This window comes from Microchirus variegatus, assembly GCF_963457635.1.
Source record: "Microchirus variegatus genome assembly, chromosome: 18".
Lineage (NCBI taxonomy): Eukaryota > Metazoa > Chordata > Actinopteri > Pleuronectiformes > Soleidae > Microchirus > Microchirus variegatus.
Window position 1 is genome coordinate 14,741,751 of NC_139819.1, and position 118,673 is coordinate 14,860,423.

The 118,673-nt window shown below is 39.8% G+C and overlaps 4 protein-coding genes across 5 annotated transcripts; 2 read left to right on the forward strand and 2 right to left on the reverse strand.

The window, feature by feature from the left end:
- Nucleotides 1-7,996: 7,996 nt before the first annotated feature.
- slc4a4a (solute carrier family 4 member 4a) lies at nucleotides 7,997-51,582 on the reverse strand (the record flags this gene model as incomplete). Its single annotated transcript, XM_083904581.1, has 24 exons — nucleotides 7,997-8,076; nucleotides 9,795-9,888; nucleotides 11,485-11,637; nucleotides 13,996-14,169; nucleotides 14,332-14,400; nucleotides 14,502-14,570; nucleotides 15,344-15,526; nucleotides 16,581-16,742; nucleotides 16,947-17,060; nucleotides 17,185-17,370; nucleotides 18,223-18,293; nucleotides 19,381-19,655; nucleotides 19,804-19,937; nucleotides 20,546-20,720; nucleotides 22,047-22,184; nucleotides 23,248-23,402; nucleotides 24,066-24,153; nucleotides 25,225-25,382; nucleotides 30,262-30,338; nucleotides 33,867-34,046; nucleotides 36,199-36,359; nucleotides 37,673-37,808; nucleotides 45,211-45,375; nucleotides 51,375-51,582. 24 exons carry the CDS (start codon nucleotides 51,580-51,582, stop codon nucleotides 8,033-8,035), a joined length of 3,369 nt encoding a protein of 1,122 aa, XP_083760707.1. The 3' UTR covers nucleotides 7,997-8,032.
- A 10,700-nt stretch (nucleotides 51,583-62,282) lies between these two features.
- Nucleotides 62,283-79,100, forward strand: rufy3 (RUN and FYVE domain containing 3). The gene is made up of 18 exons (XM_083905235.1): nucleotides 62,283-62,744; nucleotides 68,001-68,174; nucleotides 68,484-68,601; nucleotides 68,848-68,949; nucleotides 69,130-69,253; nucleotides 69,739-69,803; nucleotides 70,121-70,186; nucleotides 70,277-70,346; nucleotides 70,484-70,573; nucleotides 71,357-71,440; nucleotides 73,057-73,224; nucleotides 74,055-74,152; nucleotides 75,278-75,397; nucleotides 76,623-76,746; nucleotides 76,830-76,915; nucleotides 77,022-77,049; nucleotides 77,621-77,695; nucleotides 78,735-79,100. Exons 1-18 carry the CDS (start codon nucleotides 62,489-62,491, stop codon nucleotides 78,876-78,878), a joined length of 1,992 nt encoding a protein of 663 aa, XP_083761361.1. The 5' UTR covers nucleotides 62,283-62,488; the 3' UTR covers nucleotides 78,879-79,100.
- A 697-nt stretch (nucleotides 79,101-79,797) lies between these two features.
- grsf1 (G-rich RNA sequence binding factor 1) lies at nucleotides 79,798-84,018 on the reverse strand. The gene is made up of 10 exons (XM_083905356.1): nucleotides 83,698-84,018; nucleotides 82,677-82,821; nucleotides 82,318-82,473; nucleotides 82,023-82,157; nucleotides 81,614-81,752; nucleotides 81,355-81,449; nucleotides 81,156-81,241; nucleotides 80,931-81,066; nucleotides 80,096-80,147; nucleotides 79,798-79,912 (listed from the first exon to the last, which is right to left on the reverse strand). Exons 1-10 carry the CDS (start codon nucleotides 83,899-83,901, stop codon nucleotides 79,909-79,911), a joined length of 1,152 nt encoding a protein of 383 aa, XP_083761482.1. The 5' UTR covers nucleotides 83,902-84,018; the 3' UTR covers nucleotides 79,798-79,908.
- Nucleotides 84,019-87,325: 3,307 nt separating this feature from the next.
- On the forward strand, nucleotides 87,326-115,614 carry mapk1 (mitogen-activated protein kinase 1). 2 transcript variants are annotated; one of them, XM_083904840.1, is made up of 9 exons: nucleotides 87,326-87,689; nucleotides 103,093-103,275; nucleotides 104,426-104,615; nucleotides 105,550-105,666; nucleotides 106,119-106,233; nucleotides 107,513-107,644; nucleotides 108,616-108,725; nucleotides 108,881-109,009; nucleotides 115,527-115,614. In XM_083904840.1, exons 1-8 carry the CDS (start codon nucleotides 87,544-87,546, stop codon nucleotides 108,995-108,997), a joined length of 1,110 nt encoding a protein of 369 aa, XP_083760966.1. In that variant the 5' UTR covers nucleotides 87,326-87,543; the 3' UTR covers nucleotides 108,998-109,009; nucleotides 115,527-115,614. The 2 variants fall into 2 exon arrangements, with proteins under 2 accessions (XP_083760966.1, XP_083760965.1); XM_083904839.1 differs by lacking the exon at nucleotides 115,527-115,614 and adding an exon at nucleotides 111,163-111,367.
- Nucleotides 115,615-118,673: the final 3,059 nt, after the last annotated feature.

Below are 118,673 nucleotides of genomic sequence, written 5' to 3' on the forward strand. Positions count from 1 at the left end.
TTAACAAGTTGGAGATGTTGTCCAAGGAATAATTGGGTTATGTGTTCTTGCATGAAAAGGTAGAATATTGGGTCAGGACCCTAGGACTGGATCCATCTGGTTGTCACACATACATGCACATTTTTAAGCACAATGCTAATGCCATACACATATAGGGGGTTGGGAACAGTATAAGTACTGTTTGGAAATTTCTGGTTGGGAGAGACCATTTGATTTTGCTCCGCTGATGGGAAAAATGGAAATTGTAAAATGGCGCTTTTGTCTCGCTTTGCTGATGTCTTCACATCTGTGGGCACTGTCACTTGGGAATAACAACATTATTCTGGACCTGCAATCTCTTCAACTTCCTGTTTATAGTCACTGAAACAGCCCGGAGGGAAACAAACGGATGAGTGCATTATTTGCTGTGAGCACATTTCATAGCAGCGATTCACCTCAGCCGTCTCTCAGGATCTGTGGGGATCCAGCAAAATGCTCTCTGGTTAACCTGTCTCAGACTGATTTGGCCTCCCAGGACACTTCACTTTTATGATGAAAACAGCCGGGAAAAGAGACGAGTTGTCCGACATTTCCTGATTTATGTGTTGTCTTGTATATGTCTGTAGAGGAAAAGACCACAGAGAAGGTTGATAGATGGTGTGAAGGAAGAATGAGACAGTCGGTGTAACAAAGGAGGACACAAGGGAGAGGACAAGATGGAACTGCAGTTAGAGATATCTGCAATTGAGTTTTTACAAGAATCACTTTTCATGTGTATGGGGCTCGTCGTTATAGACATCTACAATTCCGGTTTCAGATTTCTACAACTTTATTCTGACTATCTGAAACATAATTCAAGTTATCTAAAAAGGAAAATGTAGATATCTTCAATTGAGGATAATTAAATATATTTTGAACTTGAATTGTGACTAGTCATAATGACATTATGACTAGAACCTGGAACCATTTGCTTCTGAAAAACCCTTTCCCGAAGAAAGGGTTTTTCAAGGGTTCTTGGTAACACTAATGGTTCCAGTAAGAACCCTTTTAGATCCAAAGAAGACTTTTAAACCCCTTTTTTTAATAAAGGGTTTTAAAAGGGTTCTTGGTGGAACCGAAAGGGTTCCTGGTGCCAAAAAAGGTTCTCCTATGAAGACAAGCCAAAGAACCTTATATGGTTCTACGTAGCACTTTTAAGATATCCTGAAACTGAATTTATAGATATCTATAATTGGTGCAGATTTGATATCTATAATGACAAACCCTGTATGGCAATCCGTTTTAACATTTAATCAGAAAACGGGATATTCACGACCAACATCTGTAAAATCATTCGTAAAAGTCGAATCTACAGTTGCATATATACCGGCAATTCAAGTTAACTTTAATTATCCTCAATTTTTAGATATCTGAAGTTGTAAATATCTCAGACTTGAATTGTGACCACATACCTGCAAACACCCCTGATTTATGCGGGAGTCTCCCTTTTTTTTAACCCTTTCTTCTGTCCTGCTCCCGATTGGCAATTTGTCCTACTATTCTCCCGATTTCGTGATATGCGTGTTTCATTCGTTGTACCTGGTAACCTGGCAACACAAATGGTTCATGTCCATTTTGCCTAGAGTGGCAGAAATGCATTTATTATTTTTTTTCATTTCACCTTTATTTAACCAGATAAAAGACCCATTGAGATCGAGACCTCTTTCACAAGGGGGACTTGGCCAAGAAAGGCAGAATCGCTCGTCATGTGCAGGCCCTGGTGCTAGTAGTACAAGTAGTGGAGGAATAGTAGTATTATACAATACGTCCAAGTAGAATTGTGGAGTAGCAGCAGTAGTGTTTGTGGTAGCACTAGTGGTGCAGGTGTATATAGTTGTAAGAAAAAAGGCGTAGCAGTTTTAGTTCTACAGACAATGGTCGTACTACCATTGATGGAGAGCCTATTTACCTGTGATTTCTCCAGTTGAATGCTTTTCACTGAGGTAACGGCCTCTGCAGGATGTAATGCTACTGTAGTGACACTAGAGGGAAGTAATGGATCAGATATCATGAACAACACTGTCAAGTGACATGTGGATTTATGATGAGGGCAGTAATGTTGTTATAGTCATCTATAGGCATACATATAATTACCAGTATGTGCAGAAGATGTGGTGAAGATAAAAAAAAAACTACTCTTACTTCAAAATGTACTGTGCATCTAAAGCATGTGAGTCTTAAATGTTTGCAACCTGTCTCCCTTAATTGGCAGATGCATTAAGGTTGACAGAAAATCAAAAACAATTATATTTGTGACATAACTAGAATATTAAAATGCATAGCTTTTCAGCAAGGTCCATTAAAGTGAAATTAATCGAGTGCAATGATAGTTTCCCAAGGAAATGATGAAGATCATTTTATGGAAAAACATTCATCAAACTGATTTTTGTGTGAAGCATGAGTTAATCATAATGATGCAGAGTAATTTACTGATTTATTGGCTCATGCAGAGTGCACTCTGCAAACACAAACAGACACATTAATTACTATAATTTAAAAACTGTTCACAGTGTTTCAGATAATTACCTCCTTTTTTTGGCTTTATGTCATACAATTTGTCAATAGCTAACTTTTTCCATGAACATAGTGGTATTTTGTTAAAATGCAAGCTTTCACTTCTTGCTGACAAATACACTGACATCTGATGACAGAAACATTAGTTAGATAGTGAGATAGAAAAGCAGCACACAATCACTGATCATTTATGTTTATTTATTTGTTTGTTTGTTTTTCAATATACATTTCATTTGAAAAATAGAAATTCTAAAATGAACAATTTAGCCTTCACTAGAATGTCAAGTTAATCAAAAAAAACACACCAGTATTTCATCGATTATTAACCTCATTAACAATGTTTTGATTCCATTTTGAAGATTTAGTCTTACATCTCATCACATCATGTGTCCCCGACAATTAATCACACTCGCTTCTACTTTCAGTTGACAGCTACAGACATACAGTGATGTGGAACTGAAATGACATCGCTGGCAGCAACAAAGCATTTTGGTTTGTACTGAAAGGTCTTTATGTACAAAAGAGGAAGAAGACTCACAGTCTGTGTTTCTGTAGTGGTGCCGAGGACAATAAGAACGACAACAAAAAATCAATGAAAGACCTCAAACCATTCAGAAAAACAGTGTTGATACAGAAATGACGATGCTTGAGAATGATGATGCTTTTTTTGTCCTGCAGAAAATAACTGGACAATAAAAGTGAAGCTGTCACATTTGAGAGGTTTTATTCTTCTTTATGTAACTGTGGACACACCTGTCACTCTGAGAGGGAGGAATGTTAGGAAACAGATGCAACAAGCAACTTTTGAGCTGGATTTGAGCTGGATTTCCACTTCATTTTATTCCCCAAATAAAACAACATATATATATATGTCATAATCCCTTTTCTGCTACACTGGCCATGAAACAATAACCTCTTGCAGCAACAATATAAAATAAGGACAAATCACATTCCTGAATCAAGCCAAAGCTACAGTGATATGCAGTGCCAACAAACCAGGTGTTTCAGAAAAGGTTACAATCTTTTCAGTACAAAAAAAAAGTGTTGGTGTTAGTTGTATGTACATTTCTTGTCTTTCGCATATAGTTGTCGTCTTGTTTGCCTGAAGCTGTTGTCCGAGCAACAAGCAACAGATTATTACTCACTTGCACATTGAATCCAAGTTAAAGCAATAACTTTTTTTTCCCCAGGATTAACAAATAAAACCTGTGAAGAAGTTAAATGGATTAGTTTATTTTTGGATTAGATGATTTTTGTGCGATCCAGTTAGTCCGTGTGTACATTTGATGGTTTGTGTTCACTTTAGCTATGTTATAAAAGTGTGTTTTTCACTCAACAGAGCTGGATACAGAATTCTTGAATTGTTATATTAGTATAACACTAATACTAATACTTTACAGCAGTCAAAAGCATTTTTGCACATTCTTAAAAATATTTTTTTTCAATTGATAAAACACAAACAACCATCCCTGTCATATCGTTACCATGAAGATTTCAGTCTCAATAAATCTCTTATAAGCCACTTAGGTAAAGCACAAGCAATCATGATTTGCACTCCGAGTCAGTTTGGCTGAGGAAAATTTGATGATTATGTTTTGCTGAAGTGTTTTCTACCCGCAAGGAGGAAAAAGGACTGACGTAAGAAAACCCACACAAAAAAATAAAAGATAAAAGACGCGGCTGATTTAATTTAAACAAGTAACAAAAAGATCACGAACATGTCAAGTAATTAGAAAGAGAACGTAAAGCAATCATGATAAAAAATATTTCTTATCCGCACATACAAATATGCATTGTTAATTAATAGTTAACTCATTTAATCTATTTGCACACATTTCCTTCAACAACAGGACGGAGCGGAAAAATATCAAAAACCCCAAAGCTGCATCAGAAATCAAAATCTGCATTTGTTCATCATAAGCACTGCATCTAAAACAAGAGGTAGAGCTATAAAACATAACTTTCCTGCTACAGGAAAATGTTATTAGAGTAATTCAATGCATATATATATATATATATATTTAAAAAAAAAAATCTTTTTGATATAATTATACATAAACCCAGCAGGGAGGGCACTCCATGCATGGCCATAGAGCTGCAGCATTTACTGTGTCACCAATGTGAGGGATAATTGCATAGAAAAGTAGTACGGAGTTACATTTATCAGTATTTTTGTGTCAGAAAGACGAACACCGTTTAGTGTGGAGCTACGAGAAAAGTGCAAGAAAAGATCGTTTTAAAACAGCTTCATTAACAGGAAAAAAAAAAAGCTTTACTTTACTCTAGTGTTGTCTCTTTTTTTCCGTACCACTCCTTCAGAACAAAAGTTAAATTCCAGTAGATTTTTTTTTTCGAGTGAATCGGAATAGAATTTTAAGAGTTGTGTGCGGGTGATGCAGGAGGTTCAGTGCTCTACAGGGTCGTTTCAGTTCCTCTGCTCTTCCAGTAGAATGGATTATCATCATCTGGTTCCATTTCTATTCTAATCTGAGGCACAGCAGACTTCAGTGGACTCATCTCCGGGCTGAAACACAGACGGGATGCAGTGTTAGAATGTCATGAGAGCAATGAGCAATGTCACGGATGCATTTTCATCCATTTTCAGAAAAAGTGTTGTGACCAGATCCCAATGGATAATGTGGTAGTGTGACATCTTTGTTCTGCTGTAACAAGCGTTTATTACGCCAGGTTTATTCAAGACATGCTTGAGCATTACATACATACACGTGTTGCATGAGTTAAAGTCTTTGAAGTCTCGCTATTTGCACATATATTTTTTATTTCTTTTGAAAATTGCAGCCTCGTTCCAGCAAGTGTTGGCCGTCCCAACAGGTTTTTTTTTTTTTTTAATAACTGTGCTATTTTCCAAAATGAAACATTGATATTCTGTATGAGTATGTAATAATCACAGAACATTTAAAAGATAATGAATTTGGCTTGTTGCAACTTGGATCACAATGTTTTATTTCACTTTTTGTTTTATTTCGTAGTTTTATAATCTCTAGCATTACTTCCTGTGTGCATACCCCTGTGATTGTTTACCTGGCACAGGTGTGTTTCAAAACTGCTCCACATTCTCTTTGTCAGTTCACCTGTTCCGTGTTCCTATGGTCATTAATAACCTGACTCTTCTTAACTGCTTTCTTGTCTGCTTTTTAACAGTATTTTTGCCCCTTAATTAAATATAAATGTTGTTAATTTTATTTTTTGTATGTTTTATACTTTTATACTAGTTTACTTTTTCATATTCACCCTCTATCTCTGTCAATTCCTGTCATGCATTCCTGTCTGCCAGCAGTGCTGTCTATGTTCTACATCTGTCCCTTTAAGAATAAACTATAAGTACATAAAATACATAAATAGAAAATGGTGAACAAACAAATGAAAATATCATTAAGGCAGTTGTTGTTTTTTTCACAAAAATGACTATTAGACTGATTATTGCAGTTCTGTCACACATTACAAACATGATGTTTTGAATATGTCAGAATATGACCAGTCATAAAGGTTTGATGGTTCCTGAGGTCATTCGAGCTCAAAGCAATTTGGCTTCAATCTTAGTGAGACAGGATTAGTTTTTGAGGGAGCTGATGTCACCGCATCACTATAGAGTCACTGACACAGATAGATGTGTGAGCAGACCACTGACGTACAACTTTTACTGAATATTTTCTGCTTTCTTTGCTCCACATAGCAAAGACGTCATAAAAACTGAATCACTTTGGTTTGTGGAGAAAAACGAGGCATTTGAGAGCGTCGTCATTTACAGGTTTGAGAAACCCTGAACATTTTCCGACACTTTACAGACCAAACGATTACTTGGTTAGTTGCAGCCCTTAATATTTATGTATTTACTGTATACAATGTATGTATATATACAGTATATATATATATATATATAATTGTAGTTGTTGTCACATGTGTTTTTCGCACGTTGTCCCAAACACTAATCCTCTTTCATCCGCACTGTGACAACAATCATAGCACAGATGGGATAACACAGGTCACACAGTCACAACACAAAATTGTGACTGTGTCAATAAGACTCCCCGTATGTTGCTGTTGTGGGCATGACGACGATAAAAAACATAATCTCTTTTTGGTCATCTGTTCAAATATTTACCCAAAAAATACAAGCGTCTTCTGCCTCTCGTAGACTGATTTTTGTTTTCTCAACTGGGGGGTCACGGGGCCAAATGTAGTGGGTCCTGGGACTGTATTTTTTTTTTAAACCATTTATGCGTAACAATTATGTATTGACCTCACACAGGACAGGCCACTATTTGTTCACAGTATTTTATATGCTATAGGTATATGTTGGTATTTTAGTCAAAATGTGCTGCTTTGTATGACAAACTAAACACAAAGCAGCACATTTTGGCTAAAATACCAACATATACCTATACCATGAAGGCAGTGTCTTTTACTGTTCTATTTTTGTTAAGTTAAATCAGTCAAATCAAGTCCAAAAAAAAATAAAAAAAAATGAGCATGCTTCCCAAGGCTGGATTATTTGAGATCCACTTTTATCTATCTAGCTATCATTGAACTGTTTCTATGATTTCTCATTCTCTCAACGCTTCACAAAATCTGAAAGGCAATTCATCTGAAATCTTTTGGGGGAAAAGTGAAGTTCATTGAGCTTTTATATTTAAAGTCTTGAAAGTCAGATGTGTGTTTCTTTCCACATCTAAAGGGAAATAACTGACTAGTTTCTTTGTAATTGCTCTACTTTGTTCCCCGTTATCTCTTAGGACGACACTGAACATTGAGATATCAGAGAATGTTTTTACAGAAAAACTTCTGAAACGTCTCCATTAGAGTAAATCAGAGCAGAAATGTAGGCGTACAAAGCACTGACACTCAGAAATCTTTGTGAATCCAAAGTGCAGATTCAGGTCCCCACTATCATGATGTAATGAAACCAGTCATTCTGTTTGTTTCGTAGAAATGTGCAATTTAAGCCCCGCCCCACACAGGAGGATAATTAGCCAGACTTCTGACAATTGTGGATCCTTCCGATTTTAGGCTGATTTGAACAGATTATCTGGTCAAGTTATCCTGTTGTGTGAGGGATTAACAGACAAAATTTTAACGCCATCGGACGCTTCCGAGTCTTCCCGGCAGACTTTAGCAGGTTATATCTGACAGGGTTTTAACATTTGATAAATGTTATGTTGTGGAACAAAACGCTGAGAAACACGTCCAGAACATGTCGATGTGTGAGCCACTGAAATATTATATTGCAGTTTAGCCACAGGTAAGGTAATTAGCCTCTCTGACCTTTAAAGTTCAGACTTACATTATATGTTCGGTAGTTAGTGCGTCTTCTGACCTTTTGTGACCTTTAATGCTGTGGTCATCAATAAATGTAAAATGAAATCAGTGCCAGTTATAGTATGTGTGGTCCCTCCATCTCTGAGACACAGACACACACAGACACACAAAGACACACACAGCTCACCTAGACAAGCAGTTGCCCTGGTAATAGTGAAATTTCTCAGCACGACGTATGTCGTTCAAGGAATGATGGAGACTTCTCTCCTGTGGGGGAAAAAATAAAGAAAACAACCATGAGAGCTCCCTCTTTCAATCCTTCCTCAAATTCATTCAGACCAGCATTTTACAGATGCCACAGGTTTACAAACACTGTGAGCCAGAGAGGAGGAAGAAGGAGCTGGAGGAATTAGCTCAGAAGTTAGCTTTTGACAACATTTCGTACAGTACAAAGTGTGTAAAGCAAATGAAAAATGTCATAACAAAATGTTCTACCAAATGCCTTTGCATTCAGCCTTGAGTTCATCAGAAACTGTAACTTACTGAGCCCCGGACATGACATGGTAAAAAAAATGTTTTAATTGTGGCCACGAAATACTATTTTGAGGCCAAGAAGTAGGTATAATGTGTGAACGAAGTAATAATAATATCATTCCTGGACAGCCGGGTGAGCAAATTGAGCGCACCTTCTCGAAGGTCTCAGGCAGAGGCAGAGGCAGAGGCAGAGGCAGAGGGGCGCCAACTTCGCGATGGAAAAGGGAAAACGTTAATATGATTGTATTTTATTTTAGACTAGGAATGAGCTACAGAGATATTCTGAAAAGCCTGGCATTGCAAGAAAACATTTTTACCGAAAGATATTTAAACAGAGCCAGGTTGCTTTACCCTTAACGACTTGGACAAGGATCACGGTTACCGTTGGATGTATACAAAGCGTAAATAACACGGCATTTCTTTCAGGAAAGAAGACGTGAGGATCCTCCTCTCTCTACTGGACCCCATCAGTTCTGCAGCAGCCCCTGCTGATGACCCCAAACTGTATTTACCCCAAAACAAACACATGAAATAAAGTGAAAACAATAAATTGGTAAAAAAAAGAAAATGCTCAAAGTTAACTGGAAACTAAAAATTACAAATTGTCGATATATTATTTTGTGCGCACGTTGTACTTATATGTTAATATTTTGTGTCCACGAAATACTTTTTTTTTTTTACCATGTCATGTCCGGCGCTCCTTAGTAACTGTATTTAATGTTTTTAGATTAAAAGCCAGTGAATTGACTAAATCTTGTCATATTAAAGGTCCAGTGTGGGAAAAAAAATTAGGCAGATTCATTCATTCATTTGGCAGAAACTGAAGGTTATTTTACTATCTCTATACTTCTATTTACGAGTGTAAAATGAACTGAATTTATACATATTCATATAAGGAGGCAGTTCTACGGGGAAGCTGCACCACCATGTTATGACAAAAGCCCACAATGTACAAACACTGGTACCTAAACTACATAAAATTAAGATTATGTGTACATCATTATCCTGGATCAGATATTTCAGAATAAGAGAAAAGAGGGAGCTGCTGTGCAGCTGTGTTAATTATTAGTGCACCATGAAATAATCATTTAAACAATCATTACATGCCAAGAATCTGAATTCTTCTTTCGAAAGAGAAACACATTGAGGAAAAACACATTCAGATGTGAAGAAGTGAAATTATTGAACTGGAATGAAGAGAAAAGTTTAAGGAAGGTGATTTTGAGGAAAAGGAGCGTGTGGAATGAAAAGGGAGTAAATAAGTAAATAGGAGGAGGAAAAACGTTAATGCCATGCAGTCAAAGCTGAGCAAGAAGTGTGGATTCAAAATGCAATTATTATGTGGAGTCTACAGTGACAGAGGAAGTCATTAGAGAGACTGAATGAGTGAGCAGACGTCGGACAGGAAGGTGATTTTCATCCGGCTCTGTGGTTAGTTTGAGTTTACTCACTGTCAGAGGCCTTATCACCTAAGAACGGCTCCTGTTCCATCATGTCCATGGGAATTTTAATGCTGGGAACATTCTCATTGTAAGCATAGTCAGACTGTTGGAGAGAGGAAACATACATCCTGAGGCTGTAACCTCCAGAGGTGTGTGTGTATGTGTGTGTGTGTGTCGACGTCAACACACACATACATTCATGTAATTCAAATCGAGGCGTCGACGATCAGCCGATAAACCTTTCTTTTAAGGAAATATTCAGTGAAAAGTTAAAAACTAGACTTGTAGAGATGTATCTTCATCTGGAACCCCAGTTCATTTCATACATTGCTGATTCTGGAACAATGTCATATAACACTGAAGGGATAACTGTTGTGGCTAAATTGGAAACTATAGTGTGTGATAAAAGAATTCAGGGGCCTCCACACTTAAATGTAATTACAATTTAACCCACAAGCTTCAGCAGAGAGAGAGCAGCTACTTTGATCGGACCGCACAGTATAGTGACACATAAACCAGCTGTTTAACAGTAAATGCATCACACACCAGGATGTCGGGGATATTATCTTATCTTAGCTGATTTCCCCTGCGTTTCAGTGTGAGACTCTGTGTTATTTTATATTAAAACACAATCCCAGATTCTTCAAACTAAAAGCATCAGTATTTTCTTTTCATCTTAGCGACTAAAAGGCTCTGGTGTAAATGTGAGGCTTAATAGTCTAGTAATCAGGGTTATTTAGAGTCACTGGTCAATTATTCTATCGTATCCTTTAAGCATAATGGTAATTGAATGAAATGAGAAAGAACGACACCTCTGCACCTCCTCTACGCTCTCTTTATGGCCTTTGCAATTTATGACACATCGTGGGAAACACTGACCAATGATAGGGCAGTTCAGATAGAGAGAGGGTCATTTTTTTGACTGCTCTCCTACAACGACTGCATCCACGTCCCACGTCCCCGTAGTGGAAAGATTGCAGCCAAAGCTTGACTTAGCTTGGCTCAACTCGACTCGGTTCATTCCTTTTCCATTAGGTTTAGTGCAGTTCTGGCGAGGTTCAAAGTGAGCTGATGAGCTGCTACTAAAAATGTGACATTGACAGACTGCCAGCCACTGATTGGTCAGAGAGTGTCGTCACCGAAGTGAGAATGAAACCGAACAATACCGATCTGTCGATCAGTTAAAAAAAGACTTAAAAATCCTGAAGACATGCGTTGATCTCCAACATTTAGCAAGGACATTTCTAAAATCCCCATATTTAACAGAGGAGTCTAGTGTATTTAGACACAGCACTGCTGAAAGCCACATCACAACACAATCCGCCATATTTTAGCTTGTTCAGACGGAGTCTGCGCTCCGGTCATGCAGGAAGCACTTAACTAATCTTTTTAATTGATTGATTCTATTTCTGTACATCGGAAACCACTGCTTTGATCGTCACTAGTTTGTGTGTTTGTGTCGTGTAATAAAACAGCTTCACAGCAGTTTTGTGCATAGTTTTGTGCTATGATGACAAACTTTATAGTAATGGAAAAGGACGTGCCTGATACCAAACCAAGTAGAGCCGACTAGTGCTAGAATTGTATAATATAAAAGCATCATAAGGGATATCTGGGATGGTGATGGGCTCAAAGATGAAAGATAATAAAACTCTTAATAATCAGGCTTGTGGACACTTCTGTGGCTTAAGGCACTTACATCTTCACCATCGCTGTCAATGCTGCCCCCTTTTTTCTTCTCATCCTCCTTCTTCTTCTTGTCCTTCTCTGGAATGACATCATCCAAGTAGCTGAGGTCAAGCTGAGAGAACATGTAATCCATTGATTTCCTGACAGCCACCAGAGCAAGGATCTGAAAGCAGGAGAAAAAGCCTGTTCATCCACACCTTCATATTCATTTTAATTCAAATCCCACAGTTTCTTCAGTGAACAGTCACACTTCCTCATGGTGATTTCTTCACTTTAAAATATTATTACTGACATTTCACTTGACACGCTTGCTTTAAGATATGCATACATAAATAGAAGTAACATTAACATGTTCGAAACATTTACATCCAATTAACAATCTGAAGAATTCTTAGTCCCTACCCACCAACAATGAAAAATAGTGCAATTCAAAGCAAAATACAGTAGATCATAATAAGTCTTGAATGTTGCATTATTGACCCCGAACTGCAACCACAACGAAAGTTACGTTCTATGAATCCTGGATGACCACTAGAGGCTGTGTTTTAGCACTGTATGAATGTCTCCATCTCGAGCATGCCACACAGCACCCCAACCTGTGAGGGATACGTCTGTTGTGATAGTCTCCCGAAGGGATGCAATGGAGCCCATGGGCATGCCCTGAAGACGAAACGATCTCACCCTCCATGGGGCCAGAGCAGTGAGGCAGCATCGTGACGCTTTAAGCTTCCTGTGCCGCTGCCGCTTGGCATCCAAGTGGAAACTGTGTGGCCACCTCTGAAGGGGGCGTAGTGACAGCAACCCTATGGGAACCACAGTGGCAGCAGCCGTTATCTTGCCTAAGAGGCGCATACACTGGACGTAACGCAAGCAGCGGCACTTCTGAAAGAGGAGAAGGAGGCAGAGGATGTCGTTGACACGCCGAGGTGATGGACAGGCCCTCATGGCAACGGCATCCAGAGTCACCCCCAGAAAAAGTGTACCAACTGGTTGGTCTGTGCGCCATCCTGGTACAGATACGGAAGAACCTTCATGCCCCGTGACTGCAGGGGTGAGAGGGCTGCCGCCACACACCTGGTAAACACCCATGGTGAAAGGGAGAGGCCGCATGGAAGGACGATGATGATGATGATGATGATGATGATGATGATGATGATGATGATGGCAGCCCTGAAAGCAAACCGCAGAAATTGCCTGTGGTGTGGTTCTATGGCGACGTGAAAGTACGTGTCCTTCAGGTCTATTGAGGTAAACCGTTCCCCTCTCACGACAGAACACAGAATCTCTGCAGGTTCTGCGTACAGGCTCGATGGCACCCTTGTGCAACTCCTGGTTCAGGGCATGGGCTTTTTGCCGGGTCACGTATAATGGTCATCTTGACCTGGCTGTAGGTTGGGGGCCGCCGTCGGAACTGAAATTTGTACCCATGGGGTTAAGGTGAAAATCACCCAAGAGTCCGTGGTGAAAGCAGCCCAGTAGCCGTGGGGGAGCTGGGCTGGTTCACGCCTGAAAGAGGCACTGGCGGGAGCCGGCTGAGCCTGTGGAGCCTCCACCTGTAGGCGGGCAGGGGCCATGCGAATGGTGGCACCCATGGAGTTATCGCCATCCCTGCTGGCTGAGGAGCGGGAGCTATTACACAGACTTTAGATCTAGCAAGCAATGCTGACCGCTAGCACCCGTAATGATTAACACAAAATGTCAGGAGAGGGAGCGATTACACTGGCTTTGCCGACATATAAAACTACAACTGAAGGCGGGTACAACCGGCAGTGTATCAATTACGCAGACGCTAAGTCAAGCAAGCAATGCTGACCGCTAGCGCCCGCAACTAAAAACACAAAATGTCGGGAGAGGGAGCGATTACATCTTCACCAACCTTATTCAACAAGAGAAAGATATACTCAAAAGGAGGCGTAACAATATGCCTGGTATACTAAGCCAATTCTAGCGCCGGCTGATAAGAAGGGGTGTCAAGGGCGAAACGCAACAAACCTCCCCTCTCGCAACTCCGACAGTTTGTCACAACGCTTTTAGTTCAGCTAGAACTCACTGACGTGCGTGATGTCACCGGACGATATAGGCTAGCCGGTATCACCAGGGGTCAAGGGTGATTTTGTTGGTATAAACACTCGACTTGCGCATGCGTGAGATGGGTCCATTCATCCAGTGCTAAAGCACCGCCTCTGGCGGTCAGTAAGGATGAAATAGAACAGCCGTATGCCCTATGTCAGCTTTGATTGGCACTAGAAACCCTGTGACCCTCATGTGGAGGATAAAGCGGTAGACGATGAATAACATGGGACATTTTAAAATACCTTAATATAAAAGCTTTGGGCTCCAGGAATATGAAAAGCATATGTAATTATTCTTGCCCCTGCACAGAGTTAATCTGTCCCAGAATCACCAACAGTGAAAACAATCAGACGTAGCTTCAGGGGATACTGAAAACAAATAGGATTTGGGGTCATTTGCAGCCTTTGAACAAGAATAAGAGCTTTTTGATAATCAAGACTTTCCTTACCATAACGGGGAAAACGATGGCAGCCACAGTGGATTTGAGGATCCAGAGCAGAGCCAAGCAAAGCACCTGGAGGAAGGTGAAGAGGTGGACTTTTCTGAGGGGAACATGTCGCAGGTAAATCAGGTCTGGCTGGTGTTTAGCTGGCATCAGTAACAGCTTCAGACGATCCATGAACTAGACGGGGGGGGAGAGATGATACACGTGTGTCAGAGTGACTACCACACTGTTTATTTTAGTAAAACAAAAAAAAGCTTGGGATCTCAGTGATTTTATCCACATTTCCAGTTTCAAGTTCAATTTGTAACAAAACAGAAATAAAAAGAAAGCAGTTTTTACCTGTACTCCATTTAGAGAGGCAACTCCCATGTATAAGAAGACTCCATACAACACAGGCATGGGAATGAACTAGGCACAAAAATAAAAGCATGAAATAAGATTAGGATTTTTGTAAAACAGTGCACATTGTAGATTCTTGCCACATTCATTAGCATAGTTCTTAGAATTACCTTTAGAATTGGAGCCATGAGTACAGACAGTCCTGTCAGGATGAACACAAACACACCAGTGACCCTCTGCTCTCTGCAAAAGAAAAGAAAAAATATCATCATGAAAGAAACAAAACTTGACATTTCTGTCAAAGACAACCAAACATTTCCGAGTTCACAGTGGATTTGGGTGTTTTGATTTTGCAAGACAAGAGTTTGTTAGTTCAGCTTACAGCTGACACCTTAGGAGGCTCTGAGTGATGCCACCAATACGAGGGGAAAAAAACAACAACTCTTAACAACTCAACTTAAAGACAAATAAAGAGTAATTGTTTGATATTGCCAATTATGCAACATAACTCAGAGTGATTTATTTTCCTCATTATCTTCCTGATTTAAAGAAGTTGGCGTAGACCACTCTGAAGGAAACATCTACACATAAGACAGTAATAAACAGCATGTGTCCATCAGGATGAATACTAACACAGTAAATGTTCTTTTGAGTTTGGTGCAACTCCTAAATCATATCACATTATACAGTGATAGTTAAACAGATTTATTACATATATTTTTGATTCATTTATGTGTCTCAAAACTGACAATTACACTGAAGGGCAATCAGGTGGAAAATTGCAGTAAACAAAGTCAAATATTGATATTTGTGCATGGCGTATCAGTTATCGCATTGCATGAGGAAGGAGGATGATATATCACCATATATTATATTTTGACCATATCCACCCCCAGCTGCACATGATGTAATCTCACACATCCTACACACATTACTTTTTTACTGGGTGTTACGCAGTTGTAACAAACCAGTATTTATCAATCACAGGGTGCACGTCGAGTAATCTTGAGACTTGCCTCACACCCAGGAACTTTGGCTGCTCTCCGGGAGCCGATGTTTCCGTCTCCATCTTTAGACTGTCGATGTGAGCAATCGAGATGACGGTGGCAGCCACGTACCACGGCAGGCACATGAAGGAGCACACCACCATCAGAATAGCCACCCAGAACAGATCCAGATGGTAACCTGCCCCTTTCTGGTACAGAAAACAGACAAAAGGGTCAAACGGCATGTTTATAATTTCAGTCTGACATTTATCACGTAGAAGTCCAGGGCACCAGTGTGTGCAGGGCAGACTTTGACATTGTTTGGATGGAGACATCGGTAGAAATATGACTGATGTATTTCTGAAAGTGCCACTTCTGCCCCCTCAAAAAGCAAGCACATATTGAATGTGTAACTGCATTAGTTGACCTCAATGACAGAGAGAATCGGATTTTCATTTTACCTCGTTCCCCGCTTATGCTTCACTCCATGCTTACGTATAGTACAAATACTTTAGATAAAGCCAGTCACAGTTTCACAATAGTTATCGGAAAAGATTTTCTTTTCATATCTTTAAAAGTTACAGCATGAGAGTTCATTATGATATCATGACTAATACTGAGAGGCACAAACGGTGCTTCTGCTACAGTATGTACTCCTCTGAAATGATGCCCAAGTTACTGCATGTCAAGTAGTTGTGTTGTAGGCACTCTCATGAAACATCTCTCACTCCCATGAGAAGAATGACAGCCATATTTAACTTCAGTGTGAAGGTAACCACAGCCTATATAGACTGACAATTGAGTAAGAGGAACAGAAAGAAGGAGAAGGCATCACTTTTTTTCTCAAATAGAAATATGACTTGTGAAGCATTTATAACTTACATTTATAGCTGTCAATATTTTGAGATCACAGCTCTTTGTACTGAGCTCTTCCCACCAAGGGATCACAGACAGATGACAACACAATACCTCTGTTTCTGAAGCTCTGTTTAATGTGCATTTATTGTCATTCCACCGCGATGTGTATGCACAACCAAGCCAATAGGAGCGCCCTCTCAAAATCAGTGTCCCCAAAGTCAGAGACTAGAGGAGGTGCAGAAGTCTACTTTTCTTTCCAATCAAATGATTCAATTATTTGCTGGAATCGTATTCTGGAATTACTGATCAAGAACTCTGTGAATCACATCCTCTGCTGAACCACTCGTATAAAGCATTTGACCTCTATAAATATTAAAATGGCAAAATATAGAGTTTCTTGTTTACCTTCAGCTTGTGCTCCTTCCTGTTGACAATCACAGCAGTAATCTGTTGGTCCATGAAGATCAGTATAGTGACTAGCAGGGCAGGGACAGATGCTGCCAGGTAAACCCACCAGGGGTTTGCTCCAAACGGCGGGACAAACCAGCCTCTCTTAGGACTTGTTGGCTATTTGAGAGTAAAGTAGATGCTTGTGTCAACACAGACAAACATTGTACCTTTAAAGATTACATCCTATTCTCTTGATACATACACAATTCACAATACATAAACTCTCCTGCAGGATTTGTTTTGACAAAGTGAAGTGAAATCTTTTTTTTTTCTAAAGGCAAAAATCAAAGTGAAATGACCTTAGGGCAAAGAAGGACCCACCTTGAATTCACTTGGCACAATAAGTTTAGGAGTATCGACTCCAACAAGCATATCCACTCCACAAAAGATGAGGATGGCCAGCACGATGGCAAAGTCACTGATGAGATTCCTCACCTAGGTCACAGTAAACAGCCTTGTAAAAGAGCCTTGAAGAAGTTGCTTTCCATAACTGACTCTTCCAACACACGGGTGGAAAAAAATGTTATTATCTCAGCGTGTCAGCGTTGTTGTGACTCACAGTGGTGGGGAAGAATCGGCTGGTCTTGAACTTCTTCAGACCCATTGAGCAGGTGTAGGTGCCAAAGAACAAGATGAAGGACATGAGGGTGATGTCTGGGATAAATTCGCAGGACTTTCCCACCAGCTCCCCGTTGTACTTCAGGCAGTCTGTCTTTGAGAGGGACGACCACGTGGTGTTCATTGGCTGCACGGAGGAAACAAAAGATGACCATGATTAGATAGAAAGAAAGAAAGAAAGAAAGAAAGAAAGAAAGAAAGAAAGAAAGAAAGAAAGAAAGAAAGAAAGAAAGAAAAAAAAATATTGCAGTTATTCGTGCAAATATGTCTCCAAAACAGAGCTTGTAACAGATACAGAGTCTTGTCAAAGTATTCCAGCACCACTGAGAAGAAAGTCCTTCAGTCTAAAGCAGGGCTCTCAAGGTCAAATGACCTTGGGACCACTGAGGATCTCGTCTGGCCAGTAGGGGGCCAGTCGAGGGAAAAATGTTTTTGAAAGAAAAAAAAAAAGTATTCCGTAGGAGGGTGTGCATTGCAATATGAGTTTAAAATTATATCACAAAATGCCGATATTTCACATTATTTCAAAATAAAAGTGTGTGTTGACATGGAGTGAGCTCACAATAATGATCCAGAATTAATCTATTACCATTATAACATATAGAAACCATTATAACATATAGAAATAACTCCATTATAACTCCTATTCGGTGGTGGGCGACCATGAAATGGACTGCCACCAATTAGGAATTCCAGTGAGGAATCATAAAACATACAATACTACGACAGTGTATATTGAAGATATTGTAGCTCAGGTGACATATCACACCACACAGAGGACAAGTAATAATGCATTCAGACATGTTTGGAATAAGAGAAATTATTTTTTTTGCTGTTGTTCTTCGAATGTCCTACAACTAAAGTAGATCACTTAGCGATGATCAAGATTCCAGCTTTATGACTTTATGAATATACAGGGACAAACTGTCAGTTTATCATCATTTAGGTCATTTAGAACAGTAAAATGGGAAACACTTACCAGACCAGTGTTGTTCCAGTACCAGACTGAAGTGCCCTCTAAAGGATCTCCAGTGATATCTGTAGTGTTCTCTGCAAGATTAAAACACGGATTAAGCAGCCACCATGAATGTATTTTATATTACTATTGTCCATATTATACATGATGGCACGGTTTTGTTTTTCTGTTTTTTAGGATTTTATAGGTTCTTTTTTTTTACACTGACCAAAAGAAAATTCCTTATATCATGAAAACTTTATTATTCTGTTACAATGATGTGTTATAGTCAACTGCCCACTTTCCACATGTACTGGACCATATGTAGAATATGGTTCTACTCGTACTTGTACGTGAGCTTCCTCTCGCGGTACTTGGAGGAAAATCAGAAATACTGTTTTACTATATTTACCAGGGTAATGCAATTTTTACCAGAGTGGGAAGAAAATGAAACGTATAAAACATAACATTTTAAATGCATAAATAAAATAATAATAATTATTATGTTGATCTAATTTCACTATACCAGTGAAGTATATTATGTGAGGAAGAGGAGGATTATGAGAGAGCAAATTATCTTAATGGGAATAAATGGGCCTCCTGTGAAAAGTCCTAAAAATCATACACATCGTACAGAAAAACAGAAATAGAAATAGGAAAGTAGATCATCTGTTCCAAACTGAGTTCACTCCAAGATAGGCAACATCTTACATATGTCTGATTTTGTTATATATCATAATCAAATAAAATGTAAAAAATGGATATAAATGGTCAAATTTCCTATGTATTGCTGCATTAACATTTATCTTCCTTAATTCAATCACCCCATGAAGGCCTTTGAGGAGGGGAGCATTCATTCAACGACTATCGGGTGAACCCTTCCGAGCAGAGAGGACTCCCTCTTTGTAGAATTGTGCTTCTGATTGGATAAAGACCTGTTTAACATGTATTGTCACTTAAGTGATTGTGATGAATTAAGTGATGAACTGACAGCAGCTAATCAGATTCATGCCAATTAAAGGGTTCGTGCCAGGGGCCTCATCCGGTGGAGGATAAAGCGGTAGTTAATAGATGGATGGACTTCAGATCAGATTACTACACTTGATTAGATTTTGTTTTAATTTACACAATCTAACAAAATGTATTGACACCTGTGTCAGCCGGAGTTACAAAACCTCTCACCAGCAGCCGTGGGGGCCATACAGAGACAGTCGTACTGCGTTACGTAGTCCAGGTCGTAATCGGAGTTGATGGGGTAGTGGTGAGCGAGCTTGAGCATCTTCTTGAAAGCGTCATAGATGAAGATGAAGCTGATGAGGCAGGAGAAGCCTTCCTCGGTGAACCGAGTGAAGTACTTCACCAGGAAGCTGGCGTCAGTGGCCACGAGCACCAAGCAGAGGAACGCCGACCACAGACCAATCCACAGGCGGAACTCCAGATAATCAAACTGGTTATCTCTGTAAAGGGGAGAGGACATTTTAAACTGTAATAATTTGTCGATCATTTCACAAACAAAACTTTTTCCCCATTGATTTTCCATGAAAATCCACTGTAGTCTGTTTTTTAAACACTTGATAATAACTAAGAAAAAAACCAAGAATGAACCTGCTGAAGTTGAAAAGCAGCCTTTCAAACACCAGAACAGGACCAGTACTGCTGAGGATGGTGAGAGGTTGACCAGCCAGCAGACAGAAGACCCCGCCAGCAATCGCTGTTCCCAGAAAACTCTCCAACACACCCTGAATATGGACAGAAACGGTCAGTGCACAGTTTAATCAAGCTAAGGCCGTAGTCCGACTAAGATGGGCAATCGACGGCAGTCTGTCTGACTCCGCCTCTGTAGGCGGTCTCTCTCTATAACCTAGTGCATACTTCCTGTTGACCTTTACATCACAGAAAAACGGTGAACGTCAAAATGGATGGTGAGATGGATCGTGCATGTTTCAAACCTGCTCTATGTGTTAATCGTGTTACAAATTAGATGGAGCGTTGCTCTTGTGGCCGCTGTGTCGTCCAAAAAAAGACACCACCGCTGTATGATTTCCAGCAACAGTGCTGCAGTTTATACGTCGTCTCCTTCTATTTCCCGATCAAAGACTGGTGAGGAAATTTTGATGCAAAAGTCCGACTACTACACATGCAGGAGTAATTGGACTATGAATTGCATTATACAGGTATGCTAGTCCGACTAAGACTAGCTAGATTTTAGTTGGACTAAGGTGTTGACATTAAGACATTAAGAAAACCGAATTATTGTCTTAGTCCGACTTGGATGTAATGTATGTATGTAAACACACTGACTCAAAGACTCAGAGTATAAATAGTTGGTTCAAATCCCCATTCCCACCTGCATGTTTTCTGTAGCGTCCCCCAGCAGGCCACCAAAGGTGATGGCGTTTGTCACAGTTCCCAGGTAAATAAACAAAATGGCCGACAGGGCCTGGATGTGAATTGCGTCAGTGAAGTCACTGACGAAGAAAGGCGCTTTTCTTTTGATGTCAAGTATGAGACCGCCACAAAACCTGAGAACAGGGAAACCAGAAGTGAACGATGTCAATCACAGGCATGGTTAGGAACAAGACAATATTATTGTGTTGAGTTTATTTTCTCTTTTTTACTGAGTCATGCTGCACACTGGATTAAACTCTCATTTAACTTGAGTGTTTCAACAGTAATGATTATCTATACCAGGGGTCTCAAACTGCCGGCCCGGGGGCCACATGCGGCCCCCCAATAGATTACATGCGGCCCCCCCACTCAATATCATGTTATAATGAAAACATGGCCCACGACCTCACCGTCTTTTAAACGCAGTGTGTCGCTGAGACACAGCTGCCAGCGAGGTGACAGAATATAATACAGGTTTGGTAGCAATGTTTATTCTAACAGTAATAATAAGACATTTGTACAGTGGACAGGGGCAAACGCACTGCAAACCCCAAAACACAAGCAAATAAGAAAACACCAGCAAGTGACAAAACGCCAGCAAATAAGAAAACGCAGGCAAGTAACATAACGGAAGTGCTCCAGGTCTGTGGGGGCGCTGTCGTGCAGGTCTTCGACCAACCTGTTGACTTGCAGTGTTGGGCCAAAACTTTTTTTTTAAATAAACTTTATTTAAACTTTTCCAGTACACATATACACATCGAGGTATCCTTTCTAAATGACGAGATGCAATTTGATATTTGATATTTGATTTGATTTCCATTTGAGGTCTTTTGTATATGTGTATATGTGTACTGGAAAAGTTTAAATAAAGTTTATTTAAAAAAAAGTTTTGGCCCAACACTGCGAGTCAACTTGCTGGCGTTTTGTTACTTGGTGGTGTTTTCTTATTTGCCGGTGTTTTCTTATTTGCTGGTGTTTTGGGGTTTGCAGTGCGTTTGCCCCTGTCGGGCCACCGTACATTTGGTCATAATTATCCCATTATTAAATGTATCATATACAACATTCAATTATAAATACACTTGTTAGGGCCCGAGCCACGAATGGCAGTGGCCGAAACGGTTCCTGGTACAAATTTTAATTACAGTTGTCCACACTATTATTTATGGAATTTAAAATAAATGTCTGTTTTTGATATTAATACACGTGTGATATCATGATGCAGTATTGTGAACAGTTGTTTTTTTTCCCACTTTTTTTTCTCTAGGCCCCCAGGTCATTTGAGTTTGAGACCCCTGATCTATACTACTATAAGTATGCATGGACTCATGAGCAAAATAAGTCTTCAGTTCGACTTTCCTACATTTGAAAGGTTACACAAAGCTCAATGACGAGCTCTGCAAATGCATGCAACAATCCATCGCTATATTAAAAAGATAAAAAAGTTATTTTTCCAAAAATACCGTCCCGTCTTCTGCAGCTCATCCCCTACAGCGTGTCCTCCTCCTCCTCCTCCGTCACCTCCTCCACCTCCTCCGTGACCTCCATCGTGAGGCATGTCTCCATTCATCTGAGAATCTCCTCCTGCGTACATGTTTTTCCTGCGGTACACAACACAGTTTTGGTCACAATTCAAAGCGGTCCGTCGTTTTTTTCAACACCTCGTACTGCATATCTACTGATGCCTATGCATTCTGCACTTTATCAGCATCAGTCCTGTATTACTGTATGTGTTTAAATGACTTTCATTGTTTATAAGCAAAACTGCAGATTTGAGTAAGACCCACTTCTGCTCATCAGAGGTGGAAAGTAATTAATTTACTTACTGTAATTGAGTAGGTTTTTTTGTGTACTTGTACTTTTACATAAGTATGTTGTGAACAAAACAACTTACCAAACAAGAAAGAACTCCCACCGTGTTAAAAAAAAAAAAAAGTACTAAGTAACTTTTACTCTGAGTAAAACAAGATACTTTTTACTTTAACTTGAGTACATTTTATTTTAAGTAAATAGTGGTACTTTTACTTGAGTAGAATATATCAGTACTCATTCCACCTCTGCTGCTCACTCATAATTGAACACTGTGCTGGACACACTTCAGTGATTCCGTGAGCATAAATAAATGTAGTGACTGCTCACGCAGCATTCAGAAGAGAGGGACCTGTAGTTGATCCTTAATGTAAAACGCACACTTGCACACTTTTCATTTTTTTAGCTCATCTTTTCCATCCCATCGCTCTTGCTCCGCGTTCATTAATGTTGCATCTGACCCTGTGGACTTCACTTCACCTGTCATGAGTCATAAATCTCACACGACATCATCCTGTGACTGTTCCTGGAGTTTGTGACGCGTGTTCGTTAAATGTGCCGTTTCAGGGTTTGTGTCAGCTCGTGCATGTGTGCCTTCGTGCATGCACGGTATCGTGTTACTGTTTGAGGAGGTGGTTGACAGACCCACATGCAGATTGACATCCCTGTTAAATCAGTTGTAGTTTCAGATCAGGAATTCTCCGTTCACGAGGAGGCACTTAATCGGAGTTTCTTCTGGACACTATCACTATTTGTATAACCTAAAATAAAACCTTCTAAATAACAATAGAAGGACAGGACAGTGCTGATATATCTGCCTGTTTAAATGTTCTGTGCACTGTAACCCATCCAGACCTTTTGTCAGAGGATGGTAGAGTCTTTGGAGGCTCTATCCTGATGGCGGGGTCCCACTCTCCTGGAGGAAGCACAATCACCTCATCCAGGAACTCATCGATACCAGCCAGCAGGTCCTGTCTGTCCTTGGCCTTATATGCAATGTCATGGAAAATCTAAATGGACAGAGACAGTGTATTCTAGTGTGAAAGAGTCCTCTTAAAGCATGCAGCAAGTGCTCGGCATCAACCATAAACAGATTCTTTTTAATAACCTCCACCAAGGAGGTTATGTTTTCGCCCGAGTTTGTTTGTTTGTCTGTCTGTCTGCCTGTTAATTAGTTGGCAACATAGCTGATGAAATGTCAGAAATGTCCGCAATGGGACCAGGAACAAGTGATTAAATTTTGGGTGTGATCTGTAGACACTATCACTGGTTACAACTCGTTGTTTGACCATAACGTCCAATACATATCACTATGTAAAGGAACAGATGGAGTATTCAGATCCCGATATGAAGAGAATATTGGTGGTCAACTCCATTTTTAGCACACTTTTAAGAGGCAAACTGCACAGAGGAAACTAAATAACTGGCAACAATCACTCATTTGAATATAATGGCACTAAACACTTCTGCCTACGTAAATTACCAGAGAGCTGAATGAATAAAAAGATAAATAGAGTATTGAAAGCCCAAAGTATTATGCTGGTTTATTGTCCACTCTCTGCACCGTAACAAGCTCGGTGAAGCTTCATGGTCAAAACGGTGCAGCGTAAATGTTGCAATAAGTGAGTCAAGTATAATGTAACATGGATTATTTATGGTAACGTCAGTCCAACCTCATCAGACATCAGCGTGGCGATTGCTCTGCCAATCTCGTGGTATGACTTTGCGTTGCCTTTGGGTCCAAGCAGGATGAATAAGAATCTGCGAATTAAAAGTAGACATGTATGCATCAAAAACCATGAAAGAAGTCATGAAAAAGGAGCTCTGTGTTGATCGTACATGTGTGGGTATACGACCTGCATATATACACATATGAGCACTCTTGCTCACACACACTCACGCACCCCACTACAATAAAAGATAAATCTGAGCTGATATAGCTGTTGTGGTCGTTAACGATTACTAGAAACCTATACCTATTATACAAATGAATGTCAGTCAAATGTTGTTTATGTTCTGTCTGTTTTGTGTCACTTTAATTGTTTAATGCTACACACCTAGATACTGTCATTGTTATTGTTGTCGGTGCATCGCTCTCTCTCTCTCTCTCCCACTGCTGCCACCATGCGATCATAAATCCATCACAAATTAGGTGATTTTGTATTTTTTATGTCACTAGAAATAGTCACGTTATCTGGTCGACTGAATGATATGTCCTCTATCTCTAATTTGCATATACTGTATCTCACAACGTTCAGTGTCAGATGGTGAAAGCTACATTTTTACTTCTATTTTATTGTTTCTGATAGTTGTCTTTTCTTTTTATTCGTACTTGGCACTATTTTATTCTTTTAATTTTATTTATACAAATGGTGTATTTGTTTTTGTTTTTCTACACCTGAGTTCCCTGAATCCATTTGTTTGTACATTTTGTTCAAACAGAGCTACTGTATATAAATAAGTTTAGCCTAAATACATGCAGATTTGGGGATTCGGCAAATTGGACACTTTGAGTGTGAAAGTGAATGGTTGTCCCGTGTGTGGTCCTGTGATGGACTGGTGTCCTGTCCCACCTTTCGCCCTATGTCAGCTGGCATTAACCCCCGCAACCCTCATGTGGAGGATAAAGCAGTAGAAGATTAATTAATTGATTAATTCATGATTTAACACTAATGTGTTTTTTTTTTTTAGATTAAGTGTTTTTAACAGATTTGTGTCTTTGTGATCTGTAAGGCACCCTGAGTCGCAACCCAAACCATTGACCTTCACGAATGACACATCATCCTACATTATCTTGAACTCTTGTTAATTAAACCCATGCATCTCAGACACCTTGTGGGCACAGGAACCTCCGTCAGGGCTCCCAGCATCACAGCTTGTTGCAGACGAACAAACGCCACAAATGGGGCATCCAGGAAATCCACCTCCCCCACCAACACGTTGGAGGCCTCGGCGTCTCTTGGCAACTTCTTCATGAACTTGTTCCTCAGCTAAACGTACGAAAGACAAAAAAAAACAAAAACAGGAGGAGACATTAAATGCTCAGTTCACACCAGCAAGCAATCCAGCGCAGGGCACACTAAATTAAAGGGTCTACATCAAACGGGACAATACAGCTAAAACAATCTTAAATGCCAAATCGAGAAGCTCCCAGCATTTTTTCATTCATAATTCCTGAGAAAATAGTAAAATGAGCTTCTGTCATCACCACGCTGTGATAAAGATACCTGCCAAACTATATAGTAGGGGTGTCCAACTCATTTCCACTGAGGACCACACAGCATAATGGTTGCCCTCAAAGGGCCAGATGTAACTGTACAAACTGAATAAATGTAAACACACCCTCATAAAAAGACTGAAGCAAGCGTGCTTTCTTCAGCCACAATCAAGCTAGCTTTCACTGCTGTATTGTTTTTGGTTATGGTTTTTGTGAACACATTCTGCTGCGATCGCAGTTTGCCTTTTAATTTCTTTGACAATTTGTTGTTTTTCTTGACGGCTAACTTGGGCATACTTGGCTCCTTGTTTGGTGTCAAAATGCCGACGTATTTCAATCTCAATTTTCTTCGTCGCATGATGCATATACAATGATACACTGCACTTTACGTGTAAAGTGCAATGTGGGAAATGTAGTTTATGGTCAACACGCTTTAAAGCAGCAAAGACCTCCCGGGCCACATAAAATGATGTGGCGGGCCACATCTGGCCCCCGGGCCTTGAGTTTGACACATGTGCTCTATAGGTTCACCATGTGACCTCCTATAGATAATGTCCTAGAGTTGCATTTTCAGCTAACTGAACTTTTTCTTGACGTCCATTGCCGTTTGTCTCAACACTTTCTCAATTTCAAATGTGTCTGAACAGAACTTTTGTTCTGTTGTTGTTTCCCGCATGTTTTCTCAGATTTGCATGCTGTGTTTGAAGATGAAGTTGGACATCAAGATAAAGACAATTACAGAAGTTACTATTCATGCTGTTTTATTCACACTGACAATTATATGCCTGGACAATTTTGTCTTTGTACTTGTTTTTTGCAGTAAAACTTTGGCCAAACGTTTGTTGAGCAAGTGCCCAACTGAGCAACAAAATGACACAGACAGACAGACGTTCCTGGAATTTATAGATAGATGTAGCTTACAAACTATTATAATATATTTGCATGATACAAATCTCTTTGCAAAGTAAAATAATCAGTTCAGTTTACACTAAACTAATTATTTGACAAACCAGCAATGAACAATAATATTATCCTCTACAGTATACTGGTTCATTTAGACCTTTATGACATTCACTACTTTACACCTTATGTTTTACACCAAAATTAACTTAATTGTAATTTAATGACGACATCATTAAGTTACAGTATAGTGCACTCCTAAATCATCATCATCTTTCAGCAAATTAACAAACAGGAGGAAAACAGATTGAATAATCTGGATATTCATTTCAATTAAGGATAATAATTAAATGATGAAGACACATCTTTTTTATTAAAAAGAACTATGTTAATTTATTCTGTTTTCACTCTGTTTCACGTGCGTGCGTGTGTATCTAAAACTGAGTGCTAGGTGCCTGATAGCGTGATTTAAAAATCTGTGCCAGGCTTTTAAGTGGATTAGATTACAATCATCACTGACATATACATCATATACACATACTGTACATGACTGTGTAAAAAGGCAAAAAGTTAAGTGAAGTAATGTCTGAATGACGAAAAAATTATATTTTCTTGTCCTCTTTGGTGTCAACGAACTATGGAGAGGAGAATAAATCACAAAGCACACGAAAGGAAAAAACCCAAGAAACCTGTGTCCCAATTATCGGCACTGCCTTTATATGCGTCAACCTTCGAGAAAACGAAATCCACTGCTGACGCGCAAACGGATCCAATCAGATGCTGTGGAGCTGTCTTGGTAAATGGTATCGTCTGTAAATGATTGAAGAGGTTAAGACCTGCGTAGCTGCACACCCTGAAGTGTGTCCGATCTCTGCTAATCCACAACGTACTACCCCTCGTAAACAATGTGCACTTGAGCCCCGCTCCTTTCTGATTCTGCACATGCACGAGGCTTTAGCATGATATTCCAAGCTCTTTGACTTCCAATGAGGCATTGTAAACAAGTAAAAAAAATGTATCATTATATGTGATGTAATCTAGAGAGATTCAAGCAGCTAGGACCAGTAAAAATATAATGAAATACTGCTACTAATACTATTATTTACAGTGTCTGCCTAGTGACAGTCTGACAGCAAATACACTTCCAGTATCTCACAACACTTCATCCGATCAGGAGCCACAAATCCTCAGAGAGGCTATTCTTTCAAACACGAGGACTGAAGATGATGTCACTGAAAAAAAGCTTTATAATCGGTAAAAAAGTTGCAGCAATGGAAAAAAAAAAAATGAAGCCTTAGATGCCTTAACTTGTGTCAAATGACAGACAGTGGATGTATGGGGGGCAACAAATTTGTAAAAACTATATTGATTCTTCTAGAATAATATGTATTCTGCCCTGAAAGGGAAGTCAAATCACCACCTGATTCTTAGTAATCAGACATGAAGAGAGTGAGGAAAAACTGTCCCTGCACGTTCGTCCACAGTGGAAAACTTTGAATGACATTAACAGGCTGAGTGGGTGTGGAAAAGCGTCTCCTTTTTTTTTTGGGAAGATGCGTTTCCTGTCCAGTTGCCTCTTTCCTACTCTTTCTGTCCCACTAGAGAACTGAGTGGGCCTGTGTGACCTAATTCTCTTCTCCCAGAGGTCACGTCTGAGATGAGACCAAATGACCACAAATCTTGCTGTGAACAGTGGAACTCTTTTCTAACTATCCCTCTGTCACACATCTGTGGATCTTACAGTTTTCATGAAAAGGACGTTTACTTTTAATTAACATTGTTATTTTTATTAGTGTTGTCATTGGTTATCATCAATTTCAGCAGGCGCATCAACATAAACTGATCAATAATTTATTTAGTTTCTAATACAGATTTCTGATGTCATGTTCCACACAGAGGTAATTAAATCACGAGTAAGTCCATTCACAAGCACAGTGAACACACTTTTGGTGGCTTCATCATACTCTGAATTAAATATTAAGAACAAGCATTCTCTCTAACACACCGAGACAAACTATAGTGGTAGCCGATGTTTTGACACTCGCCTAAATGAAAGATAACGTAAGATAAGTGTGAGCCATATAAAGACCAGAGGGCAAAGGAAAAGCCTTCACTTCTCGTAAATTATGAAAAAAAAAGAATTGACAAACACCGTGAGCGGAGCAATAAACTCACATCCGTGGTCTGGGTGTGACACATAATCTTAGATGCAGCCTTTGAAAGTCATAGTGGAAGAGGCGTGTTTGTGTGCGCACCTTTCCACTGAAACTGAATCTGTCTCCCTCTATGTGTTATTTATTATACTAAACGTTCTGCAGCAGGTTCAGAGCAGCTGCACGATGACAACAGTGGCTCCAACAATGTACTTTAATACAATGTAATCACTGCTCACGACTAATGGCGCGTTTTCACTATCCCGACTCGCCTCGGCACGATGCGGTTATATTGCTTTTCCACTAGCAATAGTACGTGATACATTTTTTTAGTACCTGTTCTGGCGAGGTTCCAAGCAAGCTTAGCTGATACTATGCGTGACATCGTCAGACTGCCAGCCACTGATTGCTCATTGATCAGTTAAAAAGATTTAAAGCGGAACTAGACCGGAAGTTCCAATTAACGCTGTTTTATAGTGTGTATCTGCGTCATTACCTTGTTTATGAAGCCCTGAAGGTACTAAACAAACAGTTCAGCCACTGCTGAGAACACTGTGTTTTATTGTAATCTCGGGGCTCAGCGAGATCACTGAAAAATCCGGTAATAGTTACGTAAACAGCAGTTCTCCGGAACAGCCGATCGTCCTGCTCCGGGCACTAGTCCGGGCACATCCGGTTGCGTACATTGAACCGCAGAAGAAGAATAACGTCTGTTGTGGAGGTGTTTCACGAGCGACAGTGTCTTCTGACTCTGGGTCTGACTCCGGGTCAAAGTCATAAAAGGGACTGCGGCGGGGAGTCGTGAAGAAGCTATTTTTAAACACTGTTAAAACAATGTTTTGATAATGAGGAGCAGTGCATCCACCGTTCCAGAGGGGGGAGCTGCGCTTGTGAGAGTGTCACTTCCGAGGTACTGGCCAATCACAACACAGTCTGTCTTCTCAGGCGAGATTTATGTCTGAAATAGCGCGTGCTTCAAACAACTAGGAGGTTTTTGACCATAAAAACAAGTTAATATATGTAAGTAGACCTCCATAACTAACATGTATGTGCAACAGGACCACTCTATGTGACCTTTAAGAATCCTAAAAATGTGGATTCATCTCCAACAATTACCAGGGAAATATCTGAAATCTCAATATTAGGTGTATTTAGCGATTGCTGATGGCAAATGCTACCTGTGAGCCGCATCACAAAGCCCAGTCATGGAGGAAGTACTGAACAAATATTTTTTGAATTAACTGATTCTAACGATTCAGTTTCACTGAAAACAACTGCTTTTGTCACTATGCATTGTGGGAAATGTAGTTTATGGTCAACGCATGACCTTAAAGCAGCATAGACCTATTTTAACACAGATTTTTAAGACCAGTTTCACGGCAGTTTCATGCAGCAATGCTGTGATGACTCCGCCCACGTTCAGTAGGTGACTGTAATGTAATGGAAACACAACTCAAACTGTGCCGTGCCGAGGCGAGGCGAGCTGGGACCGTAGGTGGAAAAAGGGCTTTAGAGATAAGTTTTAAGGCCACATTCCGGTCCGAAAATAACAAATTAAAAAAAGAGACAAAAACAGATTTCAACATCAGGCTGACTCACCTGATCTTTTACTGGCTTGTCAGAAATGTCGCTCATGCTGTTGGACGCCAGGTTCCGGTGAGCTGTGGCTGGACTACCTGTTAAAAGAAGAGCAATCCCGAGCAGTTAGACCACCTTCACTTTCAACAATTATGTGTAGGAACCATTTGGACAGCAGAGACCCAAGGAAAGACAGTGGCCCAGACGGTTTGCTTTGTCCATGCAGCCCAGAGAGGAACACCGGGACAGCAATGAGACTCATGCATACCACAGTTCTCTGGAAAGCACTGCAGAATATCGCAGATGACGGGCACAAATATTCTAGCTGTATTATGCTCGGATTAGACTAAGTATCTGTTGGAAGTTTTTCATTTATACCAGGGGTGTCAAACTCATTTTCAGTGAGGGCTACATCAGCATAATGGTTACCCTCAAAGGGCCAGATGTAACTGTCATACAGAATAAATGTTACTAAATGTAACCAAATATAATGTAAACTAAAGGTAACTTTCTGTATTTAGTACTTATTCAATTTCACTTGTCGCATGAATCATAGCATATACAATGATACACTGCGATCTAGTGGCAGGATGCCGTCACTTTGCGGGTAACGCAATTGCCATGCATCGTGGGAAATGTAGTTTATGGTCAGCGCACGCCTTAAAGCAGCATAGACCTATTTTAAAACAGATTTTTAAGACCAATTAATCACTCGCGGGCCACATAAGATGACGTGGCGGGCCACATCTGGCCCCCGGGCCTCGAGTTTGACACATGCTGTCATGAAATGTGAGCTTACCTGGTTAATGGTACACTATTTTAGGATTAAATACATTAATTTTAACACAATGTAGACTTTTGTGTTTGATTTACAAAAAGTAACACGCCTAAACTAATCTATAATTGAATACCAGGGATAATTATAAATAAAAATCTGTATCCTGAATCTAAAAATATAGCCAAAAATGATCATCTCAGTGTCCGTCTTTTGCATCAGTCTATGATTAAATGTTTTCCTGATGTGAAGCAGGTGAACATCAGTCTGACTGATGCTCTGCTGACGTTTGGCTTCAGCTCGACGACTTCAACTTCAGCGTCTTCGAATCAATCCAAGTAAAACAGCTGTTAGACTTGTGCAAATTCTGACGCCACTGCAGCCTTTCATTCATCTGCCCCCTGAACACTGATGGTAATAACATTTGTCAGTATGATGCAGCCAGTCAAAGGATTTTGTTTAGGGAAAATACATTTGGGGTAAATTATTCAAATATAGCTACAGAAGACTGGGTTAAAATCCAATAACAGGGAGTATTTCGATGTGGGATATTTATTTAAAAAATAAAACTAAAAACTATGACACTACTGACATTACTATTTATATCAATACTCTAGAACATATATGTATATTATTATGACTACATTCAATCTGCAGCTGGAATCTTGAGTCCATATGTCAAGATCACTTTGTCAACCACATGAGTTTCAATGCCAGATGTGAACGATTCTTGTTCATAGCAGGCTTGAACGTGGTCTTAGATGCAGCAGCAGTAATTCAGGACTCGTCCGTGTTCTGCAGTGTGAATGTAGACTGTGTTTAGTGAACTTACTAAGCCAGTCCATGCTGGTACTCCTCTGGCTCTGCAAGTCCTCCATTGAAATGCGACCCGACAAGCAAGTCAGAGAGTTCTCAAGAGGACTGCGAGCTTTTATTAACAGCGGGGCAGGTTATCAGACCCAATCCAGGGAAGCAGAAAGAAAAGGCAAGCAGAAAAAATTAGACAGCAGGCAGAAACGACTAGAGCGGTTAATGGCCATAGCATGATATTTGTTAAAAGAAGAAAAATCAAGATTTGTTAATCAGGATTTATCTGGAATTATACAAGCTGTGCAGAGAAAAGAGTGAAGTGAGGAGCAGGAGTGTCATGAAAAACACAGATTTCATGGGTTGTTGGACAGAAAAACGTGAGTCACAATGTATTTTACCACATGAGTAGACCTACTTTCTCCTGACAATGGGATCAGTTAGTGATTATCAGGGTTTTTTTTTTTTTATCTCAGTACTGTAGAGACGACGCTCTGGCTGTTACGTGGTGAGTTTCAAGAGTGCAACAAAGCACGAGGAGTTTATTGAAGTTATAAATCACATTCATTAATGTGATAGCAGCAGATAAATAATATTCCAAAGACCCATCTATAAATCTCTCTGTTTATATTGGAAATGATCTGCTTGCTGCTGTTGCACCGAGTAAAATATATTAGCAGTTTATTCCAATTTTAAAAACAAATGATGTTGTAAAAGAAGGAATTAGTCAGGTGGATCATAAATTAATAAAATAACTTACTTAAAATATATATTCAAAATAGCCAAACAGTGAATTTTGAATGTGTATATAAGTCACATCTTAAAATCCTGGACCAGTTTTATAATCCTCCATGGCCTTGGACTTTCCTCACGAGTGCCATATGCACTGATGTCAAATGTCCCCTGACAAACATCTGATTAGTTCCAACTCAATTAGTACAGCGAGCACAGTGAGTACATTCACATTGTGTTAGCAAAACACAGTCACCGGTTAAATCATTGGTTCTCAAAGTGTGGCCCGGGGGCCAATGGCGGCCCGCAGAAACATTTCTGGCGGCCTGTAATCCAGGAGCTACTAAGCTTGTTAAATGTTTATTGGACATTACTGGATACAGACCAATAAGTGTAAACTGTAGAACTGCAATCTGGTTATTAAAATTATTACAAATGGGATTTTTTTTTTCCCCTTTGGCGGCCCTCAGTTCAATGTTCGTTTCCTAAATTGGCCCTCAGGTAACAAAACTTTGAGAACCCCTGGGTAAAAAGATAAGTGAGTAGGAAGTAGCTCAACAGTAGAGATTATTCACGTTAAGAGCTCTAAATTACAGTGAAAATTCTGATAACTCAAGGAATCCAATCAAATGTTGTTTTCCTCGTCTGTTAAGAATAATACTTATAATATGTGTTTATTTTGTAGTAAGTCCAAATTGTTATTGGGTTAATGCAGTGGACTGGTCCTTTATTGTAATTCCTGTAGTCATTTCTACACTAATACTATGATGATTATATAAAGTACAATAAACCAATAGCATTACTCTTACACTCTTAGAAATAAAAGTGCTAAGTAGAACCATATAAGGTTCTTTGGTTTGTCTTTGGTTTGAACCATTTGTGGCTACAGGTAGAACCTTTTTATAAAGGCTCCACCTGAAACCTTTTTGGAGGGTTCCACCAAGAACCCTTTTAAAACCCTTTATTCGGGGTTCTCTGGATCAAAATGGTTCTTACTAGAACCATGTGTTACCAAGAACCCTTGAAAAACCCTTTTTTCAGGAAATTGTTTTTCAGAAGCAAATGGTTCCAGGTAGAACCTCAGCCCTTGTAGAAGAACCCTTTTGGAAAACCTTATTTCTAAGAGTGTACTTGAACACTATTGCTTCATATTGTCTATTTATTTATTTATTAATCAACGTGTATTTCTCCCCCATGATGATCAATAAAGGATCTTAATCTAACATAAAAATGTTTGTAAACGTTATTAAAACAGTTTCTTTAAATAATTCACAAAGACATGAAGACTGCACCAAACTGGCATCAGTATTACCGTTTTCCTGGTTGGAAAACAGCCTACTTGCACTGGAGACCGTCTTGCCGATGTCAGCCAGAGAGCGCAGGTTGGACTTCTTAGTCTGGTGTCGATGTTTCCGTAGCAACGTGTACATCACTTTGTCCTTCAGTTCGGCTTTCAGCTGCCCGATCTCAATCTGGTTGTCAGTGATCAGGTCTGAGGGCAAAGAGAGGAGAGACAATGAAGAGCAAGATTTGGTTATTCTGCACAATAGCAAGTAGTTTGTTTTTGTTTGTTTTTTTAGTTTTGTTTAGTTTAGTATTAGGGCCACATGTAAAAAAAATTTAAATAAAGAAAAAAATATTAATTCATTAAAGTCAGAATTCTGAAGAAATAGTCAAAATTCTGAGATTTAAATCCGAACTGAGATTAAAGTCATATTTCTGAGATTTAAGTCATAATTCTGAGATTAAAAGATTTTTGAGATTAAAGTCAGATTTTTGAGATTAAAGTCAGATTTTTGAGATTAAAGTCATCATTCTGAGATTAAAGTCAGATTTTTTAGATTAAAGTCATAATTCTGAGATTAAAGTCAGAATTCTGAGATTAAAGTCCAAACTGAACAGAACAGAATTCTGAGGAAAAAGTAAAAAAAAAAAGTTCTTTACATGTTGCACTTAAACTCTTCCGTACGTTATGTGAGACCAAAAAACTTGAAAACTTGAGTATTAAATTTAATTTAAAAGAATGTGATTAAGAGCTTTAAGAGGAAGGAATCAACTTGCACAGTTGTCAAGTCAATACTGCTCTATTTTTAAATGGTTGTATTCTGGGTCAACCTTCTTAAGTGAGAATTTTACACCAGCGCCGCACTCGCTGAAAATAATGAAGTCACCATAAGCAGTCTCTTCAGACTCAATTAGTGTCCCACACAGTGATGCTCCTGTGTGCTTATGTGCTCATGGCATCGTGAAATGACTCAATCAAAAGGTCTAACCTATTTTTAAAAAGAGGGTCAGAAAAGTGAATGCTGATGGATCACAGCTTCAGGGAGTTTCTCCCCTCTTGTGGAGGGCAGCGCTGTTAATGGCCCATCCGTCAAGTCGGCCAGCCCCAAAGCAAGAGGCCCCCGCTCCACTCGGCCTGTGCAGCCCCATGCAGCACAGTCAATTACTTCACATGAATCACCAAGTGGTAACTCTTCCTCCTGCGCCCTCATGCACACAAAGCAGTGGGGTGGCGGCATCCGATTGGAGGGGCATGACATAATAATCTAAGACCAACTGAAGAGCGCTGGCTGTCCTCAAATGAGGAAGTTTATGCCTAAACTGTTTGAGGCTCAGGTGAAATACAGTTCACCTAAGCTTTTGCCTTTTTCCCTACTTTTTAAAAGAGGAGAGAGGAATTGTGTGATGTGCATTCAACACATAAACACACAACTCTGCAGTACAGTGTGCATCACAGAGCAGATGATTTTTTTTGTGGCACACAGGACCTGGTATCACAGACACACAGTGCCATTGTGGGACACTTAGAAGAGACAAGTGAACAATGGAAACATCTAAAGAATACTTCATTCTCTAACAATGTTGTTTTATGCAGTCACTTGACTGATATCTGATATCACAGATTTATATGTAGACGCTGCATTGACTGTTGCAGCACATCATCTGATGGCGGCGGCAAGGACGCGTTCTCCGACAGGATATAGGGGAGGCCCGGCTATATTGTTGCTGTATATGCAGAACAGCAAAACAACGGCATTTCTTTGCCACTCCCTCATGTGTAAAACACAATTAAAGTACAAAACGTGTACATTATCATGACCATGTTAAGCTGTAGGCAAGATCACTAAAAAAAAACAGTATAGTGTTGAACGTTTTGAGATCTTGACCCCCTGTTTCTGTGCTCTTCCCACCAAATGAACACATGTTCGATGGGTAGGAATAGGAAAATTGCACCAATAGGAATAGAACTGCTCTGTGATTGGTCAAAGTCATGGCCAGATTGGATGTAAACAGAACCTGGAGGAGGTGCAGAAGTCCAGTTCTCCTCCAGATCAATTGATTCACATGGAATTATTGATCAATAATAAGACCACATCAGGTTGCCTACCCCAGCTTTAAGGTGGCTAGAAACTCTATTAAACTATGCTCATTTCAAGGCTAGTATGTGTATACATTTGCAGGAAACACCCTGATGCTGCGCTATACCAGGAAGGAAGTACATAGCTGCACCAACAAAAAAGAACCCACAAAATACATACATGCAATCTGGTTAACACAACCTTCTAAAACACATTCGCCAGTTGCAAATTAGCAGCGTCTGGACGTAATGTCATTCATCTGTTGATCTGAGGGCAACTTACCAACAACCTGAGGAAGAGTGGACGCTTCCATGTCCAGCATGATGGTGCCTTTCTCTATGCATGTCCGCAGCTCAAACAGACTGTGTAAGGACAGCGTCGCCACGTGAGGTTTACTCCAGCGTTCACCTCCTTTCTCGACCTTCTCCTCAAACTTAATCCACCTGGAGGAAAGTGAGAACGAGGGGGTTGGATTAAACTGAAAACTCTCATGTAAGCACTCAACTGTGCCTTGATGTGCTATTCAGATTATAAAAAGCAGGAAGTCACAGAATACACAGATGTCAGAATATCCTAAAACTAACATTGAAAAAAATGTGGGATAACTGAAGGAATTCAGCACTTTGCTTCCAAAAAGTACTTTAAAAAGGCGGAACAAACATGTAACTGAGAGAAAATTAAAATTTGTGAAAATTGTCAAAAAAATGTTTTATTAAATATTATTATTATTACTTTTTTCATGTATTTTTTTAATCCCTCCACTTTCTCAGAGTCAGATTTATGACAAAGTGAACTGGGACTGAGCAGTTGTTTCTGTACGAGGGTTTTATTTCAGCCCGTTCGGCTGCCAAATTGCACTTGGCGTACAGCCAGCACGACACAGCACTTGTGAGACCTTTTATTCGGTGCGAGTCCCCCTGAGTGCATTTGGCGAAACATTGCACCGCGTCTTAATCTCTGCAGTTATTTGCAGATTTAGAAGTTTGACAGTGTGGATATGCAAGATTGATTTATTTCACCTTTTATGACCTGTTATTCTTGCAGAGTTAAATAGAGAAAGAGACACTTTAAACAACTCTGGACCTTTTTCAACCAAGCTCATCTTGTATTGATTTACTTACTTTGCAGAGAAATATTTCTTTAATCATCACTGAAATTCTTTTTTACTTTTCATCTATTGTTAATGTATTGTGTTGTATCTCTGCCCACAGCTGACAGTTCCAGTTCTGCAAATCATTCAAAAAGTATCCCTAAAAATACTGTAACATCTTTCTGCAGTATTGGTCAGAGGGTAGGACAACAAGTCACCTCATCCTGAGCCTCAAACAGCAGCGTCAGGATCCAGTTTCCCCCTGAGAGCGCTTCACTCATCCAACACTAATGATGCATAAACAATTAACCCATCTCTGTCCTATCCCATCCCATAGTGGGCCACACAGGAGAAACCTGTGGAACTGTGGGAGTTCTTTCTAAATGCCCTGCACACAGTAAATGCCCTTAGTGCTTGACAAACTGATTTCAGACTGTCAAGCAGCTAAAGTTTACAGATGTTTGTTCAGCCATTTCCCAGGCTCTGGGCTGTTTAAAAATATCTAGAGTTGAACCTTAAAAAAGAATTTTGCTGTGTATGTGACTTTTCAAAGTCAACTGTATATATATTTTTTTAATTAATAGTGAGTGGACTGGAGAAGTTTTCTAGCCGTCACTAAAACAGAGAACGTGGAGAGGAGGGAAGTGGTGACACTGAGATCCTTACCTGGCCGTCTCCTTCCACTCCATCTCCTGTCCATCCACTGACAGCAGCTCATCCAACTCAGTGAAGAGTTGAGGGGGAGGCGGGCCATCGTCCTCCTCCCCAAGGATGAAGCGGATCCTCTCCGCTGCTGGCGAGACTGTGGAGAGAGGAAAAATACTGCGGTTCATAGGCTGACTCTGGTGCCCGTTGGGCATTGTTTTGGGTAATGACTTGTCCTCCTCGGCTGGACCCTTCCCGTTGATCTCAGGAGGAGGTGGAGGTGGTGGGATTTTCACCATGACCTCCTCTTCTTTCTCGCTTGTGTCCTCTTCCTTTTCCTCCCTCTCCTCTTGATTATTATTGTTGTTGGACATCTTTTAAGACTTGCCGACCACCCTGTAGTGTCCCAATCAACCGAACCGGGGTTTGCTCCTCAGTTAGCCAGTCAAAAAGGGACCACAGTCCATAAGCAGCAGCTAAACCCTCATTAAAGTCTTAGGTAGAAGTGACAGCCACTCTCAGCTGCCTTATCCAACACTCTGCGAACCAGGTAGGAGGGGGCCGATGGGGTTTAGGGGTCCCCTCAGTGACAAGGTCCCCGCAGCAAGTGCCTCCCCCTTCACTGTTCAAACAGGCCTTCGCCATTGGCCCTGCAACCTTGGCAAGCTGCCCTGGAGCCCCTCATTAACAATTAGGAAATGGTTCACAAACTGGCCTATTCTTCAGCAGAGGCTTGGCTTTCCTTCCCCTTGTTCTTCTCATTTGAATATTGAGAAAGCAACACTAAACAGCCAAACAGAATTTCAAGAAGACCCATGGATGAATTATGGTAGTTCAGGTCATGATGCAAATGGTCGACATCACGATAAGAAGGGAAAAAGATTTGAACTTTGAATGAGAACAGACAATTACTCCCCCCCCCTTTTTCATGAAGCAGAAAACCACACACGGAGATTATGTCATCAACAAACCACCATACATGACCATCATCAGAGGCTTGTTCACAGTAAAGCGCACATTGAGGAAACAATGGCACCTCTGCTACTGTGTCGATACTGTAAACTGCTCTTGTCACATGCACATGCTGCACAATGGAGATCGACGTGATAACTTTCACTGCACCTGCATCCACGTCCATCTATTGCCCAGCATGTACATAATACATTAGGTCTTGGTCACCTACTGTCAATGCAATGCACTCATGTTTATTGTCATTGTCATTACACGTGTGTGTGTTTTTTTTCCTACACTACACCAGTCAAGACACCGTGACTCACTCACTCACCCATGATATGTAGGCTTGTTTAAGGGGGAAGCTTGGTTTTGAATTCAACAACAGACCAGGGCTACATGAGCAAACTGTTGTTATGGTTACTGTCAGGGCTGAGTAACGCATTATGTTATTGAGGGCCCTTACAAATGCAGAAAGACTAGTGTGTGTGTGTACCTGGTATTCCTTATGGTGTAGGGACCTAAGTTTTTACACAGTCACAATATGGGGTCTCGCCTTCCTTATGGGCACAAAAGTCAAGTCCCTGTAATGCACATATATTACTACCTTTTAAGGTGAAGACATGTTTTAAAGTCAGGCTGTGGTTAAGTATAGGTTAGGGTTAGGGTCACGGTTAGGGTTAGGCCAGTAGTAGTTATGGTTATGGTTAGAGTAAGTGTCCAGGAAATGAATGTAAGTCAATGTAATGTCCTCTGAAGTCATGGAAACCTGTGTGTGTATGTGTCTTCATAACCCTTTCTGGCATAAACACTGACTTTGTCTAGACCTGTAGTCCTCTGGTTAAATATAGGGTTAGGTTTTGAATTGTGGTTAGGTTAATCTTAATTTAAGGCATTGACTGGTTATGGTTGAGGTCGGGAATAATGCCTCGTTTAGGCTGTGTGTGTGTGTGTGTGTGTGTGTGTGTGTGTGTGTGTGTGTGTGTGTGTGTGTGTGTGTGTGTGTGTGTGTGTGTGCTATGTAATCTGCTATTACATAGCAGCTTGCTGTAATACTGATGACGTTGAATTTTTTTTGAAAAACTGCTGTGGTGGAGCAGTGGTTATCTTATATTAAGAGTAAGAAAATAAATCTATTTCTATCGTTGCCATCATTAACCCTCTAAGGTACACACCAAGAAAAGGGCAAAGAAAAAAAAATGTATTTGCATTTTTTATTAATTTATTTTATTTACTTATAACAATAACAAAAATCAATAAATATATACATATATATATATATATATTATTATTTTTTATTTTTTTAATTATACCCTTCATTATTTTAGATACAGGCCTCTACCAAACGGTAGAGACATCTGTTCATAATAAACCTTGTTTGCATAATTCATAAAGTACAACATTCAGAACAAGTCACATTAATTTAGTGTTAGTGAGTTCAGCTTGATGCATTTTTCAATGAGATATAGTGACTTAAAGTGTGCTCGACCAAATGGTTGCGTAGTACCTTAAAGGGTTTAATGAAGGTGTGGAAGTAAAAGCACCAGAGGAGCAACATCGATCTGACCTACCGTAGTTCTGTTTCTCAAAAAGGAATTTTCCTTTGCAGGAGATGTTTTAACTCTTCAAATTGCCACCCACCACACTGACTCATTCATTCACTTGGTCATTGGTAAAACTGTAAATGAAAGCCTTAAGTTTCACCTCATTGCTCTTTTTTTTCTGCAGCACAATAACAACAGGTAGAGAAGCACACCAGAGAAGCAGCTCTAAGATTACTAGGTGGAGGATAAAGTGTCTGCCTTCACACACAGTTCACTCACACACGGAGATTTGCCACAAGCTGCAACTAGCTTAAGTCTCCACAACCTGTTTAATAACACTTTAGCTGAAGTAATTTACATGTGCGTTTCACACATTCAGCTGACACTTAGTGATTTACACTGATTACAGTAAACAGTTAAAACAAGCGCTAAATACCTGCTATACGGCCAAAATGATGTGCAAACAATGCAGACGGCAGAGCAAGGTGAGGGTCAGCGCCTCGGGCTCATTTCATGCACACAAGTAATACAAAAGAAGGAGTAGTTCTGCTTTCTTTCTCAGGAGCAGAATGGAATATTTTATTATTTAATGATTACATAATTATTCTAGTTAGGACTAGCACTCTTGCCTTTGCAGCAAGTCTGACCCGGGTTCCTGGGTTCGAGCCCCGTTTGGAACAACTTGGGAACAAGGGCCTTTCTGCAAGGAGTTTGCATGTTCTCCCCGTGTGTGCGTGGGTTTTCTCCGGGTTCTCCGGCTTCCTCCCACAGAGTCCAAAAACATGCGATATGGGGATTAGGTGAATTGGTCACTCTAAATTGACCGTAGGTGTGAGAGTGTGAGGTGAATGGTTGTTTGACTCTATATGTGGCCCTGTGATGGACTGGCGAACTGTCCAGGGTGTACCCCGCCTATCGCCCAATGTCAGCTGAGATAGGCAGAGCACCCCCCGCGACCCTCTGGTAGAGGGTAGATAATGGATGGATGGATGGATGGATAATTATTCTGCAGTAAAACAACGGTTAAGATGTCCTGCTGAAGGAACACCCAGTGTCAACAGATGTTTAGTTTTTAGAAGCCATATTGTTAATTGAGTGATGTTCAGAATTATTATCCTTAAAGGGCCAGTTTGTGAGATTTAGTGACATCTAATGCTGAGAGTGAAGGCCGAGGACTCCTCCTGCTCAACCCTCCTTTCCCCAAGCACTTCAGGGAACTACGATATCCTTCACATACCAGGAATGATGGCGTTTCTCCTCATTTTGCAGAGCAAGATTCTGCACACTTTGGCTGGTTTTGCTGTAGAAACATGGCAGTACAAGACGGTGGCCTCTGTAGAACAAACCCCTTGCCTATCTAACATAAATTGTGAGATTTAAAAAATATATTTTTTATAATTATTTCAAAGCTATTTCACACGTATACAAACACTTAGGGGAGTATATTCAATCTCTGCCAGTAACCTCCTCTTAAATTTAAAAACATTGGACCTTTAAAGAAAAAAAATGAATTCACTGACACAGCAGGCAACAACAACAACAAAGTGTCTTCTCAACATGTGTCCAAGAGAGATTTTCTAATTCTGCATGAAAAACTGCTGCTATCCAGGAGGGACTTGGAAACAAGCACAGTGTCGGTGTCAATGCAATACTGTCCCGCTAGTTGCTAAGAGAGAAGGTGGGAGTGAGGGTGAGGAGGGCTAGGAAGGGTGAGACTCGGGGCAGAGTGAAAGCAAAGGGGGTGAGAGCAAGCACCAAAAGGAGGGATGGAAATGAAAATCCCATCGTTCAAACGCAATTTCAAAGCTGTGTGTGCTCTAGCCAAGAGCCATGGGCACACAAAGAGGACTTTGTCCCAGCAGCAGAGGCTCATGGGATAGTGGATGGAGGAAGAATGCCCGCTGCCCAGTAGAAAGCTTAGTATGACTGCCACTAAAGGCCTGTTTAGTCCCACTCTTGACATGCATCCTACACAAATACCTTCCTTCTCCTCTGACCTTTTTCAAAAAAAAAACACAGCACAGTAATAGGCTCCATGGGATCCAATAGCACGTTGACTGTCTGTGACTGTACACGGCAGCGATAACGCAAAACACGCCGCATCGCCTCGTTCAAAGACGAGAGAGGATGACTGGGAAACTGGGGAAACGCTCTCCATTCAGTATGCAGGGCAGCTCGCACACCAGGCTGTGATTGGGGATTTGTTTGAATGCAGAGTGAAAACCCTGAGGGTGATCCATTGAGAGCGAAGCATTTATACCCAGAACAGTGAGCTCTGGTATGTTGTTGTTACAGCTGAGGAGGGCATGTTGTGATGAAAATGTAACAAATACCAGCTGCAAGGGGAAGATGTATAAATGAGAATAAGGGCCAATTCCAATTCCTACCGTAAGCCTCAATCTTAACCCTCAAGCTCAACCCTTAATCTTAACTGGCCCTCAAAACCAAGTGTTGAGGGTTATTTTGTCACTTAGAAATGGGACACCCCTTAAATGCAGATACGTCTTCAGACTGTAGGGGGCAGAATAACGCGAAAGCTGCGTCCAGTCTGTCAACTCCAAAAAAGAAGAAGAAGAAGAACACATTTAAGTCACGATTATTTATTACGATCCGTTTGTCAGTCAAGTTATTAGGTTGTCAGTTAGTTATAAGATGATACTCATACAAATACAACAACCACGGACATATTCAGCTGACAGTTACCACACACCACGGCTTATTGAAAAGTAAACCATAGCAAACGATCGCGTGTGCTCACTGGCCGGCTATTGACAAAAGATCGTAAAATAAAAATGTTCCGCAACAATGACGTCAGTAATCCATAATATGGGCCTAAACTAAGATAATACAATGGTTTTTGTAATTTTTATGTCTATTAACAAAGAAAATACTTCACACATTTGTAGCGTACTCGTTTCGCTGCTTTCGACCCATCTTTGTTATGAGAAAACACGCAATGCATTCTGGGTAGCCCTTGCTCCCAAGGGTGGTCTCAGAAAATCTCAATATTGAATGCGATACAGCCCTTAAACTCGCCCCTCAACTTAATTTTTCCGAGAATCGGGACAGTCCTTGCACTAGAGGGAGCGCACATTTTTGAGATTCAGGGTTAGGATTGAGGGTTAAGCAAGGAATTGGAATTCACCCTAACACTCTAGTGTCTGCAGGTATGACAAATGCACAGCCAAAAAGATGTGATGCCTTTGTTTCAGGACATTACACCATTATGAATTAGAAATATACCACAGCTTATGAATCTTAATTTATCCAATTCACCCACTAGGTTTCCTTCAAGTGACCACATTCAACATTAACATGTGGAGGTTTGTTTTCTAACTTCCTTCTGTCAAATGTCAAGTTTTTGCAATTAGATTAGCCAAAACAAATTCCGGTAGCATTTTTAAGTCGTACATTTTCACTGCAAACTTGGAAATTGCTTTCTTTCAGGGTATTTGGAACCAGGCAAAGCATATCTAGAATTGTATGAATGCTTTTCTCTTTCAAACTAAAATCTATAAATGCTGAAAGATGAAACATTTACCTCCCTCTTACCGTTGGACAGTTTAAAAATGTCCGCTTTAAAATATTGAGGCATCAACTTCGAAAAGTCTAAGTATTGCATTATTTTTTTGTGAAAAGAAGAAGTGACATTACTTTGAAATGCAAACCTAAAACTGAACACAACACTGCAGTCTTAGCTTGGTCTCCCCTGACTTTGGGAAAAGGGGGGGGGGGGGGGGGGGGCAGAAACAAACTCATCAAAATAAGCAGAGGTCAAATATCTCTGTACTGGACACACATTCAACCAGGAGATGTGTGCACAGTTTCCTGCAGTGTTCATCTAAGCAAACAAGACGATTTCAGTCGTTATGACAGACGAGGGTCTTCCCCTGGGGCCGCAGGACGTTATACTGCCTATAATGTCTGTGCACTATTGACAGGCCGGACAGATTCTTCTACATTTGATTTGATTTAGAAGAACATTAAAAGAAATTCTTACATTTATGGTTGAAACAATAACGTTTCAATGAATGACTTTAAAATGTAAAAAAAAAAAGGTGTCTTTTTTTACTGTGGTTTTTACTGTTTACACACAGTAAAAAACCAATGAACCAAGTGCACTCGGTCCATGTTTGTGATGTTTTGCCATGTCGGAGCACACTTCACTAATTCCACCAGAGAAAATCCCACGTAACATAAACAGCATTTACGCGATTCCTCCCATATGAACCAGCAGATGAGTGCAGTGTTGACAAAACGTCACCGCACACGTTCTCCTGCCAACATAGTGGCGTTTTCCATGAATGGAGAATTACCAGTGTTGTTCCAAACAAACAGGCATGCAAGGTTTCAGTTGTTACTTAATCAAAGCGTGACTACGCTGGGTTTTTTCAGGAATGGGCGATCGTAGTCGCTACCTTTCACACGCATGCAGAGAAACATAGCCGTTATAGGTTGGATTTTAAGGGATATATTCATAATAAAAATGTATTAAAAAGAAATCAAACATCCCTAATGTGACCCTATACAAGATATATTTAGACCCTGGATTGATAGAATGTTCTCCGAACACTGTTTCGAACCTCAACTTAAACACAGTCGAGGAAAAACATCACGTTAGGTTTAACCTCCAAAACTGACCTTCCTTCCACTCTTCCCTCACTGTCTCTCAGGCCTAAGGCCACATCTCACTTTTCACTTTACGGAACAGAAGAGGCTGCAGCCAACCAAGAATACATGCTGGCACACAAAGACAGATACACTTATGTCTACAACCAAGGACAAAGGACACAGAAAGGCGCACACTTGTACACGGCACTCAAAGGGCTTATATCGACACCAGCATGGTTTTGCGTGAGCAGCCATTATTTCCAATGAAAGTTCACTCTGCTGTGTCAAAATGGACTCGACAGTCAGGAAGACACGCAAGGTTATTTCTGTCCACTGAGTGGACTCGGCAGCTTTTGTGGGGTCACAGAGAATGGCAAGGTTTCAAAGAGCAGCTTCAAGAGAGGACAGACGTGAATCCTAATCAGCCTTGACATGGAATCCATCAGAACTTACTGAGAGGTTTGAGGATGCTGTTGCTGGTCTCATCATTGTCCGACTTGTCAAGGGTGCCCTCTGTTGACTTCTCCTTTCTGTCCTTGTGGCCGGTTTTCCGACGGTGACGCCTCCGACGACGGTAACTCTTAGGCACGTGCACGCCGATGTAAATAGTGTGGTGACCTGCGGAAATATAAATACATTTTCAATGAATATAACATTCAACGAATCAGAAATACACGATATACATTGTTAATGAGGTGAACGACTATTCTCGCTGCAAACGTCTGGTCTTTAATGGAATTTGTACATAGGTGTATAGAAGACCATTTCCAGTGTTTTAATGGTACATTGTGGTTGCTAGAAGGCTATTGGATGATTAGAAAACCCTTGAAAACCCTTGTGCAATGATGTTAGCACAGCTGAAAACAGTTTTGCTGGTTCTTTGATCAAAGGGCAAAATTATTATTTTGAATAAAAAACATTATTTCTTATCTTGTCAATGTCTTGACTATATTTTCTATTCATTTTGCAACTCTTTTGATGAATAAAAGTGTGGCTTTTAATGTAAAACACAAAAAAATTGTACAGGTGACCCCAAACTTTTGAACGGTAGTGTACGATCATAATCCCTGTTTGGTGAGAGCATAATGACACATAATAACTACATGATGACGGTAAATAACCACTTTTCACATCTGTTCCATGGAGAACATTCTCGTGTGGCCCCCAACATATCAAAGACAGCGTAACACAGCCTGCGGTCGAGGTTTCAGTTCGCTGTCAAAACAAATATTTGGACAGAAAAAGTAGCATGTCGCAGTGAAGATGGCATGACTGCTCGCATGGCTGCATCCTTCTCATAAAAGCTGGCGTCGTACCAACAGAAGGACGTGTTGTTTTACAGGTAGTTCGCTGGTTTAGGGATCATTAATTACCAGACTTTATGCCAATAACACAGACGCCATGCCAGAATGCATTGCAATACATGCTGGTCATTTGTCTTTTATATATACACACTATACACTGCGCGTGTGCTTCTGATTCAGCATATTAGTGGCAGGCCGGTGACCTGGCTCACATTCATCTTTCCTCTAGACCAGCTCGTGTCGGTCAAAGGATAAGTGGATATAGATTTATCCTGCACTAACTTATTAACTGCTGCAGGTGTGAAATAAGTGTTATTTAACTATTTAAAATTAGAATGAAAGATTAGTAGCTCTCATAAAACTTTAAAGGTGCATTATGTAATACATCTAAATCAACAGGCCATAAAATCCTCCTAATATGTCACAGAGACTGAGAGAGAGGAATAATAATAATAATATAACAAACTGAACTCACCAACAACAACAGTGCAGCCAAAATATTTGCCTTAAAAATAATATTTTGCAGACTGCAAATCATGTTTATGTTTTGAAATCCTGATTTGGCATGTGGCGCCACCTACCGCCGTCTAGCTATCATTGCAATCAGTAGAGTCTCAGCTGCCGAGCAACCACGGGTTGACAGTTACGTCAGAAAACCAAACCTAAAAGACCTCGGTATTTTGAATTTGAATGTAGTAACCGTTTTTGACCACATTCTTACATATGGCACCTTTAATTATGAGAAGAACACTGCATACACTGATAGCTAAAAGAGGTTTGTAAAACACCAAAAGTGCTCCTGGGACAAAAGGCTCTGTGCGATCATCGTCACAAATGTCACTTATTCTATCGGGCTGAGAAACACTGAGCCAAAGCCAGCACATGACCCAACCAGGAAGTGGCTGAACTCCTCAACATAACAAACAATGATCTCTCTTGATGCACAACGGCGCTCATTATTCGCTCGTACCACAATGCCTTGTGTTTTAGGGGTTCATCTAAATTCACTGATCCCGACGAGTGTGTGACAAGCAAATACTGAACATCAGGGACGAGGAAGCTCTAAGACCCTTTGTACGTTTCCTAAAAGGGGAATGTTTTACTTTATTTACTGCTTCTGTGTCTATGAAGAGGTTAGGTAAGGTAGCAACAAAATATAATACACTGTGTTTTTTATGAATTCAATAATCTGTGAGCAGATGGTGTGGTAATAATATAAATATAATCATGGCAGTGGCATATGAAGAAATATACTTTACAGGTTCTTCAATAAAAAGAAGTCAAATGAACAAAGACAAACGAGAAATAGAGAAACCGACAGAAAGAGACAGAAAAAAAGAAAGAACCAGTATCACCCTCACCACATTTGCCTCTCACTGAACTTTTGGTTCAACAATGACGGCACCTGTCCCGTGTTTACATGATAACATGAAAACACAGGGAAGGAGATCAATCGAACGTGGCGAAAAAAAAAAAACCTGCTGGCGTCATTCACCGTGAAAAAGACAACACAAAATGTATCCTAGAAAACAAAACTGAGGTGGAGCAAGTTCAGTAAGGGGGGTCACAGCAGGTTAACTAAAGATGGTGAATTTGTCTTTGCATTAAATTGATTATCACAGTATCGTGATATTATTGGTATCGTGGACCGTGTATTGCGTATCGTATCATATTGTGAGGTAGCCTGTGATTCCCACCCCTACATTGGACTGCACAGGATAAGGGAATACGGCAATTCACCCTGATTTTAACTCATTTTAACTCTTAATAGGGCGCGCTGAGCACTGTTTGTGTAACTAGAGTATGCGTTCATTGTGAACTGGCCTACGTAGGTGCATCTAATGCACTGTTTAAATAAGCATGAAAATACTGTGCCATTAACTTTACACCAGGTGTTTGTTTTGTCGATGGCAGAATGAATTTCTGCTGCTTCAACATAGCAATGCACCCACGATGATGGACGCAAGGGTGCTGGGCATGAAAATGACCACTGTGCTGTTTGGAAACAATGACACTTTCACAACATAACATCGGCTGTATGGAACAGAAATTTATTGTCTTGCAACTTGTTCATCAAGAAACAAGATCCAAGAGGCAGATGGCTGAACGGCGGCAAAAGAGGGGAACAAAGCCATACAGTAGATGGACCAAAAGAAAAAAGACCATGTTGCCATTAGAGGTGACAGATGAGCAGTAAAGCAGAGGGTGAAGGCATTTGCTGAACAGCAACAAGACAAGAGCGGAGAGAAAGAAAGAAGAGTAATGGAGGTGGAATAAAAAAACAGTTGAGTCAAGGCGATGGAAAGGAAGATTTGCACACTGCCAAAGCAGCTTTGTAAAACGACTTCCGCTTCTTTTTTGGCCTTGGAAGAAGAACTTCTTTTGGAGTGGGCCCCGTTAGAACACACATTGAATGAAATGAAATGCTTGTGTTTGCAGGGAGGTTTGTTTCCCTCACTAGATTTCTGGGGAGATGCAACACCATTGCCAGTTTCCACAGTAACCACACTGCTGGGACCTGCCCAGTGGGGAGGATGGCAACACGCCGCACAGAACCATCAGCATGCTAATACTGAACAGCTTTAAATGTAACTGTTGGATGGAGAGGGAGAGATGTGGAGATGTGGACAACTGCTCTTATTTGTTTTAGAAGATGGTGTTCCTTATTGGCAGTTATTCTGAAAACTTTAGACACTCTGAATTGCAGAGTGACGTATACAGAGGACAGCTACAATGAACCTGCAAGTGATCAACTAATGTGCAAGCAGTCAGTTTGAGGGTTTTTATAAGAGAAAACAACATAAGTGTTTAGGGACGTTGTCATTTTGAGGTTTGGGAAACACAGACAAACTTTTTTTAAACTGTTTTAAGTTCACACAACTAATTGATTATTTGAGAATATTATTATTATTTGCACACCTACACATACAATCATGCATCACTTAAACACGAGGCCTTCTTTTAGAAGAATACAAAATGTCTAATTTGCATAATACCTACTATAATAGCAACATATCATAACTAACATACATGCACTATTTTGGATGTGACAGAATGGAATAACATTATGTTTGGTGGTGAAATCATGAACATCGTAATGGTAAATTCAATTTCTCTGACTCTGAGCTAAAACTGCCCATCCCCCTATACCATACCTGCCCAGTACAGAATACCAGGTCCTTTGTGTATAGTGTATTGTATATTGTGTATTGTGTGTAGCCTGAACTTGCACCTTCCTACAACATCCGCAGGGAGTCGGCTCCCCAATAGCTCCAGTAGACAAAGAGGTGCGAAAACGCCGCCTTGACTGGCAGACTCTTTGTCTATTGGAGGAATGCAAAAGGGGAGTTGCATAGCTACGCCCTGAAAAGGTAGATTCCTTGCCTATTGGAGTAATCCAAATGGGGAGTTGCTCAGGTATAAATGTGGAGGGCTCACTTTGCTCAGGGTCTTTCTCCAGCAAGGATCACTCCTGTGAAGATTGACCTTTTCCTTGCAACGAAAATAAGATCTTGTCGGTCGGCAGAGGTTCTCTATTTCATTCTTCACCAGCAGCAGAAAATTTCCACAACAACATGTACACTTTGATACCTTAAAAGACCCAAAAAACTGCAGTGGACTGATAATGGTATCTGTAGTTACTCAATGTTGTGATGTCCGTTTCAGTAGCAGGCAAAAAAAAAGAAAAATGGTATCTGGCCATCCTTAATCAAGTGGGACTTAAGCTGCGAAACTAGATCATCTATTTTGATCATTGACGTTGTCTGTGACACAGGGTCAGACGCCAAACATGTTGGTGGAATGCAAACACAGACTAAGCAGTGTCAGATTAAGATCATTTGGTCATTGGACCAAAGCAAGAGCTTTATCTTGTACAATGTGAAAAATGTCTAAAACTACCTCGTCTCATCTTTTTCTCCTTTTCTTTTTAAATCAATGACGGTGAGATCACTGGAGAGTCCAGAGAGAGATTGGGACACATGCGGACACAGCTGAGATGCTGCTTATGCACGGGGAGTTAGACGGAGTGAGGCAGAGTTCAAGCTGAGGTGACACCTGACAAAATGTTGATCAACAGCATGAAGGACACCACTGAGCAGATTCTCCTCTGCTGTCTCTGTTGCATGAACCGTGTATAGAAATGAACTGCTTAAACGACCTCAGTTTAGTACAAACCTAAAGATCTTATATCACAGCCAACGGCATGTTTTCACATTCATTTCTATAGTGGTCTCAAACTTGCGGCCTCCCCGTTCAATTTCATGCGGCCCACCGCGTTATAATGAGTTATTTATGTATCTTTTTTTGCATCATAAATACGTTTATATTGTGAACTATTCATCGTTCCATATCAAAGCGAACACTTTTATTTTGAAATTACATGAAATATCATCACAAATACTGTTATTGCTGTATCTTTTTTCACTTGACTGGCCCTCTGCTGACAGAGACACTCAGTGGCCATGTGAGGTCATGTGAGTTTGAGTTTGTGAGTTTGTAGGCTTCTGTAGATGGTTAAAAAGTGTCATCTGTCACAGTCCACACAGATATAATGCCGACTTAATACTGACTGTGATGTGACTACATGTTTTAGGAGTCTATAACAGATTTATACTGCACAGAAATCACTTGTGTTAATGGTATATAAATGACATTTTTGCAATTAGCAATGTTTAAGACGAGCTATTCAAACGGGAGGATGTTGGATTGTAAAACTGCTTCTGTGCCAGGTCTATTAATCCACTGGACTGGAACCAAGGAAAGTGTTGTATTAGGTGCAGGGTAGTGTGTCACCACCGTGTCGGACTAAACTAGTTCCTCTAATCAGCAGTTACCAGGTTAAGGTTTGTTTGAGGTTAGGGAGAAAAGAAAATGGTCATCGATTTATAATTAGTCGGTCGAAATGATAAAATGAGTTTGCAAAGACAGCTAAATATATATATTTTTTTTTTAATGATAGCAGGGATCTCGACAACAATACTACACAAAATGTTTCAATGATGAAATAACTGCAAAACGTTAAGACACAGATACAATTTACTAGCAGCCATTTGTTAAAGACTGACATTTTAACATAACCTAATGTTTGAGGGTGTTTTCCAGTAGATTAACAGTAAACACAGGATCACATGCTCCTCATCCTACGTCTTTCTCGCACCAGGTTATTAAACAGGGAGGGTAGTGGTGTTTGTACAGGAAGTGCATGAAGATGTAAAAAAGAAAGTATATCATTAAAAAAAATGATTTGACATAATCTGAGTAACTTTCAGGAATCTCACATTCAGAGGGATGAGAGAATGTAAATAAACTTACCCTCTACCTCCTCGTCGTCACACTTGTGCTTCTGTAAGGATGCCCCCCGGTCCAGCACCGCCTCGTCCTCCACCCTGTAGTAGTAAAAGAGGAAGAAAGACTGCTCACACTTTTCCTCCAGCGACAGCGCGGAGCCATAGCGCTTCGGCTCGTTCACCTGCAGTAAATTCGTATTGGGATTGAGTCTTGTGCTGCTGGTGGCGCTCATCTCTACCCATCAAAAACTCATTGACAGCACCTCATGTGACCACCTCAACTATCTAGAGATAAAAAAAAAAAATACGAACGTTCAAGTGTGACAATGCATGCCGTCCTTCAGAAGGGCAAAGTGTCTAGCCAATGGGTGCAGTGTAAAGGATTTAATCTGATGGAGGAGGGTGAGGGACACGACAGGAAGTCTCTACTAATTGAACGAAATGTCACAGGGACTGGTGTTCGTCGTGTACCAAATACACACAAAGTAAGTGAGACGACAAGCCATTAAAATCTAGGTCTGACTCTGTTTCAAGTTAATTAGACACTGAATCGAGGTGCAGTGTTTTAATATTGCTGCAAACAAAACAATGTCAGAGAGAGAAAAAGGTGTTGTGTCTAATCACACACCCACACACACACACACACATGACAAAGCCTCACCATCTGGCAGTTAATGCCTGCCGGCCCCCTCTTCAGCACCCTCCACCTTACAAACAAGTGGGGCATCACATGTCTGTCTACTCATCCGCCCTTACAGGATTACGCTGGCTTTACTTAAGTGACAACACACACACACACACACACACAAAACCACAACAGGCCGGAGCGTCGGAACCTTCGCTGCCGTCCAAGAGGGTTATACACAAACATGTACTCGTCACCTCAGACTGGGCAGCGCTGCTTCCCAGCAAACGTCGATACGTAGAGGATTCGACATGTTTCATTCAAGCAAAACAACTTTTGTTTATTTCAAGTGTTCAAAGTGGCTGCCACATGAAAAAAAAAAAAAAAACTGTCTCTGCAGGTATTAACATGAAGACATGATTTTAAATAATCATTTACACATTAAATAATGACTTTGTTGCGTCGATTGGGAACCCTTCACACATTTGTTGCACACAGACATAAAACAACATGTCGTGTCCTGGGTTTAACCCTGATGAGATCACTGACAAACGGCAAAAAACCTGCACATGCTTATTCAGCAATAACGATTTTAATAATCAATATTCTCAGTAGTTAAAGTTGTAGGAGGAGGTAGAGAAGGAGGGGTGTCTTTCTTAGCCTTAAGTGTGAATTGGTGATTGATTTGTCCACTGACATACACATTATTAATAATGATGATTATTATTATTATTATTATGACTTTTCCATTCACCAGTCATTTAATGTTATTGTCACTGTGTGAAGTTATGTCTTAATCTGATTTGGTTTTAGAGACTAATTTAGAGTCGCTGTGTCAGTCTCTCACTGTGTAATGTTAAAGGTGCACTATGTAATAAATCTAAAGCAATTAGCCATAAAATCCTCCTAATATGTCACAGATGCTCAGGAATAATGTTCATATAACAAACCGAAATCACCAACAACAGTACAGCTAAAATATTTGCATTAAAAAAATATTTTTCGAAATCATGTTTTGGCATGTGGCGCCACCTACCGCCGTCTACCAATCATTGCAGTCAGTAGAGTCTCAGCTGCTGAGCGACCATGGGTTGCCAGTTACGTCAGAGCTACAATGGAAATGAAACGAAACCTAATAGACCTAGGTTGGAATGTCAAAAAAAGCCAAGATAAAGTTTGCGGCAAAGTGACGGTCTATATAGGACATGCTTTTGAACGGTGAAGTTCAAACGGTGAGTTGAAAGCTGAGAGGAATTTAATGGTCTTCTTCTGACACTGATAGAGAAAATATCAGCGGTAGCTGAGTGGTGAAGTAGGTTGACTTATGTATTATAGGTCAATTTTATTTACCTTATTATTGTATAAAGCATTTATAAGCTTGGGATGGATAAATATTACTATAAATAAATAAATTGGGTATGTGTTGTGGTAATTTTCCCTCTATTTTATGTTTGCTGATGATAGAGATGATGAGACCACATCACCTCTATTACGTCAAAATAAACACATACACTTTGGCCTATTTTGTGGCATTTGCAATTAGAAATAAAGCTGTTATAATCATAGAAAATAATAATAATAATAATAATGATAATAATAAAACATTTTTTAAATCATTAGTTGGGTCAATCAGTCTGCACTTATATTTCTAACCCTAACAGCTTATCAAGCTGTGGCAATAAAGGTGTCGCTCTCTCTGCTCTGAACCCTGGAGTGTGATTTTTTTTTTTTTCCACAGTCAAGCAGAGGGGCTCCTTTCCGTCTCTACCCTGCCAACACTGTTCTACCCTCTCCCTCCATTGCCACCTATAGAAAAACTGAGGACATAACAAGTGAAATTCAGCCCAAACAGGTCACACACCCCATTTTATGTTACTTTTTTTTATGTTTTTATGTACTCTGAACTTCACACATTCTTGTTTTATTTAAGTTCCACTGTAATGAAAAAATTATGAATATGAATATGAAACTAACAATAAAATCAACTGTTATCTGTTATTGTTAACAGTTTGTGTATTTATCTCGTTTTGTGATTTACAACTACTTACTAATGTTCCATCTTCCGACCTGAGGAATATTTTCCGGAATTTTCCTTCAAACAGTATATTACATTTTTGCTTTCTCAAAAAAAGAAACGGTGTGTAGTAGTTGTAGCTGTGAGACAAACAATATGATAAATCTTGCATTTTAATATACCAGTTAATTTTACAGGATTGTTGTTGTGTTACCATATGTTTTCATATTCTTTGTTTAATAGTACTTTAAGCAGCAGGACTTGTCTTTGAATAATACATACTCTGCATATCAGCTTCATCTTCACATCTACACCCAGAGTTCATATCTTGTGACACAATATGATTTTCTTTATTCGCTAAGCTTTTATGTTTGTTAATTAACTATAAACAGAATGCCGTTTGTTTTAATATACAGTACAGGAAATAAAAACATACAGTTGTGCATGCATTCAAAAGCTGCTGACTTTCATGGGACTTGCCTTGTCTCTTGTGTGTTCGGGAATTGACTACTTGGGAATGTCCATATAACTTTAAAAAACTGTCTACTGGGATTAATAATAAAATACTTTCAAACCACATCATATTTCCACTGATAATATTTTAAAGTGAAGTTTTTGGCATGAGGCGTACGAAGAATGTAAACAAAGAAGGAAACCAAAGGAATGCTAACTAGACCAAAAAGGCTACATTTGATCATAAATACAGTGACACCTTCCAAATACAATAGGCTGTTACTTTGCACTCATGATTGTAAATTAGCAGCTATCTGTGTGTCACTTCACAGATACCGTATCAGCCTCCCTGTCCTTGTAGGGCCAACTGTAATCTGTATGTGTAGCTTACATCCACTATCTTTGTAGAGAGGAGTGTTCTCTGTACCTGCGCTGATGCCACTGTCCACTCTGTGTCTAAACCACGGAACCGTCAAACAGTCTTCAGTCATTCAGGCTGTGTCATGGTGTACAGTAGCTATGCATCACATGAGAATAGGTCATGTGTGTCTTGTATCCTGGACATCGATCAAAATGTCCTGGGGTTATCAGATTTTTTTTTTTTGTTAATGACAACAATGTTGGACTTTAGTTTTCACTATAAATGAGGTTAAACAAAATCAAAGAGTCACAAAATGTTCCACTGTGTACCCAAAATAAACTCGGCTCATGTGCAAAGCAGAGAGCAGGATTCAGCTATTTGAAGGCTGAAACGATGATCATCATAAATGTCAAATATCATTTTACCATCACTCATCTTGTGATTTTTTTTGTGTGTGCGTTTTGGATTTCTCCACAGGGTTAGACTCGGCGGACACAAGTGACACTGGAATATAAAATGGCCTCAAAAAAGAGCTTGTTTTATGGATCTCAATGATACTGATGCTGTGCTGCACTCAGGTGCCAACACTTTTATGCATTTAAAAATGCATAAATGAATATGATGTACAGTATAGCCTCTGTGATCCACTATGTCATGCGCCTGCGATTGTTCAGCACTAAATCAGCAAATGTTCTTCACGTACAACCGTATGTGTGATTTGTTTTCCTTTGAGGCAACAATCATTGCACAGCATTTACATGGCTGTTCGTGTTTGGCTGCTTAAACTTTAACAAAGTAAAGAGGTGTGTGACCTTTATATAGTTTATATATTTCAAACCCTGGGGTTTGCTGACACAGATCAGACAACATAACTTAGTTTTTATTTCACTAAAGCTGCAGTTTAATCACCTAAGGAAGTGACTGGGAGAACCAAAAGGTCACGTTTGTGTCAGTGTAACTTGTCAGAGCTTGTTATAGTGACACTCTTGCCTGTAGTTCACCTGTGTGGCTCCAGACATTGTTTGTAGGCTGCTGCACACAAACACACACATGCTCAATGAAAAGTAAAGTCTGCACGGCACAGTGATAATCGTGTTCCAGTCACTTACTTCTTGTTGCCGCTCATCTCTTCAGATTACAGTGAGATACAGCTCCTTCCTTACAGAATGTGCTGAGCAGAGTGAATCAGCAGAGCTGATGATGATGTTTGCCCTGACAAAGGAACAAATGGAGAGGTCATTTCATTGCTTGCCTGTACATCCATTGCTAAAAAGTAAAAAAGTATTTGCACCTACAATTACATGAGACAAAAATCCAAAGCTATTACATTGCGTGGGTGTGAAAGTAAGACTTTATGCACCTGCTGTTAGCCCCAGATTTGGAAACTCACATACATGATTATACTACAGTTTATATATCCACAGGCACACACAAATTTAAACAAACAAAAAATGTCACGCTGATACTGTTTGTGCGACGTACTGAGAACTGCAGTAATGCTGTGATAAATGCCAGGGCAATTTACGCACAAGCTTTGGCTCCAATTATGTCACGCTTGAAACCACAGGAGTTTGGGAAGAAGAAGAAAAAACGAGCTTAGAATCTGCTAAAGTCAAATCCAAGTAGTGCAGGTGTTCCTTGGAACATGAATGCCACAAGCAAATTAGATTTCCGTTGCCCATTTACGCACAGTCCAGGTAAAAAAAAAAAATCAAAATACAAAAAAACATCTGTCTAAATGTATTATAAGACACTGAGAAAAGTGTTTAAAACACACCTGGAAGCAAAAGAACACGACTCGCGGTGATGTATAAGTGAGACGCACCCTCAAAGTGCGCACGGCCTCCACGTGCATAAGTTGTACGCGCCCTTACCGCTGTTTCTCTTATGTGTGACTCCCGTGTGCGTGTCCCTGCGGTGGCATGAAGGTAAAGAAGCGTCCCGTCACATATCGGGTAGGTTTGTAGGCAGCGTTGAGCGGCGGCTGCGTTCAGAATGCTGCCTCCTCTTGTCTCCTGGACCGTCCTTCTGTCAACGCCACTCCTCCGGTGGGAGGTCAAACCGCTCCACCGCCGCTGCGCCATCGTCCCTCCAACTATTTTTATATTCTATACTCAGTGAGACCAAATCATTACAGGCGACAGTTGTGCTAGAACATACTTAGTTCAATATGTGGACATGAGTTAAATCATGCACAATAGAAAGGAAAAAGGGGGGAAAAAAACAATCAAGAAATACAAATATAATGTCGTTATTGTACAATATTAATCAGAAATACACTTATTATCCTCAAAGTATCCCCGATTGTGTACATTGTGTACATGTATTCCTGCTTGCGCCAACAAAAACTAACTGTTGTGTATGTTTTGGCCTTTAAGCCAATAACACCCTCTTAGGACGCATTTCAGGATTATTGCAGTGTCCTCAAACTGGACGCTGCCTGGACACCAAGTGTTTATTTATTTGTTTGGAGTATTTTGAGTCTCCAGCGCCATCTGTTGGAGGAAACATGTCAAGACCGAGTCATTGATTTCTTGGCAGTTTTGGATCGATCGGAGTCCAATCGCCACAACACACACGGACAAACAAACATAGGACGTGGCCTGTTTCTTTATATTTGATAAAGACTATTGCCTAGTTTTTGCTGTAGTTGTTTTACTAACATTTGAGTCAACGGGAAACAACCTATTTACCCTGTTTTACTATCAGTTACTGCAGCAGCACTGGCAGGTTTGATAAGCTGAATTATCATATAATTATAATTCGTCAAAAATTCATTTTCACTGAGGGTCACATTTGCATAATGGTTACCCTCAAAGGGCCAGATGTAACTGTCATACAGAATAAATGTAACCAAATGTAATGTAAACTAAAGGTAACTATAAAATATGATGCATTATAGATGTAATCCAGTCCACGATGGTGATTCCTGACAAACTAACAGTTTTAAAAGTCTGTATGTGGTCAGGTCAGACCTGCTCACACACCTTCAGCATGCACTGCTTCAAAAACACACCCTCGGAAAAAGACTTTGAAGCACGAGTGATTTCTTCAGCCTCAATAAAGCGAGCTTTCACTGCCTCATCGTTTTTGGTTGTGGCTTTTGTGAACACATTCTGCTGCGATCGCAGTCTCAATCTCAATTTCACTCACGCGTATACAATGATACACTGCGATCTAGTAGTGGGATGCCGTCACTTTACGGGTAACGCAATCGCCATGCATTGTGGGAAATGTAGTTTATGGTCAACGCACGCCTTAAAGCAGCATAGACCTATTAAAGAACAATTATTCACTCACGGGCCACATAAAATGACGTGGCGGGCCACAACTGGCCCCTGGGCCTTGAGTTTGCCACATGTGATCTAAAACATGCAGGGCAGTGTTCCCTGGGGACCAGGGTTGGGAAACACTGACCTAGAAAAGAAGAATTTTAAAAAAGTAACCCTAAAGTAATTCGATTCGGTTCAGCTTGTTTTGCCATTTTAACAAATGTTGTCTGGTAGAGCAAAAATCAGTATTTCATGAACTAAAGCTTAACAAAGATAAAGAAGGTAAACAAACAAAAAAAAGATTAAGGACAAAAGTCTCCAATGAAATTAGCAAATTTGTTGCGAGTGCAAAATCAATTGTAGCAGCAGAGTGAGACAGATTGGCTTCAGCTGACTATAATTGCCTCAGTCAGCTTTCCAGGTTTTACAGTAATACACACGTCTGCCTAAGAGTTGAAGAAGGCGACGGAGAGACTGGTCTGAGTGACAGTGGTCCATCACACACACACACACACACACACACACGGCTGCTCTGAAACAGGGCACGTTCACGACTGTAGAGGGATTCATCAACACTTGTTTGCTGAAAACAGTGTCAAACCCGGTTCCACAAATGAGTCATGAAATCAAAACAACAACCAAGACCACACAGCATTAATCTATATCTGTCTGTCTGTCTGCCTGTCTGTCATGTACACATTAACCATGTTTGCCCTTCGTTCTGCACTGAGTTTGCATTTCTCATATTAAATGAAGTGTCCTGGATCATACACAGCAACAAGGCACTCGAACCGAATGCCTATGACGATCAAGGTTAAACTTTATTAGCTCAGCATGTTAAATGTTTAAGACACGCTCTGATACCTGATACTTTTTGGAAATTCGGGGAACTGTTGCCAAAACAAAACCTGGAGAGAGACGAGCCAGAGACTGATTTGACACTCTTTTTTTTTTCCAATCAGTCCTTAATGCTTTAAAGAAGTTGCATTGTCATGTTTAGTATTGTATGTTTTCATACTTATATTTTCCACAAGTTGAAATTTGTTCTCAAAACAAGGTTTTATGTTTTTATTCATAACACAAAATATTGTTGAGGCTAACGTCACTATCACACGTCTGAGAGCATTTCGAGTGCGAGGAGGGAATTTTCCCTCATACAAGAATGTATAATGCAAAACAGGTGCTGTTTTATAATACATGTACAACCTCAGGCATGTCAGCAAATCCATGTTTTCCCCGATACATGAAGTTTTATTTGTGGGAGGGGAAAAGTGGAAAAAAAAAAGTTCAAATGAAGGAAGACACAAATCCCTCAGCTTAACTATTGAGCATTTGGCAATTATTTCTACAATCTGATGCTGCTGGTTAGATCCCTGGTGTCTTTCCACAATCATTTGTTTTGTGCCAGCGGCTTTTATATAAAATTGTTCCAGGAACTTAACCTCCCACTATTTTCTCCGAAATTCTTCAAAAGACTTGATCGCCATGTGTTTATAGTGGAATAATTAAAGCAAAAATAACGACAGACGGAGACACTTTTTTTAGTTTTTTATTGTTTATATTACTGATATTGTTTGATTGTTTATATTAATGATACCCCGGTCTCTCGCCTATATATCTCATTATACTGTTGTGTGGACTTTAATACAAGAGCTACATTGCAAAATTGCAAAATTGAAAATAAAACAGGAAAATGTGCATTTTTCAGGATAATTTGTTGTGTGTTGGTACTCGCAACCATTTGGTGGACCACACTCTAAGTCACATCTCTACCGTTTGGTGTAGTCATGCAATGCTCATGCTCTTTTCAGTGTTCCAACAGGTCAAAAACCATTTGTGTTGTTGCAAGAAATTGCAGTTACTGTAATATGACTTGTTCTGAATGTTGTACTTTTATTATGAACAGACGTCTCAACAGTTTGGTAGAGGACTGTATCTGAAGGGTATAATAAAATACATATATATACATATGTATATGTATATATATATATATATATGTATGTGTGTGTATTGATTGTCATTGTTATCATAAGTGATTATGATTGCTTTTTTTTCTCGATGCATACCTTAAAGGGTTAAGGTACATTTAAGGTGGTTTGTGTTGTCATTCATGTGACCACAGGGTGTCAGCATTGCTCTGAATCTGAGAACTGACTAAACGAGTTGTTGTTTCAGTCAATCTGTAGCAGATAAAGTGTCACGTCACCCTGGTAAATCCCTTAATACTCTATACTTGTTTACAGTTATAGTATTGTTCATGATGGCCTAATGCCACAGTGGTACAGAACTGGTTTATTGTGCTTCAGTGAAGAGTATTTTGGGTTATAAAACTAAACAAAGGACAGGTCATTTGCCTGTAGTTTGATTCCCAGCCTTGAGTTAGTCCATGTCCTTAGTCTTGTAGCTCCCCCTGTCGGCCATGAGAGGCCATGAAAGTGATTCTTTACAACTCAGACTGGGTGAACCATGTCTGTACCTCATACAACCACATTCTAAAACACCTGACCTAGTTATTTGACACCTGTAATAGCGGGAACTTGAACATTGTAGAGGCTGGAGACTGGACTCCTGGTTGTGTTTTTTTCCCCAGATTCTTCTTCGTGAAGATTTTTAAATAGTAGGTGTCATGATTTCATTCTGGGTGGCCACCGTGTCCCCACTTTTTCTTGGCCACTGTGCCTATATCTATCTGCATTGTCCAACACGCCTGCTTTCCATCTGTCAAATGGATCATTTGCCACAGGTTGGTTTTAAATGTTCCTGCTTAATCTTACCAAATCTTACCAATCTTCTCGTTGGTTATTTTTTTGCTTGATAAGTTGTAATGCACTAACATTTCCTTTTTAGGTCTTTCTACAAAGGGTAAGTCCATTTTTTCTTCTTCTTTGGGGGGGCTATGGTCCCAATGTGTGGTTGGGTTTGCAGAGTAGGGGAATAAACAAAATCACTTTTGTTTCTTGAAAGTGAAGGTACTTGGGTGTCGCCAACTGACTTGCTAGTCTGGCTGCCCACAGCTAACTACCGAATCACACTGACAATTTACATGCAAAGGTAAGAACACGCCTCATTACAGAGGTGGGAAACCATGCAGAAGATCACAAGCTCTCTGCATGACCCAACATAATCGATGTTTGAGTGACTTAATTGCTCGATTTGTAAATCAGTCAAGATTTCATGAGCTGGGTCTTCTTCACACAACAGAGAACAAGGTAAATTGAGTAACAAGGTAAGGCATTTCGTCCTTCCCCTTCTTCTCTGCGTGTGGAACATTTTGATTTGTGTTTTAATTTTCATTTGTAGACTTAACAAGACATTTGATGTTCTCAAATGTCTTGTTTAGTCCACAAATGAAAATTAATTGGTTTTAATGATTTGTGTTATATGCAGCGATTCATTCCCTAATCTATTCATTATTTTCTCTGTTTGTTTGGTCCAGAAAATGTTGATCGGTGTTCAGTGTTAGACAGAGCAAAAAAAACTAACATTTAAGAAGCTGAAAAATCAGAACTTGTTTTAATTGCAAGTGATTATGGTTTGCAAAATTCAGAATTTTAGTTTGTAAATAATATATTGCAGCACAATCTTGGCTAATGGTAACACAATAGACTCTGAGTTAAGGAGTCGTGTGGTGGAAAGTAATTCATTACAATTAATTACACATTAAATGGCAAAGGACAGGTGAATTTGCGTTAATAAAGGTCCCTGAGTGAGTGAAAAAGTTAAAGTATTTGTGACCTTTGACCCATTTTGACTGATACATTAATGTGTTTACATATTTTATTTTGTCTGCATTTTAATTAGTAAAGGTTTGCCATCAATCAATGTGAGATCTGTGACACATGAAAGAGGAAAAACTTTACTTTTTTTACTTTAACTTGAGTACATTTTTAGGCCAGCACGTTTACTTGTACTTCAGTAAAATGTGTATAATACATTTATGGTCCAAGTACTAATGGGGAAAGGTGTGTTCAACAGAGAGTCTCAAATACGAAAGAGGCACAAGTTCTCCGAGTCCGCCAACGTGTCCGCGCAATGAATTGTGGGAACACTCGTCAGTCAAAGATCCTCTGCTTGTGTCTAATCTCTCATTGACACAGTCTCTGCTCGTGTGTAGGAACGTTGACACGGCGCAGAAACTCTCGCGAAATTAGCGATAGATTTCCCCAAAATGCGATTACATAGCTATTTCCGGGTCATGAGGAGGCTGTCTGGGGCAGGAGGAGGACGAAAGGCGGAGTAATTACTGGAGATATTTTGGACTAAGTGGATTATTTTGTTAACTGCTGTTCACCACTACTGTGCATGGGGGCAGCAGCTAACTGCACATAGCTAGCTGACCGCTGACACAACAGTCCAGCAGCAGCAGTTACAGCCGGTCACATGAAGTGAATTTGACCCGGAGAAAAGGAGGAGGATGGCGGAGCGGGACACGGGAGATATGCCTCTGCAGTCGTCTGCTGAGGCTGTAAAAAGTTCAGGGACACATAATTCCTCAGATGAAAACGGACATACTGACAGTCCAGATGACACTCTCTCCCCGACCTCGGTGATTTACTTCAAGGAGGCTTTAAACTCATCGAGCGTGAGGTTTGGGAAGGCTGGGTCACTGTCCCCCACTTTACTTCGACAGTACGACTTCAAGATTGAACGAATCGAGTCGAAGCGCAAAAGTAAGTGCAATTAAATGACTGAAAAGTCCACATGACCACACAGCTCACAATATGAATCTGTTTACCAGCCCAAATGTTCAAAATCACACCATATGTTTGCTACTCTGAGCGTAGCTAGCTTGCTAATACAAGTAGCTAACTTTGGACTGTCCCCAAACAAGCAGCTCCCTCCTTCTTCATGACTGAAGGAAACCACCACAGTCTGGTAGCAAAAATGATATTAGAAAGAGTAAAAACACTACCAACTTATGATCGTCACAAGCTATTTTAAATCAACTGAAACAGCAAATGTAAACAAAGCTAGTGGTGTCATTTAACAAGCCTCAGTCATCGTTGATTTCAGTGAGAGATTCTCCATCAACATTCTGACTAGTAAGAATTACATTTCATATTTAAAAAGATGGTACTGTATATCAAACTGGCATCATCATTCACTTTGTGGATATCAATAATTTAATTCAAGATATTTAATGACAAATCCATAGTCATAAATGGAACAATTGAGTATCTGAAATATTAAGTTAGACAGAATTAATTCCTCATAGCTTCCAACAGCTTCCCATAGGTTTTGACATACCTGTCAATAAATCTAATCATCACCTCAAGGGTCATGTGGGGTCAACAGAACATATATGTTTCTTATTTACTCTTTCTTTTGTACACGTTGTGTGTAAATATTGTTAAAATGATGGAAATTATCTACCTCCGGCAAACATGTCAAAGCAAAACTGCCTTGCGCTCATTTGTAAAAAGGTTGCTAAAGGTCTTCTTTGTTTCAAGCTGAAATGTTTAAGAACCTGTGGCTGCAGTTTCGTAATTGCAAGCATTTCTTTGATTTGTGTGTGCGATGCATGTGTTTTGTCTTGAGTGATGGCTGTGTTAATATAGCTCCTTTCTCGTCTCGATGACCGCTTATATCTCTTTATATTATAGTTTGGAATTCACCCATATTCATTGACACGTTCCCACAGTGCATCCATTTGCAGCATTTTCTATCCCACATCTCATACATTATGAGTCCATTATTAGTCCCATTCGCCTTTCTTTACTTACAGTATATCACTTGTTGTACACGGTATTAATCTTGGATATAGGGCAAAAGGCCCCCCAGACACTCGCCAGTCCATCACAGGCCCAACATATGAGAATAAGCAACCATTCACTCTCACATTTACACCTACCTATGCTCAATTTTGGGCATTGGTTCTCAAAGTGCGGCCCGCGAGCCAATAGTAGCCCACAGAAACATTTCTGGCGGCCCGCAATGAATTACAGTTGATAGTTTTAATCCAGGAGCCACTAAGCTTGTTAAATGTTTATTGGACATTACTGGATACAGACCAGTAAGTGTAAACTGTAGAACTGCAATCTGGTCATTAAAATTATTACAAATGGGATTTCTTTCTGGGTTTTTTTCCTGTTTTTTTTCCTTTGGCGGCCCTCTGTCCAATGTTGGGTTCCTAAATTGGCCCTCGGGTATCAAAACTTTTAGAACCCCTGATTTAGGGTGTCCAATTAACCTTATCGCCTGGAAGCAGGAGTACATTCAAGCTCCACAATAAAAGAACCTCAGAGAACCAGTAACCTTCTTGCAGTGTAGCCCCTCTAATAATAACATTTCAAGAAATTACTTTGCATTAACACAGTGACATCACAATCAATAAAAGATTTATCCCCAGTACTTTATCCCCCCACTTGCCTGTCCCCTCCACCCATCTCACCACCATGGAGTGAAGAGCTTCCAGCCACTCTGTTCCTCACTCTGGAACCCACTACCAACCGAACTAAGAAATCACATTTCACTTCCACTCTTTAAATCCACACCCAAAACTCATCAGTTTAAGATTGCTTTCTCTGTGTGATCTCATTTGCACTGTAACCTGTTTAACCTGTTTTTATTGGTTTTTTTGTACTTGTACAAATGTACTACTTGGTGTCTATTAATAAAATGTATTATCATTATTAAATTAGCTTCACAAAATCACAAAATATATTTTATTCTACACGTATCAGTCATTTAGATGCTTTGGTGAGATGGACCCTAAATATTGACTTTTGCTGATTCTTGCAACTGACAGCTTTTTATTTCCCCAATAAACTTGACTGATTTATTTTTGCAATGGGTCAGTTAAACAATTTTAATATGAGTGATGTGATTTCATGATACTGAGCGTCACTTGTGCACCAAACCGAAGTCTGTGTGTTAATGTAGTTTATGCTTTTTTTAAATTAAAAAAACAATTTTTCACTTGGCATCCCAACATAGAAATTTAATTGGCCCGATATCCATTTACAGCCTGGATATTTGACATCATTACTCATTTTGCTGTTGGTGTTTTGCGGTGTTGCTGCAGGCTGTTCTATTATGGCGTTTTCAAAATAAGAGGCATCTGTTTCATGTCAGGGGAGACTGTTGATGTTTGCAAGACTGATGAGTTCTCTGCTGCATTATTAGCATTGGTTGAGCACTCTTGGGACCCCCCCCCCCCCCTTCTTTTTTTTTTACGCATGCACCATCTGCTCACGTGACCAGTGTGTTGCTGTACCCAGCACTACTGTCAGCCATCTTGGTCTACACCCACCCAGTGCATTCACTGCGGTGCACAGGCAGCCCAATCAGAGTGAACCGGTGTGAAGCTGATCAGAGGAGGACTGTGTGATTTTTTTTCCCCCCCAGCACGCTGCTCTTGCATTTTAAATCCCCTGTCTGCACAAAAGGGATAACGGGAGGTCAAAGAAAAGGAGGAGGAGGTGGAGAAGGAGAGGGTAGCGTATTTCACTCGGTTGTAGCAAGGAGGAGAGAAGGATGCAGACATAAAGAGGAGGAAACGCAGAACCCTCTCAAACACCTGCTAAAAGCTGCTGCTAAAGGCCTTCCCCCATCTTGGCCTGTTCTCCCTTTTGTGTTGATGCTCTTTCATCCACTCTGATTTCTTCTTCTCCTGGACCTGTTGTTTTTTCGTGCGCCTTCACTGGTTCCTGGAACAAAACTCTTCTGCGCCTTTTTTCCCTCGGTGGTGTTGGTTTTGCCTCACATCAGCTGAGTCACCATGTCTGATCTGACACCACAGAGCGAAACCCCGACTCCCACCACTGACAAGATCACCCAGGCTGCCCGGGAGACCATTTATCTCTGCAACTTTCGCGTGTCTGTCGATGGCGAGTGGCTTTGTCTTCGTGAGCTCAATGACATCTCCCTCACCCCAGACCCAGAGCCAGCCCATGAAGGTAATGTAGTGGATTAACTTGGTGTCCAAGGATCCGTGTGGACACTGTGTGATCTCTGTTAGGGCGTGGTGGTGCACAAGGTCCCCAGACGATACATTTCACCCTGTGAACCGTGGTCATTTGCCCGATCTGAGCTGTGTCATGATGGATTTCAAGCGAGGGGTTTTGAGCAGCATCACACAGCAGGATGACATTGTTTGGAAATAAGACGGGGATGGGCGACAAAGCAACCCGGAAGTGTTGGTTGATTTGAGAATGTATGAGGTCAGGGTAAATCAAATTTATAGCAGGTATTTGAGTAATAATATTTAGTGACAGTTGTCTGTGCTTCTTGGAAACGATTACAGTTGCTGTAGACATAGGATTTCACATTATTTTTGGTCGAATGTTTTTTTGTTTTGTTTTGTTTTTTTGTCACAGACCAGACTAGATCAAGCAGCTGAATCCATATATTTACATTTTTGACAGTGAGCACATTTGCAGCACTGTTTACTGTGTTTTATCTTTTATTGAGAACACAATACACACTTGTTGTATGCTTCTTCACAACATATGTTGTCAAATGCAAGAGAGGAAGACTTCCTTATATCTTGCCACACCTTCTCTTTTGTTGCTGGCAGGTCCACAATTTTCATAAGAAAGGGAGCAAATCAGACTTCCCTCAGTCAGCTGGGAAATTCAACACTGTGTATATATGTTTATGTGTATGTATATGTGTGTATATATATATATATATATGTATATGTGTGTGTGTGTGTGTGTGTGTGTATATATATATATATACATATACATACATATAATTTAATTTTCTCTTCAGAGTTTATAGTAATGCACACTTAGGAGAACTTGTTGATAACCAACAAGATTTTTTCATTTCTAATGTTAGCTTAAATTCACGGGAAATTCACTTTCTAGCATCTAAAGCGCTCAATAATAATTATGATCATTATATAATTAATATTATTATTATTGCATGTTATACAGTGAGGCCAGTCTCTGACTTGATGAAATCAGAAGTAATATTATATTATTGATATTATAATAGTGATTCATTTGTAATGGAACGGAACAGAAAATATAATATTCCACATTCATCTCTGTATTTAAAAGTACAGTATAGGGCTGCAGTTAACAAATAATAATTTTCTCTCGTGAATTATTAGTTGTTTGGTCCATAAAATGTCAGGAAATATTGTGTAACATGTTGATTGTTGTTCCCCTGAATTTGAAAATCATGATGTTCTCAAGTGTCTTGTTTTGTCCACAAACCAACATTATTCAGTTTTAATGATTTATTTGTTGTGTGTAGGAAAGAAACCAGAAAATATTAACAATTATGAAGCTGAAAAATGTCAATGTTGTTTGTGTAAAAACATGCACAAACCACTTAATCAATAATCACAATAGTTGGCTGTTCATTTGGCAATCGATTTATTTGGTGCTGTCCTATTACTGTTATTGAATGCAGCTCTTTAAATAACAGGCCTGGTCAAGATTTACCATTTTACATCAATATATCACATTTATGCATTCTGTGTGAAAGTCAGATATTCAAGTACTAAACTACGGGCAGTATGTTTACCAATATGTTTAAACATGTAATAATGTTAACATATGCTGGAGGATGGTATGATCCAGCAGAATTCCTCAACTAAAAGCCTCCGCTATGTGCTTCCATAACTAATGCATTTGGCCTTCATGTATAGATGGATCAGGTCAAGAATTAAGTGCTCAATGTCGCCAGTCAGTCTCACGTTTCAGACTCCAAGAGGACACAATTGTGATACAAATGAATTCTCTTCTTTTTGAACTTGTTAAAAAGCTGTTTTGTTTATCACCTTGTACAGTATTTTTACTTTCCAACGACACTGCTTTTGCTTCCTGGAAACAGTGATTTGTTGTAGTCAAATCTGACTGAGTTGTGGATATGTTTAGCCCCAAACTCATTCCTGCTGCTCGATCACTGTCTGTGTCATCTCTATGAGGAGTTTAAGTAACTTTTTGTTGTGTTTTGTTGTCCTCCTTTAGATCCTAAGGATCCCATTGCCATCGAAAGGCTTAACTTGATGAATATGGCCAAACTGAGCATCAAGGGCTTGATTGAGTCTGCTCTAAACCTGGGACGCACACTTGACTCCGACTATGCACCTCTCCAGCAGTTCTTTGTCGTGATGGAGCACTGTCTGAAGCATGGCTTGAAAAGTACGTAGGTGTCACACACTGTCATCAGTTATTGGTGGTTACGTGTCTTTAAAAGTCAGAATTTGGGATCAGTTTAGTAATAACTGTTTAAAATCCACTGTTTGTGTAGGAATATTACACTATAAAACCATGCTTAGCCATCATATTCAAAGGCCAAAAAGGAATGTAAAAGCGTTTTTTTCTTTTTCTTTTTCTTTTCCAAATACTTCCTAGTTAGTTTGTTGTTCATATAAGTCAGTCACAGTGTGCGATGACTCCATGGCCCAGTTTTCTGAAATTAAAATATCCCTGCTGTCTCTCAATCACCAGCCAAGAAGACCTTCCTGGGGCAGAACAAGTCATTCTGGGGTGCGTTGGAGTTGGTTGAGAAGCTGACGCCGGAGGCAGGAGAGATCACTGCCAGCGTAAAAGATCTGCCTGGTCTCAAGTGAGTCTGTTAAATAATTTTAGAAAGAAGACGAAACAGATGCCTCACAGTTATAACTTAAGATTTTATTGTTCCAGTTTATTTAGTGCACAAAACAGTGCCCTAAAGATATTGATGGAAACGTTTTGGCCGACATTACTTCTCCGTTGTTAATTCCGCATTGCATGCAGCTGTTTTAATGTATCATGTTTGAATTGGTGAAGATTCCAGTGTCTTTTTTTATCCAATGACCCTGTTTGATTACAGAACACCTCTAGGTAGAGGACGTGCCTGGTTACGACTGGCTTTAATGCAGAAGAAGCTCTCAGACTACATGAAGACCATCATCAACAGAAAGGACCTGCTCAGGTGTGTGTGCATGTTGTGTACAAGATACAAGCTGAACATTTTTCATACAACCTGGGTATTGTGGGCAACACTGACATTAGGACGTCAGGATTCTTTCCACTCCTAATTGCTCTGTGAACTTGAAAAATCTGAATTTGAACCACCCTGCTGTCCACTTAAACCCTCATTTCCACTCTGTAGTGAATTTTATGAGGCAAATGCATTGATGATGGAGGAAGAAGGCGCCGTCATTGCTGGACTACTCGTCGGACTGAATGTCATTGATGCCAACCTGTGTATGAAGGGAGAGGACTTGGACTCACAGGTTATTCTGCTTTTATTTTCACTTGCATTCACTTCACTTAGACATCACTAAGACAGAGGGAGGAACATTCAAACATAAGGAATTTAGCACAGTGTTGAGGTGTGTAAGGTGTCACTCGGGAAATGTAGTTTCAGATTTGGGAATATTGAAGCCAGAATCACTGCTATGAGTGGCACCTTGCAATCTGCTTTCTAATCACATATTCTAAGCACAAAAAAGTAGAACTTCTTCTGTTTCACTCGCCTTGTAAATTTCTGGGGGTTTTTGACTGCTAAGACATTGAGGTGACCTGAATGCATTTTTGGATTAAAATACTATTTCCACATGATCTGTTAAAACGCTGTACACGTTCTTTTAATAACAAGGATCTTCCAGGAACATCCCGGAATTGTCTTATTGTTGACACCGTTCTTGTTCTTTTATAAAACGGATATAATATGATCTTTGTTATCATTGATTTTAATTTTCAAATAACCTCTCTACAGGTCGGAGTGATTGATTTCTCAATGTACCTCAAAGATGGTGGACACAGCAGTAAGAGTGCAGAGGGGTGAGTGCTACTTCCCCATCTTTAACTGAAGTTATTTTTTATTATTATTACAGTCCGGTTTAATGAGCAGTAGTTACAGTGAAGTCTGGGCCTGTAACAGGACTGAGGTTATAATCCTTTGTATGTTTATCAGGGATCCACTTTAACTACATTTTTAAGAAATATTCACTTTACAAATATAAATACAAAAATGTTTATATTTTATGAGCTTGAATCATCAAATGTTTGTATTTGACATAAATTTATCAGCAAAACATGTTTATTTTTAAATGTCTTTTCCTTCCATGTTTCACTTCTCTTTGTCCTTCCGCCCTCAGTGATGGTCAGATCACAGCGATTCTGGATCAGAAGAATTACGTGGAGGAGCTGAACAGACATTTAAGGTTCGTCATAGTGAGCCTCGCCCGCTCTTCACCTTGTTTCACCATTCGTTTGTCTCCACGATTCAACACGTTTTTTCACTCTCTTTTCAGTGCATCTGTAAATAACCTCCAGGCCAAAGTGGACGCCCTTGAAAAGTCCAACACAAAACTAACAGAAGAGGTGAGTCTTTACAAGATCAACGACAAATAGCATTCAATTGCATTTCTCCACTTTTCTGCAAAGCTGCAGGATACATTATTTATTATTCGGATATTTATTTGTTAAATGAGCAATTTTGTTGACTTACATTTCCACAGCTTGCAGTGGCAAATAACCGCATCATCACTTTACAAGAAGATGTGGAGAGAGTAAAAGAGGAGAGCTCATATCAGCTGGAGTCCAGAAAGGTGAATAGTAACACTTGGATTTTGGATATTTTACTTAACTTGTTCATTACTGAAAGAGTCTTTGCCATCAGATAATTCATTCTGAATGTAGTAGATAACCACCGACACCTGAAATGTTTCCCAACCAAAGGCATTGATCCATTAATCCTACAACTACAAAAGCATTGATTTGGTCTTTAAGATTAAAGTTAATAATAAATATCTTTTCTGACCCATAGTAACCACCTTACCAAATGTGGTTAAAAAGTAACTCTCCCACATACACTACTGTTCAAAAGTCTGGGGTCACCTATACAATTTTTTTTTGTGTTTTCCATTAAAACTCACACTTTTTTTCATCAAAAGAGTTGCAAAATGAATAAAAAATATACTCAAGTCAAAAAAATGTGCCCTTCAAACTTTGCTTTCATCAAAGAACCAGCAAAACTGTTTTCAGCTGTGCTAACATTATTGCGCAAGGGTTTTCAAGGGTTTTGTAATCATCCAATAGCCTTCTAACACGATTAGCAAACACAATGTACCATTAGACACTGGAAATGGGCCTCTATACACCTATATACATATTCCATTAAAAACCAGACGTTTGCAGCTAGAATAGTCGTTTACCACATTAACAATGTATAGAGTGTATTTCTGATTCATTAAATGTTATATTCATCTAAAAAGGTGCCTTTCCTTCAAAGATAAGGGCATTTCGGAGTGACTCCAAACTTTGGAACCGTAGTGTACAGTTTATATGTAATGAAAAAAAATTGTCATTCTTTTTTGTTATGTTTTCTTCAGGCGATAAGAAGTGACTCCGCGCCAGACGGACAAGCTCTGGGTGAAACACGCAAGCAGCTCAAAGAGGAAACTCTGCTTAGATTGGTGGGTATAAGGCTCTTCATTATTTTTTTGTGTGGTGTTATATTTGCAGACAAAATGGGGAAAAATGGGTTTGTTGCTTGTAGTCCAAGCATATAGAGCTCCGACAGCTGACATCACACGACCCTGTCATGCCACACTAGGAAGCAAAACAATACCATTTTGTGGGAGGGAGCTATGCTGTTCTGTTCCATAGCCATTTATAATCGTCAGATCTTAAAAAACGGCAGCGTTGGATCACTGCCATAAAATGTGATCAAAGCGCGCACAGAATACGTAGCAAAGGGAACCCACAGGTCATATGTAGATTATACTTGTGTTGCGATAACACCATATCGGGTTTAGACTCCAATGCTAACTGACTTAAATTTCGTGTTTATTTTACACACTTCTGTTGCAAAGTGTAAGTGTTCTCCAGAGAAGGATGAGGGAATGTTTATCAGAAAGTTGAGGATGTCAGGGTACGGCAGGTCTGGAATAACATCCTCTTTGACTGTTTCCCTACGTGTTAAAAGCCTCACAGGAGCGTTATAAAGAGCAGATATATCCAGTCTGTCAGTTTCTGCGTTATGTTGCTCGATCTATGTGGAAGTGTTAAAGTGCACACTGTATTCTGATGATGTGAAATCACTGTTTGTGTGCAAATGGAGGCATAGTCTCCTCAAATTTGGCACGGATATTCTATTGGACTAAGAGGTTAACTGTTATGATTTGAATAGTCAAAGGTCATGTGGCCTCTCAAACATGATTCCGTGAAATGACTGGACCTGTATTGGTGAGTAGAGGCATACAGCTGCTGGGCAGAAATTCATTTTTTCTCTTATCTGAGACTTGCAATTAAAGACTAGTGCAGTGCCCGTAGGAAGTATGTGCTCAAACAAATACTGCCACATCTCTTAGTTGCAAAATCTGTAATTGGTGTCAATGCCGGACGGACTCTTAATTCCACGAATCACTCTCATACCATCTGACAACATCTTTCCATTCACCTTGCGACATAAACAATTTCCAGTGAGACCCTGCTTTGCCATGGCCGTGAATAAGTCACAGGGTTGATCTACAGCAGTTCAACAGAAGCTACTGGGAGCTAACAGCAGTTAGCATTTGGAAAAGTGATCATTAGCAGGCTCTAGCAGGCACATTGCTGTCATATATAACATGTATCCACTGGACAGATAAATCCTCTGAGGCTGGAAGTTTGTGTAGAACTCTGTGCTGCACTGTGGAGCCAAGAATAGTACTTTTCGTGGACTTCTGGTTTTCAGACTGATAGCGGTAGTGTGTTATGATGGCGCCCCTGTCTGGTGTAGCGTGATAAATCGGCAAAATTAAAATCACTCAAGGATGCACACCATCGGGTCATCAACCCATATCCAAAACCAGGTCGATCTGACTAGCAGTCAGCGAGATATGCCTGTCAGAGACACAGACACATAGACACAACTTGAATTATAGATAGATATTATGTGCAAAACAATTTGAAAATGATAACTGGAAAAAAAACATTTACAGACATCGCCATTATAAATTGCACACTAGTGTGGCCTTTTCCTAAGTGTTACAACCAAACCTTTTCTCATTGTCTTCATGTGAAGAAGCTAAAAGTAATGTCTGTGCAGGATGTGGAAAAGGAGCTGGAGGTGCAGATCGGTATGAAGCAGGAGATGGAGCTGTCCATGAAGATGCTGGAGAAAGACATTTGTGAAAAGCAGGATGCTCTGGTGGAGCTCAGACATCAACTGGAAGACCTTCATACCATCAACCAACAACTCACCCATAAGTCACAGGTAAACGCTACATTTCTGACACATCAACGTCAGTAAACCATGTAACTGATCTGTCTTTTAATTCATATTAAAATATATTTTAATGAGATTTGTACTGCATCAGAGTTGCAAACCTAGGGATACACAAATTACTGAAGACTGAAGAATTCAGTCAGGGAAAATAGTCTTAATTTAGTTTTCCTGATCAGACTTTCCTCTGCTTGAGAGTTCTTTTAAAGATCTGACTTAATTCTCTCACACTTAACTGTTTCAACTTGATTTTGATTGATTTGAGGGCCCTGTTTTATTCCAGATCTGATCTCATTTTCCAGTACCATAAAATAACACAGTGTGTGCCAAAGTCCTGTACAGTCACATACACAGTCATACATAGAGGAAACTAAATCATTTGGAAAAGTTTGAATTCCCTGTGAAGGTTCTCAGTCGTCCAGGTCATAGTCGTCTTCTGTAGTTAGCTGTAGACGACGGATTTGAAGAAGAAGGTGAAGAACTGAAGAAGCTTCTTAGATGAGATGTGAATCATCATCAAACTTAATAAACAAGTCCAGTCACCTGCAGCCCACTAGTGAAACATACCCCACCTCTTTTTTAGAAGAGGTGGGGTATGTTTCATTAAAAGCATAAAACAAACTTGATCCACAGCTCTGATACTATCATTTACTGTCACTTTTCTGATTAGCAAATCAAATGTAGATAAATGATGCCTATTATGAACAAAGACACTTAAATTGATTTTTACCATACCTCAGTTATGGACTGCAAAAGCACATCCATAAAAATGACATCTTGAGGATGGACACCAGTTGACTCACATGGCTCATTTTCCTCAGAGCACTGATGCCAGCTCTAAACAGAAGACTGAAGTTATTGGTCGCATGGAAGATAAAATAAACCAGATGACTGGGACTGTAAAACAGCTGGAAACCAGGTGAGGACAGTCAAATTCCACCATAGTTCATATTTTTGGATTATTATCACAGCTTTTTAACTACAAATATCTCTTATTGTCCCTGTTGTTTTCCCCATCCACCTTCTTTGTCATTATTTATTTTTTATTTATTTATATTCTTTTTACATCATTTATTTATACCTTTCTATTAAATCAGTGAGAAACATCTGGTGAAACAGGCCAGGAACTTGAACTCAGCAGCAGGGAAGCTGCTGCAGTTGCAGCAGTAGTAGAAACTCTTCTTCTTCGGTCCTGCCTGCTTTCATAAATCTGAATACAAACACGTACAACCCTGCCCAATATAGAAATAACCAAACTAAGATGTTTTCTTTTCTGTATGATGCTCCTCTGTTGTTGAAAACAAAAAAGCTTCTTGCCACAACCTTTTGCAGTGGCTCTCCAGCATCAGCTTTGAGTAGTGTGGACTGAATCGATCCTTTTAGCTGCTCCTAAGTCCTTGTGTTTGCTGACAGATGTGTTCGTCACATCCGAGTTATTCCTTTATTTGGTAGACATTTGTTTCGAATACACTCATTGATAAATGTAGGCAAAGGTAAGACGTGTACATGGCGTGAATGTCCACTGTGGAAAGGTTTGACGATGTGATGCACTGATGACGATATATGTGCCAATGGACACATCCTGGATATTTGGGTAGTAGTGGACGTGCTGTAATGTTTTGAAGAATTCATCCTCTACCACAGACTGTGCTTGACTATTTTTAACCCACACAGACCGAGCAGCTGTTTTGAGACTGATATCCAAGAGTTTTGTTGACATTTTGTTGAGCCTCATTCAAGAGGGGAATGCCAGGACAGGAGCAAGATATCATAAGACAAATAGGGCAAGATTAATTCATTAATTTTGAATTGTATGTGAGCATAACATTGGTGTAAACTGTAGTGATCATTAGGCTAATAAAGCAATACACAAAAGTGGCCTGCTTCATCTTCTTTGGCTTAAGTTTCACGTTTGTCCTCATTCAGTTTCAGTCTTCCATATATTTTTTCTTTACCCTTTTTTGTTGTTTTTCCAACCACATTACTTTTGTCAAGTTTTCATTTTGTCCATAAGTTTGTGTTAACCCCACTCACCCCTAACTAGATGCAAACACGCTGAGAGAGAGAAGGATCTGGCTCTCGAGGCTAACCGGCTCTTCAAACAGGAGTTTGGAGACAAAATTGAGAGTCTGCAGGAGGAGGTGGAGCTGCTGAGGAGGCACAGGTAGGAGATAGTAATACAGTGCTTAAAATAAAGTGTTTGTTTAGTCCAGGCTGGTTTTTAGCATTGTCAATGTGTCAACAACTTATGTTGTGTATCTATGTGCCATTACAGCTCCAAAAACACACTGATATGCTTGGCCACATGTTCTTTAGTCCCACTTCCACAGACCTTTTCCTCTCTATTGGCTGTGTATTATTCTGCTGCTGAAACTAGGAAAATGCACTTTTATGCTATAAACTACATTGCCCATAGCTTTAAATGTGAATAAAACTATATATTTGTGAGGAAAAGTGATGGGACAATAGAGGATATTATCACTCATAGTGATTTAAAAGCACGTAATTGTTGTGAATTTCTATTATCATGATAATCGTGAATGGAGATAACTATATTTATTTATATATTTATATATATTATTTATATCTCACTTGAGTGAAATCTTTTCCAACTACTAACATACAGTCCTTGTGATTTTTTTTTTTTAATGTGCCACAATGGGGAGCCACATCTTTCCTTCATGACTTTATTAAGATTTTATTCATTTAATTATTTTTCACAAAAGAATGTATTCCATCTGAGTGGAGACAGAAAGTTATGTCTATGTAAGTTTCTAAAAAGAATATATAGTATATATGTATATACTTTTTTTTTTTTTTCAGTCATCGCAATAACATCATGAATCGCAGTTATTTGGCTCAGGATAATCGCAGTGGGAAATGTTTATATCGTCCATTTCTTGGTCAGGAATCATTGGTGATGAATCGGAAAGTATTGAAAAATTGACTGAATCATTTTAGGTTTTAGTCTTTTCATGGGACACTAAAACAAAGTCTGTTCTCTTATTCATTTCTAATTTAATTTAGATTTTTAGGAACGTTGCTATTGAAAACAATTGGTTTGTGCGTGCTAGTGCATCGCTGGTGCAACTGTAATCGAATGTATCCAGTAGGTCAAGCATCACAAATGTAAAACAACCTAACAGCATTGCAAGTATTGATCAGTTTGTGTTGTCTGTAATCAGGGAAATTCTGCAGCTATATTGGCAGCAATAGCAACAGTTTTGAAGCATTTTCAAAGTATTTAGACAGTGAAGGTGTTTCTCTTTAACCTGTTGGATTTCTTGTCTGTTATTTGAAGAACATGTTAGAACTTTGGGGGGTGGGCGAGACATCACATCCTGGTGATTCATGTTCATTTAAATTGAGTCCGTCTGGTGACGTTTCAGGTGGAACTTGGATCAAGAGCTGAGAAAAGAGCGAGAGCGAAGGAGTGAGCATCCTCTCAACACTACATCCAGACCCTCCAGTGCTCCTCAGCGGGAGAGGAGACTCCCAGAGAACATGCCGAAAGTATGCATGTACTCGCATTTATGCTCCAGTGAAGCCGTCTGCTTTATTCCCTTGCGTTAAATGTGATTTTATTTTTCCTACAGCAACTCCCAGAGTCACTGCCAGTCAAAAGCGAGTCTGACCAGCTGCATAGTGGACAGGAGGACAAAACCAGTCTGAGCTCCAGCTTGTGAGTAGTGCAGTTTACAGATTAAATAAAAAATAAAAAAACAACAGTCACAACTGTTAATGTTGCACATTAATACTAACCTGTTTAAAATGTCTCCTCCTTTTAGGTCCTTGTCATATCATGAGGATGAGCTGGTAAGGATTTAACTTTTACAAAACACCCAATTTTATGCAAACACATAATGGTCAAGTTTCTTTTGTACTTGTTATTCAAATATGTTTGTTTTATCAAGCTGCTTAAAAACTGTTAAAGAGAAATTAATTAAACCCTAAGCACACTTTTTTTCAAGTGAAAACCAGTCTCTATGGTTACATGGTAGAAGGGGGCGAGATATATCGTCGTCTAAGATAGTATTGTGACAGTTATCTAGCTATGCAATTTGTCGATCCAGGTGCAAATCTTCACAGTTTGGTGTTAAGTATTGAAATAATACATATTGTGATTAAAAATGTGTTTACCTTCTGCATTTAGTTCCTGCATTAAAATGTTGCCATTGGCCATTTTAGTCCATGCTTGGTGATGCTTGCTGTCTCCTTTCTCTCTCTGTCAGGTGAAGCATGGAGCACCTGTTAGAGAGCTGCGATCGGCTAAAATCAGGCACTGGGCAGAGTTAGCTTCAGATGAGGGGTTTTAGGAACGCATTCTTGGAGCAAGCACTGTGATATGTGTTTACATTGTAAATATTTAATAAATGAAATTCTGCAGGAGGAGCCGTTTGTGGAGATAAGTCCATCCATGTGTACGATGTGTGAACAGGAAGACTCGCTCCAGAAGACAAAGGTACAATGGTTTTCTCCGTTCAAGTCGGTACAGTTATTGTGTCATTTTTAGATGATATCCTATCTCAATGTGACTAAACATCTTAGTATCATTACCTGTATAAGGCAGCACATTTCTCAACTAAACAAAATTCTCAGACAGTTCAACCCTCTGCCAAGGCTGCGCATGTGTCCCAATGTCAATACAATTTCTTATATTGCAAGTTTAACAATGTTTTTGTTGTTGTTGTTTTATCCTGAATATTGATCACCACCAAAATACCAAGAATTCTTCTTCAAGTCATCAGTCAGAAATCAAAATTCCCCCATTCTTCAGACAAACAAATGCAGCCAAAAACACAATCTCTTTAGTGAAGCCGATAAGGGAACATGGTAAAGTTAATTTTGGGGGAAACATTTACACGTGGCCTCTTCTGTAATTGTTTAAAATAAAGGTTAAACTGTGACTTTATACTGATTGGGTGTTGTGAATAGCTAGAATAGTGAGTAGCTTCTACGCATGACGTCACCAGACTGCCGGCCACTGATCTTGACCCGAGCGAGCGGCATCATAAACCCTGCTGCTGTATTTCAGTCCAGTGACTCCGGTCATGGAGGAAGAACTGAAGAGATAGTTTTAATTAACTGACTCTAATGATCCACTTACACTGAAAACAACTGCTTTACACGTCACTAGTCACTCGTTTGTGTGTCCCGTGTAAAACGAAGTCACAGCAGTTTCATGCAGCCGTGCAGTGATGATTGCCCACATTGAGTAGGTACTCATTTGTAGTGGAAAACCAACCTGACGCGAGCTGAGACCATAGTGGGCCATTAAATGTACTGTCAGAGTTTGAAACTGAGAGAACCAGGTCACTAAAAACACTCTGGATTAGTTTTCACTGATTGCAACAACTAAGGAGATGATCCATGCAAGTGTCCATGGTCTTGAGTGAATTGAGGACTTTGTTGACCATTTCTTTAGAGCACAGACGAGGACGCAGCTTACATCCTTGAGCATCGACTGCGGTGTTAAGTCGCTTTCCCGTTTTCTTCTCCAGAAACAGTGTAAGAACTGCAGCGGTGTTTTCTGCGAGAGCTGCGTATCGAATCAACTGCCGTTACCTTCCTCCATTCTCCCCGAGACGGTGTGCACCTCCTGCTACTCTCTGTTACTCCAGCAGTACGCTTCAACACCAACATGAGCACACTGGTGTAGAGCAGAGGCATTGATGTGTAAACCTGGCACTGCAAAAATGCACTTTTTCTTTCTTTTACTTCAGGGCCTGACGTGTCATGAAGGATCTCAGTCTTGAATTGTGTTGGCTATTTTAATGACTTCTAAGTTAGCAATGTTCACAAGTGAACATGTGTGCCATTAAGAGTTGTGTACATGCAGGTTTTTATTTGATTCTATCGCTATTCATCAACGCTTTGCTTTTTGACAGTGCATGTTGAGCTGCTGGAGGACGTGGGGGGGGGGGTCTTTTGCACTTACTCAGCTGAATGTTGCACCAGTTTTGCCATGTTTAATGTGACAATGACAGGAATCATCTCATTCATTTAAAACAATGAAAATCCATACGGAATGTTTACAATTGACAGTATTTTTAACCTCACTTTTAAAAGATAAAAGGAAAAGTTATTTTTTTCTCACAACAGTTTAATTATATACTAATCAGAACATGATACATGTATATGGCGATTTACTCAGATTCAAAGGACTCAAACATTATTTGACCAAAATGATGTTAACTAGTTTGGGATAAACTATGATGTAAAACTAAAGTTTTAAATTGTTTAAAAAAACAAGGCGTTTATAATTATTCAAGTTTTTCTTGGCATCTCAAGTTGGCATATAATTTAGTTTTATGCCACATTTATGTTTGTATGAAGAGGAATCAGAAGCTGACTAAAACCAGTTTAGTCTTAGCCAATTATCATGCAAGATGTACGGCTTATTCAATAAACTTTTACCACATTTCTCTTCTGTATGGCATCATCTTTTTTTTAATCCCTTTCCACACTTTAAAGCTTTTATTAAAGTTGCTTAGTCTGATAAATACATTTTTAATTCATCAAAAACTGTATTGGACTTCATCCTGTAAAATGATGACAGGTCGTGCCTTTTCTGTGACACCAGGTATTTATTTGTTTTTGTTTATTGTCTGACGTTAACATGGAAAATAAATACAATGGTCCTCTGTTGTGTGTTTGGCAATAAAGTGTCTGCTTTCACCTGTAAGAGAGAGAAAAATGTGTTCTATCAACCTGGACAGCACAACAACAACATAGTTTCTTTTCAAAACAGCAAGAGTTTATAACCAAATATAATTTTGTGTGAGCAAAGGAAACCACAAAATCACAAATTTAAGCTGGGAATTTTTTTTTTATGTGTTCTTAAAAGAAAATCGAGCCTTACCTCTCCTCAGAGTCCGACGGAGAGTTCAAGAATAATTCGATGTATCTTCCCCCTGGAAAAAAAAGGGGCAACACAAACTTGAAATGGTGAACAGAAATAGAATGTTATGACATTTGCTCAGATTCTTGATGCATTTGTTTATGGAATGATTTGTTTTGCTCAAACCCAGTAGTCCAGTGTCACCAGTCTCCAGGGCCACTCCTATTGACTACAATCTCAAATTGAGTATTTCAACTCACCAGAGTCATGGAGCATGGCAGAGTGGTGGTCAATATGTGTGACCAGTACACAGACACTCCTTATGGTCTGGTCAATAAAAGGGCACACCAAAATGTGAACTTTTGTCACTTGTCAATATGCCACAGATGTCACAAATCATGAGGGAGCGTGCCATTGGCACGCTGAGTGCTGGGTTGACCGTTACAGCTGTGGCAACACAACTGAATGTGCATCATTCCACGATCATTCCAGGCCACGATCGACAACCTGGTGACGTCCGTGCGTCGCCGGTGTACCGCTCTGCTTGAGGCTAATGGTGGACACACACGTTAGTGAAGTTTGTGAACTTGGATCATCGACCCCCCAATGTGTTCTTCCTGCCATTACTCCAGGACTTTTGTTTTGAAATTCATCCTAATGCTCGCAAATTAAAGCCACTTTAATGATAAAGTTGTACTGTTATTTTTGGATCGTTACCCTGTTTTGTCACATAACAATAACTACAAGTTTTTCTTATGTTTTTCTGGTGTGCCCTTTTATTAGTCTATGGGGGCTGCAAGGAATTTGAATATTGTAAAATACATGAATGTACGAAGAAAATACCACAAGCTCTCACCGATGTACTGTTTGTCTCTGGACATGGCTGCCACAGCGTCCTCGTAGCTGTTGAAGTAAACGTCAGCCTCGCCACTCGGCCTCCCGTCATAAGCGCATTCCATCAGGATCTTAGACATGGCTAGAGGCGAGAAGAACTGCACGGAAAATCACATCTGATCATCATCTACTGATAAAATAAAAAACAGCTTCAACATCTCATCACATTCAGTATCGTTATGTTTACCTTCGCAATGTCTACTCCAGATGCCCTGAAAGGAAGACCTCTCATATGGACGCAGTGAATCGTTGCAGCTGAGCTTCGAGGAGGTCCTGATGGAGCAGAAAAGATGATTTAGCTGTAAGTTGAACACAATTATTTTGGTGGTGGTAATGGTGTGGAGGAGGCTCTTCGATAGCAAAATGACGATCTAAAATCCCCTCACTAGTTCTGGGTGAGGCAGAGGCAGAACCATTTTCCATCTTCATCTTCTCACTCCTGTGATTCTCATCACTTCTGCTGGGAAACACTTCAATGTATCTGCAAATGTAACGGTGAGAGCAGCAAGTCAACAAGTGCAACATACAGCTGAGGATTTACAATTGAAAATATATATATATTTTTTTTAAAAGAGTGTATCTGAACAGAGTTTAAGATTAATACTTAGCGCAAGATTATAAAGCTGCTGCACGCTTGTATCATACCGATTTCCTATGACCTCTCTGTCTCTCTGCAGAGCTTCATCCGCCGCTTCCTGGGAGTCGAACCGCACAAAGGCCTCCCCAGTCTTCCTCCCTCTGTGGTCTGTGGTGACGGTGATCCCGTTCTCAATTATATTCAAACCTGCACATTAAAGCAAGATGTTTTACTTTACTCTAGTATCTTAAAATCTCTATTGAAACTGACACACTCAAGAGGGTGATGACTTAAAACGCCTTTAATAGCTCATGTCTAGTTAATCATACTTTATTCATTTTACTCTTTTGCATGTTCTCGCATGTGTGCGTGGGTTTTCTCTGGGTTCTCCGGCTCACTTAAATGAGTATTAAGTGAAATGCTATTCCTTCAAAGACACAAATTGTTGGTGATGCTTGAATAACTGAAGAGGTTTACCTGTGAAAAATTGGACGATGTCAGCATCGGTGGCGTTGAAGGGGAGGCCTCTCAGCCTCACCGCACAGCTGTTAGCTGGAGCCTGGAGGGCTTTGGTCAAGATGGATTCAGCATCATCGTTGGACACTTCGTAAACTGCAAAAACACAGAGGCTTTATTATGAAGGACATTTTTAAAACACTACAAGAAAACATTACATTACAACATATTTGTAACTGGCAGAGAATAGACTAGAAAGAGCAAACTTGTACATGGATGTTGTCACATGTTTTTTTTTTAACTTAAGGAGATGAACCTTCAACATATCGTGAGCCGAGGTACTGCCGGTGCTTTTCTAAAGCTTTGTTGACGTCTTCTTCGTGCTCCATCTCGATGAAGGCTCGACCCGATGGCCTCCCCTGTCTGTCTACGGTAAGATGAATCCCCTTCAGTCCATCACGAATTCTGCTGTCTGCATTCACAGCACACAAAAAAAAACTTAAACGTTGGTTTTTCTAATACGTTATTGGACAATTGCTGACTGAGATCAATGCAATTCAGCAACTGCAAGAAATGAAAGACAATGCAGCTCTATATGGAGGAGAAATGTTGACAAATGTCACGTCTTGCTCCAACATCCTTTCATTTTTACATCTGGACATGTGAAACTCTCACCAGAGAAAAACTGCACGAGGTCCTGCGCCGAGCACGACCATGGTAGACCTTTGACCTGCACGATGTACACCTCCTTCTTCTCCTGTGCTGCATCAGCCTCATAGGTCGGCAGCGGCGGGTACTCGTCCTCATATGGTGGTCCAGTCTGGAAGACATGTTGGGTCATATGTCGATGCATAAGTTGGCAATTTGATGTCAGTCAGATACATTCACTTTTTTCTTTATTATAAACACCTGTCCTTCAGAATAGGACACTGGGTTCTGAGGAGATCAGTGACCACTACATTGCTCTGGTTGGTCTCTCTCTCTTCAGGTTGCTATAGAAACTTGACAAACATCATGGAAGCCACTGTTAAACAAGACCCTAAACCAGGGGTCTGCAACCTTTAGGATGAAAAGAGCCATTTTTGTCGTCTCTCCACCCAAAAATTAATTTGGAGCCGCAAAAAAAACCCCACAAGATGAAGATAATAACACATATAAAGGTTTTTTATACAGACAAACTATATATAATAGTAATAGTCTCTTTCATTTATGACATTTAAGAACTACAACATGTTCAGTTTATATCCAACCTCTATACCCCATAGACCTGGTTCTTCCATTGTTTCATTGTTTGTGGCAAATTAAAGAAATTAAAATGAACCCACTTTGAAATAAATGAAGCAAATATTTGGATTGCATGTTGTTCGTGCTCAAGAAAAACGGTATGTGGATCCAAAGATGGACAGGACACATCCAAACATGTACTGAATATTGCATTTTACGTCGACATTGGATGTTGCACAAGATATTAAAACACTTTTATTTGTCGCCCTTGATCTCTAAAGCTACAAGGAGCCACTGCAGAGTGGCTGAAGAGCCACATGTGGCTCTAGAGCCGCAGGTTGCAGACCCCTGCCCTAAACTTACCACAAAAAGCTCATTCTAAGGCTACGGTGGGCCCCACGGGTCATTTGAGTTTGAGTCATCATACAGTGAAATGTGAACGTCTCCTTCTGTCTGTCTCTGTCTGTCTCACCTTGGTACAGAACCTGAACTGGCTGGTTTCCACTGTAGACCGGACCTGGCAGAGTCTCTGCACGTAGCCCGTCAGGGTCGCTGGTGTCCCGGTTCGCTGCTGGATCAAGCCTCCTCTTGTGCTTACTCTCCTCGGTAACGGTACCTGCCGAACTGCGACACAGCGCCACAGCAAGAACTTCATGGATTGACTGGCCCGGGACATGATGGAGGAACTATCGCAACAGAGGATCAGTCTGTGGCGCTTAAACCGGAGGGGGTGGACAACGAGCGAGACTGTGACGTCTGTTTTTTCTCTGGAGGTAGCCTGTTAGCTACCGGCTTAGCATGAGGTTCGGAAGTATATTAACTCACGTGGTTAAGTCAAGGGCAAATTGTGAACACTGTCGTAAAGTTATCAACGGTGTGCTCTCATTTCTGGTTTGGAATTTTCAAAATAAAAGTCTAAACATTTAATCACGAGTAACTGGTGAAATTAATATCAAGCAGCTTTTGGTGATCATCAAGGTTAGAAAATCTACGGATATAGATACGTCAAAATATGTTGCTTTTGACAGATCTATATCTATATCAGATTTCCTAGCTTTAATCATTTGAATGTTCACAAAATAAATCGTGACATTAAAAAAGAAAGAAACAGAAGAGACGTGGGGACGGTTTCATTTGTTATCATAAAGGATAATTCATACACATCTACTTTAGAGAACAACTGGTCAATAAATAAGTGTGGTCTTAGTTTGCAAAAGATAACAGAAGTAAAATAGGTATTTTTTTAATTGGAAGGCAACACAGGATGTGATGATTATTTTAACTCTTGCAAACTTGACAATCTACCTCTATAACTTCCTATATCTCGTTCTGCCTCATGACAAGGTTTCACTTACACTGCCACCCAGAGGTTCGGAGTGACTTAAAATTCACATAATATTCATTATGCAGTTCGTCAGAAACGAAACCGTTTTCATTCTTGCAACTCATCCGCAGTGGTTAGAATTTTGAACTGATAAACTTGATAGATAGATACATTGATTGATTAAATTAAATTAAATGCTAATTATATCAATATTAAAATGTGATGTAAATACATAATTGAGTGTAGTATTTCTGCGGTGGCAATGAAATGAAATCTGTGAAGTACCACAAATTTACATATTTGATCAAGTGCAGCTCACTGTGTAAGAGGAACTTGTCTTATATGCATAAATCAGGACATTTGTCTTTTACTCATAGTCTGTTGACTAATATGAGATTCAGATTTGTGCCTCTCGCTCCTCAAACTTATTGTATTTGCATAGCAAACAGATTCAAGTCATTTTAATAAGTGGATCCTTAGGTTACATTCACAAGTTAATTTAGCCAAAAATGCCAGTTTGTAAGTGTAATGCAGGGGTGGACATTTCAATTCTGTGTGTTTCACCCCCATTTATCAAACATGGTAGCTACCATGATTTTAGAGAGATTTTACGATTTTCATTTATTCATTTTGCAGAACGACAAGGAGTCACATTCACTTTCACAGCCAGAATCGAGAGGAAGAAGGATGTCATGGCCCCGACAGAGCTCAAAAATGTCAACATCAGGGGAACAGTCAGGGATCAGAGAGAAGAGTCAGCCTCAGTTCTCAGGATTTGACATTGTCTTGGTGTCCTGAGACAGGGTCAGAGACCATCTAATGAAACCCCAGGTCACTTACTTGCCGCCTAAACCTTCCTGGTGTTAGAGTGGGAACTTGTGAAACATGTCAGATCAGCTGTGTTTTGAATATTGTGTTACATGGAGGCAAGAAGGGAACACAACAGAAACACTGTGATAGTCAGAAGTCAGTAAGATGGCTGCACCAGGAATACGATTGGAAAAATCCATGAAGCACAAACAAAAAATTTCACAAGTGGATTTTACTGAAAAAACAACAACAACCTGGACACTCAGCAGTATTTCAGAATTCTTCAAGGGGACAGAAGTTATGCAGTGCAGCTGTAAAGCTGCATTTTCATGGACGGAAATTATGTAAGATTTGTATGCTGCACCCTTCATCTGAAAATGGACTCTGTCAAGCAATACTATCAGAAATGACTGGTACTGGCAGAGCAGAAGAGACAGAAAAAGCACTTGTCCCATCAAACTGCTGAACATGTTTTACTCTGTTTTAAGCAATCATTATAATTCACTTCTCAAACTTTTCAGTCATATTCCAACCTAGGGGTGAGAATCACAGGGTACCGCACTATACGGCACGATACATTACAATGTGATACATGGTCCACGATACCAATAATATTATGATACAATGATTCTGTGATAATCAATGTATTTCAAGACAATCACATAGTGGTACATCCCGATAACTGTCGAACTGAAGAAAACAAAACGTGCAGGATTTTTCTATTTATTCACAACATCTAGAACAAAGTGCATAAAGTCTATACATTTCGCTGGAAACTCTCTCTTCTTCGACCAGGTAACTTCTGCCCAAGTTTCCCTCTTTAATCCGAGTGAAACTGACAGAGACTGTTTACTTTAGACCACCTTAATTTATTGATTCAAATATCGATAGTTGCCCTGACATATCGATTATCGTATTGCACGAGGAGAGGCGACAATATATCACCTAATCGATATTTTGACCAACCCCTACTCCAACCTGTTTCCAGTCGTGTGGCTTTACTAGCTCAATGTCACTACTGCATCCATCTGCCTTGGACTAAAACAGTGTACTAAATGTGAATTATATTAAAACTTTTTGAAATCTTTATTTGAAAATCCCATTGGCTGTGATGTTTTTTGAGTCCCTAAATGTCTGTCAGGGTTTTTTGTCTGTATGCTGTCGAGCCATGGTTCTCAAACTGTGGTGCGTGTACCACCAGTGGTACGCAAGCTTCAGTACCACCAGAGGAAATACTCTTCTACTGTATATACCACAGTATGTGATAAACACAGACACCATACCGATTATGTCATGTAAATGTGAAGAAGAGGATGATGAGAGAGTAAATTATGTTATTGGGAATAAAAGTCTGCAGCTGAAGTGCTCAGCCTATTTACATCACTGTATTTAAACTTTGCTGATAATGCTGGTACTTGGGTATAAAAGCAGTGTGCGAAATACTCATTAATAATTGGGGGGTCCCACCTCCCATTTATTGGACCTTTTAAACAGCGCCATTTGGAAAGCAATTAATTAAAACATTAAAATACAAAATTCCAAATAAAAGCATTTACATTTTGTCTGGTTATATAAGATAAGAAAGCATGCAAAGTGTATTATGTATGTAGATCATATATGTAAAACTGAAATTACAAAAATCTTTAGGAAAAAATGTTTATCAATTACACTGCAGCATGTTTAGACCCCCCTCAAGTTTAGCTTTTGAGGCTTTCAGGGGGGTCTCCAATGTTAATCAGGGGGGTCTAGCCCCCCCAAGACCCCCCTGTATTTCGCAAAGTGTGAGAACCACTGGTGTAGAAGTTGTACCTGAAGGCAACATTGGCCACCCAAGGAGTTAAATATTGTAAAATATAATTTAAAAAGGAAAGAAGTAGAGGGGGGGGCCCAAACCACATGACCGCCTCCGTTATTTCCTGCAGCAGCTACCTCTTCTCTCTCCGCTGCTCCGCTCCTGCCTGTGACGGCACAGCAGCAGCAGCACTGACGGCACGGGAAGACAAAACACAGCACACGTCGTGAAGGCCTCTTACTGTAAACGCTGCTGCAGTTAAACACACCGACAACGGACTCAGACACACTCTTACACATAGTTTTCTTAACATAGTCTGTCGTTTAGTATATAAAAAAACCAAACATTTCCATTGCCTTGTGAAAAAAAAAAAAAACAACCCAGTCCTGATAATGGCGACAGCTGCCGTGTCTGCCGCTGCTGGCTGCGGCCCCAGCCCCGGGTCGGGAACGGAGCTCGTCCGCGGACAGGCCTTCGACGTCGGACCTCGTTACAGCAACCTCTCCTACATCGGGGAAGGAGCCTATGGGATGGTTTGGTAAGTTATAACCGAAAGACACCGTTCACTCACACAGCTGTTTTTTTTTTTTTTTACACGTATGTCGTGTGGAGTTTAGCTTCTCTCCGTCACAGGTCGACATATAATGTTAGCTAACAGGCGTCTGTTTTAGGTTAATACAGCAACATGGTGTTTTCATGTTACATTAGCTGTTCATTAGCTGTATGAAGGCAGTCCCGCTTTCGTGTCGGAAACCAGTTTAATCACAGATGAATTGGCAGATTCTGCCTCTGTCAGTGCACTTTACCTCAAGTATATTTTATGGAGTTGGTCAGTGGTGAACAGGCTTTTACGATAAAGTGATTTTTGTATAGCATGGGATGTGTGCACTCATCACTTTACCATTGATTTTACTTCTAAGTATTATTGTTCATTATCTTTTATTAAATAAGTGTTGATCTGTTGTATGCCTAACCATTACGTCTGCGTGTTTTTATTAAGGTACATGAGGTAAATGTTGGGTCGATTAATCGAGCTGATTTTTGCTATTTTGACACCCAAATGTGATTTTTGAACCTTTTGACTCAGTAAAATCGACATCATTAATTGGCTATTGGCTGCACTGATCTCGAAAGATCCGCATTAGCCACAGAAAAGCCATAGAAAAGCCATTATCAATCTCCCTCTACTAGTTTTTATTCCTAATCTGTCCATTATCTATGATCATCGAATACTCCTGCAGTAGATTGTATTATTGATGGCAGTTGTGCACACTGTGTGTACGTTTGTTTATTTTTGTAAATTTTTCTCTGTAGCTTATGTTGATGTTGTATTTTGTACCCATTGTAGTGGATAATATACTCATTAAAGTCTATTTATATGCAGGCATATCATATATGCTTGCATTGCGGCACCCTGATGTTATTACATTTGTTGGAACTTCTGGTAATTAATTCCCGCTTTAAAAGCACAACATCTTGTTGTTTCTTAAGCGTGTGGTGTGGTAGTTGATCTTCAATGTGTCCAGTGTACTGTACTGTATTACATAAGATATTGTCATTGTATCCAACAACGGCATTGTAATTCTTTCTTCTCCTGTGGTGAGATGAGCTGCATTTTCTGGGAGCACTGGCTTTTGACACACAGCCTCTCCACAAAGAAATCTCTCTCTCACACACACACACACACAGTGTTGGAAGGCTGTTAAGTTGTGAACTTTTAAAAGGGACAGTAATACATTCAAGGGCTTAAAGCAGTAAAGTAAAACTTGCTCCTCACACAGAATTGAGCCATTTTTAGTAAGAGGAACAGTGGACATGTTTTCTTTTCGCTTACAATTATTGTTGACATGTTACGAGTGGTAACTTGTAGGATTTTGTTTCAGTTTTAGGCTTGGTTCTAATCACGGTGTTTCTGCACTTCACCTCTCGTTTGTCAGGCACACAGTGTGGGTGGCACTGTGATGTTTCAATGGGAGCTCCTGCTCGATACCCCATGTGTTGTTCTTCTGGTTACAGCAAATGCATCTTCCAGCAATGTTGAATGTATTTGTAGGAGAGGTCCTTCCCTAAAATTAAGTTGACACTCTGATAATATGCCCTTTGATAATATGCTTTGAAATCTTTTATCTGTGTTTTTATTATTTTGCTTCCTCAATTTCATTTCTATATTGTGTATGCAAATTGTACAAGGCTTCCTGATTACTACCATACACATTCTTTGTACGGTAGTAATCAGGAAGCCTTGTACAATTTGCATATTCGGAATAAACAGTACAAACAAACAAATCAGGCATCTTTTACGGTCGACCAAAAGAATGAGTCAACTGTTGAATGATGGAATCCATTTTCACCAGGTGTGAACATGGCCTTTTAGGTTATACCAAAACATGAGCTAATGTATACAAATGTGAGTCTCATGTATCCTCCAAGGGAGTGATTGTAGTATTAGGAGTTAAAATTGTAACCAAATACAGGAAGCAATCCAGAAACACAATTATTTGTGAGTATTGAGTGTCATTTATGTCCTGACATCAGAAATCACAAGTACCAGCAACAAGCACAAGCAGAATATAATGCTTGCCAAAGGTTATAGGGGTCTGGCAAATGACACGGTTCTTTTTTAGCCCTTGAATGTCTACATCTTATATCAACAGCAACAGTCCATGCACCTTCTCAAGTATTCTCAGTTTTGCTTTCATCCTTGCACATATGACAGCCACATTCTTGACTTTGTGCCATTTCTGTATTTTTGATGGGGTCAAAGGCAGTTCGCCTTTGCTTTGTCTCGCTGTGTTCTTCTTAAGACCTTGGATTTTCAGACAGGTGGACATGTTGCATTGATCTGCAGCAGCCAGAGAAAGTGGTGCAAAGTGTGCTTCACATACCGCCCTCAGTTTGCATCTGAAACCTTTGTCGGCCTCTTCAGGAAGTTCTTCTTTCTTGGGCTATTTTTTGTGGTTGCATTGCTGGAGTTGCATATCATCATAAACAGCTTAACTTGTTGAAATTAAAGATGAAGTCAACATATAAAAGAAGTAGATTTCAGAGGCTTATGTTGTACAGAGCGTTTTACTAATCCAAATGTTAATCCACAAAGATGTGAGTTTGTGTTAGGACATGTTGTGTTACAGAATCTGTTGAACTGTATGGTTAGAGGGTGCTTGACAGTGAGGCATGTCTGTGTCATTTTCAGAGCAGGCCTATTTTTGTTTTCAATAGCCTCTAGTTGACGGGCGAGGCTGTTGCATGTCAGGGCTTCCCAGTGGCTGAGTCCCGAGCAGATTGACTGTGCATGGAGTGTCTTTAACTCAAGCTGCAGTTCATGTAAACTTACATGTCTGCTTACATGATCACGAGACACCACATCACCCTCTGTGATGACATTCAAACACTGCCATGCCAACCTCTGCCTTTTCAGCCTGTCCACATGAAGAGTTAGATCAGTGGGGAACTGTGCCACGGACGCTCCTGTTAATAAAACCTTTTATATCAGAAAAAGATGGACAAAGTGGAGAACCAAAACCTAAAAATCTTCATTTGGTTGTTGGATCTGTCTGATAGCTCAGCTCAGCACAGAGTTGGACATCTAACAAATGTACAGTATATATATACTGCATCTTGTAATTAAGCTGCTTCTACAAGTAATGCTTGCTTTGCATTAGCAGCAGCTTAATATACTTATATCGTGACCCAAGTATCTGTTTACCCATTAATGCAGATAATGTATGAACCACTGCGTTTCCAGTTTTTCCACCCAAATAACATAGTATTCATGTTGTGTATTTAATAGGAGTTGTTTGTAATACAAATTAACAGATCGAAAGCAGGCCTATGTTGTGAAGTCTGAAAAATAGTTAATGTGACATCATCAGTTAAATGGTTTTACTTACATAATTGTCATAAACCACAGAAAACCAGCAAAACCCCTCATCTCTCAGTGTAATAGCTTCATTCCCATTAGTGCGTTTTAACTTGAGTGAAGAAAGCACCATTAAGCCGAGTTATACAATCTGTGTCTGGGAGACACTGGTCCAGTCTATTACTGAGCATGTGAAGAATCTGGACAGAGCTCTGCACATTTTATTTTAATATAATTTTATAGCGTTACACAGGTCCTGAGAAAGACGGTGCATGACTTTGCTTTTAAACCTCAGTGTCATCCTCCTGCCACATCTAACTTCAAATCTCAATATTGACTCGGTGACCCTGAGCTGTTGCCAATGCACTGCTTCAATCCTGCCATGAGCCATCCTCTTGAAATGCCACTGTGATGCCCATCTCCATGGCAACCCCTCTGCCTCTGACATCAATACCAGCCAATGAGGGAGGGAGGGAGGGAGAAATTGAGAGCATTGACACTTTGAAATCCTGTTGTGCAATTAAGAAGGATATATAATTTGTGTAATTTAGGTGATTATGCCTGTCAGGATGAGCACAATGACCTCTGGTTGAATAAGCATGTGAAACCAACACACTGCTGCATCTCATTGCATTGAAGCTGATATTGATGTTCATCACCTGGGCTGAGCAGGCATGTTTATTGATGCATTGCTTTACTTCTCTTGCTGCATCCTCTATGCGTTTGAGAAAAACACATTCAAACCCTTCTGCTCAAGTTACAATGTAATATATGATGTTTGTGTTTTTAAAAGTGGATGTGAAGGGAGACCAAATGTGCCGAGGTGGTCGGATGATGTTGATGGTATCTTGGTTTCAATGTAATGTTAGAATATATTTGCAGAGGTTGAAGTTATATTTCAATATAACTTCAACCTCAACATGTACATTGCCAGTGAATGTGCCAAAAATACATTTCCATTATTGATGAACTTGACCTCCCAAAATAAATCAGCTCTATTATTATTAATGTCTCTTTTTGTACATTGTTCTGCAGAATCTGCACTCTCAACTGTTGTGCGTTGGTTAAGTAAAGAGATGGCAAACAAATAGAAGTTGAATAATGACACATTTTACTTGACTTAACAACGTATGAAAAAAAAAATATTATTGTTTTTGTTTTATAAAATGTTAGTATAAACACCCTCTAATCATTTCACCATTCCATGGTCATGGTTTTTTAATTGTATTGTTTTGTACAATTCACAGTCTAAAACCATATACGTTCCATATAGCATTTCAGTTTACTCGGACTTGAAGCTCCCATAGACCGGAGTGCTGTTTTTTCGCTCGTATTTGCATCATTACCTCGTTTATTAAGCCCTAAAGTTTCGAAACAAACAGTTCAGCCACTTCTGAGAACGCTCGGTTTTATTGTATTCTCGGGCTCGTTACGTAAGGAGATCAGCAGATCCTCCTGCTCAGGGCACTAGTCCGGGCACATCCGGTTACGTATATAGAACTGCAGAAGAAGAAGAATGTCTGTGTTGTGAAGGTGTTTCACGAGCGACAGTGTCTTCTGACTCTGTGTCAGACTCCAGGTCAAAGGCGTAAAAGGGAGTGTGGCGGGGAGTTGTGACGAAGCCATTTTTAAACATCGTTAAAACAATGTTTTGATAATGAGTAGCAGTGCTTCCAGCGCTTCTGATAGCCGATGTGCTAATTGCGTCACTTCCAGGTACCTGACCAATCACAAGACAGTTGAGTACGCCCTCGTTGGGTGGCCAATCGCAACACAGTTCTGTCTTCTTGGGATGTGATTTCAGTCTGAAACAGCGAGGCTGACGAGAGCTTCAGTGAGGAGAGATTTCGATCGGCTAGTTTGCAGCAACGAGGAGGTTTTTGACCATAAAAACAAGTTAACCCATAAAGGCCTGAAACGCCTGGAAAAATGCCCGTCAAACCTATGGGTGATTTCAGAAAGGACCTCTAAAAGCTGAGGTTCAAATGCCTACTACATGATTGATTTCTCAGCCTCTGTAGCTGATAGGAACACAATTCAAAAAGTATTTGAGAGCTTACACCTGTGGCTTTCCTGTGAAATTTATTTAGATACACCTTCACAAAAAAATTTAAAAGTAAAGTGAACAGCACTATTTTCAATTAAAATACAGTAAGAAAATAAAGTAATATCAACTTGTGTCAGTGCCTTGATTTAGTCCTGTTGGACTGTGAAGAGTGTGCACAGTCTGCTTCACATGTGACAGTGATAGTGCTTACAGCGCTGTGGCATCTGCAGGTAAATCCACTTTCACCCCTGGTGTGTGGTTGAAAACACGCCGTAGATTACGGTGGTAATTCTCCGTCTTCCGTCACTTTCAAAACCTTCAAACTCATCGTCGTTATCGTCGACCTCGTCGTCTTTAAACATAATTATGTCTTAACCATTAATCTCGGTCGACTGGTTCAGCACGTTCAAAGTTATCAGCAATGATGTCGAAGCCGAATCTCTCCGCTGTCAAAGTCCTACATGTTTGCTCGAAGAAATTTCAAAACAATGTCACAAGGAACCCTTATACCCCCCGAAAATTGATGCATCCGCTTTCCCGGTGTCAATGGTAGAAATGCGGCAATGCTTTCCCGGCGTCAGTGGGTTAATGTATGTAAGCAGACCTTCATAACTCACATGTGCGATAGGACCAATCTATGGGAGCTTTAAGATGAAGACGAGCAGAATTATCCTCACAAGGCCAGAATGACTCCAATTGTTTATGGCTACATTTATCTATAATCAAAGGTGTAATATGTGTATGTGTTTGGTGTAGACATCATGGCTCAGTGCATGCAGTCAAATGACAAATTCATCTCACAATGACTGTACAAACACAACAAGATAACATACCAGCATGGCAAGTTCAGATGACACTCGTGAGATTGAGGGCCAGGAAAGCATTTTCGCTGGTAATTTGTTGTCATGCTGACATGGCAAAAGAAAAAAAAATGCTCTAGAAAGAACTGGTATAGTTCATGTTCAGCGGTTCATCATAGCACAGAGAATCAGAGACGATGATGATGTCAAGATGCAAACTGAGAAGAATGCAGTTTCACAGAGCCTGAGGTGTTGTCATAATGACGTTGCAGACACCTCTAAATGTAGTATGTAGCTGTATATTCTGTATATATATATATATAGACAATCGACACTTGGTGGTGCAAACTCTTAACTTGTGCTACTGATCAAGGTAAAAGAAAAGATAACAAGAATTATGGATTTGGTGAGACTGGTGATGGAATCATATCAGAGATGCTGATGTCGGAGTGTATGTTGCAGAGTAGTTATCCGATACAAAGTAGTGACAGTGGGTGTGCACACCGCCAGAGGAACTGATTGATTTATTGCAAGGCAGATACTCATTAAACCTGTCTTAAACAAGCGAATGAGAGGGAGTTGACAAATGTTTTTAAGGCTGCACTTTAACAAGAGGGCATTTAAGGTTCCTTAGTTTAGAGAAACCTAAAAAACCTTTTTGTTTTTCTTATATCAGCACTTTGCCAGTCTATGGATTATTCAAGCATTTTTATTTATTTTTTGTAAACAGCAGCAATGTTTATTAAATATTTTCGAATCAAGTATTTTTATGGACTTATGGATTGGTCGATCAATCGCTTCAATAATCGATGACTTGTCTACTATCAACATAGTTGTTAGTTGCAGCCCTTGTTAGGATGTTTGACTGTAATCTGAGCGCAAATCCCTGACCACTGTGTCGGTTGTATTTTGCTGTGTAGCACTGCTGCTTATTTGAGGATGCATTTTACAGACGGCTGGGTTTGTCCGTCATAGAAGTAGTTTATGACCTAGAGTACAGCTCGTTTTTATAATCAGGGATGTCCTGATCAGCTGTTCTGACCCCTGATCCCATCTTTATTTGGTATCTGCTGATACGGAGTCCCAATCCAAACCTTGTATTTGCATAGAGAGCTGCACAGTACATCCTTTTCAGAGAAACTGGTCACTGTCTGTAAAATAAATACTACTTCAGACTAAGGCTAGCTTTACACAACAACAATCTGAACACAAACCGTAAAAGTGGCGTTGCGTTCCCACTTTTTATTTCTCGTTTAGACAAGCATCTTTGGGTGGAAATCTGCATGCACGCGGTGACGCAAAAGTGTGTGAAATTTGATGTAGTATGCATGCCGGGTGGCTAGGTGGCACTGTGAAGCACTGCCATACAACAACACCAGGAGCGTGCGCATGCGTTGAAACTTACTTCTACTTCTCTCTAGTAGCGCGAAGTAGCCCACAGTCGAAAACCAAAACATTAACTCAGCTTAATTGCTGAAATGACTCCTAATCCGACATGTTTGTTGTTGTTTGGCTGTGCTGCACATGGATCTGAAATCAACGTGTATGGGAGGATAGCCAGCGTGAGCAGCTCAGAGCACACTTTTGCGTTTTCAACCCTGTAGACTGGAACGCGACAGTGGAGTGTTTTTAAGATTTCCACTCTGGAGGGTGGGTTCATTTTTTTGCATTTTTAAGCCCCAAAAACGCTGTCGCCGTCTAAACGAAAGGCACATCTGATAAAATATTTTGCCGGTTTTACCTGGGAGTGTTGTCATGTAAAGCCAGCCTAAATACTACTTACTACTAATACTATTCCTACTGCTGCTGCTTTGAAGCTGCAGGTGTCACTGGTAGAGAAAGTGGGAGAGAGATGGAGAGAGGATGATGACACAAGCTCACTATTGGCTAAACCAGCTCTTTGTTTGTGTACAACATGTCATTTAACTCACTTCTCTAAATTTTCTGTGATTTGACACGGGTGCGTTTTGATTTCAATTCTGTGCAAAACACTGAGTGTTGTGAACTCTAGTTACAGTGACGTTCTCACACCGTGTCCCCACGCATGTATGACTTTGTGTGTGCCACATTGTACATGGCAGAGAGAACTGAGCAAACCACAGCGGATCATAATGAGGTTTCTTATTAAAATATGACCACTCCAAGAAAGAAAAGTAATATGAAATAAATGCCACTAGAAGTCTGCCTAAAATAAATCCTTGCTTCAATTTACAGCTGAGCTGTACAAAGGACCTGGTCACTATTAATAAAGTGGTTGACACCCGGCACTTGTGGAAAGGCCTGCAGATCACAACAGAATCACCAATAGTAATACAGCTTTGAGTGAAAATCCATCCATCCATATCTGCTGCTACAGGTCGTGGGAGGGTGCTGTGCCTATCTCAGCTGACATAGGGCGATAGGCGGGGTACACCCTGGACAGCATGTCAATCCATCGCATGGCCACACAACCATTCACTCACACTCTCACACCTATGGTCAATTTATATTGACCAGTTCACCTAATCCCCAAATCTGCATGTTTTTGGACTGAGGGAAGAAGCCGGAGAACCCCGAGAAAACCCGCGCACACAGGGGCAGAACATGCAAACTCCATGCAGAATAATAGCATGAATAGTTGTTGTTCTTTTGAATAGCAAAAGAACAACAACAGATTAACTCAATGTGATATATAAAGAAAATCCTGTAGGTATGTATGATCTCTCTATATCTATGTGTTTTTCTTAAAAAGTCTCAAATTTAACTTGCAAGGTGAAACAAGAACCCTCTCCTTCTGCAGTGCCCTTGCCTGATGCAACAGACGAATGCTCTCACCAGCCTGTGAGTGTTTGAAGCCCGCTCCTTTAACCTGACGCACTGTATTACTGTACTATTTGTGGAGCATCACACTCTGCAATGTGTGACTAGTCTGTGCATAGACATTGATATCTGTGCTTTCTGGGTGGGCACACGTCAGCCTTAAACATAGTGAGCTTTTCCCCCTCCTTCAACCCAACACCCTGAACATTGTCATAGTAACAGTCCTATTGCATAACAGGGACTGCAGTGTAAAGCCTTGTATTTCTGTCTCCTTGGAAACAGAGCCCACCCCTCCCTCTAGGCGCCCCTTTCCTGGGCCCTGAGCATGCTCAGAAAATGATACAGAAGCAGAGGAAAGAAGTCATCTCAGATTATGTTATCTTCAAAAATGAACTGTTGCACAGAAGAGACCAGAATAGAGCTTTCATCATCATCATCATCACAGCACTTATTTAAATTTAACTACAGTGTAATATTTACACAAATAGGGTTCCTATACCAATATAACTTGATGGTATTATTATTTGTTATACAGTAGTAGTCATAGTCACATTGGGCTGTTGATTATATAGGCCAACTCGTGTGGTCCAATTTCTTTTGGCAATTCTGTCCCAAAAAAATATACTGCCATCAAAATATTGCACTGTGAATTTTCCATTGACAGACTTAGTGACTAATCTAGTGTCTCTCGGATTGTGGGCCACATTCCCTGGATGGTGAGAGATAACTGAAAATAAGCAAATACATGTTTAATTTGTAGTATGCAAGAATTGTTGTGCCACAGTGCCACTGTACCGCTGCAACAGAAATCCACCAAATACGGATTTGGCAATGTGGAGCAGGTGTGTGGAGCTTGCACATTGTGTGGAAACTTCAAATATGAGAAGACAACAAAGGTTAAGATGACGGTGAATTTAAGAGCAGAAGATAGGTAGAACTATGACATCATCATGTGTCTGTGCGTGTGATAGAGCGAGCGATCTATGTGTCAACAGAACTGTAATCATTCTTGTTACTCTCAGCCGTGTTTGTTGTTAAGGTGGTGCAGTGAATTGATAATTCCTGCGATTACTACCACAGTTCCTTCTTCAACTGAGTGCGAAGCATGTGGGTGCAGCGTTGAAAAGGGTCCCCCGTCGAACAGAGTTGTGCTGTGTTCATAAAAAAATTATATATATCTCTTTTCTGTATGAACATTAACAGTGTAGTCTGAAAACTGTTTTCTAATGTTTAAAGGCGACATATTATGCAACTTTTTTTTATCATTTAAATACTTATATTTGGGACTTTGAAGGCCCTAAGTGTGAAAAAAGATGACTCATTGGAACGTCTCAATGTGCTAAATTCCTGGAATTTAGCACATTTACGGACAAAGCCCGTAAAACACGCGAGAGTGCTGGCGAGGGCAACGGTATCCGAAAACTGGAAATCTGCGAAAAGTTCTATTCTTGGCTCCACAGTGCAGGACAGTCCTACACAAACTTCCAGCCTCCGAGGATTTATCTGTCCAGTGGATACATGTTATAATATGATGGCAATGTGCCTGATAGAGCCTGCAATTGATCACTTTTCCAAATGCTAACTGCTGTTAGCTCCCAGTAGCCTCTGTGGCTGATGTTATTTCCTGTCCCTTAAGTTTAATTTTACTTTTTTTGAGGTGGACCTAAACAGATACTACTAAACAGAGTGTCTGAACAGGGCTGTTTTGGCAGAGTGATTGAACTGCTATGGTTCTTCATCCTTATGGTATTTTGACCAAAGCGTGTCACAGACATGTTCATTAAGACACCAGGGAGAACTAGGTTAACTTGGAGAAATAGGGTATAATATCTCCGCTTTAAAATATTATATCATGTTACAGTCACATGACTCCCTCGAGCTTCTTGTCCCTTTTTAACTCTTTCTCAGTTACGCAGATACACACACATGCACACCCTGACACATAGAAACCCATTTACTTGGTAAAAACATACTTTTATTGTCACAAACATACATGACATGATGATGATCACTTAAAGGTGAAGTAAGTAGTTTATAGTGCCATCTAGAGGAGAGGCTGAAATTTACAATAAAGAACTGCTCCTCTGCTCACCCCCTCCCTTCCCTGAGCGATACGGTATCCTCAACCGGTTAAATGTCTTCCTCGTTGTCTTTCTCCGTGTCAGCAGATGAGGTTCGTGAGGCGAGGGAGAGGGCGAGCTACTGCGGCCGTAGCAGACGAAGCGGAGAGAGTGGTTGTTGAGAGTTGTTCTCTCGCGTTTGTCCTTACAGGCTCCCATAGAAACATGGCGTCTCGCTGCTAACAGTGGCAATGCAACCGCGGCCCACAACCATGTTATTTTACATGACTTTTTGAAACACTACGAAAATGAAACAAATACTATTATACAGCAACTAGACAATGCAGGAGCACATAATATGTATAAAAAAGTGGATTTTGGGTTATATAAACCCATAAATACTACACAGTGTCCCTTTAAGGAACCGGATGGCTCCAGATAATACCAGGTGTGAACGGGGCCAGTGTGCACCATGCAACCTCTTCATGAAGTAATAAAACTTAGGATGTGCTTTGCCTTCTATCTTGTACTGCGAGATCACAGTCAGCCATGTTAGACCGGTGCCATCTTCATCTGGCTGTGAGTGTCAGGACTGATGTGGCCTGTTCCTGACTGACGTAGCATAGACACATCCATATCACTCAAAACCTTTGGCAAAGTAACAGCGACAGTTACAATAGTCCAGATTGCCAGAGAGCAACCGTCTCATAAAAAGTCCAAGGCTGTGCAGGACAAGACTCTCTCCCAGTGCTCCCAGAGACAAACATATTGATACAACACGTAACTCATTGTACTTTGTACTTCCTCAAAGAGTTCCCTCTGTTACATGCCTGGACAAACTGACAAGGAACTGAAGGGCTTGCCTCAGTAAACATTGTGAAATGTAGTGTGAGCCAAGAATGTCTTTCTTGATGTCGTCTTTGTTTCCTTCATGCAAGCTCTTCAGCTTAACTGTTGTGATTTTTGGGGCCGATCAGAAAGTTGCTTAACACACAGTATGTGCATTTGTGCATTGGCACACTTGGTGTGAGAGTAGAAAAAGAGTAAGCAGGCTCATGAGGCAGATACGGTGGTGGTTTTCGTTGAGCAGTTTACGTGAGAAGAGAACTGTGCCGTGTCAAACATTGGATGCTGTGCCATTGACTAACTGAAAATACAGTACGTCTGTGCCAAACTGTCTCTGCCATGGAGCAGCTTTCACAAACAAGCCATGTTACTCCCTTCATCTCCTTTAACACAGGAGCATCTACTGGTATAGAACAGTTGCATAGAGAAGTGTTTCCTCCCACACACCTACTCCTCTCACACAAGTGGAAAGGAAGGTCACTCATATTTCCCTTGCAGAAGGCTGGCACACTTGTGTTTACATTTCAGTCCCTACGCCCCCATTGCTATAGCAACTCATTTTCTTATTTTGACATACTCAGTGGGTGTTTTTCAGTTGTCTCTATTGTTTGTAATGTGCAGAAATAAAAATAATGCTTGGCTTAATGTAAATGGTGACTCAAAAACACAAGGTTTCTGTTAGTTGTTCTGAAGTACAGCTCTGTTACTACTAAATGTCAGCAAGATGCCACAGTTCAAGATCAGTTGACTTGAGAGTTTAAAAATCTTGGACCACATCAGTAGAACACTGGTTTACTTATTCATCCATCCCATTCTCTTGAGAATAATATCTCAAGAATGATTTGAGGGAATTTCTTCATGTGGACAAAAAAACAAAAGAAGTTGAACTATAATACCATTATGTTTGCGGAGGTCAAGGTCATTTTGACTCCACAAAGGTTTTTTGGCCATAACTACAGTATGTGACATATGATCCCATTCACTGTAACATCATAATGTTTTGCATGGGCACTATTCACTGCTATCCTGAAACGTGGCTGTGTGGTGGAGGCTTACAGCTGTGAGCCAGTAAATCTAGTTATTCTCATTTCATTGGATTGAAGGAATTCTTAGACAACAGGTTTCTGAACTTTATGTTGGGTTGCTTGGTAATTGAAAAGAACTCAGGCTGAGTGAGTGTGAGAAAGTTAAAACACAATTAAGCTAGTGAAGTACCTGAACGTGTTCATTCTTATTTTCTTTACCATTTTCAAGTAGTTTTACTACCTTGTACTACACTACACTTGCTTGAGTTGTTTAACTTTTCTCTCTTAGCAGTGACTCTGGCCTCTGAGAACAGGGAACTGAAAGTAAATCTCCTCTGTTTTTGTGTGTGCGATGTGAAAGTCTCATGCATACCAAGCTTTGTGAAGTATGTCATTGACTCAGGGTATGGTTTTTATATTTTATAGTGATATCTTTAAGACCCATTCTACACATACGCGCTTAATCATTTCCTGTACATGCCATGTCTTTCTTTTTTAAATGTCAGATCCTGTGTGGTGGTATAACGGAGTAAAACTGCCTGCTTGCATTTATACTCTTTATATTGCAGGGTTGCATTATTATCATTGCGGTTTACTTTCTTGATTAAAGTTACCATAGAACGGAAGTACCAATTAACGTTTTTTTGGTGTGTATCTGCGCCATTACCACGTTTATGAACGTTTTACATCATACATTGTGTAACACACACTGTTGTATTGAAATCTTGGGCTCATCGAGATCTCTGGAAAAAAAACCTGTTCTGGTTATTTAAACGGAATTTCTCCTGAACAGCAGATCGTCCTGCTCTGGGCGCTAGTCCGGGCACATCTGGTTGCGTACATTGAACTGCAGAAGAAGAAGACGAACATCTGTTGTGGAGGTGTTTCACAAGCGACAGTGTCTTCTGACTCTGGTTCCAACTCCGGGTCAAAGTCATAAAAGAGACTGCGGCAGGGAGTCGTGAAGAAGCTATTTTTAAACATTGTTAAAACAATTTTTTGATAATGAATAGCAGTGCATCCACCGTTCCAGACGGAGAGCTGTGCTTCTGAGAGCTGGTGTGCTGATTACATCACTTCCAGGTATTGGCCAATCACAAGACAGTTGGGAAGGCTCTACGCTGGCTGGCCAATCACAACACAGTCTGTCTTCTGGGGGTGAGATTTCAGTCTGAAACAGCGCGGCTGACGTGAGCTTCAGTGAGGAGAGATTTCTATCGGCTCATTTACAGCAACTAGGATGTTTTTGACCATAAAAACAAGTTAATGTATGCACTAGACCTCCATAACTCACATATGTGCGATAGGACCACTCTATGGGAGCTTTAATCAATTTGTTTTTTGGACCCCTGTATGTCTTGCTTTGTGAAGCACCCAATATAATAGAGATAAGATATTTAGGTAATGGTCACAGAGGATCAGAAAAAATCAGAAAATATTCACATTTGAGAAGCAGAAACCAGAGAACTGAGAAATCAATTGTAACATTGACGGGTTTGATTGTGAGGCTGTGCGACTTGTTGAGTTGTCAGTGCCTCAGTTCTGACCAATATAGTGTGGCAATACATTAATGACTAATTTTATGGGATAACTTTTCACAATTAAAAATTTTATATTGGCCAATGTTTCTCTTTTTACTCCTTACTACCGCAAATATTATTGCCAGTTGTCAATTTATGTCATGAAAAGATTTATGTGATATTATTGATCAGTAATGTGATTTGTTATTTTCTGATCATATTATAGTAATAAGCTTGTCTGTGTGAGTCAGTGCATTGCAACCTCTTTTCTTCTGGTTTGAAGTAGCAGACATTAGCTGCACTACAGTGTGATTCCAGGACAAACTGTTTGATCCTGATAGAAAGCTGCTGATAGAAGACCCATCAGAGATGGTGAACTGTGCTGCATTGTGCTGTCATTGCTGACCACAGCAAGTGACAGCTGTGGTCACTGGTCATGCAGGATAATGGAGAGGTTTTTAAAAAGTCAGAAATTGTTTTTTTTCCCCTATCCTATGGAGTTTAGTTTTACCCATACGTGGCAGTTTTTCTTTATCTAAAGGATACTGCAGCAGTCTTGTGGTTTTCTGGTCCAGTCCATTTGTTACCTCACATTAAAAGATTTCCACTGACAAACCAAAAGAGGAAAGCAGCATTTATGGCCGAAGGTTAATCATTGTGTTAATCGAGTGGATCATTTTACCTAGTTAGACATGGTAATGGTAACAGGTGAAGAGCTTTTCTTTTTTGTGTGTGTGTGCACGGGTCATTAACAGTAACAGCGACGTAAAATAGTCAGCACATTTTGTCATATTGCTTCTCCCTGTGGTTTCTCAGTGTTTGGCCAAGAACTCAGCCAGTGCCATCTCATACTTGTCTATCACAGTCTATTTTTTTGTATCAGATAAGACACAGAAGATTCTGTACTAACTGTGAAAAACGAAACATTTCTAGTTAATGCGATAACTGACATTTGTTCCTTCAACATTTTGTGTTTTTCTTTTAGTTCTGCTTATGACCGAGACAACAAGACCCGCGCTGCCATTAAGAAGATTAGCCCTTTTGAACACCAGACGTACTGCCAGCGCACTCTGAGAGAGATCAAGATCCTTCTGCGCTTCAAACATGAGAACATCATCGGAATCAACGACATAATCCGCACACCAACTATTGACCAGATGAAGGACGTGTATCCTTCTAAAAACATTTGCCTCAGCTGTCTGGCATTGAAGTTGATGTTTTTTTTAATGGTTTTCCTCATGATCCTATTTTTTAGTATGTTGTTTGAAACCTTAGGCCCTGAACTGAGGAATCACCTTGTAATTATAGGGTCATCCACCTGGCACAAAATCACCAAAGTTTTCTGTTTTTGTTTTCTTTGCACAGTTAGTAAAATCCAGTATGAGCCATTAACATGGAATGTAATCTTGAGAGTGGAGGGCTAGCTCATATAACCTAAAATTTACTTTGTACAAGAATGTACAGAAAAAGTATCCTTGATGTTGATAAATCTGTTATTGGACAATCTACCATTTACTGTACAATTAATTGATTAGATCCATAAAATGATTAAAATAAAAAAACTTTACTTTATAAAGCCCCAAGCACAGTGTGTTTTCTAAAAAAAACAACATAAAAAAAAAATAGTGTGACATCTACTGGTGAGATTTCATAGTGCAGCAAATGGAGGAATCACTGCTCACCACACCCTTTCTCAAACATGTCAGGGAACCAATTTGGGAGAGCAACATGGCGGCTTCTGTAAAACATGGCCCTTGTCTAAACACATACACTTATTCAAACATACTATTTAATTTCAGCCAGTAAACCCTCTTAAATGTTACACACTGGACTATTAATAATGTTTTACTAACCGCTATCCCATTAAATGCAACCGTCCTGTTGATAAGATTATTCATTCTCCTAATGGAGCTTATAATAACCTTAAGATTGTAGAAATCTTATTGACTTCTGCTAGGAGGTATATGTTTGTCTGTCTGTCTGTTAGTCTGTTAGCAACACAACTTGAAAAGTTGTGAACGGATTTGGATGAAATCAGGAAATGTCCGCAATGGGACCAGGAACAACTGATTCAATTTTGGGCGTGATCCGTAGACGTTATCACTAATTTAATCGCTATTTTGTGGGGGGCTGAGCTGCCTTGGCGGAGGTCTGCGCTCTCTGAGTGCTTTCTAGTTTGTAAAATATAACCATGTGTTCTAGATGGGAACAGACAGCAAGAACTTAGCTGCATTTTAAAACTTGCTTCTTTTTACAATAAGCGCATGTGTGCTTTCGCTGTTATAAAAATTGAAGTTCCTTCACCCAGAACTGTGCAGATATATTGTCCAGGATCTCATGGAGACAGACCTGTACAAGCTCCTCAAGACTCAACACCTGAGCAATGACCACATCTGCTACTTTCTCTACCAGATCCTACGAGGGCTCAAGTACATCCACTCTGCCAACGTCTTGCACCGCGACCTGAAGCCTTCCAACCTTCTGCTCAACACCACCTGTGATCTCAAGGTAGATTCCTCAGAATCCCAGAGCTCTTTACTGGTTCTGGTTCAGTAGAACAAGTAAATACCATCAAACCCACGGACTATGACTATACACTGCATGTCAGTTTAGGGTGTCCGCGGGGTCTTATAAAGTATCAAAAGTTGATCAATCAAATTTGGGAAAATAAGGCTCTTAAAAAGTATTAAAAAGTCTTAATTACAATTTCATGAGGTATAAAATGTTGACTGCAAAAAGTATGCATGAATGTATTTATTTTCCTCCCAACGTTTGTTAAAAACAACGATGCGCAGGCATGCTCGCCCTGCAATATCGGCTCTGTGCTGCGCGTGTACGTGTGACGTTACGCGTCTTGCGACAGCGAACACACTTTGTTCCTGCCAGCATATGAGTTCCTTTGTATGGTTGTGCTCTATAGATTAAATTGCAATCTACAACTATTTTGTAAGTTAAATATGTGTTGCTGATTACAGCGTGAAGTGGCAATAAGGTCTTGAAACATTTTGAGACGGTCTTGAAAAAGTCTTATTGAAATTAACTTCAGGATTCCTGCAAACACCCCGTCTGTCCTAATTGTTGTTTGTCTATGAGTACGTTGTTTAACCTGTATGCTGGTCTTTGTAAAGTACTTGCCCTATAAATTGCAAAATCTATTTCAATAATCCCTGACAATAAAGTTGTATGGTATATTTAGTTGTGGTTGACCCAACACTGCAATGCCCTTTTGTCTTTATTAACTATATTGGTTGATTGGGAAATTGATCAATCACACTTTTCCTCACGCTTTATTGACCCTTGTTGTTTTTACTTTACTCTTTGACTTGACCAAAAGGTTCTACACGATTTCTCCAAGCAGATGAAGCTGTCAGCGAAATGGCAATGGATCATCCAATGTTGCAACACATTCATTGTGTTGCCTGTGATCTCTTTTTCTCTGCAGATCTGTGATTTTGGCTTGGCTCGTGTGGCTGACCCTGACCATGATCACACTGGTTTCCTGACAGAGTACGTGGCCACCCGTTGGTATCGAGCGCCTGAGATCATGCTCAACTCCAAGGTTTTGTTTCTCTTTCTTTCCACTTCAGTTTTTTAAACCTGAAATAGAAATATTTTTGACTTAAACTAGTCATTATGAAGTTAAAACTGGGTGCATATAATGGAGTTAGAAAAACAATGTTCATATTGGTGACTCAATTCATGAGAAGTGCGTTATTCCTTATTTAAAACAATAGAGCGAAGTGTTCACCCGGTTTTGCTACTGCTACCACTTCACAACTTTACATTAGCTTTGAAGTAAATGTAATTATGAGTTTCATTAGAGTGCTTTTAGATGTTTTTTTCAGTTAATGTAATCTAGTTAAGCAGTTAAACAGATCAGAACCAAAACAAAGACCATCATCATCACAATCCTCAAGGATAAAAGTCATATTGTCAAGTCAACCATTTTACATTTAAATGACGTAAGATATACTGTAGTCACAACTGTATCTCTGTTTCCTGTGCTGTCAGGGCTACACCAAGTCCATAGACATCTGGTCAGTTGGTTGCATCCTGGCTGAGATGTTGTCCAACAGGCCAATATTTCCTGGGAAGCACTACTTGGATCAACTTAACCATATTTTGGGTAAAAATTATCTTTTATATCCAGTGTTTAAGGATTGTTTGTGGTACAGTGATATTGTATTCCATGTATTTTTAATGTATTAACTGTATAAACCGACGACAGTTGTTGTTTTTATGCGTTTTTCCATAGTATCTCTATAGTAGTAAGGAGTAAGATAGTTATCTCTAATTAGTTAAATGTAAACCATGTTCCTTTCATTCATTTTTAATACAGGTTATTTGTAAAAATAGCAATTACAACATTGAAAATTTGACACCCAATGCTTTAATTATAGATATTTAAAATAGGTATGCCGTAATGTTCAAAGCATTTCAATAACCTCATCATTTAGTGTATTTTATGTAATGTCTCTTTAGTCTGCATGAAGTTTTGAACACTTTTACACTTGCACCAAACCTTCACATTCTGTTAGTAACAATGGCTTCATTGTGCTAGTCCATAGATACTGTTGCTGTTAATATGAGTTTATTGAATCAAACTTGTTTCTGCCATGGTGCTGGACCACATATTGTTTTTTCCCATCTGCCACTTTTCTTCTTCTGCTGCAAATAAAACGTATTCTCATGGCTTCGAACTTTAACAGGGGATGTATGAATTTGTCTTCAAGTCAGTCAGGGATTAAAACTAACAGCATCCCGTCGTCCCAGGGACATAATTGACTGACATCGGGAGGATCCATATTCTCTCCGGTCGAACTAGGGCGCAAGAGAATTTTGACTGAATAATTTTTTCTGTTTAAGTTTTCAACTTTCTGCGAACCAGAACGGGTTCGTGGTCTGTGGAAACTACTTATGTGAAAAGGTAAATGGCTGGCGCGCTCGCGTTTGTGTTGTTCAGTGAGATGAAGAGACTGCTGCTCTCGCGCCGCTCGTCACTCGAGCTGAGATACTGTTGCCGCTCGAAGCTCAGCTGAGACGAGACGAGGATACTGTCGCCAAAGATCTGCTGTCTCTTGATACGATGTTGTGCTGGCTGAAGCCTAAAGACTGAGACTGAGTGTACCCAGACCCACAGTTCTGTGACTGAGCGTGTTGGTTGTCATCTACAACAACAGTCTGGAAATAAATATATTATTTATTATCAACATAATGTATTGTGTTTTTATCATATTATCAGTAAGTAACAAGAAAGAAATGTAAAATAGATTTCCGTAACGATTCGGGGCGGTTCAAAATGGTTTTCGGGTTTTTTAGTTTTAATCCCTGCCTTCAGTGTTGTGCAACTTGTGAAGAGATTCCTCCCTATAACCGTTGCTTTGTTTTGCCTTGCCTTGCCTCAGGTATCCTGGGTTCTCCCACTCAGGAGGATCTCAACTGCATCATCAACATCAAGGCCCGGAACTATCTTTTGTCACTGCCCCTGCGCTGCAAAGTGCCGTGGAACCGTCTCTTCCCCAACGCTGATCCTAAAGGTCAGAGCATGAACCACATCTTCAGAGACAAACACAGTTTTTTCTCTTTTCTGTAACATCTGTCATCACACTTGTGGGGGACATTTTGTATGCTACTTTTGCTGCAGTAGCTCGAGACCCTTTTTGTTTCATAATCGATGTGCTAGAAATGTTAGAATATGGAAAAGTTTATTCGTCCTTTTTTTGTAATCCTGAGACCTGTACCAGGACTGCGCAGTTTCCTGCAGTGACTATACAAATACATTTTAAATGATGCTTGCAAATATGTCATACTCCTCTATAACACAAGGTTAAACAACCTTTTTTTTTTATTCCTTTATCCAAATCCACCCAAAATCTAGTCATTCCTTTCTCAGCTTTGTCTGAAAAAAGTATTGTTAAATACTGCTCAAAAGAAAATCATTAATGACCACATTGTCCTTGGTGGTTTTCCATCCCAAGTATGAAATTGAATCTGGTGTAAGAACATAAAAAAATGTTTATTTATAACTGCCTTCTTGAGAAAAAACTACATCCCTATATCAAAACACATTTGATTTGATTGTGTGAGGGAGGAGTTACAAATGAAAGTACACAGACTTGTAATGTGATGTTTAATCTTGCTGGTTTAGGTTTCAGCTCCTCTGATTTGATCAACATTGAACACTGCTAATGGTTGTTGGATGTTGGAAGAGAAAAGTGCTGTTGGAAAAGAAAAATCTGTTCTTTTGTTATGTCCGGGTCCAAAACTAGGTTATTTTTAGGTTTTAAACATGGAGCAGCTCAAGAAATGACTCCCAGGCAGCCTCACATTTTCTCAAATTACAAATGTGAGTCCCTGCAGTTTATGTTTTTGCCCACGCAAATGTCTGTGCGGCACACAGGGGGTCACAGAGCCCTCTTGTGGGCATAGAAGGTTACTGTTATATTCTGGTCTCTGACAGTAATTCTCTGCTGTTGACACTCTTTCTGTTATTTCATTTGTCCTGCAGCTCTTGACCTGTTGGATAAGATGTTGACTTTTAATCCTCACAAGAGGATCGAGGTGGAGGAGGCCCTGGCTCACCCTTACCTGGAGCAATATTATGACCCCACAGATGAGGTGAGAGTTTGAGTATGCTGAATGGAAAGAGTACTAATAGGGTTGCCACTTTTTCCAAATGCCATTTTTGTGTTTTTAAATGCGTAAATGCTATGTCTTCTCATGCTAAAACCGAATGTGTGTATAAATGAGTCTTATACTGCCTCCTTGTGCAGCCCATCGCTGAGGCTCCGTTCAAGTTTGACATGGAGCTGGATGACCTACCCAAAGAGACACTGAAGGAGCTCATCTTTGAAGAGACTGCACGTTTTCAGCCTGGCTTCAGGTCTTAACATCTCACACAGGTATGTCCACATTATTGTGGCTGTAAGTCTACAGTCCGGGGAAAAAAAAGGTGCTTAGAACAATATCGCTCTCCGAGTTGCACTGCAGGCTTAATCCACCAGGGTTTCATGGTGAACAACATCAGGGTGAAGCTTATGACACTCAGAAGTGTTGTTGTATTTAAGTGTCATATCAATACTATGATTGATACATTTTTGATGGTACTTTTTTAATTTGTTGTAATACTTAATTTGAGGGGTTTTCTCTACAGTAAGTACAATTGTCTTCAGAGGATATCGTATAATTCTGGCGTATGAGCTTGGATTCTTTTGCTTTACACAGAATATAATTTTTCTGCTGCTTTGAATTACTCAATAGTATAATATTGGTAAAAACAAAATAGGAGATAATGTTGTCATTTCCCTCTGGAATGCCACTCCTCAGATGTGGTGTCCATTCACCACTGATCCACCTCTCACCACCAGCTGCTCTCTGACAGCGAGTTTCACAACCCGTCATTTGCTTTGTGTCTTTGTATGTAATCAGTGTTTGCCCTCTGCCACATTTCAGTGAATAACAGGAATCTGATGAAGAGCAGGGGTGTGTGCCGTCTCCTGAATTAGAGTCGCACATTGCTGCAAATTTTTTTTACAGCTTTTAAAATTCAATTTCCAACCCCATTTCCAACTGGTACACTTATTTATTAGATGTTTTTATTTTTCATCAAATGTAATCCAGGTGATAGGACTGAACAATTAATCAAAATAATGTTGAAATCGCAATGCAGCCTACTGCAATTTTCAAATTGCAGGAGTTGGATATTTGCTAAAGCCAAAATGTGTGTCAAAATATCATTTTATCATTATCGGCTTGATCTATATATATTTTATACAGACTGAAGAGAACATGTTTGTTTCTTACAGATCGGTGCAAATATCACAAAATAATCATTTGTGCTGTAAAGCGTCAACAGCGTTTAACGGCGTCAACGTTAAAGCACGACACACGTTTCCATGACGACTGACCGAAAAAAACCGTGTGTGACGTCATGTTTACGTGAAAAAGAGTCTGTAAAGTAACGCTAAACTTTAAAAACAGAGGCACACATACAGTACACAGGTAGGCTGGTTATTTGTAGCGCTGCTCTTTTCGTTTAATAAACAAACCGATCCAGTTCGACTGTAGGCGCGCTAACGGTGCTAAAAGGAGCTAATGCAGCTAACGGAGCTAACTGGTAAACGGTGCCTGGACTCCGGTGTTGCGGCATGTAAACATGACATCATACGCGTCTATTTCCGGTTAGTCGTCATGGAAACGTGTCATGCGTTAACCTTTTGTACAGCACTAACAATGATTTTAAATATGTTTTTTTAATGAAAATTAGTTTAAAAAAAAATCACCATTCCCTCAGATATCTCAAATCATATCGCAATTGTAATTCCTGTCAAAAATAATCGCAAACCGGCCCCAACAATTCCATTTTTCAGTACCCTTCCCTTGGGGTACCAGAGTAATAACATGGTACAGTACAGTCTGTTTTCAGCCACAAACCAAGCAGAAAGGAATCCGAGCTACTGGATGACCTCCTTTGTTGTTGTCATGCTCCGTATCTCGCTGACACAGCGTTCACCCCGCCTACCAAGTAAAGGTTCTATTCTCAGTTGAAATGCAAGCCTGACCCAGGGCTTTACCATTCCTTACCGTACTGTACTGTACCAAACCGAACTGTTAAATGATGGAAATATGGCTATAGTGAATAATATTGTCATGACCAGGCTCAAGGCTGTCACAATATTGGAGGGAAATGTAGCTTTAGTTTCATTTCATTTGACATCGAAATAAAATATTACAGAATCATGACCTGAACTAAAAAAGGACATAAATGTGCGGATGAGCTCCCTAAATGATCTGTGCTGTTTGTTTGAGAGAGACAAAGACTAGAGGTAATTTCTTATAGGTTCGTAAGCACTGGGTCCATGTGTTTCCAACCACACAAACCATCCAAGTTCCCCCTCTGAGTACCCCAGTGTATAGAAGGAAATCAGTAAGTTGTATGGAAAAATACTATTCACAGGGTTAACTGCAGTTGCAGTGTAGTCATATCTTCATGTATGTCAATAGTTAATTTTAAATAGCTCATCACGCGGTCACTGTGTCCTCTCTCTCTCTCCAGATCTCTCTGTGGACTGGCCTTTGTGTTGCCACTGCTCCTCCCTGCCTCCACACTTTTGCTGTGATTATTAATTTTTTTATTATTATTTTTATTTCCTCTGCTGTTGTCCACATCACCTGGATTCCTTGGGTCTCACTCGTCAAGTCCACTTTGCTCAGGAATGGCGTCAGGAATCAATCAATCATTCATTCTCTCTCTCTCTCTCTCTCTCTCTCTCTCTTCTTCTCTTTCCTCTCTCTCTTATTCTCTTTTCCACGGAGGTGAAGGGTGAGGGCAGCGGGTGGGGGGTGGGTGGGTTACATCACAGCTAACAGTTTGTGGGTAATTTTGTGTTTTAAGCCAAGATAAACAATTGTGTGTGTGTGTGTGTGTGTGTCTCTCAAAGGCTTCTGGCTCTGGCTATTCCTATTTGAAACTCGTATGTCCAGTTGAATGACAGTAATAGATTAGCTGTGGTGTTTTTGTTTTGTGTTGTTTTTCTTTTTCGGTGCAAGTGTCGTCGTGACAACTCTGCATACATTGCACAAAAGATTAATTCATGGTTAAAAACAAAGGATGTTTTAAATTTTCTAACATTTTTTGTCACACTGTTAACAAGCTATAGCTTATCTTCTGTTTTTCCTCTGTCTTTTGAGAAAAAGAAACACAAATGAAATGAACTGATTTATGCAATGAAATCACATAATCAACTCGAGACTTTGCAGGCTACAAGCCATCACTGGTGTTGACGAGGATCAATATTTTATGTAATTGTAATCCTTGAAACACGGATAGCCCAAATGCAAATGTATACATATAAATATAAATATATATACACCGTATATAGCCTAAAGAGTCTTAAGATATTTTAATGGCAAGTGTGATGATGGAAAGTAAATCTGATGAATTTGTAACCGTTTTTGCTATAAATGCCCGTTATCTTTTCACATCGGCTCCAATGAGATGTCACTTTGTGCTAAATGCACCAAAGGTATAGGTGCGTTGAAAATATTCACCATCAGTTTCTGCCTTAGCCATGAGAATCTACAGGAAAAGTTGTCTATATCACACAGGTCTGTACGTACAGAGATATTTTTCATATGGAGGGAAATTCAGTTCAGGACAAATGTATTAATCACAGAAATGTCACCTTTTTTTGAGCGAAGGTTGTTGTGCCTCCCTGTTTGTCCTGTTTAGTGTTTTCTTTTTATCTTCAGTCTCTCTTTCTCTCGCCTTGTCAGAATAATACTGTGCCCTTTTGCATGACTGTTATAAGCTCCGTATACAAAGACAAACAATGTTAAGTGCCACACAAGCCGGGCCGATCCGCGGGGTGAGCGCCCAGGCTCTTTCTGTTCTACCTTTTTGTGGTAAATCACACCTCCCAGTCACATGGTGCTTTATGTCTGCGCTCTTTCTCGTGTTTTCTTTTTTTTTCCCCGTCTCTCTTGTCATTAATTTCTACACTTTCGATCCCCTTGTTTTTAGCCAAACACCACATGCATGCAAAAATGTCTTGTCGTGTTTGCAAATAGGAGAATAACCATATAGCTTATATTTATACCCAGTGACAAACTAGTTACCTGAACCTGAGGAATGGGATCCAGGCATGATGCAGTTGAAGTAATACTCAAATGTAACTGATCATGCTTTTCCATTCAATCCTGAGCAACTTTTTTTTTTTTTTTTTTTTTTGCTTTAATTGCACATATTCACGCTGACAACAGTTGGCAGTGTCAGAACCAGCAGACAACTGCACTGTAACTAGTAGAAAACGACAGAACTGCAGCAGAAGTCCAAACCATATTTTCACTTCCTGTCAGTAACTGCTGATTAAAGACTGTTGAATTAGAAGGTTTTTTTTTATTATTCAATTTCAATTAATCATGACTTAATATATATATATATACATATATGGAAGGGAAAACAAAAACGCAAACGAGTCAGAAGCGGCGAGGCTCCGTCGTCCAACTCAAAACGTCCTTTAGTTTGAGTAGGACTGCGGCGTCTTTTGTTTACTTGTGAGCCTCAAACACGTTCAGTGTCATTGTACATCTTGGCTGTGGTTAGATTTTAATACCACAACTCCAAAAGGAAAGCTCAAGTAGGTGGACTTTGGACAGTGGTCAAAATTAGAAATCCAACTCTATCTAAAAGGATTCTTTGGGAATCAGAGTGTGCTGGCACTAACAAAGTAACATTTTCAAACTGTTGAGCTGCTCTGAAGCCAGTGTGTACAGTCTGTGACAAACATATGAGCTGCAAACTCGTGATTTTTACTCTTACATGTCAGAACCAATGTTGAATTTTACAAATGTTTCTGGTCGCAGTGGATGGAACCATTGTATAAAATTAAGGTTTACTTTATTCATTTTTATCTTTTTTTTTTTTTTTTTTTGCAAAATGTGGGCCTGAAAGTGAATGGAGCTGTACCTGTCATCACTGACAAACTGAGTTCACCTCTACACCACAACAGTGACTAGGGATGTGAGTCTTTAGGTGGCTCGCGATTCGATTCCAATTTTAGTCACGATTCGATTCATACGATTCTAGATTCAAAAATTGATACAATGCATAGTGTGTTAAGGCAAATTATGGCATCAAAACAATGCAGTTTGTATAATGTGATCAAACAAAGGCAAACTTAAGACAAAAGTTAACATTTATTAATTGAAAACTAAATAAAAGCTTAGACTAGCTGCCTTTTTCTCCCAGAAGTTACAAAAATAAACTTTACACAAATAACACAAACTGGTGTTTTGTGTGGTTTTTCGAAATAGAAACTTTAAAAAAAATCGATTTTTGAAGTTTATGAATCGATTCAGAATCGTGGATGATTAGAATTGCGATTCCTATGTGAATAGATTTTTTTTTCCACATCCCTAGCAGTGACGATATGAACCGCTGGACGTCAGCAAAAACAAAATAATCTACAAACATAAAATTATATGAAAAACATTCAACTCCATTGTTAAATCTGATATTGTGATTACCGTGCTCGACCGAAAGTCTAAAACAACAATGATCACAAGTGGTAACTACAAACAAAAGAGAACTACAAATATGTGTATTTTAGAAAAGTTATAACCAGCAAATGTTTGTTCGATTCTTAGAAATGAAGCCATCAGTTATTTATCAAAATTGTTGAGGATTTGCTCTCGATCAACTAAAAATAACGTCTTGAAATTCCTCAAGAACACCTTTCGAACATAAATCTATTGGTTTGTTTCACTCATAGGTGTGTGAAACTGCGCAGTTCCGTGACACTTAGCAAAATGAATAGGACAAATCGCATTTTTCGGTGGGATTAACGGTTTTGTTGCTTCTGTCTTCTGAGATCTGAGGAAAAATAAATTCTGACCAAATGTCCACAACAGAAAAGCACTCGCAGATTCGATTTTGCACAGATAGGTGGTGAGGTAAAGACTGATCTTTCCTAGTGCTCGTCCTCGCTGTAAACGCTCACACGGTTATTAAATGCACTTGCTTCTAAAGTAGTCGGGATGGGACTTGTAATCCGAGGTGCCTGCTGGGACTTGACTTGCCTGTAGATAGTCTTTTTTGGGGGGGGTGGGGGGGAGTTCAGTGAGAACATTGCGGGCACTGGAAAACCTTTCTGGTATTGGTTGTATTTAAAAAAAGAAAAGAAAAGAAAAAAAAAGCTTCTGCTGAGTTCTTTGTGCAACCTGTCTGTCTGTGCCTTTTTTGATAGTCTTGATATCCAAGATTTGATGTGCAGCTTTTGTTTAGTCGGGAAATCCATTGTACTCGTAGTATATGCTCTTAAAAATGAACGCAATCAAGTCTGGGGGGAGGGAGGGTTCGTGCGGGGGGGAGGGAGGGTGTCCTTATCTTTCAGTTGTGTAAATTTTAAAGATTTGTGACTGTATTGAAAAGATGAAAAGCAAACTTTTTTTTGCATTACCCCTTTTTCTTTTTCTTTTTCTTTTTTTTTCTTCTTCTTGTTTGATGTTTTTCTGCAGATATTTTTATTGTGAAATGAATGTGATGTTTCTATCGGACACTAATCTTGTTTGAGTTGTTGTCTCCAGTGGAAATACTTCACTCTTTTTGATCAGTATAAACCTATAATTGTGTAATTAGCTTTTCTCAAAGGACAAACACAGGAAAAAAGGTTGAGATCCATGGTTTTTATTTTACAGGTTGCTGTTTGATCTGCCATAGAAATAGTTTGCATCGATCAGTCAGTTTTATTTTATCGTGTGAAGGATTTGACTTAAACCAAGCATTTCTTTGCTGTTATTAAAGACTGACTGCCAGTTTGAATTTGTTTTTCAACTCTGCCAAGACATTTAAATAGACGTTCAATAAAAACATTGTACCTTCAACTACCTTTAACTCTGTGACGTGTCTTTGTCACCCAGCATGTTCACGACAGTCATCTTCAAACAACTTCTCTATCTGCCGTCATCATCACACACAGAACTGCAAAAATAGAAGTTTCACGGAGCGACCGAGTATTCGATAAATGTGTTTAATGTTGTCCAATGACACAAAAGTGAACATTGTTAATAAAAAAAAATGCTGTATAACTCCAAAACATGAAGTGTGGCTGTTATTGTCTGCCAATTTGAGAAAGCAGTTTTAAATTAATGGTCGCCTTTTTTGGTTATTTTTGATAGATCTTCACTCGGGCTGAACAGAATTTCAGAGAGTGCATCAAAAAAGTAAAAACTGAAAAGTCACATTGTTTAAAAAAAAAAAAAAAAAAAAATTCAAACCATTTGCAATGACAATTGAAGTTTAACTTTCTGTTTCTCTCAATCATCTTTTAGTTGATTCTGTACTTCAGAGGTCTAAAACTTGTGGCCCTCCAGTCAATTTCCTCCAAACAATGTCAAGCTAGAAGGTATTTATGTATCTTTTAGTTTTTAATTAATACATTCATTTTGCATCATAAATACAATGTTGTTGTCAACTATTTATTGTTCCGTGTTAAAACGAGTAGTTTTATTTTGAAATTATGTGAACTGTTGTCACTGTTATTGCAATATCATAATGGAATATTATTAAATCATTTTAAGTTCACATCGCCCACCCGTACTGATCGCTGACCCCTGCAATACTTTGATCTGCCGGTGGTAAGTTCTGTTTTGCTGGGACAATATTGTGGGGTGACACTTGTTTGGGGCTCAGTACTTGAATGATTTAATCATTATTTATAGACTAATCTAACTGAAAACCAGGGTCTCATTCACAAGAGAACAGACATATCGTAACATTAACTTACAAGTGACTGTAACGATGTAAGGTATTGTTACAGTCACTCAATGTTGTGACATGTGTCTCATTTCAGTTTGTTTAAGTACACTCAACAAAAATAGAAACGCACAAAGAAAAACTTGTAGTTACTGTTATGTGACAAAACAGTAACTATCCAAAAATAACAGTACAACTTTATCAATAAAGTGGCTTTAATTTGCGAGCATCAGGATCAATTTCAAAACAAAAGTCCTGGAGTAATGGCAGGAAGAACACAATGGGGGGGTCGATGATCCAAGTTCACAAACTTCAATAACGTGTGTCCACCATTAGCCTCACGCAGATCGGTACACCGGCGGCGCATGGACATCACCAGGTTGTCGATCGTGGCCTGGGGGATGTTGTCCCATTCCTCCTGCAGAGTCACTTGAAGTTGGCGGCCGTTCTGGGGAACTGGAACTGGAACCCGCTGGCGGGCACGCCTATCCAGAACATCCCAAAGGTGTTCGATAGGTGACATGTCTCGTGAATACGGCGTCATTCAGTTGTGTTGCCACAGCTGTAACGCTCAACCCAGCACTCAGCATGTTAATGGCACGCTCCCTCATGATTTGTGACATCTGTGGCGTATTGACATGTGACAAAAGTCCACATTTTGGTGTGCCCTTTTATTGACCAGACCATAAGGAGTGTCTGTGTACTGGTCACACATATTGACCACCACTCTGCCATGCTCCATGACTCTGGTGAGTTGAAATACTCAATCTGAGATTGTAGTCAATAGGAGTGGCCAAGTGACACTGGACTACTGGGTTTGAGCAAAACAAATTATTCCATAAACAAATGCATCAAGAATCTGAACAAATTTCATGACATTCTATTTTTGTTCACCATTTCAAGTTTGTGCGTTTATGTTTTTGTTGAGTATAAATGAACATTAAAAACAGGAGTAGGTTTCCAAGCAGTCCAAAATAAGTATATAATAAACAATAACAGTATTGTTTATATATTGTGTGGGATATATTTGAACAAATTAAATGATAAGCAGGGAGACTGAAATTATTTCAGATTTTTAAGGCTAAACTCGGCAGAAAACCAGAAATGGAGCAAGAATCCCTCTGCATGGTCAAATTGTTGTCCTGTAGCTACTTTATTCCACAGTGTCCTTTAGAGGGCGCCAGAATCTTGGTTAAAACATGCCGTGTGGCCTGATTCATAAATACATGTCATTCACAAGTGAAGCCTGCGAGACATAACTAGGTCAAAATTGAATTCCTTTATTTTTAATTAGAAAAGGCAACAGTTTTATAGGCACAAAATTTAAAGACATAAACCATCAGTGAAAAAAAGTGTATTAATTGGTCACTAATACTGATTAATACTGATTAACCCTGTGTGTCAACAATGTGATATGCCGAATATAAATAGACGTGTTTGTACAATGTGTGTCTTAATTAAATTAGAAAACGGGGCTAAAGGACGTTTTCAAAAAATTAATTAAATATTTAAAAAAATGTTTACCATCTTTGAAATCGAAAGCAGCACTTTAGTCCTGACATAAATAACATGATGAAACGACAGTAAACACCGGGATTAGGTATCAATCAACTGTATCGATTGAGGGTTTGTTTACTTCCTCTGCCTCGTCCACGTGCTTACAGCGCGGCCACGCATGCGCACCAGGGGATATTGTCTTTTGGGCACGTGTCTGTCTCGGTAGCGCGCACAGTCAAAAACAACCAGCAGCCACGGGAGCGCGCAGTGAGTCCAGAGAATGGTCTCGGATTGATTGGCTGTGGTCTTTTAGCCCCGCCCAATCAATCCGAGACCATTCTCTGGACTCACTGCGCCGATTGGTCAGGCCGAGACTCTCTTCACGCTGATTGGACACTATTTCTAGAACCGGTCGTGTAGCTAGGCTACTGCTGCCTTCAAGTGCTCCACGAAAAATGACGTTAAGAATTTTCCAAGGGAAATGTGCTGTGTTTTACGTTGTTGAGGGTCGAAAATAGCAACTACACGAGAACCAACATGTTGTATTTAAAGTGTAGGGTTTTGCTACAGCGTCTGAACGACGAGTAAGAGCTAATTAAAAGCAAAAACATTATAAACTGTGGCTGAATTAACAGTTTAAGCAGCTGCTGACATGGCGTCCATGATTTGGACAGGATGTTTTCTGCTGTTACTGCCAGAGACATGAAGGAGACAGAGTATGAAATACCTGACAACACTGACTAAATTAAAAACACCAAAACGTGTTTATTTTAAAGACTTCCTTTTTTTTCTTTTCCTTTCCAACACTATGGAAG

What these genes read in the sequence shown, in the direction of transcription:
- grsf1 (XM_083905356.1), bottom strand. Translation starts at nt 83,901, where the DNA reads ATGTCCCGGGCCAGTCAATCCATGAAGTTCTTGCTGTGGCGCTGTGTC. An exon ending in CTGGAGTAGACATTGCGAAG is followed by an intron (nt 81,067 to 81,155) that starts GTAAACATAACG and finishes TTTTCCGTGCAG; the next exon opens with TTCTTCTCGCCTCTAGCCAT. An exon ending in CAGAGACAAACAGTACATCG is followed by an intron (nt 80,148 to 80,930) that starts GTGAGAGCTTGT and finishes TTTTTTTTCCAG; the next exon opens with GGGGAAGATACATCGAATTA.
- rufy3 (XM_083905235.1), top strand. Translation starts at nt 62,489, where the DNA reads ATGGCGGAGCGGGACACGGGAGATATGCCTCTGCAGTCGTCTGCTGAG. An exon ending in GAGCTGCTGAGGAGGCACAG is followed by an intron (nt 75,398 to 76,622) that starts GTAGGAGATAGT and finishes GTGACGTTTCAG; the next exon opens with GTGGAACTTGGATCAAGAGC. An exon ending in ACTCGCTCCAGAAGACAAAG is followed by an intron (nt 77,696 to 78,734) that starts GTACAATGGTTT and finishes TTTCTTCTCCAG; the next exon opens with AAACAGTGTAAGAACTGCAG.
- mapk1 (XM_083904840.1), top strand. Translation starts at nt 87,544, where the DNA reads ATGGCGACAGCTGCCGTGTCTGCCGCTGCTGGCTGCGGCCCCAGCCCC. An exon ending in ACACCACCTGTGATCTCAAG is followed by an intron (nt 104,616 to 105,549) that starts GTAGATTCCTCA and finishes TTTTCTCTGCAG; the next exon opens with ATCTGTGATTTTGGCTTGGC. An exon ending in CCCCAACGCTGATCCTAAAG is followed by an intron (nt 107,645 to 108,615) that starts GTCAGAGCATGA and finishes TTTGTCCTGCAG; the next exon opens with CTCTTGACCTGTTGGATAAG.